General features: G+C 49.8%; 3 protein-coding genes across 11 annotated transcripts; 1 reads left to right on the forward strand and 2 right to left on the reverse strand.

Annotated features, from left to right (window-relative positions):
• Positions 1-12,614: 12,614 nt before the first annotated feature.
• On the reverse strand, positions 12,615-15,298 carry PTRHD1 (peptidyl-tRNA hydrolase domain containing 1). Its single transcript, XM_084793449.1, has 2 exons — positions 14,816-15,298; positions 12,615-12,952 (listed from the first exon to the last, which is right to left on the reverse strand). The coding sequence occupies exons 1-2, from the start codon at positions 15,167-15,169 to the stop codon at positions 12,782-12,784; spliced, it is 525 nt and encodes a 174-aa protein (XP_084649575.1). The 5' UTR covers positions 15,170-15,298; the 3' UTR covers positions 12,615-12,781.
• On the forward strand, positions 15,158-28,500 carry CENPO (centromere protein O). 4 transcript variants are annotated; one of them, XR_014781357.1, is made up of 8 exons: positions 15,158-15,298; positions 15,425-15,542; positions 17,882-18,051; positions 23,678-23,795; positions 24,481-24,752; positions 26,290-26,458; positions 27,076-27,305; positions 28,362-28,500. XR_014781357.1 is itself a non-coding variant. In XM_084793444.1 (7 exons), exons 2-7 carry the CDS (start codon positions 15,497-15,499, stop codon positions 28,397-28,399), a joined length of 813 nt encoding a protein of 270 aa, XP_084649570.1. In that variant the 5' UTR covers positions 15,158-15,298; positions 15,425-15,496; the 3' UTR covers positions 28,400-28,473. The 4 variants fall into 4 exon arrangements, 3 of the variants coding, with proteins under 3 accessions (XP_084649570.1, XP_084649568.1, XP_084649569.1); XM_084793444.1 differs by lacking the exon at positions 27,076-27,305 and having other exon boundaries at positions 28,362-28,473; XM_084793442.1 differs by lacking the exon at positions 28,362-28,500 and having other exon boundaries at positions 27,076-27,603.
• ADCY3 (adenylate cyclase 3) lies at positions 28,153-106,379 on the reverse strand. 6 transcript variants are annotated; one of them, XM_084793415.1, is made up of 22 exons: positions 106,245-106,379; positions 104,516-105,368; positions 66,250-66,399; positions 47,520-47,650; positions 46,925-47,036; positions 46,668-46,795; positions 44,771-44,929; positions 43,367-43,541; positions 41,880-42,008; positions 40,396-40,538; positions 40,078-40,239; positions 37,895-37,982; positions 37,140-37,256; positions 34,849-35,108; positions 34,518-34,583; positions 33,144-33,228; positions 32,435-32,593; positions 31,442-31,588; positions 30,907-31,026; positions 30,145-30,268; positions 29,582-29,706; positions 28,153-29,049 (listed from the first exon to the last, which is right to left on the reverse strand). In XM_084793415.1, the coding sequence occupies exons 2-22, from the start codon at positions 105,188-105,190 to the stop codon at positions 28,867-28,869; spliced, it is 3,438 nt and encodes a 1,145-aa protein (XP_084649541.1). In that variant the 5' UTR covers positions 105,191-105,368; positions 106,245-106,379; the 3' UTR covers positions 28,153-28,866. The 6 variants fall into 6 exon arrangements, with proteins under 6 accessions (XP_084649541.1, XP_084649543.1, XP_084649544.1 ...); XM_084793417.1 differs by having other exon boundaries at positions 104,516-105,362; positions 106,245-106,372; XM_084793418.1 differs by lacking the exon at positions 106,245-106,379 and adding an exon at positions 105,748-105,774 and having other exon boundaries at positions 33,144-33,225.
• Positions 106,380-110,719: the final 4,340 nt, after the last annotated feature.

Raw genomic sequence — 110,719 nt, forward strand, 5'->3', positions numbered from 1 at the left:
TAAGTCAGTGGCTCTCAACCCGTGGGTATCAGATATCCTGCATATCAGATATTTACAGCTATGATTCATAGTGTATCAAAATTACAGTTATGAAGTAGCAGTGAAATAATTTTATGGTTGCTCACCACAACATGAGGAATTGTATTCAAGGGTCACAGAGTTTAGATGGTTGTGAACCACTGCAACCTGAGAAAAAGTAAACAGCCTTCTTTTTCAAAGAAGTTGGAATTCTAAAAGGGTTTGTCTTATAAGAATTGCAATACTGGGGGCTGGAGAGATGGTTCAACAGTTAGGAGCACTGGCTGTTCTTCCAAAGGTCCCGGGATCAGTTTCTAGCACCCACATGGCTGGCTGTAACTCCAGTCCCAATGACACCCTTACATAGACATACATGCAGGCAAAACACCAATGCACATTAAAAAAATAATAATAAATTCTTTTTTTTTAAAGAACTGCAATATCTATTTCAGATAATGAATTTTTAAAAATTTACTAGTTGGCCTGCAAAGTGGCTCAGCAGGTAAAAACATGTGTCACACAAGCCTGATGACCCAAATTTAATCCCCAACACCTGTGTCATAGTAGGTGGTGGAAACTGACTCCACAAAGCTATCTCTGCTGTATAAGAGGCACGCACATCCATACACGCACTATGTACACATTTCACAATAAATATTTGTGTAACAGTGACAGGAGGTAGTAACTGAAAACCGACTGTTTGCCTGTACAGCTCTGGGCAGTGGGGTACAATAAAATCCATTTCCTCAGGGACCCTGACAGAGAAATTAGCAAAATCCATGTATCAGATGGCAAGTGTGGAGGGAAAGTTTAAGTAAGGGATGGAAGGTAGGAGGGGCGCTGGAAGGGACTGGCCACCATTTAAAATGAGAAATCAAAATAATAAGAAATAAAATAAAATAAGAAATCAGGACAGGCCTTCAGGAGAGGTTACATTGAGTGACACGCTAGAGATGAGACAGTGAGGACAGAACTATGGAGAAGAGCCAGAGGGCCAAAGTTCTGGTATGCTGGAGAAGGAAGAGGACAGAAGGCAATGAGCCAAAGAGGTTCCTCCGCTGTAGAGCTTATAATAGGGAACAATGGGCCCTAACCTGGGTATTGAGCTGGTTGCAAACCCAGACATATCTAGGAAGAAGGAATTGAGTAATTCGCCTGTAGGCAAGCCTGTGGGGTGTTGCATTGACTGATGAGTGGGCAGGTGGAATTCGGTGGTATAAGAAGGCAAGCTGTGCAAGCTATGGGGAGCAAGCCCGTTAAACAGCACCCCTCCATGGCCTCTGCATCAGCTCCGGCCCCCCGGGTTCCTGCCCTGACTTCCCTCCACGATGTGGAACTATAAGATGAAATAAACCTTTATCCCCAAGTTGCTTTGGTCATGCTATTTTATCACAGCAATAGAAACCCTAACTAAGGGACTTTTGTTGTTGTTGTTGAACACAGGTGCAAAGAAAGCCAACGCAGAAGCAAGACCTGTGGGGGAGGGGCTGCAGCGGCAAGAGATGATAAACTGAGCCCAAAGTGATCAGATTCCTGATATGGTCCTCAGGCACAGGCGAAGTTATCTGCTGGCATATCAGATGCAGGGTATGAGAAAAAATAAATAAATAAATAAATAAAAGAATAAAAGTGACTCCCAGGTGTTGGGCCTGCACAACTGGAAGGATGGAGTGGCCTTAACAGAGGCGGGGGAAGAAACACGTATTTGCTTCACATTCTGTCGTATGTTTGAGATTCCCATCAGGCATCCGAGTGAACTCGGGCGAACGGGTCGGTGGCTTCGTCCACGCTCGTGCAGCTCCCTTTGTAGATGACCTCAGCCTGATGCGCCACGTCACCCTTCCTCGTGGCCTTGGAAGGATAACGTACTCGGCGATGATGGCTTTGGTTCCCTGGTTTGGCTTTCTTAGTTGCAGAGAACCAGTCTATCAAGGCTTGGTAGTTTGGAGGAAGGGGATTTGCTCTGTGTATCGCACGACCAGCAGAAATCCACATAATGATAGGACTGGCTCGGTATATTCCTGTTTTCTTAGCATGTATTTTGTCTCACCTCCTAGGTCCAGAATTTGAGTGTGATTTATTTTTATTTATTTATTTATTTATTTATTTATTTATTTTGGATACTGCAAACACCCCATGGCTAAATTCCACCTGAAGCTAATTTCAAAACCCACCTGTGTAGTTCTTAGAAAAGAGGCTGGACCTGTGCATAGCTTGACCTCCGAAGGCAGCTAACACCTGTGAAGCAGGCAAAGCTGTTTTGTCCCACTACGACATTCCCATCAGGAACAACAGCTCCAGCTCCCTTTGCCTGCACTAAGGCCCAGGAAGCAGCAAGAAGTAGGTGTCCCAGGACAGCAAGTCTATGAGGACTCAGTGCCAAGATTAGACATAAAAGTTATTTCTCACATTCCCCACTAGGGGTGTGCTCCTCACTCCCGTGCCACAAGGAGCAGTTATTTCTCACATTCCCCACTAGGGGCGTGCTCCTCACTCCCGGTGCCACAAGGAGCAGTAACCCAAGCTTTGATCCTCACTTTACAAGTTCAGAAACTCAATTCTATCTAGTCATCTGGTGATAACTGAGCTCTGGGTACCGGTTCACACAAGCCTGAGGCATAGTCCAGGATGTGAATTACCACTGACCAGATTCCATAGTCCCCTCCCTCCCAAGAGTAAACAATAAAGATGGCTGAGATCACTCTTAGGCGAGCTAAAGTGTTCCTGTGCTTGGCCAACTCATGGCCCCTTTCTAAAGCACCTCTAAGTGATATCTAGACAGAAAACCAAGTCAGTAAAGGGCAATGAGAAAGTACAAATCAACTGAGAAAAGGTGGGTTTTCAAGTCCAGCTCCTGCCACAGGCTTTGGTCTTATACAAGTTAAATCCTCCTGTAAATGCTGGGGCAAGACTACCTGCATCGCAGACCTGCCAGGAGAGGCAACACGGAAGCACTTCGCCAACTAAAGGTAAGATGCTAACCAGGGATACACTGTGTAGGACAACATGTCCTTTTTGTAGGTGTGTGTGTGTGTGTGTGTGTGTGTGTGTGTGTGTGTGTGTCAGACATAGAGTGAACTTGGAGCCAGGTCTCTGACCTCTGTATTTGCTCCTTGCAGAGAGTATTTCTAAGGATGCAGAATAGGTCTGGTTGCTGTTTGTTGGGTTTTTGTTGTTGCTTTGTTTTGTTCTGTTGAGACTGTATGTAGCCCAGGCTGGCCTTGAACCCACTATGTAGCGAAAATGACCTCGAGCTTCTGATCCTGCCTCTCTCCTGGGTGCTGATCTGTAACGGTGCTATTATACCACCATGCCGGATTTAATGGTGCTAGGAATCAAAGCCAAACCTTAGTGCATTCTAGCAAGCACTCTGCAAAATGACCTATGAACTCAGTTCCAGGAAAAGGTGCTGTGTAGCAGTTTCACCCTGAGATTGAAACACTCCATTCTGGGGAAGCTCTAGTTAGAAAGAAAATAAACAACGCAAAACAACTTTGTGGGAGTCCCTGAAACTGACCAGATTCCATAGTCCCCTCCCTCCCAAGAGTAAACAATAAAGATGGCTGAGATCACTCTTAGGCGAGCCACACGTGCAAGAAACCGAGACCAGGCGCGCTGCTTGGCGGGGGCTTCAGCCATCTGAACTACCTGGGAAGAACAGGACTCTCTGCCAGCTGCACAGTGTGCTCCAAGTTTCCAGCTTTTTAAAGCTGTCACTTGTTGGCACTACCTTTTATCTACCTTTTTTGGGTTCTTATGCCTCTACCTCCCTTCCCCCAACCCCCCCAACACTAGTTAGGAGAGAAATAAAGTTGGTGGGGAGAGGAGGTACAGGTCTCTTTACTACTTCTGGCTTGTTAGGGTCATTGGGTTCTTTGGAGCAACACCAATCTTAGTAGTCAAGACGTCCAGCAGTCCAGCTAACCAGCCAACAAACAGCAAGAGCAGCAGCCTTCTTTCTCCAGCTACCTCCTCAAAGCCTCTTCTTGAGTGTTTTTCTGCCTCTGGGCTCTGGTATTTATACCCTCAGAGTTCAACTATCTTAGCAGGCAAAGACCATATCCCTTTCCAAGCCACATGAGGCATTTATCAGCTGTGGAAAAATTAAGGCAGCCCCACATCCCATTCTTGGGATTAAAACAAAGACATATTTATATAACATAACTGGGTTTTTTAAGAAACCAACATCTCCACTCCAGTCACCCATGCTGGGGTAGGCTTTGGTGATCTGTTTTTGAGTTATCTCTGACCCTGTAAGTAACCCCCTGCCCATACGGCTGTCAGTAACTCCCATACAACTAATTGGTTCATAAAGTTGGTTTCCAGTGGCAATTATACTTTGGTCTGTTGTGTGCTCCCTATCTGAGGTGAATAGATTATGTACATTGTATCTCCCTAGGAAAAGTCTGTCACATAACAACAGGCTGATTCCAGACCGCACGCCTTCGTTATTCAGCTTTTCAGGGAAGGGCCTCCAGAGAATCAGCTGCTTCCAGCTAGCACCAGGTTCTCACCAGTGCATGTTAAGAACTGGCATTTCTGACAACGCCTGGTGATGCTGACCTAAAGGCCCAGGCCACAGTTCAAGAACCACTGGTCCAAACTGGTCCAAACAGATCTTGCTAAGCACCTAAGTAAGCACCTTGTATTCAGTGCTTACTTGTCCTTTACCCGACGTGAGGAGACCTTTACACTCTCCCAGTACTGTAGACACTTACCTGAGTGATCATCTCCCATCTATACAGACGTTCATCCCTCTTCCACATTTTACTAAAAATATACGGAATTCAAGTCCTTTAAGATGAAGTATCACAGGAACCAGCTTTCTATTTGGACAGCATTTGGGAGTATCTAATGGGTACTCCCATCGTACCTGATGCTCATAACTTCTAAGCAGGAGGATGGGCTCTTTTGGAGCAATTCTTGGGAGTTATGTCTCATGGTGTCCTGTGCCTATGCCCCAGCATCAAGGGCCCAGGCACTCTATAGACGCTGTACACACCAAACCTGATGTTTAATCCACATCAGTCTTGCCAATAAGGGAACTGGATTAAGGAAGATCTTGATTTAGGGAGTTTGATACAAGTCAGATTGTGTTACACTGTAAAACAATATTCCATCTCATTTTCTCTGGACACTGTTTATTTGTTTGCTTTTGTTTTTTAAGACAGGGTTTCTCTGGCTGCCCTGGAACTATCTCTATAGACCAGGCTGGCCTTGAACTCACAGAGTTCCACCTGCCTCTGCCTCCCAAGTTCTGGGATTAAAAGCACAAGTCACCACCACCTGTAGTGGAAGTTTTGGTGTCTTTAAAAACTCATTTATATTATGTAAACACATTTTTATTTTAATCCCACATGTGGGACATGGGGCTGATTCAGATTGTTCACAGCAGCCTCGAGTGGGCTCAGAGGGGGCTCTTTAACAGCTGCAGGTAGTTTAAGTCTGAGGACTCAGGAGAGGGAATAAAGGTGAGAGCATGGGGTGGGGATGGGGTCCTGGGGGCCGGTGGGGGGCAGGGAAGGGGACTCTGAGAAGGAAGGAAACTGCTGCTCCCCACTGCTGCTCCCGGTTGCTGTGGTTGCAGTTGAGAAGAAGTTGGAGATATCCTGAAATGGAGATTAGACTTGCCCCCAAAGAACCTGACAACCCTAGCCAACAGGAAGTAGCTGTGGACAACTATGCTTCTCATCCCACTGACCTTTATCTTCCACCAGTGTTGTGGTGTTGGAAGGGATTGGAGCAGAGAAGGGAGAAAGAGATTAAAAAAAAAAAACTCAAATAAAATAAAACAGATCTGTGGAAAAGGCACAAGTGGCGCCCCATGTGGGGTGTCACTTGTTCCTTTTCTTTCTTTCTTTCTTTTTCTTTTTTCTTTTTGTATTTCAAGACAGGGTTTCTCTGTGTAGGCTTGGCTGTCCTGGACTCATTTTGTAGCTCAGGCTGGCCTCAGACTCACAGAGATCCACCTGCCTCTGCCTCCCTGCATGCTGGGATTAAAGGCGTGCGCCACCATGTCTGGCTTTGTTGTAGCTTTTAAAATTCTATTTTATTCTTATTTCTTATGCCTCTTCCTCTCTTCTCCACCCCTTATCCCTCCTAATAACAGCATAGGTAGGAGAGAAAAAAGGTTAGTGGGGAGAGGGGGCATAGACCTCTTTAGACTACTGGTTAGGGTCACTGGGTTCCTTGGGGCAATACCAATCTCAGTCGTCAAGATATCTGGCAGTCCTGCTAACCAGCAAACCAGAAAATGACAAATGCCAACAGCACAATGAACCATGAGCAGCCTTCTTCCTCCTCAGAGGATCTCCTCGATGCTTTCTCTCAAAATGTTTTCTCGCATTCTTCTCCACTCTCCGGGCTCTGATATTTATACCCTCCCAGAGACCTCACAGTTCAACCATCTCTGCTGGCAAGGGACACGCCCCTCTCTGAGCCGTCATGAGACACTTATCAGATGTAGATGAATTAAAAGCAGCCCCATATCCCATACTTAGGGTTAAAACAAAAACATAACATAACTGAGTTTTTAAAGAAACCAAAACTTCTGCCACAACCACCCAACTGTCTGGACACTTTAAATCAGTTCATTTAGTAACTTTAATCACTCTTTGCCTTACCTTCCTCCATACTCATTGTCTTCCCTAATTTCCCCCAATTGGGACTAGAGAGAGAACTCAGCAGTTAAGAGTACTGACTGCTCTTCCAGAGGACCTGGGTTTGATCCTAATACCCACATAATAGCCCACAATCACCTGTAATTCCAGGGCATCAAAATCCCCCTTCTGGCCTCTGTGGGCACAAGGCACACACATGGTGCACAGACATATATGCTGACAATACCTGTTGTTGTTAATTTACCAGTATTGTCTAATAATTGCTATCATTAGGTCTATAATTATTATGGCAGTATTTTCTAACCCACTAGGAATAAATCAAGACACAGACACCTGCTATATTTTTTTTATTTTAATTTTATTACTTTATTCAGATTACAATTCAATTGTTATCCCATCACTTGTATCCTCTCATTCCTCCCTCCCTCCCGCTTTCACCCTATTCCCCTCCCCTAGGTCTAAGACTGAGGGGGATCTCCTTCCCCCACTATATGGTCATAGGCTATCAAGTCTCATCTTGGTAGCCTGCTTATTCTTTCTCTGAGTGCTATTAGGCCTCCCCACCAAGGGGAGGTGGTCAAATACGGAGCACCAGAGTTCATGTCAGAGTTAGTCCCCGCTCTCCACATAACTGTGGAGAACGTCCTGTCCATTGGCTAGATCAGAGTAGGGGTTCGATGTTTACTACTTGTATTGTCCTTGGTTAGTGCAATAGTTTGAGCAGGCCCCCCGCCCTGGGCCCTGATCCACCCATAAAGATGCTCTTCTTGTAGGTTTCTAGGACCCTCTAGGTCCTTCTATTTCCCATTCTCCTATATTTCTCTTACCTAGCTCCCAGTAGGATGTCCTCACATCTATCCCACTCTTCTGGTAAGTGAAGACTTTCATGGGACATGCCTTTTGGGCTAGTGCCCAATTATAAGTGAGTGTATACCATGTGAGTCTTTCTGCTTCTGAGTTAACTCAGTCATTATGATCATTTCTAGTCCTATTTATTTGTCCACAAATTTTGGGATTTCCTTTTTTAATAGCTGAGTAGTATTCCATAGTGTAAATGTACCACAGTTTCTTTATCCATTCTTCAACTGAGGGACATTTAGGCTGTTTCCAGGTTCTGGCTATTATGAATAAGGCTGCTATGAACATGGTTGAGCATGTGTCCTTGTTAGGTGGAGCATTTTCTGGGTATATTCCAAGGAGTGGAATAGCTGGGTCTTGAGGAAGCCCTATTCCCAGTTTTCTGAGAAAGTACCAGATAGATTTCCAAAGTAGTTGTACAAGTTTGCATTCCCACCAGCAATGAAGGAGTGTTCCTCTTTTTCCACATCCTCGCCAGCATGTGGACACCTGTTATATTTTAAAATAGCCTGGGGCAGAGCAGATATCAATCCCCTAAACTACTTCCCATAGTGGGGCACGTATGGGATGCCTGCCCCAATCCCATGCCATCTGCTTCTAATAATTTCTATGAAGCTACCTCCCATCCATAATCCCATATACTTGCTAATGTTCTTCATCTGGGCTAAGCCTCCATCCACGCCGGCCACGAGCTTCTCCTCCACCTAACCCATGATGGCGAGAGCCTTCTTCTCCTCTCTTCTCCTCTGGTCTCCCTTCTTCCCCATCTCTGTCTTTCTGAGCCCGGGAACCTTAGCCACGCCTATCTCATCTGCCCTGCCCAGGGGTGATGGCTTTTTATTAATTAGCATCAAAATACACCAGACCAACCTCCAACATATATCTATACACATAAAATATAAGTGTATTAATTAAATTAAAGGCTTTTAAATTCATCTAATGTACGTAAGTGTTTGCTTGCAAATATATCTGTGCACCATGTGTGTGCTTTGCCCACGGAGGCCAGAAGCTGGTGTTAGAGCCTGTGGGACTGGTTGTGAGTCAGTGTGTGTCCTTACCCATTATCTTGCTCAAACATTTAAAACAGTTTCCCATAGGGGACCTAGAATTTACCTTTCCATCCTCCCTTCAATCATTACCTTCTCTTCCTCCGTCTGGATTTCCTGAAATAGTGTCCAGCGCTCTCCTCTCATTCTTGTCTCAGTAAACTATAATCTGATTTTCACCCTTACGATTTTAAGCTGCTTTCCCTGAGTCCACAGTGCACTCCCAACTGCTAAAGCCTTCTCAGTCATTTACCGAAATCCTGTGCTGCTCTTGGTGCTCTCTTACCCTGAGCTGCTTCTGGCTTCCTGGGCCTGGTGCTGCCCTCAGCACTCTACCTGTCCTTCCTGGAGCTCTCTCCCCACGCACGTAAACAGGTCCAGAGATCCACATGTTAAGAATGTGCTTGCTAAAGTGGCCCTGATTCTTTTCTCTTTGTAGATTAAGTTTCATATGTTTCATGATAGGGATCGGGAGCTGACCAATTCACTCATCTTAATATTTACAGCTTTTTCTTTTCTTTTCTTTTCTTTTCTTTCTTCCCCCTTTTGAGACAGGGTCTTGCTCAATAGCACAAACTGGCTTTGAACTCAAGACAATCCCCCTGCCTCAGCCTCCTAAGTGCAGGAATTACAGGCATGAGCCAGCACTCCTGGCTTTCATCTTTCATGGAAGAGGTATTTACTGAACAAATTACTCCATATAAACTTTTTACAAATGTCCAATCAGTTTCTGTTGTTGTGTGCAAATGTTTACAGAAATATTTTGAACAGTATACTGCCGTGTACACATATTTAGAGAAGAGACTAATTCTTGACTGGTAAGACTCTATGAAGGTGAGAGTGTTTAAGTGAAGTTAAGTGGCGGAAAGAGGAAGACTGTAAACATCCTATTAGAGCACTAGAACCTGGAAGACAGTTACTGTTTTTAAAAGTATTTGTGAGTAACAATTAAGGCCTCAAGATGAGGAGTAGATTTAATAATCTACTTTTTGTCTTATCACCCCTACATATCTCTGTACTCCCCTTTCTTTCTTTACAACCCCTATCTCTACACCTTTTAATGACAATATATATCTATAGCCTGAGAAAGCAACCAAAAACCCACCCAACCCCCCTTAAGGGAAATGGGACGTCTTTCTTTTAAAGTTTCTTTAAGCTGACTTGGGGCAGAGAATACCTGTAAGGGGCCCAAATTTTTAAAAATGGTTAAGCAAGCTGGGAACAGTATTTATGGTCTAGTCTTTAAATGTTGAGAAATTCTAGGCTTAATATTAGTCCTGTGTAGGACAGTCTGAAATGTTGGACCAATTTGGATCAAGAGTCTTTTTTGAAGCTGTCCTTTTTTGATGAGGATCAGCAACCAAAGCACTTGGGGCTGGAACATGAAGGATGCAGGATGTCAGCGTCTCAGCACGCTGGAGGAATGAATCCTGTCAGGTCTGATTTAGTGTTAATGTCCTGTTTTATTATTTTGAAAACATATAAGTTTTTACAAGCATTATAGAGTTTTAAAACTATCTATATATTAGGTGTGCAGGATGCACATGTCTCAGCCAGTCTCAGAGCTATTTCCATGCAGTGGAATTAGCAATATAAGTTAACTGCTTGTTCTGCAGTTTGAATTTATGTAAACATAGACTTTCTTAAGTTACCAGTCTCTCTTTTATTTAGGTCTGTTTCATTTTGACCTCTTTTAAAGACAAAATATAACATTACCATTAACAATGAACAGACAATTATCATCATATTAAAATTAAAACAAGATTGTTAGTTTTAAATGTCTTTTTTTTAGGCTCTGTGGCACTTGATGTATAAGTTAGGCCGCAACTTGTTTTCCGAGAAAATGTTTCTCATTTTAGAAACAAGCCAGTTGCCTTGAGCAGAAAAAAAAAGACATTAAGTTTTAAATAAACAACAGATAGATTTTCATTTTATCTTAAGGTTTATGTATATAGTAGGTATCTTGTACCTACGTAGGCAGCTTGTATGTTTGTTTTTCTTTTTAATCTTGGTCCTTATCTTGACGAACAAAATATAATTTTTTAGGCCATAGGTATCTTGTACCTGGCTTTTTACGTTTGTTTTGGGTGGTTTTGTCTCACCCTTTCTCTACAAGGAAGTCCTGAAGCTTCATGTCTGTCTCCCCATTCAACCTATGTCTTTACTTTGACCAACAAAACATATTTAAAGCATTTTTATTACCTTTTAAAAAGAAACATAAACCTCAAATTGATATGTATCTATCCTTTAGATCAGTAAGTGTATACAATCTATTGTTAAGAAAAAGGAACATATCAAAAAATGTCACTTTAAATCCTAATCAGTCTCTTGTAAACAACTTATCAGTAGGAGGTCAAGCCTGTGGAGGCCAGGGTCAAACTCAGGAGTTCGGCCTGGCTTCCATCTCTATTGTGTTTGGATTAAGGGCTGGAGTCACCACTGCCCTATTTAACTATTTTATCTCAATTTAGTCAAAATTCTTAGAAATCTCAGTAAAAAAAAATCAAACAAGGAAACCAGAAAGGTCTAAGCCTTGGGTCACTTGTGTCAATTTAGGCTTTAGTTAGTGAAATCCTGTCCACCATTCCTTGGAATTGAGTTATTGTTATCTCTCTTTGGTGGGCCTTTTCCAGAAAGCCCTGACAAACACGCTGTAGCTAAGGAGCTCAGAATTCCAGCTGCTGCCAACTTTATGGAGAGTTCAGTCCCTTCTCCCTTTCTAGTTGCTAGTAACTTAGTCTCACGTTTCTCCGCTCTGTGCCTTTCTCCCTGCACTTTTTTAGAGAGGGTAAGGAGAAGTGCGACTATGTGTGACTATGACTAAGCTCATTGCAAACAAATTTATAAACAACAAAACAAAGCCAACAAAGATCCACGAGCCTCCTGCCATGGCACCTTGGAAAGCGACCATAGAAGTTTTTATTTTATTATTATTTTTTAGGCATTTAACTCCATTTTTCGAGCTACTTTATAAGACTGCCAGCCTCCTAGTTACGCCTCTCCAACTGGCCATGTGTATGTAGCCATCTTTGCTCTGGCTCATGGATGTCTTCTGGGAGCTATTTTCCCCTTTCAGACTATGACAAAATATGATTTTTTTTTTAAAGATTTATTTACTTATTATGTATACAGTACTCTACCTGCATGTTAGCTTGCACGCCAGAAGAGGGCATCAGATCACATTATACATGGTTATGAGCCGCCATGTGGTTGCTGGGAATTGAACTCAGGACCTTTGGAAGAGCAGACAGGGCTCTTAACCACTGAGCCATCTCTCCAGCCCGACAAATTATGATTTTTAAGAGTGTGGATACCTGCCTACCACGTTGGGCGCCACTTATTGTTTTTAAAATGATCTGTATTACCTGTATTATCAGTAGACTTGGCTAGCGATTAATTAAGACATAGACACGTATTATATTTTAAAATAGTTTTGGTTAACCTGGGGCAGGACAGATATTAATCCTCTAAACTACCTCTCATAGTGTGGCAGGCATGGGATCTCTGTCTTAATCCCATGCCATCTCTTTTTAGTAACTTTTATCAAGTTACTTCCCATCCATAATCTCAAATACTTGTTAATGTTCTTTATCTGGGCTGGATTCTCCATCCACACCAGCCACGTGCTTCTCCTCCAGCTAACCCATGGCTGCCTTCCTCTCTTCACTTCAGGTCTCTCTCCTCCTCCTGGGGGTCTTTCCTTTTCTCAGAATTCCTCTCTCTCTAAGCCCCACTTACCTCCTGTCCTGTCTAGGTGGGATGGCTTTTTATTAAGCAAAAGGTTGGGTCAGAGACAGCAAACAGTAATTAGCATCAAAATACATCAGACCATCCCCCAACAGACAGTGACAGGACAGCAAGGAAAGGAAAGGGAAACAGGAAGTAGGAAGTGGACAGACTAGGTAAGGAGCTCAAAGGCAACATTTTAAACCCGAAAGATTAGAAGATGACCACTGTTTCTAACAAAAAGTATCTTCTCTTCAAGCAATGCCCCACAGATAATACTGCTGCTTACCAACTGTCCTCACTTGGACTTGGTGGCAATAATAATAATAATGATGACAACAGGAAGTACGTATTAGTGGTGGTTTTAATTTGAATTTGTGCTGGCTCCTAAGAAACCATCATAACTAGAGGAAGAGTACAGTACGTCAGCGTCGAAAGGAGTCCGGGATGCTTCTGGACGGAGGCCTTTTGGCCCCTGGACCCAGCTGACACTCAAGTCTACCAGAACAGCAGTCACTTGAACAATCGGAACTTCTTCAAATACTGGCTCACTTCCTCCTTGGGGTACGGCCTGAGGGCAAGGCAGGTGGCAATATTCTCTGGCTGCTCGAGCCACAGCACGTGGTCAATGTTCTTCTGCTGCAGGGTCTCAGCCAGGTCCTTCAAGGTGGTCTCATCAGCAGCCTACAAGTTGCAGAACACACAACGAGGACTGAATGGCCCATCAGGGACGAGTCAGAGGGTCACAAAACGGCGGAGGGGGGCTCTGAGACTGGAGATATGGCTCCACCAAAGAACTATATAGCCACAGTTTTCTCCCCTGGTTCGCTACTTCCTCTCTTTAGGACCTTACAGAAGTACCTCAGATGGGGCAGAGAAGGAGGCTTACTAGTCTGTTAATGAGATGCAACTTTTTTTTTCCTCTTGAATTTTGCTGTATAGTTTCTAGTTTATGACTGGACCTGCAGCTTACCCTCACCCTTCAGCCATCTCTGACTCTGCTGACCCCGGGGAAGTATTTCTAAAATTACATGTGCTTCCTTCTCTCTCTCATCCCCTCGGGCCCAGGCCTAGTGGTGATGCAGGACACATGCCTCAACTGTTTGATATAGGAGGGGCTCAGCCCACTGTAGGTAGTACCATCCCTAGGTAAGTAGGCCTTAACTGTATAGTAAGGTGGCTGAGAAAGTCAGAGAAAGCCAGTAAACAGTCTTCCTCTGTGGCTTCTGCTTCAGGCTCCTGCCTTGAGTTCCTGGCTGCAACCTGTAAAATGTAATGAACCCTTTCCTTCCCAGGTTGCTTTCCGCCATGGTGTTTATCACAGCCACAGAAAGCACACTAGAATATTGTCTTATGCATGCACACTGAGGATAACCTGCAAGACTTGGATCTTTCCTCCCATCAAGTGCGTCCTGGGATGGAACTCAGGTTGACGGGCTTGGTGGCATGTGCCTTCACCCAATGAGCCATCTCACGACCCTTTAATTATTTGAGAGGGGGGGTGGTTCAGACAGGGTTTCTTTATGTAGCTTTGGCTGTCCTGGACTCACTTTGCTGGCCTCAAACTCACAGTGATCTGCCTGCCCCTCCACCATGCCCAGCCCTTTGATTCTTTTTAATTTACTCTGTATTATGCTTTTTGGTCAGCAGAACAAGACCTAACCCTTGACCTGGATGCAAACACAACTTTTTAAAATTCTAGACAGGAGGCTTTAAAGAATATATATGCTGTCCTAATCCTTAACAGTTAGACCAGAGGCTAAAGAGATGGCTCCGTCTCCAGGGAATACTGCTCTTGCCGAGGACCAGAGTTTGGTTCCCAGTACCTACACTGGGTTGCTCACACTGCCTGTAACTACAGCTCTGGGAGAGCCCATGCCCTCTTCTGCCCTCCCAGGGTACCTGCACTCATGTGCATGTACCCACACACAGACACACGTTAGTTTAAGAAGATTTTTTTTTTAAAGTTAATCCAATAGGCATGTGAATCACCCGGATGGGAAAGCGCCTCAGGTGGCACGATGGTCCCTTTGGCCATTATTTGTCCATTCTCAGCCCTTGACAGTGTTTTTGTTGCACATTGGTCGCTCTATAGAAGCAGGTGCTATGTAAATGGCAGGGTCGTGGGACTGGAGGCTGAGAGCTCCTGAAACATGCCTTTCCCCGGCTCACTGAGTTTCTTTATCCATCTTAATAAACGACCTCTATTTCTTACTAACCATGTTTATTAAGATAGTGGTAATTTTAAGCACAGCTTTAAAAGGCAGATCGGTGCACAGGTAGAAAGGAAGGGCCACGCCCTCCCAGGACAACCAGTTTCTGGTCAACCCACAGTGCTGAGACGCCTGATAGGGAGGTCTATGCCCGCTCTTTATAATCATGCCCTGCCCAGGAGAAGGTTCACTGCGGACCATTCCCCAAACTCTTTAAAGGTCCCTCCAACAACCGTGCCGCACGCACTCCCGGAAGTGAAGAATTGGGCCCAAGAGCAGACCTACTTCCGGCCTCATCCCTTAGGATCCCTCCCAATGTGCTCCTACGTCTCACCTCCAGAACCACTTTGCGCATGCGTCCCAGCTCCCGGAGGTAAGCTGCTGTGTGCGGATGGTCTCGATGAAGGTGCAAGGCTGCGGTGGCGGCGTGACAAGCCTGCGCTACCAGTGCACCCGTGGGCCAGGAAAACGGAGCCTGCGACAGATCTTTCCGCAACACTAAGTACTGTACAAGGATTTGCGGCTCCGCCCCAGAGCCTGCCATCTTCCTGACCATCAGAATGGCCGGACCTACTCTGCGGTGCATGCTGGGACTAGGGTGGAGCTGTGGGCGCCGACATGTTTTTGTACGGCAGAAGCGCAAAGCATGCTGGGATCGTTCGTTTGCGTGCGTTTTTGAAGAACGCATTCGGCGGGCATTCTTAAACTGGATCCTTAATAAGGAAGCGCTGATGAGAAACGCAGGACCCAGCTGCACCGTACAGCTTCTTCGGTGTTTGGGGAAGCCCGACTGGACCTTCGTGGCCACGGCGATGAGGTAAGCGTGGACAAGGCTGTGACCAGTGCAAGGCAAAGGAAGCTAGCGGGGACACCTTGCTTATCCCGTGACTGTCAGGCAGTATTGGCAACAGACTGATGGTTGCACGTCTTTTCCTGTTCACAGTTAAGCACGTTCGGGTCTATGTTAACCCTGCTCTGTCCGGCCAGAACAAACCCTTGAGAACCCGAGGAGAAGATGGAGTCTGCAAATACTTTGTGTCAAGGTGGAGAGTGCAAAGGAGGTAGATATTCAAAGGCTTGGCCTGTATAGTAAGATCTGTCTTTCCAGACTTTCTTACAGAGGAAGGGCCACTGTGGGACAGTAACTTTGTTGCTTAGATAAGGGTTTGATTCAGGGTTCTGCCTTTACTGTGGCTTGGACACATTACAGTTCTGCCTAGCTTTCTTCCTCCTTCCCTCCTTTAAAAAAAAAAACTTTATGTGATGTCATAAGCAGCATATGGGTTGAAAGTTACTAAAAAGCGAAAAGTAAGTTTGATGACTTTATTGTTAAAAAACATGCTTCAGTCGGGTGTGATCCCTACTCTAGAACTAAATTGCTATTATTATGTGTATCCCACATTGTCCTGCAACTCACAATGATCCTCCATCTCACTTACGGTGAGCCGCCACACCTGGCTAAGGCAAGCGACAAGTGAAAGGTTTTGAGTAATCAGCTGACCTAGACACCAGTTAGCTGCTGCGGTGTCGGTTTTCTCTCAGCCTGGTCATTGCGGCGGCTGCAGTGTCAGCGTGGTGAAGAAGTGAGTAAGTCAGAGAGAGGTGACACCTGCTGTGGTAAGGCACCAAGGAGGAACTGTAAGAGAAGCAAATGAGTCAGGCGTGGTGGCTCATGCCTTTAATCCCAGCACTCAGGAGGCAGAGGCAGGAGGATCGCTATGAGTTCAAGGCCAGCCTGGTCTACAAAGTGAGTCCAGGACAGCCAAGGCTACACAGAGAAACCCTGTCTTGAAAAACAAAACAAAAAAACAAAGACAAAAAAAGAGAGAGAGAGAGAAGCAAATGAGATGTGGTGCTGCAACAAATTGCGGGTCCCTCTTGATCTTATGCAAGTTTTTATAAAAAATGAGCTATACAGGAGTAATTGATGCCTAGCCTTGACTGGGTAGGTGGATGCGCCTGGGTTGTCCCGAAGCAAGTGAAGAACAGATTTTTGTGTATGTATGTACTTTTGTTTTCCTGTTTTGGTTTTTTCGAGACAGGGTTTCTATGGTAGCCTTGGCTGTCCTAGACTCACTTTGTAGACCAGGCTGACCTCGAACTCACAGTGATCCGCCTGCCTCTGCCTCCCGAGTGCTGGGATTAAAGGCGTGTGCCACCACGCCCGGCTGTGTATTTATGTTCTTAGAACCCTGCAACGTAAATATTGCATTTGTTTAAGGAACCTAGTTATATGAGGTCTTCTTGTTAGAAGCATAGGATTTCTGTAGGGAGATTTCATCATCTGGGTTGTGGTGAAGCATTAGGAAGCGTGCTTTTCCATGCTAGAGACATGCTTCTGTGAGGAGCAGGCCAGATGAAGTGCTGCTGCCCACAAACCAAGCAGTGGACAAACCGGGAGTCTCTGCTTCTGTGATAAGCAGTGAGCGTGCTGGTCAGGGGGTCTTGCACACCAGTGAGCGTGCTGGTCAGGGGGTCTTGCACACCAGCGATTGTGCTGGTCATGGAGTCTTGCACACCAGTGAGTGTGCTGGTCAAGGGGTCTTCCACGACAGTGAGCATGCTGGTCAAGGGGTCTTCCACACCAGTGAGGGTGCTGGTCAGGGGGTCTTCCACACCAGTGAGGGTGCTGGTCAGGGGGTCTTCCACACCAGTGAGGGTGCTGGTCAGGGGGTCTTCCACACCAGTGAGGGTGCTGGTCAGGGGGTCTTCCACACCAGTGTTCAGTGCAGATGTTGATGGCCTCTACTTTTATAAAATTATGGCAGAGCCAGGCATGGTGGCGCATGCCTTTAATCCCAGCACTCTGGGTAGAGGCAGGTGCCTCTCTGTGAGTTCAAGGCCAGCCTGGTCTATATAGTGAGTAGGGAAGACTCTGTCTCAGTGAATTAAGATATTTGCCCTAAACTTATTTACTTAATGATTTAGCTGGCACCCAAATCCTAGACATCTATTGTGACAACTATTTTTGGTTGGTTGTCAACTTGATACACCTGTGAAGAGGGAACTTGAATTGTTGAGGAATGGCCTCATCAGATTGGTCTGTGGGTATTTCTTTGGGGCTTTTTTTTTTCCTTGATTGCTAATTGATGGAGGAAGGCCTAACCTGTTGTGGGTGGGCAGACCCCAGGCAGGTGGTCCTGGGTTGTATAAGAAAGTAAACTGCCCCAGCCAGCAAGCAGCTTTCCTGCATTTACTTCGGTTCCCACGGTAAGCGCCTGCCCTGACTCCCTCACCACAGACTGTAACCTCTGCGATGAAACAGGCCCTTTCCTCCCTGAGTTGCTGCTTCTGGTCAGCGGTTAGCACAGCAAGCTGGCCTTCGTGGAGTGTGCCTTCGCCACAGTTAAAGCCTTGTCTGATTGTGAAGTTCTGCTTTTTTTTTTTTTTAACTTGTTAGGTGTTTTAGCTCACCTGGAAAGACTAGAGGCTCAAGTGAGCAGATCGCATGAGAAGTCTGAAGAGCCAGCAACAGCTCAGGAAAAGGAAAGTTCTCTTAGGACCAAGATTCACCAACTGCGGCAACAACGGGATAAGCTGAGGGCTGAAGTGAAGCAGCGGCGAGCCAGGGTGAGTGGAGGACAGATGGCGCCTCTCCTGGGGCGTGGAGATCAGCCAGGATCTGGGCCTCTGGGAATCGGTAAAGCTGGGTGACTTGTACTTGGGATCATCCTGAATTGCTTTTCGAGTCTTCAGTCCTTAACATGTGAGACCCGTGGAGACACAGCTAAGGTTCCCAGCTACTAATGTCAGGCAGTGTTGAGCAAGCAGGCAAATGCTCTGTGACAGTGTCTTCTGCCTCGGCCTCAGCAGATCCGATCACTGGTTGGTGCCAGTGTTTGAGTGTTCTGCCACCCAGTCTCAACATTTCCCAGCCAACAGTGTTGGCCATCTCTTCTTTCTCGTTTCCGCTGTTGCTGAAGTCTAGTCAGCAGATCTGTCCGATGTTCCTTTCTGTTGTGTTTGTGTCGTCCTTGGCCCTGCAGTAAGTATTATCAGCATACATGGGAAACACTTAGCGGTGGTTTGGATACTAGGATAGGGGTACAGTAGTTGGGGGTGGGGGAGGTGTGTCTCTTAATATGTCCATTTCCCCACTAAATCCTTCAGGGCCAAGAACATGTCACATTCTTTCCCTGCCCAGTCAGTAACCGCTCATGTGATGCCTGCCGTCTCCTAGAGCCAGCCTCCCTGCCGTTCCTTTCCTCCCTCCCCACTCTGCCTCCCTCTTTAGTTTGCTTTTCATTGAAGTAAAGCATATGTAATGTGAAGAAGCCAATGAACATCTTAAGGGATTACAACCAGGTTCCTACCAGAAATGAAAACCATGGGATAGTGCCAGGACCGCAGAGTTGTCCCTTGCCTCCTGGTCATGGTGCCTGAAGTGTAGCCCCTGATCCAGTTTCTGTTGCCAAGAATGCTTGGTTTTTACCTGGTTTTGAGCACTGTTTTCAATCCTGTTCCTTAGTCAGGCTTGAATTCACTCTGACCCAGGCTGGCCTCGTCCATGGAGTCGGTCTGCTGCCTGCTGTCTCAGCCTCAGAGCACGTGTCCCCACCCCGGGCTTGAACCTCCTTGGTGCACAGCTGTAGGGTGTAAACCCTTCTTTCTGGCTTCTCTTGCTGAGAGGTACAGTCTGCGACTGCTCAGCCACCATCGCTCCTCAGCAGTTCTGCTTTATGACTTGTAATTTACCTGTTCCCTTGTTGACGCCCTGTGGGTCATTTTCCCTTTGGGTTTATTATGAAGAGGGCAGCTGTGAGTTCTTGTTGCTCTCGGTTCATGTGAAAACAGGACACTTTGCTGTTAGGCACAAGCCTTAGTTCTAGGACGTGGAGCCTGCATATTAACTCTAGCGAAGTGCATGTGCCCATTTTATGTTCCCAACAGTGACTGTTGAACACTTTGTGTTGTTTTGCAACTTTACCAATACTTGGCGTTGTCGGTTTTAAAAGTTTGTCATTATGACTTCATTTGTATTTGACTTTTGTCATTCTCTAAACAGCAAAGTGCAAGCTCTTTAGAGTTTTTTCCTAGCTGGGCGTGGTGGTGCACACCTTTAATCCCAGCACTCAGGAGACAGAGGCAGGCAGATCTCTGTGAGGACAGCAAAGTTACACAGAGAAACTCTGTGTAGTCCATGCTGGCCTCAAACTCACAAGAGACCCACCTGCCTCTGCCTCTGGAGTCACACTGGGATTAAAGGCGTGCGCCACCACAGCCCGGCTCACTGTAAGGGTCTCATCTGTTATCTCAAAGCCCGTTTTTCATGTTTGGCAGTTTTGTGGATAATGTATGTAGTATGGTGTTCCTTATTTGTCTGGATGATGCTTAAATTAGTATTTGAAGTTTTTCTTTTATTGAAAAATGTTACCATTATCATGTCCAGTATTGTATAGGTGGCATTCTTTATTATGTTTCTGGGAGTCCCGGGAACACCTGTTTTTTTTTAGTTTGTATGTTTGTCTTTTCCTGTATCATATCTATACTGATTTTCTAATCTTATTTTTGCATTCATGCTTGTTTCAATGAATATTTTTTAAATACCCATTTCATTAGTCACTTTTTCTTTTTTCCTTTTCTTATTCTTCCCTCATAGATTACATCTCCACCCCAGTTCCCCCCCTCCTCTCCTCCCAGTCCTTCCCCCCACTCCCATCTCCCCCAGGAGATGGATCCACTTCTCCACCATTTCCCTTCAGAAAAGGGCAGGGCCTTCCTGGGATAGCAGCCAAACACGGCACGTCGTTATGGTAAGACTAGGCACCTCCCCACATATCAAGGCTCGACGGGGCAACCCAGTAGGAGGGAAAGGGTCCCAAAAGCAGGCAAAAGAGTCAGAGGCAGCCCCGGCTCCCACTGTTAGGAGTCCCACAAGAACACCAGGCTATATGCAGAGGGCCTGGGTCAGGACCCCATAAAAGCTCCATGGTAGCTGCATCAGTCTCTGTGAGCCCTGGTTAGTTGGTTCTGTGGGCTGTGTTCTTTTTCTTTCTTTCTTTCTTTCTTTGTTTTCCAAAATAGGGTTTCTCTGTGTAGCCTTGTGTGCCCCGGAACTCACTCTGTAGACCAGGCTGGCCTCGAACTCACAGAGATCCACCTGCCTCTTCCTTCCTGAGTGCTGGGATTAAAGTATGCACCACTGCCACCCGGCTATGTTCTTGTGGTGTCCATGACTACCCTTCTGGTGCCTACAATCCTTCCTCCCTAACTAATGCAGAATTCTCAGAGGTCCACCTAATGTTTCTGCTCCCATCAGTTTCTGGATGAAGGCTCTCTGAAGACTATCATGCTAGACCATCTACAAGTATAGCAGAATATCATTAGGAATCATTTCACTGACTTTTTTTTCCAGTTGTGTTTGTTTCTACACTAGGACTCCGGTCTATCCAGACTCTGCTTTCTGGCCCTCCAGGCAGTGTCAGGGGTAGACTCCCTTCTCATGGTGGGGGTCTCAAGTTGGGCTAGTCATTGGCCACTCCCACAAGTTCTGTACCACCTTTTACCCCAACACATCCTGCAGGTAGGACAAATTGTAGGTCAGACGTTTTGTGGCTGGGTTGGTGTCCCAATCCCTCCACTGGAAGCCTTGCCTGGTTATAGAAGGTGTTCAGTTCAGGCTCTGTATCCCCCATGACTAGGAATCTTTGCTTGGGTTGCCCTTATAGGTTCCTGGGAGTCTCCGTTGTGTTACATTTTCTGCCTTGCCCTCAAAGTGCTCCCCAATTCCGGTTGTCTCCCCCAGTGTTCTTTCTGTCTGTCCCTCCACACACATGCACAACCTGATCCCTCCTGTTCCTTTCCCCGCCCTTCCCCAGTTCACCCAAGAAATCTATTGTTTTCCCTTCCCAGGGGATCCATGCATCCTGCCTTGAGTCCTCCTATTTAGCTTTGTGGATTGTAGCATCGTTATCCTTTACAGTTAATGTGCACTTATAAGTGAGTACATACCCCCGGGCGGTGGTGGCGCACGCCTTTAATCCCAGCCCTCGGGAGGCAGAGACAGGCAGATCTCTGTGAGTTCAAGGCCAGCCTGGTCTACAAAGTGAGTCCAGGACAGCCAAGACTACACAGAGAAACTCTGTCTCCAAAAAATAAAAAAATTAAAAAATGAGTACATACCATGTTTGTCTTTCTGTGTCTGGATTACCTAACTTGGGGTGATTTTTTTTTTCCTGTTCTCATCCATTTGCTTACATATCTCATGTTATTTTTTTCTAATAGCTGAGTAATACTCCATTGTGTAAATATACCGCATTTTCTTTATCCATTCTTCAGTTGAGGAACATCTAGGTTGTTTCTAGTTTCTGGCTATTACAAATAAAACTGCTATGATCATAGTTGAGCAAGTGTCCTTGTGGTAGAATAGAGTGTCCTTTGGATAATATGCCCAGGAGTAGTATACCTCAGTCTTGAGGTAGATCAAATTCCAATTTTCTGAGATACCGCCATATTGATTTTAAAGTGGTTGCACAGGTTTGCACTTCCACCAGCAGGGGGGGTGCTGTTTGCCTTACTCCACGCCCTTGCCACCATGAGCTGTCTGTCTCTCGTAGTTCTGATCTTAGCCGTTCTGGCAGGTGTGAGGTAGAGTTTCAAAGTAGTTTTGATTTTAACTTCCCTGATGGCTAAGGATGTTGAACATTTCTCTAAGTGTTTCTTGGGTGTTTAGGATTCCTTGGGAGTTGAGAATTCTCTGTTTAAATCTGTGCCACGTTTTTTTAAATTGGATTGCTTGGTTTGTTGATATCTATTTTTCTTGAGTTCTTTATATATTTTGAATACTACCCCTTTGTCAGAGGTAGGGCTGGTGAAGATCTTTTCCCAATCTGCAGGCTGCCATTTTGTTCTGTTGACTGTTTCCTTTGCCTTACAGAAGCTTTTGGTTTCATCAGGTCCCATTATTAATTGTTGACTTTAGAGCCTGTGCTGCTGGTGTTCTGTTCAGGAAGCTATCCCCTGTGCCAGTGCATTCCAGGCTTCTCGCACTTTCTCCCCTGTGAGGTTGAGTGTGTCTGGGGTTATGTTGAGGTCTCTGATGCACTTGGACTGAGTTTTGTGCAGGTGGTAGATTTTGCGTTCTTCTACATGTTGACAGCCAGTTAGACTACCATCTGCTGAAGATGCTGAGCTGAGGAAGGTGTATTCTTTTGTGTTTGGGTGAACTGTTCTGTAGATATCTGTCAGCTCCATTATTTCTGTTTAGTTTTTGTCTGGGTGACCTGTCCACTGGTGGGAACGGGGAAATGAAGTATCCCAGCATAAATGTGTGAGGGTCAACGTGTGATTAAGCTTTAGTAGTGGGTGCTCTTGCATTTGGGGCATAGATGTTAAGAATTGAGACAGCGCCTTGGTGGGTTTTGAATAAGAAGTGTTCTTCCCGTCTCTTCTGATTAGTTTTGGTTGGAAATCTATTTTGTTGGATATTAGAATAGCTATACCAGCTTGCTACTTGGGCCCTGTTTGCTTGGAAAATCTTTTTCCAACCCTTTACTCCGAGGTAACGTCTATCTTTGATGTTGAGGTGTGTTTCTTGTATTTAGCAGAAGGCGGATCCTATGTTCATCCATTTTGTTAGCCTGGGTTTTTTTGTTGGGGAACTGAGTCCATTGATATTAAGAGAACTTCAGGAAAGCTGGCTTCTTCAAAAGTTTTCTTTTTTATTTTTTTCTTCTCAGTCCTGTTTGGGTTTTCTCTAACACCTTCAGATCTTTTTCTGTTTGCTTTCATATTTTATTTGGGTACTTCATCCAGTTTGCACTTAACTCTCTGAGTGCATCTGCTAGGCTGTAGCTGCAGGTGCGAATCTTGGAGTCCTGGCTCTTGAAACCCTACAATCTGACCAGAACAGCAGCTTCCCCAGCTTCGCCTTCCCACAGCCGCCTGTCTTGTCCTCCCTGTGCGCCTCCTAGGCTTTGTTCTCTCCCTTTTCTTGCTCCTCTGCAGTCTTCTCTGTGGCCATCAGAATCCTGGCTCATTAGCTAGCGGTTCTTACTCCCAACCCCTCACATCATGACCTACATCCTCTCCCTGTGCTGTGCATCACAGCACCAACTATGTGGCTGTGGTCACGGAAGCACCAATTTCTGATGCCTTACTTAATAAAGAAACTGTCTTTACTGTTACACAGTCAGGTGAGGGTAGAGACTTTATGGTACCCTGTTCTAAACAGTCAGATTTGGGGCATGTCTTGTAGGTTAAAGCATCTTCTGCCAATGAAGACCCAAACAAAACTGTGGAGATCAGTGAGCAGGAAGTTCTGGAGAGACAGTGGGAAACCATGAAAGCCACTCTGCAGGCATACCGTTTTACAGGTAAGACTGCTCTGATCTGATTGGTTCTGAGTTAGTCGGCCAGCTGTATGATTGATGCCAGCCTCAGTTCCTGAGAACTTGCACACACCGCATGCTGGTTTGTAGGCCTATCTGCCTGTAAGATCTGCCTCTTTAGACGAAAGATTGGTGGCTGGTGGTTGGCGGCTGGCAGCTGGCGGCTGGCGGCTGGTGGCTGGCGGCTGGTGGCTGGCGGCTGGTGGCTGGCGGCTGGAACCATTTCTTTTAATTTGCTGGACCCTCCGCTAGAACTTTGCTTACTGCTTGCCTGAGTTATGGTCATGGTCATAGTTTGAACTTCAGTCTCTGTTGTCACCATAAATAGGAATTTGTTCTTCATTTTTGCCACAGAGGAGTGTGGGGGAGAACTGGGGGCTCTTGTTAACTCGAACTCAGGGAATGAAAATACATAAAAATAAAAATTTCCAAATTTTCCCCTCAATAATTTGATATTTAGGATATCTTCTCACTTCCTCCTCTGCCCATAATTTTAACAGCTCAGGCTCACGTGAGCCAGTTGGGAGGAACGTCTGATACTATTCACTTGAGCAGCATTGTGCACACTGTATGTCTCTATACCAGGCCTAATGGGGACTGCTGGGATGTGCAGACAGCACCCCGTGTCCTTTGTCTGCCCTCTGAGAGGTGGTGTCTCCTGTTTGCCTAGGCTTGAGCGGGAAGCTGACCAGCCGCGGGGTCTGTGTGTGTATCAGCACTGCCTTCGAGGGGAACCTACTGGATTCCTACTTCGTGGACCTTGTCATAGAGAAACCACTCCGGATTCATCACCATTCCATCCCAGCCTTCATCCCTCTAGAAAAGATAGCCACCGCATACCTACAGACTGATATCCAGCGCTTCCTGTTTAGTCTCTGCGAGTACCTAAATGCCTACTCGAGGAGGAAGTACCAGGCAGACCAGCTTGAGGTACAAATCTGGGTAGGAATTTTTGTGTCTGATCTTATTGCCCATGACAGACTTTAAAGGAAGACAAAGGAACATGCTTCCTTAAAGAAGAAAGCTCATTTATTTTTGAGACAGAATTTTTTAATCCCAGCTGGATATGTAGCCCAGGCTGGTCTTTAACTTGGGCCAGTATACCTGTCTGCCCCCTAAATGCTGGGATTACAAGTGTGTGCCAACATAGCTGGTTTTATTTTCATTATTTTTACTTTTTTGCATTGAATCTCAGGCCCTGTGCATATTGGCAAAGTACTCTGCCACTAAGCTACAGCCACAGCCCTTATGTTTTCTAATGCTGAGCCAGAAGCTTGCCCTGTTGAAAGGTTACTAACATTTAATATTGATTGATAATTTTAGTAAATCAAGTTACTCCTTAATCAGATACGCACTCAAATAACCCCACAGAGAGACTAGGATCTATTTAACTAGCCTAGAGCCCAGTGCTGCCCAATAATCACTCCATCCTAAACCTCCACACTGGCATAGTTTCCTTCTATTGAGATTTCCCACATTGTACTTGCTTCTTACTCATATGCTAGGTCCAGCTCATTCCGCCTGGTGCTTCCTGGTCTCCACGTGGCTCCATCCTCTCCTTCCTGTTCTTTCTCCTCCCGCCCCCCAGACCATCCCCCTATTATCTGTTCTTGTTCAGCATTGGCTAGTTGGTTTTATTGACAGTACAGAGAACAGATGGTGACATGTTTACACAAACTTGAGACAGGAAACACTAGCATAAACACCACAAAGAGTAGGGTAGAGCAGTCAGCATGTGGATGAGCAAGGGCACACAGTCCACAAGCATGTCATGCCAACACTGCCCATTGCCTTTCTTTACTCTGGGTGTTTGCTCTGAAATAGGGGTTCACTCTAGCCCAGGCCAGTCTCGGAGTCAGGCAATCTCCCTGCCTTTCCATCAGTGCTGAGTGCGGCATGGGCATCACACCACTGTCCACTCAATCCCTACTATGTGTTTCTTCCCTACAAGTGACTTCCCTCTCTCCGTTTCACACCCCTTTGCACTCTCAGTGATGCTAAAAGGCAGGTCCTAATTACAGGTTCCCAGTGACCCTCAGCCTTGAGATTCAGCAAGGGCTTTGAGCTCTGATGTTACGAGCTCAGGGCTGTGCTGAGACTAAGTGCAGGTGTGCAGGGCCACGGAGGACTGGGCAGATGTCCAGGGCCACGGCGAACTGTGCAGGTGTCCAGGGCCACGGAAGACTGTTCAGGTCTCCTAAAATCAGGCCTCCCTACTTAGGGCAGAAGTTCTAGGCAGGAAATACATACAAAGGAAATAAGTGACCCCATCTCTGTCCAGCATCACCTAAACAAAGCGTCTTTGCACATAGATGACTTCAATGAAACTCCTGGCAGAGTGCTATCTCCCTCTATCTGCTCCCTGGTCATTCACGGGGAAGTGCGGCCTTTTGTCTGTATGTTGTCAGGCTGTGGTGGTTGCCCCCTCACACGGTGCCTCTGGACAGTAATCATACCTTCTTGATCCTGACCCTGGTAGAGCGACTTCCTCCCCTTCCTCACGGGACCGGTGCAGAGAAACGCCCTGTGCAACCTGCTGTCATTTACCTATACGGTGGAACACGGATGCCAGACCTCCTTTAGTGCCAGGTTGCTGTATGAGGACCTCACAGCAACTCTTCCCACGGATGTCACTGTGACATGGCCAGGTATGAGGAGGGAGGCCTGGCTGGAGAGACGGCATGCTTTAGTTTAAGCAAATGGAGTGAAGTGTGCGGAATAGCGTCAGGTAGACCACTTCCAGCTTTTCCGTCCACGTGCTAGAAATTACCAAGACACAAAATGTTAAATGACATTATCTTCGTTTTCCCCTTCCTCGCCTTTCCCAGAATTCTTTCAGCTTACAATTTGTTTTTCTGGGTGTGTGCACCCCCATTCCCAAGATGGCCAATTGAGGCAGAGTCCCAGGGTTGACTGTATTGAACTTAGTGCACGCTTAGCTCTCTGGGGTGTACTCTGTAAGTGGCAGTTCCCAGGGCTGGCCAGGAGACTTGTTTTCACTTGCCTAGAGGTACCATAATAATCTGACATAGGCAGTAATTTTTAAAAAGAGCCAGTGCTCTAACAGTGCCACAAGTTTCACACCCACAGGTTTTAGATTGTTCTAGTCTATATTTTTCTAAGTTTCTCTTCTCAGAATTACGATGTTCTAATGGGGCATCCTCTCTAGAGCTACAGACAATGAACAAACAAACAAACAGAGAAGCAGTGATCTGGGTTCTGATTCCCCTGGCTGGATTGAGCTTGACAGAGTCTCTTCCTCTAGGGGTGGAAGCACCATCCCCTCGCTGGGAAGAGCGCAGAGCATCCCACGAAGTGCTCTTCCGTACCAAGCCCCTGCACCAGGTGTTTGCTTCCTTTTCCAAAGAAGTTGAAAAGCTGGATTTGAGTCGGGTCTTCTGAAAGACTGTTTCTATTTGGGACACACCTGAAGTCCAGGCCCTGCCAACAAAAGCTGTGGAGAGAGCCCTTGCCTGGACACCTTGAGAACCTGAGGTGATTTGGACAGTTCTCCATGATTGCCTGGTCACTCAGTACAGTGCTACAGACCAGCTCTTCCTCTGAGTAGCAGTGTTGATTTGATCACATGTGTATGTTTGTATTCTTACCGCAAGTCAGCTAAAATGGGAGGAATGGAGGACACTTTGTGAGCATCTCTAGGTTTTATGGGAGTTAGAAGTCTACGATAGGGCTTGTAGTTAAGGGAAAGTGTTTGGTCTTTGGTTTGGAGCAACATGTTCTAAGCCACTGTTTGGTGGGAGAAAGTAATTTTTATAAAGAGGGGTTTATAAAACCTGTGTCCTTAATACTTTGTTTCTTAAGATATTTTGGTCACGAATGCATGGCGTCACTTTGAGGAAGCATTGTTGGAAACCTGCAGGTAGATCAGTGGAGCCTTCCCATCATGTCTCCCTGCTGCAGCTCCGGGCACGCCTTTCCCGGACATCTTTTTTTTGTTTTATTTTTTTTGTTTTTGAGATGGGGCAGTCGTGGCTGTCCTGGACTTGCTTTATAGACCACTCTGGCCTTGAACTCAGAGATCTGCCTGCCTGGCCTCCCTGAGTGCTGGGATTACAGGCGTGCGCCACCACACCCAGCTTCCTAGACACTTTTACCTTTCCCTCCTTGGGGTAGGGCTTCTTGACATCTGTTTAGAATCATCCCATTAAAATTCCTGTCCTTCCTCTGCTAGTCCCAAACAGGATCTTTACTCCACAGGCCCAGCATTTGGGCTGCACTGTAAAAACCTCTCCGTGTGTGGGGATGGTAAGCTACCATGGGGTCCCCCACAGAGCCTTGGGGTAAAGATTCATGGGGTAACAGAGTCACCACAACAGTCCCGTCAAGTTGAGTAAAGCTTTTAATAAAACAGTCCTGTTCTTTATCAACACCTGCAGATTCTCTTTTAAAGCAGTAGCAAAGGCGACTGTAGCAAGAGCTCAGAAGACAAGGCAATATTGGAAAGTTGTTTTTAAACAGGTTAAAAATATAAATGTAGAAGATCTGTTTATATATTTTTCTTTCAGAAATAACCCCCCCTTCCCCTACCAGGTGAAAGGAAATATTGCACTTTCTGCTCTCCTGACTAAGGTGACACGGGGGTTCCAGAAGAACCTTTCAAGATTATCAGGAACATCGGGGTAAGGACCACTGACCTAACTGGACAGGCGGAGGCAGCCAGACTGCGGCGGAGCCTCCTCGGCCCTGAGCCCAGCCCCGCACCTGTGCTCCCGGCCCCGCAACACAGGCAGCTCCGTTACCCTTCTGCTGCCGTCCTGCTCACAGTGGCCATGGCCTCTCTAGGGATGAAGGGCTGAGTTGGAACTCTGGAAAGGCTGTTCCAGTACTATGCCTATGACCCCTGCTCTGGGGACGCTACAGGCACACTGAGGAATAGGAATAGCCACCCTCAGAGCTCACATCCACACAGGAAGGCTGGAGGAAATCTGAAACCTAAAGTCTATGGGAATGTGCACTTCAACAATTTGGGAACTCCAGGACTTGGTCCCAAGGCCTTTCTTCACTTCCATAAACATTTCCTTCCGTTACTGGCCGTTCAGGAGTTGTCCACCACTTGGTGGGGCAGTGTAACAGAGGAGCCATTGGGAAAGGCAGCTGGCCTGTCCCGCCCCTTCAAGAAAAAGGTCAGAAGCTCCCCTTTGCCTTTCACAAAGATGGGGCCTCGCCTCACAAAGCGGAAGCCGTACTCGCGAAGGATCACCTGCGTTTCTTCTACCACCTGCACGTGGAGAATGGAGACAGCGTTAGAGAAGAGGGGGACAAGACAGTGGACAGAGGGGATTTAGATGCTTTAGGGCTGATGGGTCCAGATGGTGCTGCTGCTTCAGGAGCATGTAGGCTCTTCCACTCCAGTGCCACATGGGTGAGAACCATGGACACCGCAGTGCTCCACCCCCGTGCCACGTGGGGGAGAACCATGGACCACCGCAGTGCTCCACCCCCGTGCCACGTGGGGGAGAACCATGGACCACCGCAGTGCTCCACCCCCGTGCCACGTGGGGGAGAACCATGAGCTGCACATGGATATAGGTCAGAGCCACTTCAGTTCTTAACCAAGCAGCAGGGTTCTTTCACCTGCACCTTAGTGAATGGACTAAACCCTTTTCTCCCTCTGTTAAGGGAGAAAATGTACACGTTCGATGCATGTGCACATGGCCTGTTGCACTGCCAATGCTGGTCTGTGGCCCACAGGCTTCTACTGTGTTGTATTCCCTGCCCTCAAACACGCTCAGTTCTAGTTCAGACCATACCTGGATGTTGCCCATGACCCCTGTGGATTCCATCCTGCTGGCCACGTTGACTGTGTTGCCCCAGATGTCATAGTGTGGTTTCCGGGCTCCAATGACTCCAGCCAGGACCCCTCCTTTGTTCATGCCTAGGGTAGACAGAGCAGAGCGTGGCCACAAGCCAAGCTTGCATTAGCTCCTCAGATGCTACCAATTCCTCTTTCATAGATAATCACCTGACCCCCACCACAAAGCTCCTATGGGAACTTCCCAACTGTCTATGTTAACAGGCTACTTAAGACTGTAGTGGCCAGCTTCCCTCTAGCCTTCCTAATACCTCAAACTCCCGTAAGAGCAGCTGGCACAAACCTTGGGAGAGTGAGAAGAGAGGCCGGGCTGCCATTGCAAACAGCAGGAATAGGTCTACCTTTACCTTTCGTTGTTCTGCATTTCTACATGTGGTCACCTCAAAGAGGACACCTAAAAGGTCGTCCAGCTCCCCTCTAGTCTGTTAGTGTGTGATCTTCCCTACCAATCTGCCTCGGCCTTTTAGTCTGGTCTGCGGAGCTCCCCAGCGGTGCCTTTACCTATGCGCAGCATGAAGTTGTTGAATGACTGGTTGTTGATGTTGGTGAGCGTGTCCTTCATGGCTAACGCAAAGTCGGCCAGGTCAGCCAGGTGCTGCCAGCGCTCCTTGTCCGACTTCTCCTCCTGTATGGAGCAGTGGTGACACCATCAGAACCATCCAGGCTATGACCGTAACAATAAGGCTTAGCTGCTGAGCCCCTCTTTTCTTCCCCAAAAGGAATGAGCAACCTCTTTAGGACCAGCACATCACCGCTGCAGAATTCATACAACTCTGTAGGGCAAAGACTGGGCCAAGAAGATGGGCAAGATGCCGTCTCAGTTGGTTCCTCTGTGCCATGTGATGGATCACAGGGCAGACCTCTTGTTGCTGTCTTTGAGTCTGGTCCCTGCTTGGTCCCTCAAGATCATCAGCACTTGATGAGCCACCCCAGCTTGCTTTACTTAGCCTCATTCAGAAAGCAGACATGTAAAGGAAAGCTAAATGATGGTTTAAGGACAGTACTTGCCCCACCTGGAAATCACACAGCAGCCGGGAGTTTCCAGGACTCCCCATTCATTTCCACTGCTCCAGAAGTGATACAGTTCTTAAGCAGTTTGAGGGCCATGGCCCATACGTGCTGCTGGTGGGTGGGATTGTGGGAATGAGCCCGTCAGCGCAAGAATAAATGTTCATAAACGCTTCCTCTCGTTCTCGTTTCCCGTGGGCCGAGGCCGCCTGTCTCCTCCTCTAGGCAGTACTGCATGTCTCGCTATTGCATTACCTTGCTGGAGCTCGTGAAGCCGTTGGTGTTGACATCCGGGGTGACTCCTGAAGCTGCCATGTAGGTGCTGCCAATGGTTTTGATCTTGGTGATGACCCGGAATTTGGGATTGTCCAAGAGCTGAGGACAGAATTAATAGAATCAAGGAAAATGAGTCAGTTCGCCATGACACTTGCCTTTTTTACAAGTCAACAACGCATCTAAAAAAGGCTTTATTCATCCCATGCTATCTTGCCATACAAGCCTCAGCCTAAGTTAATAATAGCTGGTCCCCTTAGGTGGTGGAGCTCCTTAGTCAACATGTTCTGTCAGTGTTTAATAGGGGCTTGCGGTAGAAAGAGAACACAGTCCTTAATCCCATGGCTTGACAGGGCCATCCCAAATCCTGCCTCAGCCCTCAGACTCATCAGTTCTGGGTGGCGGCAAAAGTCCAGTTACTACAAAACATCGACGTGGGAAATGAAGCCAGCGCGGCGAGCTTGCTTCTTGAACTTATGTAGAATGTCATGGGATCTAGCTCTGACAGGACACTCACAGAGTCAAAATCAGAGATGATCTCATTGAGGAAGCGTAGGCACTCGATGCCACCGTTATTGATGCTCTCCTCAGTGTAGAAGTCAGCGAAGTTGGGCAGGGAGGCAAACATGACTCCAATCTCGTCATAAGACTGGCTGTACAGCTCCTAAAAAAAGAGGCAGGGCCAGGCTGGGGTCAAGCGCTTGCTGCACAGTCATGAGGAGAGTTCAGTGATCAAGGAGGGAGAGGCCAGCAGGCTAGTCAGACCAACAGTGAGCCTTAGGTTCAGCAAAACACCCTCCCTCCGTATAAAGGGGGCAAGCAGTAGAGGGAAAACACCCAACGTCAACCTGAAACCTCCATGGAACACACACACATATAGGTACACACACACATCATATCCAAGTAAAGGCAAAGCCCAAGCACTCGAGGGCTGGCTGCCTGTGGGATGGTGCACCAAGGTGAGGTACAACCTGTCAGCTGTCCTCACACGTGACATTTGCACTCAACTTTTGGACCCAACTTTAAATGATTAGAAAACAGCTCATTCCCACACTAAGAAAGCAAGCTGAGCAGGATGTGGAGAGCACTCCTCCATGGCCTCTGCCTCTGTGCCTGCCCTGCCTTCCGTTGGCAATGGACTGTTTGCCTGGAAACCTAAGGTGAAATAAGCCCTTTGCACCCATGTTGCTTATGGTCATGGGGTGTCATCCCAGTAGCAGAGACCGGCCTAGGATACTCAGCTGTGAGGACCCTCCCCCAGGAAGGCTAGTGGAATGGTCGACCACCTTGGGTTGACACGCTCTTATTGGCAGAAGGGGCACTCTGGCTCTCAGTGGGGTCCCAGACAGGCAGCGCATGAGCAGTGCCCTGCAGAAGACATCATGAGAAGTCTCCCATTAATGTTTCTGGTTAGGTCCAGCCAGATTTGGGCTTCCAGCCCCAGTTACAAAGGACCTTGACCAATGGGGACCTCGACAGAAAGGACTGGCTCCCAATGATACCCCCGTACTTCATCTCTCTTCTTGGACCCCAGGAAGTGGCGTGCAACATGCTCAGGCAACATGTTGGTGACCAAGGCCTCGTTCCAGCGCCGCATCTCGTAGACACGTTCTTTCTGGTCATGGACCTCAATCTTCCACAGGAACAGTGTTCGGGCCAGTTTTTCCACCTGCAGACACAGGGTGGGTGAGCTGTGTGCCCTAAAGCCAGCAGCCGATGCATAGATGCAGACACAGGGGTTTTGAATATTGTATGTGGTGACACTGGAAGGAGAGAGCTAAATGACAAAAGAGGTGAGGGGAGCCCCCTAATGAAAACTGGCACCCAACAGTCTCAGTGAGGACCCAGGATCCAGGGGGCGGGGGCAAAGAGGGCTCTGTCAGACCCAAGTGGCATTCCCATCTCTAGCTGTCCCATTTATGAACTGGCTTGGGGAAGCTGTATTTTCCTGGCAAACCACTGGGGGGCATCCAAGCTAACCGTCCTTGTATGGATGCTTCGTCTTTATTGAACAAAAACTTTGTTAGCTCTTTTCCCTTTCTCTTCTGACTCTTAAGGCTAATGTATCAATGACCTCATGCTAGGTGCAGAGCAGAGGCCATGAGCCCTGCCTAGGGAACATCACCTATGCTAGAGGAAGGAGGAGCCTGGGCTTCTGAGTTCTAGGTTAGCTTGCTGGAAGGCCCTGAACACAGGGGAAGAGGGTGGGTGGCACTCACGTGGCGCGAGAAATAGTAAAAGCTCAGCATCATGACGAACATCATCACAGTCATTGAGTACTTGGAAGGCACCAGGGGCAACCTGCTGGACAGACAAGAACACGTGGAGAGTGCCTCTGCCACCCTCCAGCTGCGCTGCTTGCTGTCCCTGTGGGCTCCAGAAGCTCCCCCCCCCCCAATCCCCCAGCATGTCATTAGGCTACTGGACTTGGAATCAGCAGTAGCTTGGCTTCCCTGGACCCAGTCTAATCACACGAGGCTGCTCTCCAGATGCTTACTGACGCTGCTGCATCTGACACACCCAAGAGGAGCTACTGCTGCACAGGACATTGAAGAAAGGAAAGAGACTCCCTTGCAATGGGACCAGGGGTATAATCTTGCTGTGGCGTTTTTCTAACTTTGACCATAGTTCTGTGTGGACTTATAGTTACCTTCCACCACTGTATACAGGATCTCATGTGTCCCAGGCTGGCCTTGAACTCCTGACCTCCTGCCTCCACTTAAAGATTACAGGAAGACACCAGCACTTCCGATTTATGCAGCGCTGAGACTCCAAGGCTTTATCTGTGCTGTGGCAAGCATTCTACCATCTGAGCTGTGTCTCCAACCCCATAGGTCTATTCTCAACCAAATCCAAGTAGTTTTCTAAGTGGTTATAGCAATGTGTACCAGCACCAAGTTATGGCTTTAATTTGTGTTTGGGTTGTTTGTTTTGTTTTCTTTCCCTTATCTAAATGCCATGTGTTGCTGTCTATGTAAGACTTTTTTCCCCTGTCCTTAAACTCTTTAGACCAGGCTGGGATTAAAGGTGTGTACCAGCACTGCCTAGCCAATTTGACTTACTTTAGGAAGGGCACCTTCAAGTCCCCTAATCATCCTCCATTAGTACTGTCTTTGGAAAAAAACAAAACAACAAACAAACCTTACCTCAGGATCTGCTCAACTCACTGAACCATAAAAGTCTAAAACTTTAGGATACATCTTAGAGAACGTCAGTGTTCTCAGAAGGAAGACAGCTCGGTGAAAGCTGACCTGCACCAGACTCCAAAGGGGAGTGCCCACCACCACAGATGGGAGCCAAGTCTTAATTTCAACTTAGTCTTCCTTCCCCATTGTCCTGCCAGCCCGTCAAGTGCAGCTGCCATCCGACAGTCTTCCTCAGCTCCAGCCTCTGCACCCTGCCTTCCCCACACACAGCTGTCTCCACTCTTCTGTCCCCGATGCAATAGAGACCCAGATGGCCAGGGCCACACTGTCCAGCAATACCAGAGAAATGCGTCCCTCCTCTATCTGGGGTACCTGCGACTGTGCTCCACTTGCTGCCGCCTATGGGAAGGGCTATGGATGCAGACAAGGTGGAGATGCATGGCTTACCTGTCAGTGCCATTGAGCGCAGGGGCAGAGAGTATCTGCATCTTCTCTAAGGCCACCACAGGATAGCTGTTGAGCAGATAGTAGCACATTCAGGCCACATCACATCTGGGTGTGACAGGCCAAACACTGAGGTCCCAAACCTACTCATTGAGAGGGAAAGGACCACTCTCAACAACCAGTGCATATCTGTGAGAAGCCCTGAACCCTATGGCCCATTTCCGTTTCTCTTATGAAAGCAAGGTAGAAAGCCAGCCCAGCCCAGGCACATGACCTTGAGACAGGGACGGGGAGAGGAAGACCCGTGCACACCCTCAACCAGGCTTCATCTTACTCCTGTTCCTGAAAGCGCTTGTGGTCGTATTCATCAAAGACGGGACACCAGGCATACAGGTTGATGGCAGTCACTGCGCCTGTGACGAGCAGCATGAGCGTCAGCTTTACCATGTGGCTGACCTGCACCAGCATGATGGTGGCGATGAGGGACAGCACAGCAACGTAGTTGTAGTACTTGGGGTTCTCCATACAGCCACCATCCAGCTCCATCACGGTTGTCACATTGTAAGGTCCCATGTAGTACTGGAGACAGCTAAGCTGAAGGTCGGGACAGTAGGGAGGGAGGGAGGGACGGGTGAGAGGGAACATCAGTGGCAGGGCAGAGGGCTTTGTTACGGCATTGGTCATTCAGCTGGCTCCCTCCACAGCGCCCTCAGATGAGAACTCTAGTAGAGAGTGAGCATTCACATTACGACTGTCCCGAAGAGCCTTATGATCTCGTGTGATATCCGGAAAAACTCACTGTGTATTGTTAGCACTGCACCTGCTCTACAGAAATCCCGAAGACAGCAAGTGGTAAAAGGAGCCCCAGGCTCCTGGTCACACTGTAAAAGAGGCTGGATGGCCAGTCAGAATCTCTTGGGTGACAGCTATTCTGCCACCAGGACATCCCGACCTTCTGTCCATCGGTTCCATACACTACTGTCCACCACAGTCAACAGGAAACACATCCCTAAGCTAACTAAGCCTGAGTAACCTGCCGCTCACCTGGCTGTGGGTAAGGACATGGCATGTGCTGCCACGATGTGCAGGACCTCTGTCCACCCCTCCACAGGTCCTCCGACCCGAATGGCAACTTCACATGTCTCCTGATAAAAGGGATCAGGGGCTTTGTCCTGCATGCAACCCACAGACCTGCTGCACGCTGGAGCTCTGACTCCTCAACCAGGGAGGTGTCTGGTTGCAGCCCTCCAGCTTTGTACTGAAAGCATTTCCGGGAGTAAGTTGGTAGAGTACAGCATGTACTACATTCTCAGGAGAAGGACTTGTGAGCGTGCGCACACTATTCCCAGATTAGAGCAATCCAGAACGATCGGTGACGGCTCCTGCCCCCTTTTCCTCACAAAGTATCAGGCTGCCCTCTCGTGGGACCCTAGCTCTCCATGAACTGAGGCAAACAAGATGATCCTGTCTCCCCAGAGCCGCCTGGGCTCCTGAAGCTGTGTTCTTGCTCGGTCACCTCAGTGTAAGAGGGCTTCCTGATGAAATAGGCCCATCTCCTTGGCCCAGTGGGTCCCCAACACTGCCTCTACTTCAGAGGAACACAACTCATGAATGCTCATATCGTACACCTTATGCCTTGTGATGGAGGAGGACATCTCAGGTGTGTGTGTGTGTGTGTGTGTGTGTGTGTGTGTGTGTGTGTGTGTGTGTGTAGATGCATGTGCTCTTACTTTTTTGTTTTGTTTTGGGTTTTTTGTTTGTTTTGTTTTGTTTTTTGTTTTTCGAGACAGGGTCTCTCTGTGTAGCCTTGGCTGTCCTAGACTCGCTTTGTAGACCAGGCTGGCCTCGAACTCACAGCGATCTGTCTGCCTCCCGAGTGCTGGGATTAAAGGCGTGTGCCACCACACCCGCCCTACTTTTTTTAAAGACTGGGTCTCCTACTGGCTCAGTTCAACTCAATAAGTTGGCTAGCCAGTGAGCCCCGGAGACGCCAGTGTCTTTGCCTCCATCACTGAGACTATAAGCATACACCACCATGCCTGGCTTCCTTCACATGCATTCTGGGCACGAAACTCAGGTTCCAAGCAATTCACCAGTTGAGCTATCTCCCAGCCTCCAAAACTGCTTCAATTTTTAACTGTTACTATGTGGCCTAAAACAAATAAAAAAGCCCTTTCTGAACTTTAATTCCTTCAAGTGAAACTGCAGATACCAGTGCACCTAGGCAAGGGCTAGGCGCACTGCATGGTGGGAGCGATGAGGCTACAAAGAACTAAGCCAACCCGGGTGTGGTGGTGCACACTTTTAGTCTCAGTACTCAGGAGGCAGAGGCAGGTGGGTCTTTGTGAATTCGAGGCCAGCCAGGTCTACAAAGTGAGTCCAGGAGAAACCCTGTCTGGAAAAAAACAAAAACAAAAACAAACAAACAAACAAACAAACAAAAAACTAAGTCAATCTTGAAAGTTTTCTGAGCACCTACAGGAAGACCATTTCCACCTGCCTGGGATGTTCAGCGTCAGAGTCGTCCACCTGAAATGCTGATGGAGGAACGGCCTGGCAAGCTGACAGCATACAGCCCCTCTCCCCTGGGTGTAGGCCCCCTTCAACCAGGAAGAAGCAGCTCACCATGTCCACAACATTGGCCATAACCAGAATGAAGATCGCCAGCATGGCCCAGGTGTTCCTGGCCCAGCGGGTCCGGTCAATCCACGATGAGAAGGCCACAAGCTTTTTAGGAAACGCCTAGAAGAAACAGGAGTTTCAGGGCTCGAGCCTCCGCCCATCCGTCCTGAACATGTGACTGCTCATGACCTACTGACCTCCTGTTCTAGTCCCAGAACTGTGGGGGTCCCCAAAGCTGCCAGGGTGAGAGTACAAGTACAAATCCTTGAGGTATGTGTGCAGCCCTAGGCCTGCAGGTCATAGCTCCTGGGTAGACGGACACATCCAGCATGTGTGGGCAGCACCAGAGGTGAGGCCAGGGCACGGGGCAGCATTCAGGACTGGCCATCTCCCTTTTCTGGGTGGGTACACCTAACTCCCAGGTCACCTGTCAAGCGGCCTGTTAGACTGGCTTTCCTAAAACACTGCTTTTTCTGGTTTATTCTGGTCAAAAACTACCTGGCCTAACTCTCAGTCTGGCCTTTAAGGTCCTTCCCACAGTTGGCACCGCGCCCCCTGCTAAACTTCGGTCCCTTCGCTGCCTTATTTGTGCTTGCTCATGGCCCACAAGATCCCATGCCACAGAATGGATGAAAACGGGGAGAGAGGTGGGCGGATGGCTAAATGACCCCCACAGACAAGTCTGTCAGGCTTTGACCAGAAGCCCAACTCCATCATTTCCAGTGTCCCTCTGAGCTCAAGCGAAGAGTGCCTCTTACCCTGGGAAAGATGGCGGCCAGCGAGCAGATGGTCAGGATCAAGAGCAGAACCTCCCCAACCACAAAGGTCACGTAGTTGGTCATCAGCCTGTGGCAGAGAGAAGGTGATTGGGGGACAGGGGACAGGGGCCAGCTGAGCACAAGATTGCCTGGTGCCTTCTCTGTGACACCAGGGAACTACTGTCGCTGGCTTTAGCAGAACAAGACGAGAGGCCCTGGCGGAGAAGACTGCAACAGAGGGCAGGGCCTGGGAATGCCACCCTTGCACTGCTAACTGCCCACTGGGACTTCTCCAGGGGCGAGGAGGGTCACAGATGCGCTGGAAATAGCCCAGTAATAGCCTGGGAAGGGATTCTTGGGAATGAGCGTGATGAAAACAGTAAAGAACAGAACACGGAAGTCGTGCCAAGGGCTGCCATGGTGACCTCTGCCTGTACAGGGCCCTCTGAATCCATTTCTTCCCCCTCCACCCCGGGAAATCTGCCTGTTCCAGATCCATTTCACTCCTCCACGGGGAACACTCTTGCCAAGGGTCCCAGAAACTCATGTTGCCAATCGAGAATCCAACTCAAGGCCACCTCTTAACATTTTCTCACTTGGCTAGGGGGAGCTTTTTGGTCCCTGTGGCTTTGTTGACACACGCAGGCCTTAACCGGCTTCTCTTCCCACTCACTCCCCCTTCGTGATCCCAGCGAGCCTCACATTCCCAAGTGGCTCTGTGGGGGCAGCTGCCAGGTCTGCACGGCCTGCCAGCCTCTCCCCTGAGCTGCCTCATGGCTAGTGCCATGTGGGCAACTCCAACTCCAGATTGCTGCTGCTCTTGTGCTGCTCCTATATTCTCTACCTTGGTTAATGTGACTCCAACCTGCCTGTTGCTCAAATGTAAAAAAAAGCCCTGGAGATGTCCTTGACTCTGCCCTTTCATACGCCACAGGGTGCCAGTGACTCCGGCCATCTCTGTCTTGGGAATCCAGCCAGCCATCAACAAAGCTCAGCATCCAGCCCCGGGTCCTCGCCTCCTCTAACTTTGTCTGGCCCAAGTCACCATTGGCTTATCTCAGGCACTGTTTTCTCTCAGCCTGGTCTTGGGTTCTGTTCTTGCACACGAGCCTGTTCTGACACAGTGAAGGGGTCCCCTTCTCAAATCTGTGCCCAATGTGTATCTTTCGGCCAGACTCTGCGGCCAGGAGTATGAACTGTCCTCACTGTCCTCCTTTTCTCCCCACCCCCTCACGTTCCTCGAGAGGCTTGGCTCACTGCTGCCTCCATGTCTGTCTGAAACAAGATCCCTCAGGCAGCACAAGGCTCACTCCCCAGCCCTTTAGGGCTGCTAAATACCATCTTGTGAGTGAGGTCCGCTGTGACCTACAAAAGCCTACAAACCAAAAACTCTGCCAGATACCATCTCCCCTCCTCCCTTTGCCCAACACGTCACTCCTGCACACATACCGTCATGTTTAAATGTCCATGCATGTTCCCACCACCACCACCACCACCCATCTCCCCCAGTGAGATATAAGCATCACAAGAGCCTGTTCTCTGCTTCATCCCTAGGCACAAAGCACCCCTTGTAAACCAACGGCCCTGAGAGCCATGCAGGGTGGGTATCCTCACTTGGCAGATGAGCAGAGCTGGTACTCAGGGTGCCTTCAGGGACCTGTCCTGCCTACAGAGCCTCAGATGGCAGCCAAGTCCCAGGGGGTTTTGGCAGCTCCTCCAACTAACCCAAGCAGGGCTCCACACTGCACCCGCATCGCTTGTCCCCTAATTAACCTTCAGGTAGGTCCTCCACAGCTGAGCCGATTCTGGAATATCCTACCTCACCCCGGAGGACCTGCCACTGACGTCAGTTTGTGTCTAGAGCCGGAAGTCTAGCTTTACTGAGATGAGCCAAGAAAGGAAAGTTCAGTGAGACTCTGAGACTACAGTTGAGGTAATAATCCTACTCTTGTCGCTAGAAGCCTTCTAGCTTGGATGGGTCTGTCACCAGCTTTCCTGGCCCCGCTGAGATCCCATTTGGGGGCTGACTTTACTATGGAATCCAGGTGAGGGTCAGGGAGAGACAAAGAACGGAAACAGGCCAGAAGTACCCCCACCTCTAATGCTGCTGCCAACCCGTACCCTGCTCCCACCCCACCCCTACCCCACTCCTGGCCTGTCAGCCCCACCCTGGACCTCCTCACCAGGGGTCAATAAGTATCTCCACCATGGCTGTGCAGAAAAGAACCACGCAGGAGCAGCTGAAGGCGGCCCCACTCTGCTTCTCCTTCTCCACCGAGTAGCGCGTTTCCATCTCTGGATCCATGAAGCGCATGGTCAGGAGGAACGTGTTTCTCTTCTTTACCCTACCGTGGAAACAAGCCCCGGTGACCCACAAGTCACCCTGCCGTGATTGCTGGGGCCCTGCTTCAAATGACTGTTCCCTGCACCGAGTAAGGGCCAGTGAGGGGTGGCAGCGGGGGGGTGGGGGTGGGGGCGGGGCCTGAGCAGCAGCCACGTACACCTGCGCAGACTCGCGCTCCAGCAGGGCCTCGTTGAGCAGCTGGTTGAGTTCGTGCTCATCCTCAGAGGCATCCACCACTCGGTCTGCGAGGTCCTGGAGGCGCAGCCTGCGGCGGGGGTTGGGGAACGAGGGGTTGTCGGCCTGTAAACCGGGGAGGCAGAGTGAGTGGGACAGATGGGGGAAGGTGAGGGGAAGACTAGTGAAGAGAGGGGCACAGAGGTCACACTTCCTGAGGCCCAGACCCTTTACCCAGGTTCCACCCTGCCATCGTCTCCTTAGCCCCTAACAGAAGCTCTACAGTAACTGTTCTCTAATGGCCATGCCTCGAGGAACAGCAGCCTGGCTTCAGTGGGGCCTATCTAGACTCCAAAACGGAAGCCAGGATGGGGTCACACAGCCATCAGCCGAAAGAGTGACCGCCCAGACCTCTCAGAGCTGTGTGAGTCTGGAATGCATTTGAAGCCAGCGCTGAGACTCCTGGGTTGAAGATCAGTATTCCTGCTGGTTGCTTGATCCCAGACCATTTTATCCCCATCCCCCTGTAAAATGCTGGGGGATGCCTGCTCTGGCCCCAAAAGTCTCTTTCCATGGAGCATAAGCTAGACATGGGTGATACCCACTAGCGGTTAGGGCATGAAGAGTCATGGGTTTCCTAAGCCATGTCAAGGCCAAGCTACATAAAATATGAGTCCACTTCCTGTCAAGAAAATTCTTTTTCTAAAAAAAAGGCTTTTATTGTAAACATATAGTTTACTTTTATTTTATGTTCATTGGTGTATTGCCGACATGTGTGTCTGTGTGAGGGTGACAGAAGCACTGGAACAGGAGTCACAGACCATGTGGGTGCCACGTGGGTGCTGAGAATTGAACCTGGATCCTCTACAAGAGCAGCCAGTGCTCTTAACCGCTGAGCCATCTCTCCAGCCCCAAGGAAATGATCCTAAAGAGAAGCAGCTCTGGATGCTCAAGGAAAAGCCAGCTTCTGGGAATCTCTATCTACCTTCTACAGCATCTGAAACCGTGGGGACAACCCCTGTCTCCTTTCACAGGGGTAGTGGCAGTGGGGCCACCAGCTTCCAGCTGCCAGACCTTTAAGGCAGAGATCACCTTTATCAGAGAGCGGATCTGACAGGTTTCTTAGTAACGGGGGATTCTGGCTTGTCTCTCATCTTTTGGGGCAACATGCTAGCCCTTGCTTGCAGGCTTTTGGCGCACAGAACTCACGGAGTGTGACCTACTGAGAAGGGAGTGTCTAGATAAAACTCCCACCCTGCAGAATTCTCACAGACCCTGAATCTACAAGACCAGGCTACTCCAGCCGGATGATGCCTCAGTCGCTTTTGGGACCTTATTCTCCGTATAACTATATTTACACTGCTGAAGAGGAACAGGACCCGAGCCAGCGGCCCATCCCTGCCTCCCAGCACGGGCTCCCACTACAGCAACCCACTGTTCCCCTCCCTGCCCTGGCCCCACACCCACCTGGGCCTCCTGCTCTTCAGCTTCCTCTGAGGTGGAGCCGTTGGCACGGGCACTCCCATTGGGTTCCTTGGTCTCAATAAGGGCAGGGGAGCTGGGCTTGGAGGATGCTGGCGCTCCGTTTGGCAGGGCCTGCCACAGAAAAGAGCCATGAAGCACAGCCTACTACCTATCCCAGCCTGCGGCTGTTCCATTATTGTTCCAGAAACTTCCTCCTACATTTACAGAAGTCGATGCTGACCTAGAAACTTCACCACCACTCAGTTGGTCCTCTACAATGCTCGTTTTTTTTTTTTAAACCCTGTCATTTTCTACTATCCTTTGCTCCTATGAACAGTTTTCTAACCAGAGAAAAGACTCAATTGCTCCAACTCCTATTTCTCAGGCACTGACTGGATGACAGTGGCCTGGGGTCTCTTTCGGGTGGGACCCATGTCAAGCCTGAATTATCTCCACAAACCAGGGATTCGTGTTTGTTCTTGATGAAGTGAGCCAAACACTGTAAAAGGGGGAGTTAATAAAAGGAATGTTTGCTCGTGCAGTTAATAAAGGGGGGACAGTTTGCTTGTTCAATTCATATCTGTTGAGTCCTGACTTCTCGAGAACCCACATTCTCATGAGGAGGAGCAGGGCAATAACCAAATAGATAAGAGGAAAAAGCAACATAAGAAGATGGGACAGAGTGGGGCCGAGTACGGACAGAGGCTGCTGGGACCAGTCCTAGAGAGGGCCATGGGGGAGGGTGCCACTATGAAGATGCCAGCTCAGAACAGATGTAAAGGAACTACAGGAAAACTGAATGGTTGGCAATACGCTGTGCCCTAAGGAGGGGAGTGACAGCTAAGAGGCCAGCACAGCCAGAGCAGGGCAAGCAGAAGAGAGACGGTGGCAGACACAACGCAGGGACGAGGCCCAAGGCAGGCCCTCAGGACAGCTCTACTGGAAAACTGTATTTGACCCTGGCTCTCCTCTTCCTATGGCCAGCCCCCACTCACTGCATCTCCCTCTCTTGGTATCCATGTCGCTACTGTAGTTTTAGCCACTTCTACGCTTTTCCTTCCGGATACGGTCTTGGGTCATACGACAGTCATCTTAACTCCAATTTGCCACATGTGACACTGCTGTCACCCAGAGCTAGTTTCTGGAAGAAGCTACTGACGGACTTACTGACACGGGACCCATTCGCTTTTCATGCCGCTCTACCTCTTGTTGTGGTCAACCACCAGCCAACCGCTCTATAACCACTCTGTTTAGATGCACTTTTATTTTTGTGAGAACAGGATCTTGCTATACAGCCCAGGATGGCCTTGAACTTGCTTTTATAGCCCAATGAGGTCCTGAACTTGTGTAGCCCACGCTGCCTTCAAATCCCTACCTCAGCTTCCTGTGTGCTGGGACTGCAGGTACATACCACCACACCTGGCTAAGTGCTCTTTTCTAAATCCCTTTCTTTCCTCCTCTGCACCCTTAGAAGTGGAGAAAGGACTCACCGAGCCATTGAGGCCATTTTGAGCTGTTTTCTTCACCTCTGGCTTGGAGGCAATGATGAGGTAGGTTTCGATGCCCTTCTCATCCAGGTAGTCACAGCGACTGCCCCCATCACCAGGCTCCACATCAAACTCCCCTTTCAGGCAGTCCAGGGTGCTCTGGGAGATGTGCACACGCCTGCAGCACAGTGAGAGATGCTGAGAATGCCCCCAGAGACAGACAGTAGACCATACAGCATTGACTGATGCTGGGACCAGTGACACTAGGGTGGCAGGGACCAAGGGAAGCAGATTGGTTGTTAACTGTGTGGGCAGCGTGGCGCCCACTGCTCTGAGCTTCATCCCCAGAGGCTGCTGAATTCCTAAAACAGGAATATCATTTTCCAACCTGGTTGTTAAGAGTATCAGAGAGGAGGCCAGAGAGAGGGCTCAGCAGGTAAGAGCACTTTCTGCTCATCCAGTGAACCCTATTTTAGTTCCCAGCCCCTACATCAGGCAGTTCACAGCTGTCTGTAATTCCAGCACCAGAGGACCCAACACTCCTGGCCTCTGCAGGCACCTGCACATCGTGTGTGCACACAATACAGACACATACACCTATACATAAGTGAAAATATTAAAAGTAAATCTTTTAAGTATCACATGAGGTACCAAGTTTCAATACAGCTCTGAGCTCTAAATTCAAGAATTCAGTTCTCTCCACCTTGCCTCCCGTGCTGCCAAGAGGACTGAAAGCCACACAGTCACTGAGGAGAGAACAGGCACAGCCTTTAATGAGGCCCCAAAGGCTGGAAGATGGGTTAGGCCCTCCTGCAGCCTGCCCAGAGTCAGGCACCTGAGGGTAATCTCCTAGTCACAACGGCATGTGCTGGTTAGATTTTTTTTTTTTTTTTCAACTTCACACAACCTAAAGTTGCCCAGGGACTGGGAATTTCCACTGAGGAATTACCCAGATGAAACTGACCTGTGACCATGTCTGAAAGAAATTATCTTGACTGATGACTGATGAGGAAGGGTCCAGCCCACTGTGGGCAGCACCATTCCTAGGCAGGTGGCTCTGAACTGTACAAAAAAAAAAACTAGCTGAGGGGGAGGAGGAAGAGATTGAGCTAGTAAACGCCCACGGTTTCTGCTTTAGCTACTACTCTGACTCCCCTTAACGATAAACTGGAAGTATAATTATAGCAAGCAAATCCTTTCTTCCGCAGGTTGTTTTTGGGCAGAGTGTTTTAACGCAGGAACAAGAATAAAGCTACCACACAGGAACAGAAGGTGGGAACATTGCTTCTGGCAGTGATGGGATTTGGGAACCCCTTGTTCCTCGTTAAGGTCATAGCCCTGAGAGTAGAGGGGATGGCTCCCCCTCCCTTGGTCCTTATAACCTCCCCACTTGGAAGGAGCACTTACCCTGGGATGCCACCAGCCTCCATCTTGTTGGCCACAGTGACATCGGTGGACCATACATCGTACTGCCAGCGCTTCTGGCCGAGCACCCCGCCGAGCACAGTGCCTGTGTGCACCCCAACACGCATGTCCACTCCGGTCTTGGTCTTTTCCCTCACATACCTGCCAGGCACAGAGAGGTCATGCTGGGTGAGACATGGCATCATGGGGTGCCCAGCAGCCTTTACCCTCGAGGGTGGAATCCTCCAAGGGACAGCCAGGACCTAGCATGTCCCCTCTGGCTTTCTGCCTGAGCTGAGTGGCCTGCACCGGGGTTAGCGGAGCCCGGAGCCCAGATTCGGTGATGACAGGCACGGGGGGGGGGGGGGCGCAGTGACTTCCTCCAGGGGAGCCCCTTGTTTCTCTCTCCTGTCCCTTATTCATTCGTGCAGTTAACGTTTCACTGTGCGTGTGTCTGGTGCATTTCCACATGCTGCAGACCCAGAGGTGAATGAAAACTGCAGCCAGCTCCTTGCCCGAGAAACTCCAGGAGCGACACACACAAAATTCAGAGATCTGCTGTCAGGTCCAAAAGAAAACTCGGGACAAATGGGTGCGGTTCCTACCAGCGTACCAACGCGCATGCTGGCCTCCAGGAGCTGTCAGCACTGTGAGTATCTGCTCTGTGGCCCATGGCGCGTCTCACCCCACCCCCACCCTAAACTTCTCCACCTCGTGGGGAGGGGGGAGGGGGCTCGCCCTGGCGTTCTCTTCCTGTATAACCTTGCTGTTTTGACCACGCACTCTCCTGCCTCCACTTTCTTGCTCCATCCTTCCCACCCCCTTCCCTTCCTCTCTTCTTTTCCTTTCTTGCCTCCCACCCAACCCCCCATAGCTAAATCCAGCCTGCTGTGCCATGTACCTTGGATTACTTTCTCTCCCTGCCCTGGACCCTGCTCAGAAGCTTCTGGCTGTGCTCTCCCTCATATCTACAATGAAATCCTCCCCCTCAAACATACCTTGGAGCAGTTGTATCCTCAGTTTATATTTGCCTGCTGGGTTAGAAGGGAGGCTGAACCTGTTTTGTTTGGTTGGTTATTTGGTTGTTGTTTTTGTTTTGAGACAGGGTTCCCCTGTGTAGCCTTGACTGTCCTGGACTCACTTTGTAGACCAGGCTGACCCCGAACTCACAAAGATCTACCTGCCTCTGCCTCCACCTCCTGAGTGCTGGGATTACAGGCGTGCACCACCGAACCACAGTTCAGCTGAGGCTGAACTTTTTAATCCTAATCTACTGACTGTGGAGGAAGACAGCAGGAACACGAGAGGGGCTTCAAGCAGGAAGTCTGGAAAGAATTCACAGCTGCCCAAAACCGGGATGCATGGGTGGCCCAGGCTCTGACCATGGCGGGCAAAGCCTCCTGGAAGCTTCCTTTCCTAGTTTCTCCTCCATGGTTTGGTTCCCCAAGCTACCACACAGGGAACCTACCGAGGCCTGCCTTTCCAGGGCTCTCCAGGCCCATGTGGAGCAGTGATAAGATGCAGAGGTGAGAGGAAGGGAGTTTGCCACCCTTAAGCCTGCAGAGCCAGGGTTAGGTTACCACCCCTCCCCCACAGCATGGGACAAACTCTGCACTGATCTGTTTAGGGAGGGAGAGCGGAAGGCTAAAACAGGAAAGAGAAAATATGGGAGAAGTCCACTGAGACTGTTTTCTTCCACCACGATGAATTTCCCAACTCCTGCTTCCAGCGAAAGGGAAAAAAAAAAAAAAGCCAGAACCAAAGGCTGGGATGCATGTCCCAGTGGCTGAGGAGTCTTGCTGTTTATCAGGACCAACACTGGGTCTTACTCCATGTCTGAAATGGCTCCTCCATGGTGCTGGCCATCTGGCACCCGCCCTCCCAGGAGGCACCCACTTACGAGATGGCTTCCACCATGGCAAGCCCCATGAGGATGGAGCATACAGCGTGGTCCTCCCGGTAGTCAGGCAGGCCACAGATGCAGTAGTAACAGTCTCCCAAGATCTTGATCCTCAGCTGGTGGTATTTCTGAAAGGGCAGAGTATGGCCTATGCTCCTGGCAAGTGGAGGAAGGCCAAGTAGGGCAGCCCTCAGCCAGAGACGGGGCTAAGGGTTGAAGACCGTGGTCGCGGAAGAGTGGCCACGTGTGGTACTTACAGCCGCCAGCTTGTCAAAGCGGGCAAAGAGCTCGTTGAGGAGCTTGACGAGCTCCTGGGCGCTGCAGGCGGAGGACAGCTGGGTGAAGCCCACGATGTCGGCAAACAGGATGCTGCGAAAGGAGGCGGCCAGAGGCGGTAAGACTCCAGCCAGCAAGGCGAGGCCTTACTCGGCCCTAGTGCAGCGAGACCCTGGCACAGCGTGGACTCTGAAGCTTATCCTCTGCAAAGACCCCTAGGTGCTGCCTAGTGGCTACCACCTCACCGCCTTCTACCCATGCCTGTAGATCTTTCTAGAATCAGGGGGTTCTGTTTCTAGAGCTGGTCCTGAATGGCTAGCTGGCCACCCAGGAGCCCCTTTTCTGGGTGATGTTTATTCAATGACAAGTAAGACCAGTCAAGCCAAGGCACATTTTGACTCTGCAGTCTATGGTTGTGGCTCCTCCCACAGGGCTGAGTTCAGGGGAAGCAAGGTGCGGGATGGCCTTGCCTCTCGTCCTTGGGAAAACCAGGCCCCATAGTACTCAGTAGATCCCATGAAGCAACGTGCCTCCCCGCCCGACCTGCGGGGCCTCAGGTCCCCCACGCCACCACACCTGACATTCTCGTGCCGGTACATGTACATGGTGTTGAACTGCTGCTGGTCCTTCTGACTCTCATCTTTCTTCATGTCCTTCAACATCTCGTCAGCCACGTGCTTCGGCAGGATGGACAACATAAGGTTCTCCTGCAAGGAGGAGAAGTTCAGGGCTGGAGGAGAAACGGCCTGGACTCCACCTACAGGGCCAAGTTCAGACACCCTGGTGAGAGCTGTCAGCCAGGAACTACATAGCCTTGGGTGGAGGCCCCAGTGCCCATATGGCAGTAGCCAAAGGCCAGGCTGGGCAGTTTCTTACCCCCACAAGGCATGACAGACATAGGAAATGCCGCAGAGGAACTTTACTGAGCATCCCCTCCTTCGGTAACAAGTATAACCATTACTGTCTCCACCACAGGACACACTGCTCCAGGCCCTCACTGCCGAGACCTTCTCACGTCACCCACTGTACCTTCATAGAGCAATCGCCAATTCAGAACCAACGTGGCTGAAGACCTATGACACATCAGACACTGATGATCCCAAAGGCAGCAAGATTTCTACCTGAGCCTAGGGTTTCCTGAGGACACAGGTCAGAAGTGCAGTGCAGTGCAGTGTGACACTTGTGGCCCACCATGTTGAAAATGGAGGCAGCTTGCTGAGAATGGGGACAGTGGAGCTGACCAAAGTCAGGAGATGAGTACCACATGAGGGAGGAGGTACCTTCCTCATGGGAGGGGTCTTCCCAGAAGCGAGACAGAGAGAGAAGTCTTGAAGTCAGGTAAACGGAATTCCTTTCTGAGAGAGAGAGGCACGTAGCCAAAGCAGACACACAAGGAAGTCCACCAGGGCTCAGCACCTGAGAGTATCTTAGTGGCAGTGAAAACAGAAATGCTGCCCAAGTCCTAGGTGGAGATCAAGAGTCAGCCTACTGGCCTGTGGGCCAATGTGTTTGCTGTCTGCTTTCATAAAGTTTTATTGGCACGCAGCCAGGCTCGCTTGTTTACACATTGCTTCTGACTGTTTTCACACTCCAGCAAGAGTTGAGTACTTATGACAAAGACCATATGGCTGGCAACGCCAGAAATATTTGCACTCTAAGTCTTTCCAGAAAAGAAAGAAAAAGAAAAGAAAATCCGTGGTTTGGACATTGCAGGGAGGGCGCCAGGGCTCAAAAATACAGAACCATAGAGGAAAACCAGATGTGAGGGAAAGTCAGGAGTGTGGCCATACACGTGCCTAGGCTGAGGAGCCCCATAAGGCACCCATGAGGAAACACCCTGTAGGCGGTGCTTAGGAGAGGCCTAGAGGCCACACCAGAAGCTCTGGAAATCATGGCAAGACATGGGTCAGGCTGGGTGGAAGGGAAAGAGAAGACAGTAGACCTTATCATAATGAGGAATGAAGGGGGGGGTCACAACACAGAGGAGGGGGTTGCAGAGGGTGGGGGAGGGTTAGAGGAATGCAAAGTGCTGTCCCCTTCATCCCTGAGGGAAGAAGGGGATGGCAGTGGCTGGTGAAGGTTTTACAGGATGGAAACTGTGAAGGTCAAAGGGAGAGAGAAGCATAGAGAATGGCGAGGGGTGACTAGGTGGTAAAGTAGGCCAGGCCAGCCTGAGAGAAGTGGGGGGCGGGGGGCTGCTGATGTGATAAAGCTACAGGTGGAGCAATAGCCAGAGGGCTGCAGCCGTACCCCAGTGACAGAGAAGATCCTGATGGCCAGGCCGGGGGGCACATCATGAGCTCAGCCCATGCAAGGTGGGAGGAGCTCAGAAGCTTAGTCTCCAGCCCAAGTCATGTGAGCCACCTAGTTCCAAGACGGCCGAGGCCTAGCTCTAGCCCGAGTGCTTACAGCAGCTTCACTGTTTTTCCTTCCTCGCAGCAGCCCTATCCAGTGGTAAGAACCTCACGATGGCATCATTACAGTGCAGGAATGAGAAGCCAAAATAACCCCAGTGCGCCCTGCCCCGGCTCCACCCATGATGCAGCAGCGTCCCCCAGGGCCCTGCAGCCCAGGAGAGCAAGTAAAACTCAGGTGACCCTGGCAGCTGGCATCCCCAAGCCCCTGCCAGTGGGGTGGAGTCAGAGGAAGTCTGATGCAAAATATGATGGAGGAAGGTAGTGTCTGGTGGGACCCTGGGAGCCTGTCCCAGAAGCTAACTTAGTCCTGTTCCACACCTAGAAAGCAAGAGAGTCGGCGCTGCAGAGAAAGCATAGGGGAGGGACAGATCTCTGAGCAGTTTTCAAGAAAGCCAAAGCCAGGACCCTTTCAGCCACTAGGGCAGCCTGGAATCCTGAGTGGCAAAAGCTGGGGATTCTGAAGGAGGCACATGGGAGGCAGCAGTGAGAACTGGAGCTGGAGTTTTGGGACGGTCACCTCAAGGTCCCAGCCTCCCTGGAGTGGGATATCTGTACAGTGCCCTTGTAAACCACAATCCACGGGGGCAGGAGCAGGCAGGGTGGAGACCATGCCTCCATATTCCCAGTGTGATATCAGACAAGTCACCCAAAGTCCCCTGGGGCTTGTTTCCTAGGTGGTGAGTGAGGACTAGCAGGGAGCACTCAGAACAATGCCTACCCCCACCTCCCCCAGGAAGTGCTTGTGTTTCCTAGCCGTCCTTTGTCACTGGGAACCTCACCGAGGTGGGACCTGGTCTTTTTCTAGGCTGCCAGGTGGTCCCGGAGTTCCCTTGGGTAGCAATGTCAGCAGAGCAGCTTCCTGTCCCTCGGCCAGGCTCCATGGGCTTTCTCGAGCAAGTGGGATGGTGAAAGGACACAAATAAGGGCCCTTCCACTCGAGTCTCAAGCTCCCTGAACTCTCCTGACCCCTCCACCACCTTGCCCAGAGTGGGGGCAGCCTAGCCGTGTGAAAGCGTGGACGCAGAAGCCAGGATTAGAAGGCCACCGCACTGAGCTAAGCTTGCTAGCCGTGAGCTACGGCCCCAGCTGCCTGACTGCTCCACTCACCCAGACCTCCTGCCCCTCTCCAACTACCTCAGGGCTCTAGAGACAAAGCAAAACCCCTTGGGCCCCCTTAGGATCCCAAGGGAGAGTCATATATCCCTGATCACATCCTGACTCCCCTTTAAATATATGCCTCCTCCTAGCTGGGTCTGGACCCTCAGACGTCAGCACGATGACCATAGCAGCCGCAGCACAAGATGAGGGTAGCTTTGGAGACTACAACACAACTGGAAATCCCTTATCTGCAGAGGCTGTTGGCTTCTTCTGGGATAGGATGGTCAGGGATGTTTGATTGTCCTTTCTTTTCTTTCTTTTACTTTTGTATTATGTATTTCTATAACAATGTTGAAGAATCATATACAGATGGCCTGACCTGACCGCAGAAGGCCATAAATAAATAACAATCTTACAGATAACAAGAAAAGAGCCATGGCTGTAAGTGAAGGCCAATTTACATGTGTGGTATGTGGAAATCTCGGCCTCACAAGGCTTGCTTCCCCTGGCTTGCTCAGCTACCTTCCTTATACAACCTGAGCCCATCTGCCCGGGGTGGCAACACCCAGAGGAGGCTGGAACCTCCTAGATCAATCAGCATTCAAGAAAAAAGCCCCACAACTGGGCATGGTGCTTCATGCGAGCCCAGAATTTGGGGGATGGGGGGGGGGAGGAGGGCAGGGCAGGGCAGAGGCATGCAGATCTCTGTGAGTTTGAAACCAGCCTAATCTGCATAGTTAGTTCTAGGACAGCCAGGGCCTGTAAATAAACAAACAAACAAATAAATAAGCAAATAAAATTTTAAAAAGAAAAGAAACCATGCACACAGACCAGTGTTGGAAGCCATTCCTCCACTGAGAGTCCCTCTTCCTGGGTGTGTCTAGGTTTGTATCAAGCTGATAAAGGAAAACTAGCTACGGCACCGAGTCTCTCTGTGATTGCGTACTCTGTCAGGAGCTCACCAAGAGGAAGGTACGGCCCGCAGCAGTTTGCTGTTAGTTACACCCTCTTTCCCAAGCATCTTTTCATTTTCACAACGGTCTTATAATACGGTCTTCAAAACAAGATCAAAATGATCACATCGCTTCACTAAGCTTGGTATTTTGAATTCTGGCACGATGCGTCACAATCATTGCACATCGCCGTTTACAGGTTTTATACACTGACTCGTGCATTGGGTATACGCAGTGGATGCGTATCAGTTGAATAATGGAATACATAACTGATAAAGACACTCATCAGTACATACATTTCCTCCCCCGCCTTCCCCCCCCCCCCAAGCCCCGAAACAGCTTCAGACTTTGGGTCCCCTCTGCCACCTCCCTTCTAGAAGTTCCCATGGCCGCTGAGCAGCCGGCCGCATTTCCTAGGATGGCCTCCTCACGCTTCAGGGGCCTGGGGTGCCGCGTGCTATTTTCACTCTTACACTATTGCCTTCAGTTGGCCAGTGGGGAATCTTTCCAGGAGAGTGGACTGAGGGAATGTTTCTTCCTTAACCAGAAGCTCCCTTTTATCTGATGGTGAGAAGCAGCAGGTGTGTCTGCTGGAGGCTGAGGAGGGGACACCGAGAGAGTAACGACAGGCCACCTTTGCTGAAGAGATAAAGCATTTTAAATATCAAATCTTTGGGGTGGGAGCTGGTGATACGCATCAGTCAATAAAGTACTGAGTTCAATCCCCATAGCTACATAAGGAAGCTAGGTGCGGTGCCTCACGCTTGCAATCCTAGCACGGCAGAGGTGGGCACAGTAGGGTCTCTGGAGCTCACTGGCCATCACAGCCAAATTGGTAAGCTGCAGCTAACAAGAGACCCTGTAGCGAAAAAGGTGGACAGCATTCCATTCCTAAGGATGACGCCCAAGGTCCTCGGGCCTCCATACAAGAGAATATACGCACGTGTGCATATACATGAACACGCACACACACACACACACACCACATGCACGTGCACACACACATATACACCCCTTATCATAAAAGTCTATAATCCCAGCACTAGGAAGGTAGGGGCGGGAGGATCAGGAGCACGAGGCCTGTCTTAGCTACATAGCAAGTTTGAGGTCAGTCTGGGTTACATAAGGCATGACCTCAGGAAGAAAAGCAGGCAGGTGGGTGGCTGGCAGGCAGGGGCGGTGTGGTGGTTCACGATGATTCAAGAGGTCAAGGTTCCCTGATCAGGGACTAGGCTGCCAAGGCCTCTCAACCTTGGGCAAGCACGTCTGGGTTTAACCTTTCACCCATACAATGCGAGCCCTTTCAGGCTCCTCCCATTGCCTGAAATCTAAAACCTTTTGGAGGGAAGACTTTTCGAAAGTCACGGAAGAGTTAGTTATGTCAGCAGGAATTTAATTAATACAGAGTTTACTCCACAGTGACCTGGTGAATGGACAGGGTGCCATCAGACAGCAGAAATGTTATAACCCCCATTTGAATCCCCAAGCCGACTGTGGAGGAACATTCTAGAAGAGGCACAGTGAATCCTTCTGGAAGGGGAACCATCGACATTTGCCATGCTGGTAGGTTTTGAATGACTTCACAGCATAGAGTGGCCACTGAAACATGTGCCTTATGCCTGGACCGGCTCCTCCAGCCGGCCCTTAGCCCATAAACAACCTACTGCAAGAGCAAAGAATAGTCACACTTAGGCTTCCAGCAGGAAGTGAGCAGGAAGTGAGGGAGCTTGAGCTGGGCACCTGTAGGGAGAAGAGGTGGGAGGCTGAGGCTCAGCTGGGAAAAGAGAGGCAGAGAGGCCTTTGCAGGGGTCACAGAGCACAAGTCTGGGCAAAGGTGCTGTGTAGGGAAGGCAAAAAGTGTTGCTCTGGGGGCCTCAATTTCAGGCTAATAAAGAAACAAGTGCTTGCTTGCTTGCTTTCTTTCTTTCTTTCTTTCTTTCTTTCTTTCTTTTCACTGTGCAAAGAATGTGCTGGTCTGGGCGGGACGAGCTCTTGGTTCTGAAACCTGGTGAGAAAGATGAAGGATACAGGAGTGTCCAGCTGGAGGTTGGGAGGCTGGCCCAGAGGGGAACTAACCAAACCCTGCAAGCAAGGCCTGGGGTGCTGAGACTTCACTCAACACTGAGAAGATAGCAGGTCATTTGCTTTCAAGTTTCTTTTCCACTCTGCCCTAATGGCTATGGGTGAGGACAAAAGTTGGGGACCTGACCCTGTCTGGGGAAAAAAGATGAAAGTGTGCAGAGAGGAAGACCCCAACTCCGGGAGGCCTTCACGGTAGAACAACAAAAAGCCCTCAGAATTGGGGGAGAAGCACTTCCGGTTTGCCCCAGGCAGCGTGCAAACACACAGGGCTGGCAGGAGTGGAGGAGGCAGAGGCTTGTGCCTCAGAGAAAAGGCCACAGTCGCTTAGGCAGGCAGGCAGGCTCCTTGCCTCCTGACGCAGGCCAGGGTTACTTCTGTAAACAGGAGCGCCAGGCTATGTAGAGGTGATGTCTGTCAGTGTGGCCTCCACCAAGCTCGGAAGGAACCAGTCAGGTTCTTGTCAGCAGTGACTCAGAGTGCTGGCTCAGGACTGAGATGGAGGAAGGAGGCCAGCCTTGTCCCAGGGGACCAGAGTTGTTAGAGTTGACGCGCTGATGAGGCATTCAGGAGTTAATTACAGCAAGGAAGCCAGCGGGGACTTGGATGAATGAACTCTGCTGGCGAGAGGAGAGGTATTTACAACAGCCTTGCAAGAGAGGAGGAGAAGCTTAAGTGAGAAAAGCTAGCACAAGTGTGTGTGTGTGTGTGTGTGTGTGTGTGTGCGCGTGTGTGTGTGTGAGTGTGTGCGTGTGAGTGTGTGTGAGTGTGTGTGTGTGTGAGCGTGTGTGTGTGTGTGTGCGCGTGTGTGTGAGTGTGTGTGCGTGTGCGTGCGTGTGCGTGTGCGTGTGTGTGTGTGTGTGTAGACCAGGTGGCATGCATGTGCAGTGTCTGTGAGGTGCGTGACATCGACTTCTCTGTAGGATGAGAATGACCACGCTTACGGCCATGCATCCTACCCGTGTGCTGTGTACCTGCATACCTACCCACCCACACATGTCACTGTAAGCAAGCCTGCAACTACTTAGCAAATACATCCCTGCCCTGGCTCCAGTTTACCCAAATACCCACATTCTTGGAGCTTCTACGCCCTTTGGGAGCTAAAAGGACATTGGATCCCTCCAAGTGCCTACTCTTGCCTGACCCTCTGCACAGAGGAGACCGGAAGTGAGGGTAGAGTCAAAATCTCTCAGCTCCTCCCAAGGACAGGACCAGTGTGGAAAATCTGGAGACTGAGGTATTGTCCTCTCTGAATGACGTGGTCCCAAACTCAGACATTCAGTGAGTAGTCACCCGTCAGCCTTGCACATGCAGGAAGGTCAACACCAGGGTTGGGGCAGGCCAGTATCTCAGGGCAGAAATGTTTTACTTTTTTTCATCACGGACCATGCGGGACTTCTGGTCACTGCCTTGGGCTCCCAAGTGGTCTCTCTAGAGGCAAGGAAACTACGCAGCCAAGATGACTGAAATCTCAGGAGACAGCCCACTGGGTCCAAAGATGGCCAAGTGCGTGGTACCTGGCAGCCTCGCCAAGCCAATCTGGCACAGATTGTAGGTGTTCCTCAGAGGTTAGGTGAGTTAATGAGCCATCAAGGAGGAGACATGGCCCAAGGGGCACGCTGTCACTCTGTAGAACAGCTCGAACAAAAACCTCCTGAGTCACGGAGATGTTCTGAATCTGTGCTGGCCAATATGGTAGTCACTAGCCATGTGCAACGATTAAGCACATGGACCAATAAAACTGAGCAGTCAGGGCTGGAGACAGGGCTCAGTTAATAGAGTGCTTGTCCAGCGTGCATAGAGCTCTGGGTTCGATCCTTAGCACCACATCAGCCATGTGTGGCAACTTTACAGTCAACCAAGGGTACCTGAGACCCTGATCTTTTAAAAATCCAACTTGAGGAATTGACTTTTAGTTGAAATTAATTACAGTTTAAATAGCTCCCCACGGCTAGTGGCTTCTGTCCTAGGCAGACAGCTTTAAAACTGTGGAAACTAAGTATAGACTGAGCTGTGTGCTAACAGGAATGTGCTTGTCGCATCCATGCTCGCTGAGGGAGAGTGCTTGCAGAGTCCGGCCTGGCAGCTCACACCCTCTGCTCTGTCACTGACCCATAAAGGACAGCTAAACACCATACTGGGGATGGTGGCCCCAATGAGTGATGTAGACACAGTTCCACCTGGACAAGGTCCCCACAGTCATACTCCCTCCCTGTGGCACCTCCTCAGGAAAGAGTCACTGTCACCAGCATGGCTTCCAAATGTGCTCCTGCTTTCCTTTACTGTGTGGAACAGCCACGCCCTTCAGCTCTGTCCCCAAGACAGTTTCTGCTGGTCTGACAGACACCAGCCTCTTCCATACTGAGAACAAAGGATACTCCTCCAATGAAGACTGCCCATCATAGCACCCTTCCCTATCACACACACACACACACACACACACACACACACACACACACACACCCCACGCATATACTCACACACTCACGTGCACATGAACAAACACAGAGACAAACACACATCCATATACACATTTATGCAGACGTGTGCACACATATGCATAGGCACATAAATACACACAGACAAACATGCATACATATACACTTACGCACACTCACACGTACACACGTTGGGATAACTTTCCTTTGCATTGAGAGGGTGCGTCTCTGTGGTTTCAGCTGTTGGCTACTGTGCTGGCAAAGCCGCTCGGGTTGCTTTACACTTCGTGGCTATAATAAAGATCTGCCCACCAAAATCTACGGCAGGAAGTAAGAGGGCGTAACTTCTGGACAGAGAGAGGGATGCAGGATCATGCAAGCAGATGTGGGGAACCAAAGAGGACACGGGAGAGAACGGATGGGCAAAGAGTTAGCCACGTGGCTGGGACACAGACCAGGGAGCCGGGTTAAGTTAGAAGCTGGCTGAGGGACTGCCCCAGCAAAAGGCTGAAAGCTTTAAACTATATAGACATCTCAGTGCCTTATTTGAACCACTGGTGGGTCTGTGAAAGCCCCACAAAACCACATAACCACATGTACAGGCACACACACACACACACACACACACACACACACACACACACACACACACACACACAGACACAGATTCAAACATATATACATATACACACTGATATAGACTCACGTGTACACACACAAACACATACATGGGTATACAATACAGAGACAAACGTGCACACACATACACATTTGTGCACACACAAGCATATAAAAATAAGCACATGTTTACCCACACATACTGCACACACACAGGGCAAACACATGCCCACACATGCACACAGAGCACTGCTCTATGACTCAGCTCGACTGCTTTCTTCCAGTACCTGTTCACCATCTCCCTCTTCTTGAAAACAGCTCCTAAAGAATCGTGTTCTTTATAAATGTTTACTATGTAAGTGTTGCCTGCATGTATGAATGTGTACACCATGCATGCAATGCTCACGATGGCCAGAAGAGGGCATCAGATCGGAACTGTAGTTACAGAAGATAGGCACTGGGAACAATGGGTAGTTCTAACTACTGAGCCATCTCTCTGGCCCCAAGAATCATGTGTAGTAAGATTCCAAATACTTCTGAGTGTTTCCCTAGTCATCTGCTGGGTCCCGCCCCATGCCCCTTTCCTGGGCCCTTTGTTTACCTCGCGTGTCAAGCACTTCGTTTGCTTTCCGACTTCTTTCTTAGTGCGCATCTAACCAAGCCGCAGGACCATGTTTATTCCAGGCACAACCCCATCCAGATCTGAGACCTTTATACTTCAGGCTCCCTTTGCTAATTTGGATACATCATACCATGTTCCAAAACCAGGCAGGCCAGAACACAACGGGACTCCTGCCTAGGATGGCGAGGAAATGACCGTACCCTTTTGGCTAACTTCTGCTTAAGCCCCAGTGACTCTGGGTCACAGAGAAGGCTGGAGGCGGGCCTCTGAGGGGAAACCTGTCTGTCATAAGATCCCGGAAGAAGCAATCAACGGCTTGCCAGGAGCCGCGTGGCCAACAGCTCTCTCTGAGCTCACCAGCACACTAGGAGGCCTTGTCTTACCCTTTTAGCCCAGCAGAGCCCATGCGCACGTGGGTCTCGGCCCTCATACCTACCAGACCTGTGGCTAATTCACAGAATGAGCTCAACCCACTGAAGATGCCCGAGTGGGCTCCCCAACCCTTCCATGATGACATCAGAAGCACCTCAAAGTCAACCACAGCCTACCATCCCCCACACTCCTACTCTGTCCTTCACTCCCCAATGCTTTGTCCCACCTACCGTAAAGCCGGCTGGCTCTGCCTTCTGGGTGACCCCCTTGCAGTCAGCACGTCCACCGTCGCCATCCTGATCTGGGCCACCACGCATGCGCGCCTCACTGCCCTCCCTGCTTCCTTGGCTACCTCTTCCCCATCAGCAGCTGTACTTCCCTGTTTGGATTCTGAGCCCCTGGGATGGCTTGTCCTAGTTCTCTTCAGCACAAAGCCAGGCTGTGGCTCCCAGGCGCACTCTGCCTCTCCTCGCTCTCCTGTTCCGCTGTGCTCCTCTCGTCCTGTGGACACACCCCCGGGTCCTTCCCATGCTGCCTTCTTCCCGTGCATGGTGTGCTGCTCATCGCCTTCAGGTCTTCACTCCAGTCTACCTGGAGAAAGCTTTCCCTGGCCCAAGATATCAAATCCCACTCCCCCGCCCCGCAACCCGCGGTTCCTGGCAAATTCCTTTCCCTGCTCTATAGCACATACCATGTATTTTCTTTCAGCACCCTAACTAGGAGCTAGTTTGCTCAGGACCACATACTCAGGGAAGGCGGCCCTGGGCACTTGTGGTCTGAAGGTACTCTTACTGACTTTAAAAATAAATTTGAGGGGGCTGGAGAGATGGCTAAGTGAATAAGAGCACCGCCTGCTCTTCCAGAGGTCCTGAGTTCAATCCCCAGCAACTACATGGTGGCTCACAGCTGTCTCTACTGGAATCTGATGCTCTCTTCTGGCATACAGGTATATACGCAGATGGAGCACTCATCCATAACATGAATAAATAAAATCTTAAGTAGATAGATAGATAGATAGATAGATAGATAGATAGATAGATAGACTGACAAAATTGAGAGCCGAGTGTGGTGGTGCATGCCTTTATCCCAACACTCAGGAGGCAGAGGCAGGTGAATCCCTGTGAATTTGAGGCCAGCCTGGTTTACATAGTGAGTCCAGGACAGCCAGGGATACACACAGAGAAACCCTATCTCGAAAAACAAAAATAAAGTTGATTTTTACTTTTAAGTGTGTGTGTGTATGTCTGTGTGTCTGTGTGTGTGTGTGGGGGGGTATATGTATGTGCATGCAGGAACCTGCAGAGACCAAAAGAGGGCATTGGATCACCTGGAGCTGGAGTTATAGGCAGTTGTGGGCCCCCTGACATAGGTATTGGGAACATGAACTCAGGCCATCTGCAATGGCGGTACGTGCTCCTAACCGCTGAGCCATCTCTCTAGTCCCTTTCACAGACGTCTTAACCATCCTGTTCTGTGTTCCCAGTTCACAGATGAGCTGGGCCTCAGAGTGCAAAAGTAACTACTCAGGGCCAAAGGCCAAGTGGCTCAGCTAGAATGGGGATGTGAGTCTCACTCTGAAGCTGGTATGGCGGCTCATTCACACCTGTAATGCCAGGACTTGGAAGGCTGGAGCAGGGGTGTCGTGAGTTCAAGGCCAGCCTGGGCCACAGGGTAAGACTGTCTCAAAAAAAAGTTTGCTTGTTTGTTTGTTTGTTACAGAGACTTTGCAAGGCAATCTTAAGATAAATTTGTATCGGTTCGGCCTAAGAAGGCTAAATAACGACAAGGAGTCTGAAGCATACTTTTAAACTGTCAGCCCTACATGCTGGGAAGAAACTAACTAAACCAAATCTACCTGTAAAATAAACAACTACTCAAAACCTCTAAACCTACATATACCCCAAGCACTTGCCACTATGGTGGTGCTAGGCAATTTCTCCTTGTCCTCCATGCTCCTCTGCTTTTCGCTAAGCAACCCACTTTTTCTTCTCCTCTCCCTGGAAGTCCTACTTTCCACTTCCTGTCCTTCTGCTCAGCTGATTGGCTAAACAGTGCTTTATTGACAGTTGTTACATCCACTCACCATTCCTCTACCCTTTTTAGTCTAATAAAAAAAAAACTTTTTACCTATACATTTATATCATTACCAATATACACACACAAGAACCACAAAACAATCATTATATTCTTGTTATACTCATAATGTATCGCTGTCTTCAACCCCATCAGAGACTTGAGAAGGAACAAAATTAATTAGCTGAATAAATAGGAAGTGCAGGTTATCAGCTTCCAAAAGCAAACAAACAAACAAACAAAAAACAGAGACACTTTGCTACCTGAACAGTCACTCAAAGCTTTCTAACACGTTGGAGCATCATCTTCAGCCTTCTGGCCCAATATATCTGACAGACATGTTGGTGAAGCAGGGACTATTGAGGACTCGCCTACCCTGTCTTAGAGTTTGGCTGTCAACTCCACCTGCATCCAAGCTTGCCCACTTCAGGCAGAATCTGTCTGTGGCAGAAAACACAGCACAGGAGAGCCCCTCCCACTGCCACCAGGAGCCCCCTCCCCCAAACTGCGTGAAACAGGGATGTGCCTTGCTAAGTTCTGAAACTGGCATGAAGAATGTTCTGTAAAGTCTAAACAGTGGAACTGGAGGCAACAGGGAGACTGGGTATTTACCTCAGAACGCAGGGGGAGGCACCTTCTGTCTTTTCTCACATCCAGTCATTTCAAAGCTAAAACAAAAGCTACTAAGAGTATCTGCTGTATTCAAGACTTTCTGTTTAGAAGCCAAATGGGCTGGGCGTTGGTGGCGCACGCCTTTAATCCCAGCACTTGGGAGGCAGAGGCAGGCAGATCTTTGTAAGTTCGAGGCCAGCCTGGTCTACAAAGTGAGTCCAGGACAGCCAAAGATATACAGAGAAACTCTGTATTAAAAAACCAAAAAAACCAAGCCGGGCGTGGTGGCGCACGCCTTTAATCCCAGCACTCAGGAGGCAGAGGCAGGCGGATCGCTGTGAGTTTGAGGCCAGCCTGGTCTACAAAGCGAGTCCAGGACAGCCAAGGCTACATAGAGAAACCCTGTCTTGAAAAACCAAAAAAATAAAAATAAAAAAATAAAAATAAAAAACCAAAAACCCAAACCAAACCAAACAAAAAGAAGCCAAATGGAAGTGTATTTTCAGATTAATGCTGGAGGAGGGGCATCTGTGGTCCTGTCAGGTGGCCCCACCCACTTTCTGCACTGGGAACACTGAGAACTAGTGCTAGAGGAAAAGGCTGCACCCTGGAGGGAGGGGAGGTGTGCTACTCTCTGCTCACACCAACCCCTTCTTTCTCCACTGAGCAGATCCCCAAGGAAGCGGGTCCATCACCCCACCTCACTGTTGCCAGGACAACTTTGGGGCTGGCACTAGAAATCTGATTCTCCCCATCCCCCAGGGCTCTCCAAGAGAACAAGGCTCAAGGTTAAAGTGACTGTGCCATGTCCTAAAGCCAGAGGACTTAGGGCAAGCAGTAACGCAGGCCTGAGCAAAGGTCAGAGTGCAGGAGGCTGAGCTTATGAGACAGTGAGTGCATCCTGAGCTCGCAGCTCCAGGAGAGAAACCCACTCCTACGGCAAACGGGGAGCTTTCCCCACAGTCCTGGCTGGGAAGAGCAGCACAGCTCACATGGAGGGGTCATGACCTATGCAGAGGCGGGGAGAGAAGCATGTCACAGCAGTTGTTCACCTGTATGGGGACCACATGGGTAGTGTCCCTGGAGCCATGGTTCCCAGGACACGCAGCTAGAGAGAGTGGACGGCTCTCTTAGAACCCTGTAGACCCCGCCTCTCCCACTGGGGCCTGGCTGTGGCCTCCTAAGTGCTGGAGGGTCGGGGCTAAGAAGGATAGGGCTTGGGCTGAGAAAAGCGCAGGCCTGAGCTGGTCACCTCTCCCTCCTGCACCTCACTGCCTGGGCAGTGCTTTGGGGGTGGGGGGGCGGGGTGATCCAGGCACCTCATGATTCTGAAGTTTGTACCTGGCAAAGATGTGATGTTCTGGGTACCTGCTGTTGCCTGGTGCCAGTTGGGGTGCTTAGCAACTCTCGAGGCCCCAAACGAATCCCCAAAGTGAGGTCAGATGGGAATCACAAGAAATAATGAATGTTCTTCCCTCTGGGCTGCTGGCTCCACATTAACATGCCCATGGAGCCGAGGGGAGGCTGGAGGAAGGCCCCAAGTCCACTGAGGTAGCTGCCAGGATCATGCTCAGAAAGACGCAGCAGTAAGGCTTTGGAGTTGGCCACACACAGCTCTGCTCTGCAGGGAGGCAGGTGCCAGCGGGGCTTGTCAGGGCCAAACCACTTTCTCCCTGACCCTTCTTGCCCGCTTTCTCTCTCTCCCCATCTGTCACCTGAGACTGGCCTGCCCTGTGAAAATGTGGGAGGGGATGCCTGCACGTTAAAGGACTGGGCCACCTCTCCCTTTCCCATCTGACCCTCAGCCCAGGTCCACCCCCAAGAAAACAGCAGGAGAAACCCAGCCAGGCCCCTGTGTCATCAAAGGACGAAGATGAGGTAAAGAGGAGACTGGCTGAGCGGATCACAGGACCTCAGGGCCAGGGTGCATCCTCTGCCACGAAAGCAGTTCAAAAAACACTTACTACCCATTGACGCCATCAAGGGAGGCCTGAGCGCTGCCTTCTGGAAGGGCCTTGTCTGGCCTCAGAACTGGTACTGAGAAGGGTTTGACACTTACACAGGGACTGCACAGACCATGTAGTGAGGCAGTGACCTCAGGTGGCTCCGTAGAAGGGGGTCTGCATCCAGAGCACCTTCTGTCTGCTCCTATAGCCCTTTGTCCCGGTGTCCCCATCTGTCATCTCTTTTCCATCCTTACCGGTGGCTGCGACAGCAGAAAGCAAATGGAGACCTAAGCTCAGATCCCAAGTCACCCTTTGCTGAGGCTGCTGTGTATAGTCAGCCCTGATGCCTGGGAGGAAGTGACCTCTGTCCTGACTGGAACCAGCTGCCACCTCCCTCAACCTTTCTTCAGCCAGTGTGTCCCCAGGGGTGGAAGCCATGTCCTGGTAGTTAAAAGCCAAAGGATTTCATAGCGTTTGAGCTCACCTTTGCCTTCTCACTTCATGTGCTTTCCAAACAATCCATGGCAATGCTATGTAGTTTCTTTCTTTTTTTTAAAAAAAAAAAAAAAATTTTATTAAATGCTATATATTTTTCTAATCCCAGGTTTTCAGATGGCTAAACCGAAGACAGGGAGGCAGGGCCCCAATGTCACCCAGGGGAAAGCCAGGCCCTGATGTCCTGAGAAAGCTGGCAGAAGCTTAATTCAGATCTGAGGTCACTGTCATAGAGGTAGGGGTGGGGCTGGTCCCCTGTGGTATAGACTCTGATGTTAGTCACAAGAGGAAGTGACACAAGCGGGATGAGACACAAAGACCTAGGTCTGCTGACTTCGGGAACAAGAACAGTCCCTAGGGCATCAGGGGTTCCACGAGCAGAAACGTAATTTCTAGATAAACAAGGGAAAGATAAGTGTCTAAGTACAGTCTACTCGCATTCATCACTAAGAGGAGTATAAATTGTTTGAATCTGTCTATGAGACATTTTGGCAATGTTTATCAACATTAAAAACTCACAAGGCTGGTGCCTCGAAAAGTTCACACAGTGGCATCACACGAACCAGCAATGAATTCCTCTTCTGGGTGCGCACCCGAAAGGAGTGGGGTAAAGACTGGAATAGACCCCAGGGCTCACTGTGGCATTCTTCACAACAGACAAAAGGATAAACAAGGCGGTGCCCGATGGATACGCCACTCAAAGGTCCCAGGAGGTAAACTGTGGTCTACCACAGTGCAATGCTGCCTGGGAAAGAGGGAAGTTCTGCACATGCTACACAGACTGTCCTTCACTTATGCTAATGAGTGAAACAAGCGGGACACAAGAGGACAGTGACTGTCTGATTCTACTTACAGGATACCTACAACAGGCAGCTTCCCAGCCCTACCAGAGGCTGGGGGGACAGTGTTGACGGGAGCAGAGTTCCTTTCTGTTTGGAATGCTGTAATGCATGGCAGTGTAGGTGGACTTGGTGCCACTGAACTGCACTGTACTGAAAACGGCTAGAACCAGGGCCAAGAAGTTAGCGCACCTTGCAAAGTGTGAGGGTCTAGATTCCACCTTCAAGGCCCACACGAAAAAGCCACACGTGATGGTACATGCTTGTAAGGCCCACACTGAGGACGCAGAGACAGGCAAATCTCTGAGGCTTCCTGACTAACCATCCTAGCCCAGGCTAGCCAAATTTCAAGCTCTGGGCCAGTAAGAGAACTTTCTCCCTCCCTCCCGCCCCCTCTCTCTCTCATAGATGTTGCACACACACACACACACACACACACACACACACACACACACACACACAGAGTTTCACATAGACACTGCACACACATGAATGTCTAGCTCTCTAAAAGCAATAACAAATACCAAAGTTGCTAAGACATGAGGATCCAAGACCTCAGAGGAAAGAGAAAGACATTGAGGGCAGCCTAATACACTCTGCCATCTTTTCCTTGAGGCCTCGGGTTGGCCCCACAGGCTGGAGAGATGAATCTTGAGGAGCAAAGACTCTAGACAGAGTGAAAGGGGCTGAGATGCTGGAGAACGGAGAGGAGCAGCGCCGGCCTGGCTTCCGGTACTCTGTTCCTCTTGAGCATGCGCAGAGGGCAAGTGTAGTGAGGATCGTGTGACTATCTGCTGTGCAGGACATCTTACATGCGATCCCTACGGAAGGGTCATTTGACCCCTAGAGGGGCTGTAGCCCACAGGTTGAAAGCCAAAAACACTCTCTCAGTGGGGGGTCTGCATAGAGAGAAACTGAGGCTTCTGAAGGCTACAGAGTGGAGCTGGGAGATGGCTCTACCGTTAAGGGCACCTGCTGCTTTTGCAGAGGACCCAAGTAACCAGCAGCACCCACACAGGGGCTCACAACCACCTGGAACTGCAGTTCCAGGGAATCTAACACACACACACATACACACACACATACACACATACACACACACACACACACACACACACACACACACACACGCAGGTAAAACACCCACAGGTGTAAATTCAAAACAAAAGGAGCCTATGGTCACATTCGGGATACAGCCAGGCTAAACTTACCCGGTTTAACGGACACTCAAGATCCATACTGTGTGCTCAGTGAATGCTGAAGACCCCGCCCCTCCTGTCTGCCTCACCTGTGGCTCACATGGATGGGACCAAGGTCCACCTTGCTAGGCGGGCAGGCAGCACAAGGGAGTATCAGTTCACTCATAGCAGGCTGCCAGCACTGTAGGCTGCTCCACAGTGGCCCTGGATTTCTGGGGTACCAGGAAGGCCCCTGCTGCCAGTTCCCCGGCTCTCTGTGCTGACCCTGCCCAGAGGTAGCCTGTGGCCCTGGGGATAAGAACCTACAGGTGTTGTGGCTGTTGCCAGGGTCACAGGTCACAAAGTACTTCCACCATACTTCTCAACTGACCCTCCAGAAACCCTGCCAGGTGAACACTGCACCTGTGCTCCACAGATGAGGGAAGGGAGGCCCTGAGGGGAGCAGAACTCCCAGGTTAGCTCAGTGGTGACTGCGATGCCACCATGGCATAAGAGATCGGGCACACGGCATCTGTATAAAGCCATAAAGGGGAATTCTATAAATACATCCAGGCCGCAGCAGGTCCCCACGAACACCACAAGCCACAAATCATGGACCGTTGCCACCACAGACGCAAGGGCAACTCCCCATATAAACCCTGCTTTCTGATAAAGATGCCACCAAGGCCTAACACGGAAGCTTCCAGATCTCATTGGTAAACAGAGGACACTTAACCCCATGAGAGAGATGACAGGACCCATCAGCTAAGTGACTATTTGTGCCTTTAAATGCCACTGTCTAGATCAGCGGTTCTCAACCTTCCTAACGCTGCAACCCTTTAACACAGCTCCTCATGTTGTGGTGACCACCAGCCATAAAATTTATTCCATTGCTACCTCATAACTGTAATTTTGCTACCGATATGAATCGTAATGTAAACATCTGATTGGTGACCTCAAAGGGGTCATGACCCCCAGGTTGAGAACCGCTGGTCTAGAGACTGAGAACAGGCGTTCATGTCATAATCCCCAAAACCAAAGGCAAAGCATAGAACCTTTCGGAAAGCAGTCGCACCCATCCCCCAACCCTACTCGCACCCCCCCCCCCCCCCCGACTAGCACAGAAGTGACATGCTGCCCGGGGAGGAGAGTGAGCCTCACTTTCAAGGAAGAGAGATAGACCTACAGGAAATTGGTGGGTGTCATTTCTAGAGACCTTTAAAACACGTTGAAGACTAATCCAGACCTAAACCCATTTAAAAGGCTGAGTCACAATGAAGCCGGGAGGACCATGCTGTGTGGATGAGGCTGGAGCACAGCCAGTAAACAGAGAGCAGGGACAAGCAGGCTCTTCTCCAGATGGAGAAAAGTAAACAGGAGGGACCCCAGGGACGGGGCTGCTGCTGCTGCTGCTGCTGTGTCCTAAGTGGTGAGGTGGCGGGAGGAGCTCGGGCTCTGGCCTTGCACCAGCAGGCTCCTCCCTTCCCTTACACACTCCATCCCTTAGCACAAACTTCAGGCTCAAGACCTCCTCTCCCAGCCCCCTCCCCAAGCCCGGAGTCTCACCTGCTGCTGGCTCTGCTCCTCCAGGTTCATCTTTACCTCCAGCGACTGGCGGGCCTCCAGGAAGGCCTTGCGGTGCTTGCGGTCTGCCATGTAGTAGGACATGATGCCCACAATGATGGCGCACAGGTAGAGGAAGACGTTGGCCAGGATCTAGGTGCCAAGGAGGAGGAAGAGAATAGGACTGATGAATATATATCTTCAGGGAAACAGGGACAGGGAGGCGGGGCTGGCAGGATCAACTCAGGAGTTACCCAGCTCAGAGGAACCCAGCTCATCTCTGACTAGGATCACATTAGAGGCCCCCCGAGTGGACCTGACCCTGTAAGTCACAATCAGAAAGACGTGTACAGATCACAAGACTTAGATGCAAGCTTCCAAAGCCTGGTGAGAGATGACCATTTCTCTCAAGCATCATACCACAACCAATCCCCCCCACCCACTCCCCTCTGAGGGGCTGAGCAACCGTTGGCTACCCAGTAGCTTAACTAGCACATAGAGAACCCTGGCTCACTAAGCATAGCCTACTGCCTGCAAGCCCAGACCCAGTGCAAGGTTTGGCTGTCAGGAGGCAGCTCTGTCTGCACTCTGCGGGGTCTCCTATGTGACCTGATTCCAGTCATGCCTAAAAGGCTGCTGGATTTGCAGGCCCCAATCGTTTCCTGCTGAAGGGAGCCTTGGATAATGATCCGACTACCCCCACCACACATGGTTCCTGGTGTTAGCAGCCACTCGCTGGCTCTGAGCTTTGGCCACACCTGAAATGGCTGGGACGGGTACTTTTTCCCCTGTCAGTCTGCAAGTTCACTGGTCTGAGTAGCTTTCTCAGGCCACACCTCTCTCTCTCTCTCTCTCTCTCTCTCTCTCTCTCTCTCTCTCTCTCTCTCTCTCTTGGCTTATTAATTTTTTCAGTTTATGTGTATGAGTGTTTTGCCTGAATATATGTCTGTGTACCATGTGCATGCTTGGTACCCAAGGAGACCAGAAGAGGGCATCAGATCCCCTGGAACTGGAGTTATAGATGGTTGTGAGCCACCATGTGGGTGCTGGGGATTGAACTTGAGTCTTCTTCAAGTGTAGTCAGTGCTCTTACTCAATGAGCCCTCTCTCCAGCCCCGCTCCACTCCTTCTTGAAACTGTCCTTCCCTCCCTGCCCTGGTTCCTGGGGTCTGGCAGGGAAGGTGTGGCTACACGCCCCTTGCCACTCCAAGTTTGGAGTTGAAAAACAGGATGGAAAGGAAATTAGGAATGTAATTCCTGGCCCCACAGGAGGAGAAGCCTGGCCCACTGGCGTACAGGGCGGAATCTGGGGTCAGGGAATACATGGCGAGGTCAGCACTGGGATTTTAAATCGTTGCTTCAGGAGACAGATAAAGGGGTGAGTCCTGGTTCATTTTCTGGGCTCTCCTGGTGATGCCACACCTTCTCAGAGCTGCCTTTTCATTTACTCAGAGCTCATCACCAGCACCCTGAGGACTCAGTACCACCCGCTACAGAATGTTCCTGGGGTGGGGGCCAGGGTGCCCAGGTACTTGGAAGCTTCACCATAAGGTTGTTGAGTGATGGTGATTTAGGAGGTGGAGGGTGTCTGGGCTAGTCAGACACCACTGTGCATAGATTTCTAAGCTCCTGGGTGGCTGGCTCGCCATCTAAGGTCTGTGTTACTCTTGGGTCTCGGCAGCCCCAGCTGTCACTATCTGGGGCCAGTGTCTTCAGCAACATCCCTGTACTGTCTCGACAGGCCCCGCTTTCTGAGGGGCCAGACTCAGTGGGACACCAGTCTATCTAAAAAGCTTTGGAGTGTGTCAAGTGAACTGAAGTCAATCATATGGACCCTGTTGGGTCTGAGTCAGTCTAGCATGAAGCCCAAGGATCTCCACTGCCCAAAGGCTATCCTCATCCTCCTACAGGGCCAAATAGCCTTGGAATCTGCCCAGCCCCAAGCTCACAGAGCCACAAATTAGCCAAACTGGATGACAAGATCAGATGGCATCTTATACCTCCTCTGCGTACCATACAGCAGGCCCTGGGGCTGAGGTCCTGTAGGGCTTATAAGAAAGACACACCGCACATGGAGGTAGCACTCACCTGGGATCCATATACAGCTAGGTCCCCACTGTGAACCTCAGTGTCCCCAAACAGAGGGCTCTAGGCAGGGAAGGTTGCCCTACAGCCACAGGTTCTGACTCTGGAGAAGGCATTTGTACAGCCATCCCTGGCTACAACTAGCCTGATCTAGAGCTAGTGCTCTAAAACCATCCTGCCCCCAACCTCCCACTCAGGAAGGCCCTGCCTTCCTGCCTGGCCATCTCAGTAAGGACAGACAGGAAAGACACATTTACTCCACAGGGTGGTGTCCCAAGAAAACCAAACTACCACCTCCAACACTTTAACTCGAGGGATGTAGATGCAGGCTCATGCCTTGTGACACTCTTTGCGGGGCTGCGTATCTTTCAGTGATCTCCATATATTCTAAAATAAGATATACACAGTAGGAACATGAACTCATGAGGACCCTGGGCTAATGTTCCACGCTCACTAGTCAGGTGGGGGGGGGGGGAGCGGAAGAAGGTTTGGTCCACGAAGCCCAGGAAGGAGCAAAGAGCAGGTGAGGTGGGTAGTTTTCAGGCTGCACACTGTCTCCGACCTTGAGCACCCAGACACGGCTGCCTCATCCTTTTCCCAACCAGTATTTGATGCTCACTGGCTCCAAAAAAGCTCTCTGTAGGTAAGTAGGGTTGCAGGGCCTGAGGATGCCAGGAAGCTCCCCCTCCCCACCCCACACTTGTGAATTCACCTATTTCTAACAATTCTAGCAGGAGGCCAGCCTTTGAGTTTCTTTACCCTCCAGCCCTCTTCACTTGCCTAGGCCCAGCTGTGCTATTCCCATCTCTATCCCCTCCACTGATGGCATAATAGCTGCAGGGCCTGAAAGGAGCCTGGCAGCCTCTGATCTAAGTGATGAGTGTTGGGAAGCTCAGCCAAGGTCTCACAGAGGCCATCTTAGCCCCCCACATCCAGGGCCTGTATCCAGCAACTCAGCGCTGCCAAGCCAAGGCAACCTCAAATAATCCAGAGAAGCAGAAGCCGGCCTTGGGGAAGTGTGCACGGGCAGAGCCCTGAGGGAGATAAAGAGGGCTCCCAGTGGACCACTACATGGTCCCTCAGAGGGCCCAGGAAGTGCACTAGTGAGTAAGCCAGGGGAGCAGGACCTCAGTTTCCTTGTCATGTCAACCGTACATCAACCCCTTGACACAGGGACACACTTTCCCAGCTTCCTCTCTTTTGTAGTCACTGCTGAGGTGACAGGACACTGTTCTGACTTTATAGGAGTTAAGTGCCAAGTCCGAAGGAAACTCCAATACCCCACACTTCAAAAGGCTGTCCAAATATCCAGAAATGAGCTCAGCTACAACTGGATTACAGGCATTTTGGTGGTTTAGATTAAAGCCAATATTCTTCAGGAACTTGGGAAACTGGTTCCCATCTGCCAAAAGGAGTCATTTCCCTCAGCTGGGCAGAAGGGACCTATGGCTCCCCATTGACGTACACTTGTAGCGCCTAGCAGCATATCAAAGCCCACGCTGGCCTGCAGGCTCCCTCAGTATCACAAGTACCTGTTGTGCATCCCACACCAGGCAGCATCCTAGCCCTTCTCACCACCTGCCCTACCCTAAACTCTCTCTAGTTCGCAGGCTCCCCTCCCCCCCCAGCTACCCAACCTTATAACCCAGCTGTTCTCATTATATCCTTCCCCTCTTGCTATCTATCGGCTGACTCTGTCTTCCTATGGTCCTCCCCCGCCCTGCCCCATGTGTGTGTTCTATTCTCTTACGTTTTTGGTTGTGAGCCTAGCCTTTAACGGCTGCACCATCTCTCCAGCTCATGTGTTCTATTCTCTGTCCCCTGCTTCCTCCACTATACTTTCCTGCCCCTCTGCTGCTTCCCTGGCCCTGGCCATGTTCAGTCTGCTTCTTTCTCTCTACAGTGAAAACTTTAACCATATCCTGGAGCAGTCATGCCAGCAGTTTCTTTACTTGCGCCCCCTTGCTCACAAAAAAGCAGCACAACAGAACCATGCCCCCATGTCAAAACACACTGTCCCCTCCCACACCTAAGGCTGACTCTGAGTTCCAAACTCCGCCCTGAAGCACTCAGCTTACTCGCATGTACAACTCCACCTTTCTCCAGAAAGGACAGTAGACACTTTTCTAACTAAAACTGTCACCAAGATATCAGCCCCAAAGCACTGTGGGCTGTGTCAGGTCCAAAGGAAACTCCAGTTCCCCCAAATACCAAAGGGCAGTAGTGCACATATCCAGAAATGAGGCTCTCAGCTCAAGCTGGGCCTACAGCCAGCATTTCTCAGAAACACGTGAAATGGGTTTCTCCTCCGCCACTGTGCTAGCTCCCAGGCTGGTGTAGTTCACGGGTTTCTGTGCCCCCAGTCCCCCACATACCCTTTTGTTCTTTACACAGCAGCCAGACTCTCCCCTGACCCCTACTATTCTCTTTGTTAGTCTCTGCTTCTCTCCCTTCTCGCAAAGATCCCCCCTGGCCACGCCCACTCTGCTTCTTTTTCTCTCTGCTCTGAACTCTTCTAGATGCCTCTGGATGGTCTCTCTCTTATCTACAATAACCTCCCCCAAAATCGTGGAAGAGCCAACCTGGTGGTTTCTTTACTGCACCCTCACGTACAGGCTGCATACATTTTAAAAGCCCAAACAAAGACATATGTCTACGGATCTTCCAGTCTCCAAACACAGAAGAAGTCATTGTCTCCTAAGATGTGAAACACGGCCCTTTCACCTTTACAGTGTAGGAGTGTCTTGTTAGGAAAGATGGATATGTCCCTTAAAACATGCTTAGGGAAAAGTAGCTTTCACTCTGCCAGTTGATCAGGAGGACAGGTGACTATTATATGTCCCTGTCCCCCAGGGACCACTGTCACCAGGCAGGCGTGGGCCGTGAGCAAGGAGGTGACAATGAGTAAGCAGGCCCTGTCAGCACTGCCTCACATTATACTTTGCAAGACATGTTGGGGGAAGGGGAGGGTTCGGCCTTAAGGGAAAACTTGAACCCCAGTGAAGGATCCAAAGCGGACTGAATCGCTGTGACAAATGGGCTTCTCAAAATGAGGCCTTGGGAATCCGGGTGTTTCCTTCTCAGAATTCGCTCTCCTCCCTCTAGAGCAGCCTGCCTGCATCCATCCCTTTATGGGCCTCCACCTCACCCTAGCCACACCCTGTCCACCTAACCAGCTCCTTGTCTACCCGGAAACCTGGCTCAGGCCTCCCATTCACTTTCACTGCCACAGAATCTTCCATAGAGTGGAAGGCATCTTGTTACTTTATTCTCTCCTCCAATGGGATTGGTGGGAAGTTGATGCCACTGCCCCAAGTCCTCCATGTATCCCCAGGGCCCTCTCTGGCTCCATCCAATACTGGGTGAGTCAAGAAGCTGGGAGTTCTTGAATAGGGCCAAGCCTCACCATGCTGAGATGTACCACCCACCCAGCAAACAGCACAGAAATTATCATTAACCTGCCCCGCAAGACACAGCCTCTGCTGTTTGAGCCTCACTGACATTCCAGGCTTCCTCAACCCACCCATCCTGAGAACAGAGAGGAAGACAGCAGAAGGTTGGTGAGGCGCCCAGAACACCAGGCACAGAGAACATACACAGAGGTACTGACCAATGCATGGCTGTGTGTGCACACAACTCCTATCAGGGAGGTGACAATGAGATTGTCATGGAGGTGTGGGCGTTAGAGAAAGATGGGAGCCGGGCACTATGACACAGTCCTGTAATCCCAGCACTTGGGAGGTTGAGGCAGGAGGATATAGTTTGAAGAGAGCCTGAGATACAAAACAATTCCCTGGAGAGAGAGAGAGAGAGAGAGAGAGAGAGAGAGAGAGAGAGAGAGAGAGAGCGCACTGGTGTTCCCACACAATAAAGCCTCAAGCCTTCCCCCATGTAAGTGAGGTCAGAGAGGTGAGCCAGTGCCCCATCGAGGCAGCTGCAGCAGCAGCCAGCAAGAGCCAGGAGTGCTGGGCTGAGCCTCTAGCTGCCTGATGCACATGGAGGTCATTACATGCCACCTGGCCAAACTGCCATCCAAGCAAGTTCTTGTAAAAGCATCAGGCTGAGACACACCAACTGCCACTGAGATTTCTCACCATAGGGTCTCCTGGGGACTGCTCTGTGTGGCAAGAGTTTGCTGTGACGTAGCTACCACGTCTTTGGGTCTCTTTATGCGATAAAGTTTTCCTAGGCTGGGATGTTGCCTAGATTGATTCAGGCCCTGGTTTCCACCCCCAGCCAGCATAAGAATGCAAAGCCCCCTCCCCCTCCCTGCCCCCACCCTCCCAAAAGCTTTCTTACTTTTGAAGCTAGTCTATGGGAATATCTCTTTTTATAATTTATTTTGTGTACATTGGTGTTCTGCCTGCGTGTATGTCTGTGTGAATGTCTGTGTGAGGGTGTTGGATCCCTTGGAACTGGAGTTACAGTTTTGAGCTTCCATGTGAGTGCATGTGGGAATTGAACCCAGTCCTCTGGAAGAGCAGCCAGTGCTCTTAACTGTTGAACCAGCTCTCCAGCTCAAACTTCTTTTTAAAATCAATCAATCAATCAATCATTTGAGAAGCGTTCTTCTTAGTCAGGAGCAGTGGAACAACACAGCCTACAATGCTAGTATTTCGGAGGTAGAGGTGGAAGATCTGGAGTCTAACATCATCTTTAGCTACATAAGAACTCAAGGCCAGCCTGGACTACATGAGACTGTCTCAAAAAAAAAAAAAAAAAAAAAAAAAAAAAAAAAAAGAAAAGGAAAGGAAAAGAAAGTAAGCAAGCTCAGAGGCCAGTAAGATAGCTCAGTAGGTAAAAAACAAACAAACTTGTTCAACACATACATAACACACACACACGTGCACACATGCACACGTACACACATACATATACACAAATAAATATTTTTTTAAAAATTAACCCAAAATAAAAAAACATGAGCAAGTTTTCCCAAGAGGGAAAGACCCAGAGCAGAGCTTCATCCAGCCCACACAGCCTGAGGAAGTGTTTACAGCAGGCAGGCATGAGACAGGGCCCTTGGGGAGCCTCTCCTTTTAAACATCCACGCATCAAGCTGTCCTGAGCTTTTCTAACAGCCCATGGGGAAATGGTCACTCGAAGAGGGCTTTAAAATAGAAGCTTCCCCCTGAAGGTAGGCTGCTGGCTCTCTTGCCTAAGCCAGTCTGCCTTATAAGCTCACTGTAGCCTGAAGATTCCAGAACACTCTGGTACCAGTGTTGGTGTGGGTCGCCATAGAGACCAATGATGCTCTGTGGCTGGGGTTAGGCAGCTCTGGAGTCTCTCTTCATTAGAACACACTTGGGTGTTTTGGAAAAAAAAGTCTCTTAAGTAGCTATAGGACATGAGGGAGCAAAGGTAACTCACAAGGCAGCTAGTCTGCTCTACCCCAGGACAGCATGCCCAGAGTCAAACAACCTCTCCTCCTAGAGGCCTTGCCCACCACAGCAAGTGGCTCTGCAGGACATTTTCCTATCCCCAGGCACCACTTGCCCTCCCTTCCTCTCTCCCTCCCTGTTTTATGTCTTTATTTATTTTTGTATGCTTGTTTGTTTTTTCAAGACACTGTCTCACTAGGTAGCTCTGGCTATCTTGGAACTCACTGTGTAGACCAGCCTGGTCTCCAACTCACGGAGATCCCCCTGCCTCTGCTTCCCAATGGCTGGGATTAAAGGCTGTACCACTACTCCCCCTTCTTTCATCCTTTCTCCTTTTCACATTTGTCTCTTTCCTAGGCTAGCTCCTTGAGGGTAGAGGCGCTTTGGTTGTTAATCTGATTTTTCCCTAGTGCCCAGAGTGACTGGGAAGTGTTCAAGGGCAACTGACAACGGGTGCTAGGAAGAGACTGAGCTTCACCCTGAGCCAGCAGGCTATGGAACATGGAGTCATAAACCTGCCTCATCCTCACTGTGATGCTGAAGACCAGGCTAAAAAGTTTCAAGCTAGACATGGTGGCTCGAACCTTTAGTCTCATCGCTTGGGAGGCAGAGGCAGGAGAATCATGAGTTCAAGGTCAGCCTGGTCTACAAAGAGAGTTCCAGGACAGCCAGAACTACACAAACAATCCCTGCCTCAACAAACAAACAATAAAAATAAAAGACTTCAGAGAGATAAACTCAACACCACCTCACACCAGGCTCAGCACAAAATAAGTCATTATGACATCTTTCTTTGCTTCTAGAGGAGAAATGGTGGTTACAAAGATCTAATAAGAAAGGAATGCTTGAGAGCTTCCCCATGCCTCATCTTCTTTTTCATACAAGCCCCAACACCACGGGGAAAGAGCAAAGAATTGTCCATGCTTGTTTGGTGGAAGAACTGACCTAAAACCAGATGAGGGGGTCCCCCAGACTAGGTGAGGGCTAGAGTTCCCCCAGGAGCTCAGGACTGGCATCCTGAGGAGGTGAGTAGGAAGAGGCATAAAGTCTGGGGACAGTGATGTGACTATGTGTGGCCTCAAGCAAACCCCCAGGATTGCAGCATCTTGGTGTATCCTTGAAGCACAGCGGTCCTGAACACAGCGCAGGCCTCAAGCATGCTCGCCTTCCTCATCTGGGTACTTCTCCAGTTTCTGCCAAAGAGACTTCCAGAAACTTCCTGCATTTTGCTCTTGTGCATGCCTCTAGAGAAAGTTATTCAATGTCTTTTCAAAGACTAAAAGGACTTCTAGATGAGGCAGCCATCCAACTTGACATTTGCACAAGGTCCCTTGTGGTCTCCTGCACTGCACTACCCAACTCCCGGGGCACTACAGTGAGGCTCTGACATGACGGCTCCCGCAGATACTCAAAATATGGAGGCCATGGCCTTCAGGCTTTGACTTGGCTGGTCCCATAGGTTCTCTTACCCCAGCCACAATCGGCTCTGCCCAGTCTCATATAAAATCAACAACTATAGGACTCTGTGGCACTAACTGGAACCCCACTTGCTCCAGCCCTCCTGCCTGTATGGGCCTACATGAGGTAATTCTGTGAGTTTAGCTCTGCTAAGAACTAGCACACTTCCGCTTTGCCCTGCAGGAAATGGGTATTATGTCAAGATCAAGACCAGTTCTAACATACCTTCTTGTTCCTGTAAACAGAATTCATTTGTTCATTTATGCTCATGAACTAAGAGAAGAATACTAGTGATACTTGCTGAGTATCAAGATCAGTATATTGATGACTATTCTCACAAAGAAGGCCCCGATCCTGGGAGTGTAGGTGAGCAAACCAAAAAAGGCCATCTGGTCTACCTCCTTGCTTTCCTGTAGATATGAAGCACTGATGATGTTGAGCATTTTACATTAACCCAGGAGTTGGTCATTCAAATATAGACTTAAGTTTTAGGGTAACCAGTGAGTCCCTAAAACTGGGGAGAAAGTTTGCCATTTTGTGGTTTTGTTGAGCACAAGTCCATTGCTTTTATCAGATTCTCAAAAAGATCTATTACCCTAGATGACTAAGAAGCAAAAGCCAATCAAAAGCTGCCCTCTGCCCTAGTTGCTTGAGCAAAGAACCAGAAAACAGCTGGCCACAGTACTTTCTGTCTTTTCTTATTGATAGAACCTCATTATTTAGTCACCTTGGTCTCTTTCTCCAAACCAAATAATTCCAATCCCACTTGCAGAGTCTATTTTAAACACTTTAATCATGTTTGGCTTCAGGCCTTTCTTTAAAAAGTGGTCAATTTAAACCTATTGAGCTTTTCCAGTGGGTGGCAGGCCCCATGCAGGGTCCTAGAGATGAAAGACCTCAGGGGGCTCAAATCTCCTGAGGGTAAGGATGCTGCAGTAAACAGGAGAGAGAGAGATTGAGTCTAAGGGGAGAAGACTAAGTCAGTAAAGGACCAGCAAGGAGAAGCTGTGGCTAGGCATACAAAATCGTGTTTTCACACACAGTGAAAATGTGGCACCTGCACAACAAATCTTCATGTGTGGATTGTGAGTGGTAAAAAATCCCATCTGATTCCTAACTGATGGCCAATACTAAATAAAGAAATGAAAAAAGATAAACTTATATGAGAGTAGTCGGAATAGGAGGGTTTTACACTTCAGAGTCTAGCTTTCTTCCAAGCTCATGGGTCTTAACCTGTGGGTTGCAACTCCTTGGGGTCACATATCAGATCTCCTGCACATTAGAGATTTACATTACAATTTATAACAGTAGCAAAATTATAGTTATGATGTAGCAATGACACACTTTTAGGGTTGGGGGTCATCACACCATGAGGGACTGTATTAAAGAGTCGCAGCATTGGGAAGGTTCAGACCACTGCTCTTAGCAGTGCCAACTATATTTATAAAATAGATCTCTTTAGAACTGACTGGGGAGGAGCTTGGAAACTGGGCCTCCAGGGGTGGGAGCGATAATCAGCTGAGAAAGTGCTTGGCAAGAAAACCAGAGGATCAGGCTGGGAGGTGGTGGCGCAGGCCTTTAATCCCAGCACTCACAGAGGCAGGGGGATCTCTGTGAGTTCAAGCCCAGCCTGTTCTACAAAGCAAGTTTAAGATAGCCAGGGCTACAAAGGGAAACCCTGTTTCAAAAGAAGAAAGAAAAGAAAGAAAGAGGAAAAATTGAGGATCTGGGTTCAACGCCTAGAACCCAAGTGAAATTGCCAGGCATGGCGATGCCATCAATGATCCTAGTGCTGGGGAGAAAACGGGTGGCTCACCAGGAGAAAGAGGAGCGAAGCCTAGGGACGAAAAATAAATATGTCTAAACTCCAGAAATACCATCATGAGATGGTCTTAGCATGTCAACATCCCTGACTCCACAGGCCCAAAAGCTTCCTCCTCTCGTATCTGAATCCTTGAAACAGGGAAAAATAAGAACATCATCATCAACAACAACAACAACACCTCTGGGAATCTAGAGTGTCCACCTTGAAGGTCAGAGGGACTGGGTCCTGGCAGTGACACATTCTAACCACTCAGCTGCAAAGAGCGGCAGCATCTGCTGTCCTGAGCGCGCTTTCTTCCTTGAGACTTGACTCACTGCCACTTCCTCCACTGGGCCTCGGCAGCCCCTTCCCCCACAGCCTCTCACGGTATTCCTGAGGACATCTGGGCTTATGTTTTCCAGTTTCTGATTCTGACTCAATCCTGAGTTCCCGGTTTTTCTTTTCCTTTTCTTTCCTTTGGCCTTTTGACCCAGACTCTCATGCAACCAAGGCAGCCTGGCTTCCCACTCACTGTTCAGCCAACACTCTCCTTCCTAATCCTCCAGAGTGCAGGGCCACCACAGGGCTTTTGTGTGGTCCTGGAGAGCACAGCCCAGAGCCCCCTGCAGAAGAGGCAAGCCCCAGTGAGAACTGTTGTTTTTCTAGGTCATTTCCTGGAGCGAACACATCACCACATTGAGGGGACCTGGTTAAGAACAGGAATTTCCAGAGCCATGCGTGGTGGCACACACTTGTCGCCCCAGCACTAGATAGAGCAGCAAGATTTCAAGGCCAGGCTACTTGGGAAGAGCCCATCTCAAAAATTCAAGGAAACAAAAAGTGGGGTTCCCCTCAGGCCTGCTGAGTCCCAGGAATCTGCATTATTACCTCTCCCTAGTGACCTCCCTCCCTGCAACCCCTACACAAGGTGGAGTAATGTATATTACAACAAAGCAAAGGCCACCCAGCCTTCCTGGGGCTTTAAACAAAAGCCTTGGAATGGACCTTTAGGCTGTCTCATGGCCACGTATTAGCTGTCACTTTCTTTCTCTTCTTTCTTTCCTTCCTTCCTTCTTCCTTCCTTCCTTCCCCCTGAGACAGAGTTTCGCTGCATAGCCCTGGCTGTCCTGAAGCTCTCTGTAGACCAGGCTAGCCTCAAACTCACAGAGATCTGCCTGCCTCTGCCTCCCAAGTATATATGTACCACCATCACCTGGCTCATAGCTGTCATATTTTAGTGGGGTTTTTTTTTGGGGGGGTGCCTCAAGACAGGGTTTCTCTGTAGCCCTGGGTGTCCTGGAGACCAGGCTGGCCTTGAACTTACAGAGATCTGCCTGCCTTTGGCTCTGGAGTACAAGGGTTAAAAACTTAGCTGTCATTTTCTAACAGTGACATGGTTAGTCCCTACATGGAGTTAAGGCACCTCCCGCCACTGGTTCCTCTCTGCCCTGCTTCTTTACACAGTCAGAGCTGCCCACAGAGATATTCTGCCGCTTCATGCTGCCTCCTGTATGGAATTCCCAGGTTTAAATCCAGATGCTGTCATCTTTTCCTTGCTCGGTCACAGACCACTCTCCTCAATGTGTCATCTCAGTCACATGGCAAAGACACACATCATCTGTTCCACCTCCCATCCTTCAGCCAGCACTGTCTTGAGTTAGGGCCACCTGCATGTGGCCACCTTGCTGTTCCTCAGCAGGTCCCAGCTTAGCTACGTCTTGGCCCCATGTGAGGTACTATGGCCAAGCAACACCCCAAAATGGTGAAATCAAAAGTCCAGACCTTGTATTGTTTAACCCCGAAACTCAAAGGTGCATCCAGAGTAGAAAACACTATGGAATACTGAAGTGAGTGGCCAAGTGTCTGAGGTGCCAATCTAAGGTTTCTGCCACCTGAGAAAGGAAAACACAACCCTTCTAACTGACCGCCCCACCTGACTAGACACAGCATCCAACTCTACCAAGCTTCAGTGAACATGGCTGACCACCGGAAACAGTACAACTTGTCCCCTGGCTCACTGGGGCTGCTCACTGGGGCCATTTGTACCACCTGGTATCCCAGGCCAGTGTCTCTTGGTCCCTTTGTGACTCCTGTTAACATCTACTCCAAACCTTTTCCTCCCATAAGGCTTAGAAACATTGGTCTCTCTGGATCCTCTCTGGTCTTGCTCATCCACCCCTGATTTCATAAATATTAACCCTACAAAGTTGCCTCTTTCACTACGGTAGGGGAAATCTGCACAGTCCCCATTGACTTCCCCATGCTGGACAAACACCTGACACAGCCACTCAGTACACAACGAGTCGCTGTGCACAGGAGGAAAAGAAAGAAGGCCATGCTGGCCCCAGTTATAAAACACCAGGTAAATATTAGCTCTCAAGAAATTCCTTTTCCCAAAGTCTGGCATTTAGACAAAAGCCAGCATTCCCTCAGGGACTTAAGAAGATAGTTCCTGGGCTAGAGAGACGGCTCAGAGGTTAAGAGCACTGGCTTCTCTTCCAAAGGTCCTGAGTTCAACTCCCAGCAACCCCATGGTGGATCACAACCATCTATAATGAGGTCTGGTGTCCTCTTCTGGTGTGCAAGCATATATGTAGGCAGAACACTGCATACATAATAAATAAATAAATTTTAAAGAAGAAGAAAAAGAAGAAGAAGGAAGGAGAAGGAAGAAGAAGAAGGAAGAAGAAGAAGAAGGAGGAGGAGGAGGAGGAGGAGGAGGAGGAGGAGGAGGAGAAGAAGAAGAAGAAGAAGAAGAAGAAAGCTTCTACTTATTTCTGGTAAAAGGGACATTTGTGTCCTCCTTAAACCTATGCCTGTAGTCCTTGTTAGCATTATCAAGGTCCTAGGCTCCCTCAGAACCTACTTACAAGTACCTCTTCAGGGTCATCCTGGATGATGTACCCTCGCTCTCCCCTTCCCCTAACCCTCTCCAGCACTTCTCTCTCCTCTCCCCTCCCCTCCCCTCCTCTCCTCTCCTCTTCTCCTCTCCTCTCCCTCCAGTTTCTCCTTTCTCCTACATAACCTCAGCCATTTTGCATATGTGCTCTCTTCACTCCTGGTCCCTTTATTGGCCTCTTGGTCTGTGGCTCCTCTCTTGGGCCATCACTTTCCTTTCTCTTCCTTCTCTCTCACTCCCACTTCCTCTCATGGCCCAGTTCAGTCTGGACCTTTCCTGAAGCCTCCTGTCTGTTTTCTCCCTCAAGTCTACAATAAAACTTTCTCTTCAACCATACCTAGTAGGCATGTCCTCATTTTTCATTCAGCAAACACATGCGCGCGCACACACACACACACACACACACACACACACACACACACACACACACACTTCTCACCTCAGTGTGAGACATGCTTCACTGGAACGCAGCCCCAAACTGGCCAGAGCTCTCCCCTTCCTTCATGATGTAGCTAAATGCTGCCTCCTGGCCGGCCATACACCCAGCTCTCAGCAAACACTCCCTCCCTCGATTTCACATTTTATTATACAATGATACATACATATTGAAAGTGGCTATGAGAAAGAAAGGTCTGAACCCAGAACCATGCTCAGCACACTCTCATGGGAATGAAATGGGCCAAGGGAAATGAAACCCCACAGGGGCCATCTTGTGCAGAAGAGCGGGGATTTCAGGGCCAGCTTCTTTTCTTTCCTCTTCCCTTCTCTCCCTTCTCCTGCTCTCCTCCCCGCCCCCTCAACTCCTTGTAATCTTTCTGGAATGAATCTGTAAGTCCCCTTGTGAAGAGACAAGAAAGAAAAGTGAGTGCAATATGAAATTTCCCACAGTTCCATTCCCTTGAACCGCTGACCACCAGCAGACTGAGGAGCTGCCAGAATAGAGTCGCCACCATGGAAATCTCTTCCTGTTGGGGAGATCCTCCACTCCACCCCCCACCAGGCAGAACCTCCAGGGCCCAGAGCTGACCACCTTAAACTTCTCCAAGCAAATTTCTTGCTCCACAGCCTCCACGTGCAGTATACTGGGTAGACCAAACACTATGTCACCATTTTCACTGCATACACCTCACCTCCAGCCACATGCTGCAAGAGACTAGCAACAGAGGACTTGCTAGGGTGCTCGGACACGGCCTGGGCACAGAGTCCACCTGCTGCTCTCTGTTCTGCTTTATGAAACTGGGAAACTCAAGGTGACCTCACCCACATTGCCAGGCCAATCATCTATTGCTCACTGTCCGCGACTCATACATTTCAGCATAGGACATATTCTTTTTTAGAAAGCAGAGCTGAACCAGGTGTGGTGGCGCACACCTTTAATCCCTGCATTCAGGGAGGCAGAGGCACGTGGATTACTGTGAGTTCGAAGCCAGCCTGGTCTACAAAGTGAGTCTGGAACAGCCAGGGCTACACAGAGAAAGCTCACCTAGAAAAAAGAAAGAAAGAAAGAAAGAAAGAAAGAAAGAAAGAAAGAAAGAAAGGAAGAAAGAAAAGCAAGCGGAGCTGATAGAAGATTAAAAAGAAGTGGAGTTGTTTAAAGTCAAAATTAGGAAAGCATAATGTTTTATATTTAAGTATCATGTATGACAAATGACACATAGCTATTAACACTGGAATTCTGGGAGCTGTTTTATCTTTGCTTGGTACTATAGTTCCAAGCTGGGAAGGAAACGTGTATGAGGTAAGTTACTCCTCATGGGTTGCAACAGGCTGACATTCCCTTTATTATGCAAATTAATACAACTCAAATGATGGTTGATGATAGACAGACAGACAGGACAGTCAGTGGTGACATATATACTGAGATATCTGGGCTACTTAAATCATGCAGATCTACACTCAAATAAAATCACACTCAAAATTTGCTTTGTAGGTAGAAACCCTAGAATTGGAGAAAACTAAGGAAATTCTAAGTGTTACTTGTGTGAAAATAAATCATGTATAATTTTAGATATTTGGGTGGCTTATTTATTTATTTATTGTTTTTTTGAAAAACCAAAAACACAGGGTCTCTGTATAGCCCTGGCTGTCCTGGACTTGCTTTGTAGACCAGGCTGGCCTGGAACTCACGGAGATCCACCTGCCTCTGCCTCACTGAGTGCTGGGATTAAAGGGCACCATGCCCAGCTTTGGGTGGCTTTTAATATGGATCATTATGGTAGAATTATTGTCATTAAATTATCAGTATAGCCTATTAAAGTTTATTATCAGGCCTATACTTATTATTACATCGGTATAACCCACTAGCAATCGATCAAGACACAGACACCTGTTATATTTTAAAATAGCCTTAATTAACCTGGAGCAGAGCAGACATTAATCCCCTAAACTACTTCCCATGGTGAGGCAGGTATGAGATCCCTGCCCCAATCCCATGCCATCTGCTTCTAATAATTTCTATCAAGCTACCTCCCATCCATAATCCCAAATACTTGCTAATGTTCTTCATCTGGGTCAAATCTCCATCTACGACAACCATGTGCTCCTCCTCCAACTAACTCATGATGGTGAGATCTTCTTCTTCTCTCTCTCCTCCTGCCTCTCTTCTTTCCAAAAATTCCCTCTGTCTTTCCAAACCCAGGAACCTTAGCCACACCTATCTCATTTGCCCTGCCCAGGTGGGATGGCTTTTTTTTTTCCGAGACAGGGTCTCTCTGTGTAGCCTTGGCTATCCTGTACTCCCTTTGTAGACGAGGCTGGCCTCGGACTCACAGCGATCCGCCGGCCTCTGCCTCCCAAGTGCTGGAATTAAAGGCGTGCACCACCACGCCCAGCATGGTGGCTTTTTATTAATTAGCATCAAAATATATCAGACCAACCCCAACATAGAATAATATGAAATAAATTATTAATAATTTTAAAAGGATGCTGGTGAGATGGCTCAGTGGGTAAAAGTGCTTGCTACCAAGCCTGACACCCGAGTTGGAGCCCTAGAACCCACATGGTAGGGGGAAAGAACTGACTCTTGCCAGTCCTCTGACTGCTAAACGTATGCTGTGCCCCACAGACCCACACATATGTTTTTTTTTTTTAAATTAAGATACGGCTCAATGATTAAAATCCTGTGCTGTTCTTGCATAGGACTCGTTAGTTTCCCAGCATTCCTGCTGAGCAGCTCACAACCACGTACAACTGCAACTCCAGGGAGATCTTTGCCTCTGGCTCCCACGGGCACCTGCATTCACGTGCATACAGCACATACCTGCGCACTCCGACACATACATGCACACGTAATTATTATAATAATTTCTTTCCTATTCCCCTCTCTACCTTCTCCCCTCCTCCCTTCATCTCCACCTTGTAATCTTTCTGGAACAACTCTGCTACACTTCCCAGCCTAGACCCGTTGCCTGCCTCGGCTCCTGTCCTATCTCCACGTCCACCTTACACTAGGAAGGCCCTCAGGACAGAGCCATCAACTACTGAAGCCACATGCCCACGCCGAGAGCCCTCAGTGGCTGCCTGACGTCGGCAGACACGTAACCATCAAACCCTTCCTCAGCAAGTCTTTCTCTTGCCTGCAAAACGAAGGAGGCAGCCAGATGCTGAGGGATGAGCAGTGGCTCCTGGTCCACACACTCCTCCTCTTCCCAATCCCTGAAGTCCCTTACAGCTTCCTTCAACCTCCTCCCATGGAAAATGGGGAGTGAGGAAGCCAGGGTCACAGCAGAGTGCCCCTGCTCTCTTCTTACAGGTTTTCATGACAGGGTTTCTCTGTGTAGCCTTGACTGTCCTGGACTCACTTTGTAGACCAGGCTGGCCTCGAACTCACAGAGATCCGCCTGCCTCTGCCTCCTGAGCGCTGGCATCAAAGGCCTGTGCCGCTACAGCTGGCCATTTTCTACTTTTTACTACAGAAAGCCAAATAAAGCTTTTAAATATTTCACGGCCTGGGATGTTTGAGGCCAGCTTGAACTACAGAATAAGTTCCAGGACAGCCAGGTCTACACAGAGAAGTCCTGTCTCGAAAAATGAAACAAAGACAAAAACACCACATAAACACACAAAAATTAAAATAAATTAAATTAAAGCTTTGTCTTCTCAGCCAGGCGTAGTGACGCATGCCTATAATCTCAGCACTCGGGAGGCAGAGGCAGGCTGATCGATGTGAATTTGAGGCCAGCCTGGTGTACAAAGTAAGTCTAGGACAGCCAAGGCTACACAGAGAAACCTTGCCCCAGAAAACAAAAAACAAAACAAACAAAAACACCTTTTTTTCTCTTCCATGATTCTTCAACATGCCAGGGTGGGTTAACTACTTACTACTGTGCTGAGAAAGAATGCAATTGTTAGTTGTTAGCAGAGACTTAACGTCTATCTTTATGTTGCACGATGCCAGTTTACAATGCACACTTATGAGCATTGAATTCATGTTTAGGACCACAGAAATGATAAAATAAGCTGCATGGATCCCATGAACACACATGCCTCATTGTCAGCAAGACAGCGGAGATGCTCCGCGGTGCAGCTGTCTGTGCTTCTCTCTCTCTCTCTCTCTCTTTCTCTGTCTCTCTCTCTCTCCCTCTGTCCCTCCCTCTCCCCCTCTTTCTCTCTCCCCCCCCACACACTACTAACACCCTGCATCTTCTGCTCACTAATGAGTGGGGAAGGGAAGAAAGCAAAGATGTAGCATTTGTCCTGTCTTCCCTTTCTTTGGGCGCCATCAGATTCAGCACCAAGTGGCCGGCTAGTTCAGGGAGGCTCCCTGAGTGGGAAGGAAGAGGGATTTCTTTGCCTGTGCATGTTTTTCTCTCGCTTTCTTTCTGCATTTAAACAAGTCCTACCGTGATCAGAAGCATGGGCTCTTGGGACCGTGTGCGCCCGCACCTACTGCAGATGAGGGTATTTATTTGGCGTTTGTTCCATGTCTTGCACTACTCCAGACATCCTGGGCTCACCAGAATTCACAGTCGCAGGAGTACCTTGAATATTATATGCAAATGGGCAACAAGAAGGACAGACGTACTTGTGTGTTTCCTCCCCATGTATACATGCTGCAGTGTCTCTTACCCATTTTGTCATAAAACATGATTTATACAATTGTATTTCTTCATGTTATGGGCCCTTCAGAAGATTTATTTTTATATTGTGTACGGGTGTTTTGCCTGTATGTATATGTCTGTGTACCACATGTGTACAATACTCTTGGAAGACAGAAGAGCGTATTGAATCCCCTGGAACTGGAGTTACAGGCAGTCGTGAGCCTCCATGTGGGTGCTGGGAATGGAACCTGGGGCCTCTGGAAGAGCAGCCAGTGCTCTTCACCACTGAGCCATCTCTCCAGCCCTCACTCTATTTTCTTAATGTATGAAGTAGATACGGCACATGCTGTGCTATGCTGTGCTGTGTGTGCTGTGCTGTGTGTGCTGCATTGTGCTGTGTGTGCTGTGCTGTGTGTGCTGTGCTGTGTGTGCTGTGTGTGCTGTGCTGTGTGTGCTGTGTGTGCTGTGTGTGCTGTGCTGTGCTGTGCTGCGCTGTGCTGTGTGTGCTGTGTGTGCTGTGCTGTATGTGCTGTGCTGTGCTGTGTGTGCTGCGCTGTGCTGTGTGTGCTGTGCTGTGCTGTGTGTGCTGTGCTGTGTGTGCTGCGCTGTGCTGTGTGTGCTGCGCTGTGCTGTGCTGTGCTGTGTGCTGTGCTGTGCTGTGCTGTGTGTGCTGTGTGTGCTGCGCTGTGTGTGCTGTGCTGTGTGTGCTGGGCTGGGCTGTGTGCGCTGTGCTGTGTGTGCTGCGCTGTGCTGTGTGTGCTGCGCTGTGCTGTGTGTGCTGCGCTGTGCTGTGTGCGCTGCGCTGTGCTGTGCTGTGTGTGCTATGCTGTGTGTGCTGTGCTGTGTGCGCTGTGCTGTGTGCGCTGTGCTGTGTGTGCTGGGCTGTGTGCGCTGTGCTGTGTGTGCTGCGCTGTGCTGTGTGCGCTGCGCTGTGCTGTGTGTGCTGCGCTGTGCTGTGTGCGCTGCGCTGTGCTGCGCGTGCTGCGCTGTGCTGTGTGTGCTGCGCTGTGCTGTGCTGTGTGTGCTATGCTGTGTGTGCTGTGCTGTGCTGTGTGTGCTGTGTGCGCTGCGCTGTGCTGTGTGTGCTGTGCTGTGCTGTGTGCGCTGCGCTGTGCTGTGTGTGCTGTGCTGTGCTGAGTGTGCTGTGTGTGCTGCGCTGTGTGTGCTGTGCTGTGTGTGCTGTGCTGTGTGTGCTGTGCTGTGCTGCGCTGTGCTGTGTGTGCTGCGCTGTGCTGTGCTGTGTGCGCTGCGCTGTGTGCGCTGCGCTGTGCTGTGTGCGCTGCGCTGTGCTGTGTGCACTGCGCTGTGCTGTGCTGTGTGTGCTGTGCTGTGCTGTGCTGTGCTATGCTGTGTGCGCTGCGCTGTGTTGTGTGTGCTGCGCTGTGCTGTGTGTGCTGTGCTGTGCTGTGCTGTGTGCACTGTGCTGTGCTGTGCTGTGCTATGCTGTGTGCGCTGCGCTGTGCTGTGTGTGCTGCGCTGTGCTGTGTGTGCTGTGCTGTGCTGTGTGTGCTGCGCTGTGCTGTGTGTGCTGTGCTGTGCTGTGTGCGCTGTGCTGTGCTGTGCTGTGTGCGCTGCACTGTGTTGTGTGTGCTGCACTGTGCTGTGTGTGCTGTGCTGTGCTGTGTGCGCTGTGCTGTGTGCGCTGTGCTGTGTGTGCTGTGCTGTGTGTGCTGTGCTGTGCTGCGCTGTGCTGTGTGTGCTGCGCTGTGCTGTGTGTGCTGCGCTGTGCTGTGTGTGCTGCGCTGTGCTGTGTTGTGTGTGCTGTGTGTGCTGCACTGTGCTGTGTGTGCTGTGCTGTGCTGTGTGTGCTGCGCTGTGCTGTGTGTGCTGTGTGTGCTGTGTGTGCTGTCCTGTGCTACAGTGCTTTAGGAGCTACAGCCCAAGAGCAAGCCAGAACCTTTGAAAAGCCTGCATGCTGCAGCTGTTAGCTACAGCGTCTAGAAATGTGCCCTCAGTGCAGCTGACTCCTCAGTTTGCTCACGTGTTCCATATGCGTAACAAACAGATACTAATTTCAGTTTGTTCTGTCAGTAACTGGAGTGCGGAAATCTCCAGATACAATTACGGACTCGCCCATTCTTCTGGTTTCATCAGTTTTGGCTAAACTAGATCAGGCTGTGTCTTTTTTTTTTTTTTTCTGTACATGCATGTGTGTGTATGCTGTGTGTACGGTGTGTGTGTGGTGTGTGTGTGTGTGTGTGTGTGTATGCTGTGTGTGTGTATGCTATGTGTGTGTGTATGTATGCTGCGTGTGTGTGTGTGTGTGTGTGTGTGTGTGTGTATGTGTGTGACTGGCATATACTCAGTTGAGTATGTGAGTGTGCACAGCCATGTGTGTGCACACAGGGGACAGAAGCTATCATTGAACCAGAAGCCTGCCATTACAGGTAGACTGGCTGGCCACTGAGCTCAGAGACTGCCCCACCCCCACCCTACAGTGCCGAGGAAGCAGTCACATAGTGTCATAGGCAGCTCTGCATATGAGTGTTGGGGATTTAAGCCCCTTACCCCCTGAGCTATCACCCCAAGCCCAACCTTTAAAAAAATTTTAGAAGGGGTTTATTGATTATTTCTTGTTGTTGTTTTAACTAAAACCTTGACAAGTACCAAAATAGGGAAGGAAAAGTTAATTCTAGCCCACAGTATAAGGGTATTATCCAGACAAGGCATGGTAGCAGAACTGGCTTCAGAAGTTTTATTGTTTGTTTTTTGTTTGTTTGTTTGTTTGCTTGCTTGCTTGCTTGTTTTCCAAGACAGGTTTCTCTGTGTAACAGCCCTGGCTATCCTGGAACTCACTCTTTAGACCAGGTTGGCCTCATACTTGGAGATCTGCCTGTCTCATCTCCTGAATGCTGGGTATAAAGGTGTGTACTACCACTCCTAGCCAGATTTTTTTTTTTAATGTTTCTTTGGTGTTTTGTCAGGGAACAGGAGCTGAGTTCACACTCTGCCCTTCTGTGGGTGCCAGAGTCCTGGGTAGCCCACTTGACCTTGCTGAGCTTGTGTCCCCATCTTCACAAGGAAGAGTAGAAGAACACAGGGCATCCTCATTAGCTTGAGCAACCCCATCTGACTCCAAAGCTAGAGCTGCCATTACCAAGGCTGTGATCTTGCTCACAGTGACAATGTCCCTAAGTTTGATGTGACAGCGATGACAGCGTCACGTCTCAGAGGGATGTGGTAAAGACTGCAATGCCAGGAAACAGAGGCTTCTGGTAAACCAGGCGGCCTCACTCGAATGCCAGCATCAGCAGCATTACTATTGTATGTTTATTTATAACTTGTAACTCCACAAATATATTTCCATGGGAGTGAACTGAATTGTATTTTGTCTGAGTGGATTTGGAGATGAGAGGGGCTGGGCTTCTCCAGCTGCCAAAGGGGATCTTGTGTCTCTCGCTGCTACCGCCTGGAGAACCGTCCTGAGGAGTGTGAGGACAAGGTCTGTGCAACACTGTTGAGCTTTCTAGAGAACAGAAGCAGAGAAGTGACTTTCCTGACATCAGAGGGATGGTGTCAGAAGCCCCGATTCCCAGTCTAATCTCTTCCACCAGCTGAGGAGCTAATGACTGCGGCAGGGTGCCAGCCAGTCAGGGGGCTGGAGCAAGTTCAAGACTCAAGCAGGAGATGGGAAACCCAGACATATGCCGTGCGTGTTGTCAGGCCCTATTCGTGAGAGCCCTGTGGCTTTTATGGGGGAGCCAAAGTGGAGACAAGAATAGAGGGGCTATGGAAGACAGGAGAGCTAGGGCTAGGCAGACCTCGGAGGCGAGAGGCACTGGGATGAAGATGGCAAGTGTGACTGCAGGGACAGGGGATGGTTCGAAGGAATCTGTCCAGGCAAGAGGCTGAGAGAGCGTGGTTAAATGTGATGGCAGATGGTCTGTGTACCTCCACCGGGAGAGGTTACTCTGCAGTCCTCTGCTGCTGCCAAAGTATCCAGTGTAAAACAGGATTGCTCTAGCCTGAGTCCCAGGTGGGAGCTGCTCTTGCTTGCAGAGTAAACTTTGCTCTTATTCACTTAGCACAATATCCTGTCACTTCCCTGGGCATGCTCAGGTCGCAGCAGGCCATCGTCCCTTCTCCAGAGAGAGAAGGAGGAATTTCACCTGTGCCCAGGCTGAATTAGTTTCTTACTACAAGTATGTGCATAATATAGAAGATAATAGTATTCCTATTATAAGCGGGTCCAGTGCTAACAGTAGCTAACCTTGAAGAATAACATTATGGGTATATAAAATATGATTTCCATGTTTTCTCTATACCAGACTGAACCACATAAAACAAATGTAAGTTTTTACCAAATTGAAAGTGATTGGTTATAGATAGGTTCATGTAGGTCCACCTAATAATTTGATATTTAACCAATTATTTAGGGAGTGATTTCATTGTACTAAGCCTGTGTCCAGACAATAATAAACCTGCCTTTTAGAAGCAGGGCCTCAATATAGTCCAGCCTGCACTCTAACTCACTATATAGCTGAGGATAACAAATTTCTGCCTCCACCCTGTGTACGGGGATTGCGAGCAAGCATTACCACACCCAGTTTATGTGGTGCCTGGGATTGAACTCACGGCCTCGTGCATGCTAGGCAAGTGCTCTTCTAACTGAGCTGCATCCCCAGCCACAAGAACCTTTAAGGAAGTCATGATAGGAGGAAGGGCTTCCCTTGAAGGCAGGGACTCGGCTCTCTGTTTCCGGCAGCGAGAAGCTTGTGCAAGCCTGGACCCAGCAGCACGCGAGTTTGACGGAAGAAAAAGATCCTTAAGCAAATAGAAAAATCAATGTCCATCACAAGACATACAAATGCAATTACACATTCTAAATTTAACACCGGCCACAGCAGCTCTCTAACAGAAGTGGAGATCTGGAGGCGGGGGAGGGGACGCGTCAGGCCCAGGAAGATGGGGACAGAGAAGCAACGGGAATGGATGGAGGTGGCTCAAGAGGTACCATGGCCCTGGCTTGTCAGCAGGCTGCCCTGAGGCAGCGGGGGTGGGGGTGATGGGGGTGGGGGGCTGTCTCTCTCCCTGGGAGGTCTCTCCCAGTTTCTCTACCTCATGCAACACAACATGCTGGGTGGCAGACAGCCACCCTCCTCAGGGCCAAGAGAACGTCTCCACAGATCCTCATTCCTCCATTAAAGCCTGCCGTGCAGGAGTTGGAAGCACCCCCACTCCCCCCCCCCTTAAATCTACCACTCTGGAACTGACGCTTCTAAGTAACTACATCCTACCTGGCACAGGAAGGACAGACTTAGAGCAAGTGGGAACCAGAAGTCAAACGGCGGGTGCTCCCAGGTCTGGAGACGGTAGCCCCCCACCCCACCCCCTGGAAGGTGTAAAGCTCCAGACATGTGACGCCTAAAGACGAAAGGTGAGCTGGGTTAACAAGGAAACCAGGGCCCAGCAAGATGGCTGAATTCAACACTGGGGTATAAAACAAGAGGCAGGCAAAGTGACATCTCCTGTGGCTCACCCAGGACAGGAACGGGGGCAATGAGGGAAGAGAGTAAAGTTGAATAAAAAGGGGCAGGAAGCCAGGCCACTGCCGAGGTCTGGAGGACCAACACACCAGACGGGTCAAGCCAGATCACCTCTGCACAACTTCCTGACCTCGCACAGGAGTCCAGAGGTGCCTCGCTTAGAAGGCAGGCGTTTGTTTCTGCTCCTTCCAGTGAGTCCTAAGAAGCAAGCATGTTTAGTAGCAAATTTGTATATGTAACTTGTTCAGGGCATTATGTTTCTATAATAAAATAGAACCTAAACAGGCAAAATACACAAGGTAGTTGTTGTTTCTTAAAAAAGGAATTTTAGAAATGTTCAAAAATAGGAGTTGCTGAGAGAAAATGCTAATGAACTAGACGTCAACATCAATGAAAACAGCTTTTAAAACGATCAAGAATAATAAAGGACCACCACAAGTATCTAGGAGGCTTCTGAAGCCTGATTATTTCCAAATGGCTTAATTTTTTTTTAAATGTTTTTAGGTTTATCATTTTATGAGTGTTTTGCCTGCATGTGTGTCATATGCGTGCCTGGTACCCTGAGAGGCCAGAAGAGGGCGCTAGATCTCCTGAGGCTGCAGATACAAGCTGATGAGCACTTCCCTATGTGTGTTGGGAATTGACCTGAGGTCCTTTGCAAGAACAAATGTTCTTAAACAACTGAACCAATTCTCCAGCCCTAAGCGGCTTCATTTTATAGAAATTAGAAATTACATGCAACACATGCTAGATGCAAAAGATGACACACAGGAAACCAGTTACAAGAACAAGACTCAGTTTCCCTGATCCAAAATCTGAAATCCAAAACTGCCCCAAAACCTGAAATGTTTTGAGTCACCAATGATACCCACAAATAGAAAATTCCACACCATGCCAACACTTTTCCACACAAAAATTAACTAAATAGGGCACAGAACTAAGATACCTTCATGTTACAGCTCACTCAGTGAGTTAAGTGTTACGATGAGGACCTAAAACCTGATTCCTAGCACACATGGCCAGAACATAGAGATGCATGGGTGGGTGGGGGGTGGGGCACACAGTAGGGCGCGTGTGGTGGTTCTCTGTGTGTCTTTGATGGGAATTAGTCACAGAGCATCCCACAGCTGTCAACACCCATCCAAGCACACATGTACAGATGTACAGCGTACTCAGGGCTGGACAGAAAGAGCGGGAGACGCTAACTATGGTGGCACATGCCTGTAACCGCACTGCAGAGACAGGGTTTGTTGGAGACAAGTAGCCAGATCACTTTTTACTTTGCATCAAGGAACCAAGAGCATCCAGGGGCTCACTGCCGAGCCGCTGTAGCCAAATGGGTGGATTCTGGGTTCAGCAAGAGACCCTACCCAACCCTAAACAGAAAGTGATTGAAGAAGACATCTTGATGGTAACTCTGACCTCCACATGCATGCTTGTGTGTGTGTGTGTGTGGTGTGTGTGTGTGTAGTGTGTGGTGTGTGTGTGTGTGTGTGTGTGTATAGTGTGGGGGGTGTGGTGTGTGTGTGTGTGTGTAGTGGGGGTGGTGGTGTGGGGTGTGTGTGTGGTGTGTGTGTGTAGTGTGTGGTGTGTGGTGTGTGTGTGTGTGTGTGTGGTGTGTGTGGTGTGTGTGTGTGTAGTGTGTGGTGTGTGTGTGGTGTGTGTGTGTGTGTGTAGTGGGGGGGTGTGGGGGTGTGTATGTGTGTGTGTGTGTGTGTGTGTGTGTGTGTGTCTTGGATTTCCTTGCCTTTTCATCACATTCACTGAGCCTGGGACTGCAGCCATTTTAAGTGTATACGCTGATGGGTGTTGGCAGCTGTGGGATGCTATCTATATTCCCAATAAAAAACATATACAGAATTCTGCCATGACCACGAGAGTCCCACCATGCCCTACACAGTCAACTCCCCCAGCCCAAGTTCTACAAAGGTACCGCAGCCCTCATCACACCACAATGACACTATCCATGTCACCCATGTCACCCATGTCACCTTGTTATTGGCTTTTTTAAAAATATGGTGCTACACGCTCTGACACACAGCTATGTAGTCACTGGTACAATAATTCAAATTTTAGCACTAATCAGGCTGTGCATCCTCAAGGAAGAATCTTTTGGGTTGCGTTTGAATCTAGAAAACTTGGCCTCGAGACCAGACATACCATGCCTTCCTGTGAGCCTGGGCACAGTGTTGCCCATCGCCACCCACCTCCACTTTCTTGGCTATGAAACACCATGGATGAGGAAAAGCTCTTCACAGAGGGGACTGGAGAACTAAAGGACACGCTGTAGGGAGACCATATTTTAAAGGCGTACGTAAGTGTGATTCGTAGCTGGGCATGGTGGCGTAGCTGAGAGGCAGAGGCTGGTGGATTTCTGAGTTCGGGGCTAGCCTGGTCTACAGAGAAAGTGTGATTCCGGAGTAGGTTAGCATCTTCTGAGATGCAGGTTGTGAGGAAGGCCAGTGAGTCGGGAGAAACACAGAGGCAAAGCCCACAGATATGTCAGAGGCAGCAAAGCAGGGTTCTGGGGCTGCTTCTAAGATGAACAGTGAGCCCTGGGGTCCTCTCCTCACCAGCGCCCAAGGCTGAGCCGCGGGAGCTGCACACCACAGGGAGGAGGAAGCACAGTCAAGCACAGGGAAACAAAGCAAGGCCCCGAGAACCCATGGTGATGTCCCGAGCCTGCATGCCCAATGATGCTCCCCATTCGCAGCCAGACCACTTTCATTTCATATCAAAGACCCAAGAGGGTTCACCTAACAGAAGGGCTTCTGTAGCCTTCTTTCACAAGGCCTCCTCCTAAACCCCTGCTCTAAAATAAGGTGAAAAGAAAAAAGTGGGAGACCACTGCCACCATAAAGTGGGGAGGCAGGGGACCTGTATCAGAAATACGCTGCCCTTTGTCATCCTGGAGCCTCCTTTCTCTAGCATTTAAAAAAAAGGGGGTAGGGGGAGGCGGGTGTGGAGACGCACGCCTTTAATCCCAGCACTCGGGAGGCAGAGGCAGGCGGATCTCGGTGAGTTCAAGGCCTACCTGGTCTACAAAGTGATTCTAGGACAGCTAGGGCTACACAGAGAAACCGTGTCTCGAAAAGCCAAACCAAACAAACAAACAAACAAACAAAAATGGTGGCTGTCTCCAAAGTGTCTGTCCTTTGTCTCCTGTGCCCCACACTGCACTGATTGCTCAGGGTTCCCTTGACTGCTCGAGGCAAATCATCAGAAGCCTGCCTAGCAAACAAAGCCACAATCATGTCGATACCTGATTCCAAATATTTCCGTGCGGCCAGGAGGAAAAGAAGGAAAGGGGCTGTGAAAGGGATGTGAAGTAAATAAAGGAAGGAAGGGAGGGATGGAGGGAGGGAGGGAGGGAGGGAGGGAGGAAGAGAGAGAGAGAGAGAGAGAGAGAGAGAGAGAGAGAGAGAGAGGTGCAGCTGAGCTGAGCAAGCCATGGGGCCCCAGCCTGTAAGTTGCCTTCCCCTATGGACTTTTCTTGCCTCCAGGTTCCTGCCCAAATCTCTCAATGATGATCTGTAACAGCAAGGAGAAACAAACCCTTTCCTCCCCGGATTGTTTTTGGTCATGGCATTTACCATAGCAGTAGAAACCTAACGAGAATACTATGGCCTTTAAAGGGTATCCAGGTCCTTAAGAAATGAATGTTTTTCTTGTGGGATTGGGGTATCATAATCTCAAGAGTAGGTTATGATAAGCGGGTTATTTTTCCTCTCCAGTGCCTGGTTTCCTGGCAGGAGTGAAAGCCGCACAAACCTCACCAGAAGTTGACCAGACACCATGTTCTTAAACTTCCCAGTCTCTAGACTCATGAGCTATTAATACCTCTGTTCTTTATAAATTACCAGATCTTGGATGGTTTGTCATAAGAACGGAAAACAGACTAGAACAGTTACTGAGCCAACCTGCCAGTCACTTAAGGATTTGGTATGGCCCTCTTGGGTTTAAAAAAAAAAAAAAAGTCAGGCCTCAAGAACAAGCCAGGGGCCCACCTAGAGCCAGCCGCAAGGCTGCCAGTGGTGGCCACCATAGCCACTGCACTGTCTGGCTCAGCTGGCGCTGAATTGTGTATCTCCAAAACCAATCTCGAGTGGCCTGTCAACAAACCACAAACACAGAAATCTTGACATTCAAGTCCGATCCACTTCTCCCAGGGTTTTGAGCAGAAGTAAAAGGGGGGGGGGTGCGAGGATAGAGTGAAAGTGGGGTTGCAGTGGATGGTAAAGGTGGAAGTGGGGTTGGGGGGTTGGGTCATTCTCAAAGGTGCCCTTTACCTCTCTGTTTCCAGGGAAGTGTTGAGAAGGTAAAGGAGAGGCCGTTTCTAGGTAAAGTGCCTTCCTTAGGAACATGAGGATAAAAGAAGAAGCTGAAAACACGATTCAAGGGAGAAAAAGGCATCAGGACAGAGAACAGCCAGGAGGGGAAGGGAGCGAAGCAACAGGCCTGCAGCTGGAATATATAAATAATGATGACAATCAGAAAGAAAAATACAAGAATGATTAATACAGTTAGTAAACACAGGTCCTGCGGGCCGGCATTCTCTGCCACATTATGCAAAAGTTTATAGCTCAAGACACTTTTAATAATTCTTCCAGCGGAGGGGGGGGGAATGATTAGAAAAAGGATGAATCAATTTGGCCCGATTCATTTATAGATCAAAGGTGAGAGGTGGCTGCCAGCACTAAAGGGAATAGAGAAATAATTTAGCCAGCCATGGTGACACACGCCTGTAATCTCAGCCCTCAAGTATTTGAGGCAGAAGGTTGGTGAGTTGGAGGCCATCTTGAGCTAAGATCAAAGGAAGAAGGGAGGGAGGGAGGGAGGGAGGGAGGGAGGGAGGAAGGGAGGGAGGGAGGGAGGGAGGGAGGGAGGGAGGGGAGAAGGAAGGAGGAGCAGGCACCACTTAATGCTCTGTAGTTTATAAGGTGTGCATCACCTTATACACCTGTGTACATCAGCCCCTGCCTCCACCAGGCAACAAAGTATCACCCCTGTCCTTGTTTGTCAGGGCACAAGACCCTTTCAGACAGAAATGGTTGTTACAGGCCGCCTGTGTCATGTAGGTCTCCAGCAGGCATAGAAACCGGTTATGTTTCTATGTGACAATCGTGTCACTCTTACACAATGGCTGCTTCCCAGCACTGGGTCTTAAGTTCTCTCCTGACCCTACCCTCCTCTCTCCCTGAGCGGACCTTCACCTTTCCCACTCTTGTAGGTCCCCTTAAAGGTTTGGTGATCGCAACTCTCCATGTCTGAAGGTTTCTTCCAAGCTCCAGATCTTGAGAACAGGGTGTGGTGTCAGGAGGCATACACACAGCACTGGGATGAATGGATGTCCCACAGGCACGTCACACAAAGTTCATCTTTGCCTTCCCTCCCTGCTCCCGTCTTGGTGGTGTTGCTACGGCAGGCCCCTGTGCTACCGTGAATTTCCCTGAGCCCACCAGCACGATCCATACCCACGCAAACCCGAACCTGTCCGTCCCCTGCTTGAATTCCCTCAGTACAATTCCATCCCCGTAAGAACAAGGCCCTTGCTTAGCTGGGGATGTGGCTTGGCTGGTAAAGGGTTTGCCTCCTGTGGATGAAGGCCTAGCACCATGTAAATCAAGAACCGTGGCACATGCCAGGAACCCCAGCACTTGGGACGTAGAGGCTAAAGGAGGAGAGTTCAAAGTTATTCTCAGCTAACCTGGCGGTGGGTGTGCACACCTTTAATCCCAGCACTTGGAGGCAAAAGCAAGCGAATCTCCGAGTTGGGGGCCAGCCTGGTCTACAGAGTGGGTTCCAGGACAGCCAGGGCTACATAGTGAGACCCTGTCTCAGAGAAAAAGCAAACAAATAAAAACAGGCAGAGGCTGCAGCTCAGTGGTATAAGACCTCCCAGCATGGCAACACCCTAGATTCATATCCCAGAACTAGAGAGACAGATAGACAGACAGACAGACAGAGACTAAAGTCCTTCCACTACCTGGCTCTATACCTGTCCCTCCGGTTCCCACCACCCTGTCATGTTCTTGGAACATGATAATCTTCACCAGCCCCAAGCAATTGTGAGCCTCCCGTGGCTCTGTTCGCATCACTCCACCTAGAAAACTCCCATTGATCCTTCAAGACCTGACTGAGCAGCAGCCCCGGAGCTTCTTCCTGGGTCTCCCTAGACTGGTACTCCTCTGCAGACAGGATCTGTCACACAGCTTATGGGCTCTCAGAGCACAGGCCTTGAGATCACTCGCTGTACGCACTCCACCCTGAGCAACATCTGCTGCGCTGGCAAAATATCTGGTAAACGGTCAAAGCAATGGAAATTTCTCCCTGGACCAGAGGGACAAGAGAAGTGAGATGGCCGCTGCTCCAACTCCCCTCAGTGGATCTTCTGAGAGACTTCATGCAAATCATTTGTGCCCGAGGACCAGATTAAACTAGGCCAGCGGAATGTCAGTGACTCATTTTCTGGGCTCCTAAAATCCCTCCTTGGTTGCTGCTTTTCACTTGGGCCAGGAAAAGATATTTATCAGCAGAGGAGCATATGTCAGCAGTCTTTGAGAGTTGAAGAAGCCTTGAGGGCTGGAGAGCTGGCTCAGTGGTTAAGGGCTCTTGCTACTCTTGCAGAGGACCAGCGTTTGATTTTCAGCACCCACGCGGTGCCTCACAACAACCCATATAACGCCTGTTCCAGGGCATATTCTAGCCTTCAGGGGAACCAGGCTCACACATGATGTACATACATGCATCCGTGCAACAAAACACTCAGATGTGGGATCTTAAAACAGTTTCTTAACTTTACAAAAAACCGAGCAACTACACAGAGGATCTCATGGAGAATCAGGGTGTGGTGGGGTTGCTGAGACAAAGCCTCACTATGATGCTCACACTGACCTCGAACTTAAAGCCCTCTTGCCCAGTCTTCAAGGTGCCAGGATCACAGGTGTGCACCGTCATTCCCAGATGAGCATCAAGAGCCTACTGAAGCACATGGCCCCGGTCTGGACCACATGGCCAACTTCTCAAGCACCCCACGGCCGCTGACTATCCTGTACGTCACACCGACTCACAGCTTCAACACTGAGTCTCGGGTGGGCAAGACGACTCAGCAAGCAAAAGTGAATGTTACTCAAGCCACGTGAACCGAGTTCAATGCCCAGAGTACACAGCAGAGAGACCTGACTTTCACACATGCACCACAACATGCACATGTGTGCCCACACTAGCACATACAAACACAATGTGCACATGCATACAGTGATAATAATTAGCAAAATAAAATTTAAATTTAAAATAAACAAAATAAAATCGAGTCCCTTCTTCCTAGCGGGTTTCATATCCCAAGCCTCGCATCTTGGGACAACCTCAGATAATGGTTGTCATGACTACATCTCTGTCACCTGTACTATGTCACACTCACCTCAAGGAGTAAAATCAGAGTCTTCCTGCACCTGTGGCAGTCTCACATTGCTTTACCAATGTTACTTAAACTACAGTCTTTTTTAAAACTGGGAGTTTCCACCTTTTCCCGGAGATCACGTGCTGTGAAGGAGCCCAGGAGCCACATGGAGAGACACTACAGAGTTAGCGAGGCTCCAAACACAGAGCAAAGTGTTCTGAGAACCTGCCAGGACAGCTGTCAGTCAAACATAGACTACTGAATGAAATGGGCCCAGCAGCCAAAGAAAGTGACTCCAGACAGTGCCGGATAAACCAAAAGAAAACCAAAACAACAACAACAACAAAAAAAAACAAACAAAAAAACTGCCATCAGGACAGAGCCAGCCCAGAGGACCTCGGGAAAGAACTATTATTCACTGAAGCCCCAAAACTTTTGGAGGTGCCGGACAACAATGAGACACACTATACGAGTGGCCCTATCTTCAAGCAGACCGCAAGGAAGTGGGACACCCCACATGAGTGAAGTTCTTAGAAAGCCCAATGTGAATTATTTGCCCAAACGTGTTTGTTTCTGAGGACTGAAATGTTTCCAGTGTCTTCATATTACAATGAAGGGAAGGAGGCCGCCTGATCGGCAGGGCTGCTGTTGTTATGGACACCGGTGGTCCAGGCCTGAAGGTTGCTGGTATCCTGATGGCTTTGCACTGAGACCAGCATAGGACGTCCACTCACTGCACCAAGGAAGCGTTTGGTCACTGCGGCCACTGGTCATCTTACACACACAGCGGCAGGGTTTCACCCCGAGTGCTGTTAAGGTACGCACACCTGGACTTAGCTAGGAAAGCATGGTCTGGTGAAGGGACAGGTGTGAAATTACTGAACGATTATTCTAGGCCGGATCGCTTGAGTGAGCTCTGTCGCTCTACGCAAACTGGAGCATCTGTACCACCTTGAACACTCAATCTCATTTAACCTTGGAAGCTAAGCAGGGTCAGGCCTGGTTTAGTACTTGGATGGGAGACTAAAGAGCAAGAGGCTTAGAATCCTATCAATTCTCACAGAGAATTTACCGAGCCCTGGAGAGAGAGCATGGATGCGTGTGTGCTGGTGTGTGCACACGTGTTCATACAAAGCAGCTTTGGTCCCCACAACTGGCCCAGGCCTGAGCTTCAGTTCCCTTTGGCTATATACAAAATACTAGCCTGAAAAAGAAAAAGAAAAAATCACGTACACGGGAACACCAATGCTAACACAAAACGTCAGTGAAATAATGTGGGTGAAAGGTGGTCACCAAACTGCCTGTAAACCATCGTGGCATACTGGGAAAGCTCTGTTTACACAGAGATAAGGGTGGAAGAGACCACAGAGAAATGTGACCAGCCAGGAGGGAGGGACTGAGGGAGGGCTTTCTACAAACCATTTGTGTGTTCAGTAATTCATCGTCAGTGCAGTTGGATTCTGTGGCCCGACAGCTCCTTTCTTTCACCTTCTCAGGAAGCCCCTCAAAGAGGGTAGCTGCCACTCTCTCACTCCGGGACAGGGGCAGAGCCCAGGGCCCAGGGGCAGAGCCCAGGGTGAGTAGCCCTCCTCCTGGGTCTTTCTCCAGCACCTCTTCCCACGCAGTGCTTCCTCTTTGCTGAAGTGCCCAGGCCTGAGCCCAGACCCACTGCCCTCTCCTCCTGACCCTCCCGGCCCTCGCTCTCCTCATCCTTCCTTCTCCGCTCTCACACACACCTGGCCATGGCTGCCCTCACAAGGAACTTCTTCCATCACAGGCTCCTACCCTCTCTGCACCCACTCCCCAGGAACAGGGGGGACGCTTCTTAACACACACCCCAGGGCCTCCCATCTCTCGGGCACTGTTCTTTGACAATGCTCAACAAAGGCATTTGGATGATCAAAGCAGCAGGCGGGAGGCCCAGATGCCTGCTTCCAAAACCCCTCCATAAGGCCTGCAGGGGACTCTCCAGCAATCTAGCCTCCCTGACCTTATAAGCCTCAGTGTGCTCGCCTGTGAAATGGAGCTAGTCAACTCCGGAATGCAAGGAGACGGTGTGTACAATACATATCTGGCTCCAGCTGTGGACAGGACTGTCTTTGGAGGCCTTGTCCTCTCTCACACCCTCTTTCCGGAAACTCTCCAGGACCTGTGCCCCCAGACAAACCCTCCCTCCCTAAGTGACCTGCGTGGAGCAGTTACGGGACAGAGAAGTCTTCTCCACCGTCTCGGCTATGTCTTCCGCCCTCCACCCCACCTCGCTCCCTTCATCCCCAACCATCAGCTGCTGCAGCAGCTCCTGCCTGCTTGGCTTCCTCACCTCATCCCAGGGGTATTTAAGGCAGTCGGGGGCAGGCTGTGCTATAAGAGGCATCAATGTAAGAACCCCCGGATGACGGAGCTTGTAGCTCCTCCTGATTCTGCTCTCCTCCCCAGTCAGCCCTAGGTCTAGGCTCTCTAGACCACAGCGTGACAGTCCCATGGCTGACCCTCTTTGTCCCAAAGGCTGTAAAGAACCTACTCTTCCCTCTATAAAATTCTCTTATTACCTAATCTACGAAGCCCAACACCACCCTAGTCGCAGTCACCTACACGGTCTCCTCACTGGATCCGCGATCACTGGCCACAAACCCCAGGTGTACCGTTCCTTCCCCCACAGAGCCAAGTACAGACATGGCTGTGTGGCTGACTGCAGGAGACTCTGGCCCAGGAAATGCTTCACTTGGTGCTACTCACAGCCTTAACCAAACCCCCGAGACCCGCCCAGAGTCGCAGGTGTCGTCCATGACCTAGGAGAGAGACTGGCCAGAGCCAGCAAGCAAGGGGAAGAGAGAGAAGGAGGAATTGACACCGACAGGAATTGAAGAAGAAAGTGGGGTCTGAGGAAATTCTTGGGAGTTTGCCTGATGGAGGACCTGCACGCCTGGCCCTCACAACCCTGCCCGCCTCGCTTTCTCCAAGGAGTTCCCACCCCACAGGCTAGAGGAGGAAGCACTAGGGTGAAAGAATGACGTGTTTCTCCACACTCAAGGGAGATGGGGCCTAGGTACCTGTCCCCACAGCAACACTGCATGGACCTTGGTTTCATCAGTACTCAGGGACTGCAGGAAAGCTGCAAGTGAAGGAGAACTTTGCTCGGTGGGTCTGGGAAACTAGGCACCTTTTGAAAAGGCACATTTCGGGGCTGGAGAGATGGCTCAGTGGTTAAGCTCTCCCAGAGGACCGGGGTTCAGTTCCCAGAACCTACATGTCAGCTCACAACTGTCTGAAACTCTAGCTCCAGGAGATCCAAGACCCTCACACAGGCATACACGCGGGCAAAGCAACCAATGCACATGAAATAAAAATAAACAAATCACTAAAAAAAAAAAAAAAAAAAATTTAAAAAAAGAAAGAAAAGAAAAGTCACTTTGGTCCCAAACAAGTGACTCAGGAACTTCTGGGACACATACTGTAAAAGCTGGGTCCCCAGCTTCCTATCCCAGGCTCCCGATTTAACCTTGGGAGGGCCCCATTTTTTTTCCCTCCTATCCCCAAAGCCAAGTTCCGGGCATGATTTCCTGTCAAGATCATGCTCTCCTGGGATGCAAAATTCTTATTATCATACATTTTTTTCATTTTATAAATATGTGTGTATATATTATTTTTATTGGCAGCTGGGGATCCAATTCAGAGAGCCGTAGGCATGCTAGGCTAGCCCTCTACCACTGAATTATGCTTCCAGTCTCTAATATTTTTATTCTTGTGTTACTATTTTTATCTTTTTTTCCCCCCATTTTCCAACTGGGGCTCTTATTTCTTTGCAGTTTTGGTCTCTTTTAAGACCAATTACCCTGAGATCAAAACTGATCTGCAGGGACCCACCCTGGCTTTACCTTTTCCTCAAGGAGCCTCCCGGTTAAATTTCCCGCTGACTGGAAAAGATAAGGCTCAAGGTGACATAGACCTGAAGTGCCAACACAAACCTCATAGCAAAGGGCCTCAGACTAGCTAAGGCAAGGCCCAAAAAAGGAGATGATGGTATTTCCAAATACTTGATGAACAGAGACCTGGGGACTCTCTACAAGCTGTGACTTCTACTGAAATGTGGATGATGACCACTAACAAGCAGAGAGAAGACTACCTGTCGCCAGTGGACAAGGAAGAGAAGCCAGGATCCTGCTCTAAGGATAAGGAGACAGACCCCACTGCCATGTGGGGTCCTGGCAGTGATTCAGCACAGCTGGGCTCTCTTCTCAGTTCTGTTCCAGTCACCTGTGAGCCCTTCCCTACTGATGCTCTCCCAGGCCCTCACCTGTGCTAACACCCTCCGACCATTCCTAAAACAAATCGGAAGACATAAGCAGAGAACCTGGCAGAAGAATAGCATATCCCAGACACGGCTCAGTGCTGGCCAGTTTCCATGGACTGGCAGCAGCTTCCATCTGAACGAACTTGGGGTACACCCTGTCTCTCCTGGCCCCCGCTGGTCACCTCTTTAGACTGACACCACACCAGCCCCACCCTCCACCATGCAGAGTTTATGCAGCAATCTGGTCCTTTCACCAACCAAAGACCCTACAGGAAAACTTTCCTGGACCACACCCAGGAATTAGCTCCCCCTGTAATCCTAATCTGGCCCCTGGTTTGCTGACCCCCTGGGGACAGCCACTCATGTCTGCTCCCCACTAACACTAGAATCTCTGTAGTGGCAAGCCCCCCTCCCCTGCTGTGTCCCATCTCAGCATTCTGGGCAGACCCAGACTTAGGGTAAGATTGCTTGATTTCACCAGAAGATGCTTTCTGTGCCCCAAATGTCTCTTGCCATCAAGTGGGTCCAGGTGTGGTCAGATGCAGGGGGTTGGGGCTGGGGGGAGGGGGAGGGTGGGGGTGGGGGGTTGTCTCTGTCCTCTCTGCTCTGATTTGTTTCTGATTAGTTCCTCAATAGACAACACTCTGGGGAGATGTGCATAAGGCCAGGGACCCTGGCAAGAGGAAAAAAAGGAAGAAGTACTTGCTTATTGGAAGCTAACGGTTCAGAATAGGTCCCCGAGCCCCACATGCTGCCAGACCTACCCATCCTGACCAATCCCCAGCAGCAATGACCTTGGATTTCCTCCCCCAACAGACCTGCCCACAAGCAGAGACACAAGCTGAACCCAGGAAGCCATGACAGCAATGACAAGTGTTCACAAAAGAACACCCAGCACCAGGAAAACTAAAAACAAGAAAACAAAAGCTGGATGGCAGCGGTGGTAGCACACGCCTATAATCCCAGCACTCAGAGAGGCAGAGGCAGGCGGATCTCCGTGAGTTTGAAGCCAGCCTGGTCTACAAAGTGAGTTCTAGGACAGCCAGGGCTACACAGTAAAATCCTGCCTTGAAAAACAAAACAAAAACAACAACAACAACAACAACAACAACAACAACAACAACAAAGGCTAACAAAACCATGGTGATATGCCCACAAAATCCCACAGGCTCTAGCCTAGTGCTGAGCCATGCAGAAAACTTTTGTGAATTTAACTAAGCACGGCAGCCTGCATCTGTAATCCTCACACATGGCAGGTAGAGGCCAGAAAAATCGGGTGTTCAAAATCATTCTCAGCTACAAGGCCATTTTGTGCTACCTGAGACCCTGCCTCAAAATAAATACTTTTCAAAAAATCTGAAATAGGTTCCTACCTGACCCAGAATGGGAAAACAGAAAAGAACATTGACCAAGACCTAGAAAAAAAAAAGTTGAAAACAGAGCAGAAGCCATGTTTTCCCCTAAACAGCTGGGGGACGATGGAAATGCCCCCACAAAGTTCTCCCATCAGCCACCAGGAGGACCACCGGGGTCGGGGTAGGCTATGCCTCCAACCCCCCAGGAGACAATGACAAAGGTTTTGGTAAGACAGAGCAGTGAGGTGTGGGGGAAGAACTCTGGAAGCAGACGGAAGATACCTGATGGCTGCAACTGGTACCTTCCCAGCTCTCAGGCATGCCACGAGGTAGAGAATTCACTGGCTCACACATCTGGGGAGCCCTTCATAGGATGACCAGATAAACTCAGGCCAGACTCTGGGTGCCTGGCTGTCTCTCTTAGCACTAGGCGGGAACACTCTTAGTAAAGCTGAATCTGAACTTTCCATCCCTTCCGGCAGAGACAGCCCACTAGGACCCGGGACCACGCTCCACACCACAGTGGCTAACACCACTGTCCCAGTGGCATCCCCACACCCTGCCCTGTATGGGGGGCACCCTTCCTTACATCTTCTACCTGCTTTCACCCCTGCGCCCTTGGATCTTGAATGCAGGGTAGACAGTATCCCCATTTGACAGAGAGCACTGAGCTCACACAAGTCAAAACCCATCTGGAGTTTAAGCAAAGACAAGCTAGTGATCAGAATTTGCCACAAGAAGTCTCTCGACCTGGGTCACAAATAGAATGGCAGGGCACTACCTCCACAAGGAGACTCCAGGGCGCTGTCACCTACTCCACCGCTACAGGTAGCTGAGCGGCCCTGGGGTCCAACGTCCCGCATACTTTCTCTAGGGTAAGCACCAGATGACATGGGGGTGTACACCCCGGGGGAGGAGGGGCTGAGAGAGGGGTAGTCCTTCCTGCACTGGCAACTGGGGCCCCAAGCCCGCTCAGGATATATTTGACTTCAGGCATTGAAAGCAATCCCACCTGGGTGAGATCTGACTGGAAGGGAAAGCGCAAGATGGATGGGAGGAGGGTGGGACTCACCTCCCTCAGCAGCTGCATCCCTTGCAGCTTCTCCTGCTGTTGCTGGGCCACAGTGACCCCCAAGACGAGCGTGTGCACAACACAGGAGACCACAGAGATGATCACGATGGGGCTGAGGCTGAGGGGCAGCGTTATGAAGAAGGAGAAGACAAAGAAGGCCTGCCAACCCACCGTGTCGCTGGCTGCATGGGCACGTGAAAAGTTCAGACCCAGGTAGGAGAAGATCTGGGCTGTGATGAGCAGCCACAGCAGGTAGGGTACCACTTTGCGGCTCACTCGGTCCGGGAGCAGGCCCTTTTTGCAGAGAACGAAGAGGATGATGTCTAACACCAGACCGACGCCAGCCACCATGAGGGGCGCCAGCTTGTCGCTGGAGAAGACCACCGCGCACATGACTACCACGTAACAGTCAAAGAGGGCCGCAAAGACCACCAACACCAGAAGGGTCTCATGGCGCTGCCTTTTGAAGTAGGTCTGGTAGAGGTTCTCCAAGGACTCAGGCACGAAGGTCAGCCGCATAAAGCGAGGCAGGCACAGGCAGGACCCCGAGTTCCGCACGGAGATTTCATGGGTCCGGCCAACCCCGCGGTCGGGGTCAGAGGGCAGGCTGACTGAGTACTCCGCTGAGTACTCTGCCGAGTACTCGGGATCCGAGAAGCCCTGGTTCCTCGGCATCTTGGCTGGTGGCTGCTTCGAACGAGGAAGGGAGGAGTCCGGGTCAAGCCACTCACCAGGGCTTCCTAAGATCTGGGGAAGGCAAGGAGGCTCTTCTTGGTTGTGGATGAAGGGCGTCCACCTGGGGCAGAAATGCTGAATGGGTTCCCAGGACACAGGTGGCACCGATCATCTGCAACTTAAAAGGACATGGCTAAGTAGAAGCGCATCTTTCCTTGCCACCCACCCTACCCCTTACACAGATCCTTGCTATACAAGCCTCCAACCCCACAGTCTCCCAAGCACGCCCACACACACTCAGTCCGGTCCACACTAGACACCCGGTTTCCTGCCTCTGGTTTCTGGAAGGGCCTAGCCACCTCTCCATCCTGCATATATCCCCGGCTCTATGCCTGACTTCCTCACCTAAATTCCCTGCAGGCCCAAATCCTCCAAGCTGAAAATAAAACGTGCCTGGAAACAGCTGGGGAGGTCCTAGTCCTGGGGATTCCCTCATCTTTCTTCTGTTTACTTCCTTTTCCCCACCCATCCCTGGGAGAATCCAGCCCCTTCCCAACCTCGGGCTCTGTAGCCTCTGTAGCCTCTGTAGCCTCGTGGAAGCCCAGCCTTGGATCCTGTGCGGGGACTCGGGAGCCACGCGCTCCGAACCGGGGCTGCAGGACCGGGCCAAGCGGGCTTCAGCGAGCCGCAGGCTGCTTCCCGCAGCGCCGCCGCGCCAGCTCGTCTGCCCGGAGCCGGAGCTTGGATCCCCTCGCCGCCGTCAGGCCCGGAACCCGGCCAGGAGAGGCGCGGGGCTGCGGTTCAGCATCCGCGGGCGCAGAGGACGGCGGCGGCGCACGCTGCGGATGGCGGGCCCAGGCTGGGGCAGCCTGCCAGCATCCTCTCCCCGCATGCAGGGAGAGCCAGCCGAGTCCGCGCACCGCGCTCTGCACACTGATCCACGCGCGCCGCAGGCCCCGGGAGGCGGGCGGCCCCTCCCCGCTTTGTCGCCGCCTCCTAGGCGCAGGGGTGGAGGGGCCCCTCGCTGTCCCCAGTGTCCCCCACTTCCCAGTACCCGGCGACGGCTGCGTGGAAACGCCGGGTGGGTGGAGGACAGAAGGAATGAGACGAATCTTCGCCTTGCTCCGGGCAGGCACTGTTAGGAAGGATCAAAGCCTGGGGTGTACCCTCCTTGCAGGTGAGGAATGCTCCGGGCACCCCGGCCGCCCTTCTTCTGCCCTGGCTTCCTTCCGGGGACAGGAGAGGCCCGGGCTGAGGTTTAGGGGCAGCTTCCCGAGTGGGCGCGCCCCATCTCAGTGTCTCCGCCCACCCTGGCAGCCCAGATGTCAGTCGTGGGGCATGATCTCTCCTCGAAGGGAAGGGACACGAATCCTAACCTGGCGACAAAAGAGGACTGGAGTAGCTTGGTTGGTGCCTGGCACGTGGAACTGGAAGAGGCCTTGCTTCAGGAAGATATCCAGTGCATAGCCTACCAACTGCTATGTGTTTGAATTCTTCCTTAAAGATGCAAATGCTCCTTTTGAATCGATCAGTCTCCTAAGCCATAGTAGCAATTATTGAACACCTCGTTAGGAGTGAAAGTCGTTGCTCTGGCATTAAGGGATCAGTTTTGGGGGCAGCCATGGGAGAGAGGGGGAACAGGCTAGGGGTGCCCTGTCATGCATGGGTGCATGCCTGTTTATAACTAAAGGTCATACATTGGCATCACCCAGGGAATAGGTCCATCAGAAAAGTGATCTGCCCTCTCTCTCTCTCTCTCTCTCTCTCTCTCTCTCTCTCTCTCTCTCTCTCTCTCCTCCCTCCCTCCCTCCCTCCCTCTCTCTCTCTCTCTCTCTCTCTCTCTCTCTCTCTGTGTGTATGGGTGTCCGTCATATTGTCTGAAAAGCTCGTGGTCCCTGCCCTGCTTCTGGCACTCCCCCTCCTTCACCTCAGCCCATGCTCCCCAGGGCTTTGGTTAGAAAGGCAGGGCACAATAACTTCAAATGCAGAAGGGTGATCTGAATAAAGCATCCGCGTCAGTGTTTTAAGTTGTCCAGGGTCCAGAAATTTATTTCAATTTGTTACATGATGGCAAAGGACCTGGTTTTTACAGTTAACAAAAGTTATGCATTGATTTAAAATTTTTAATGTATTATTGTTGTTGTTGTTGTTGTTTTGAGACAGAGTTTCTCTGTGTAGCCTTGGCCATCCTGGACTCACTTTGTAGACCAGGCTGGCCTCGAACGCACAGCGATCCACCTGCCTCTGCCTTCCAAGTGCTGGGATTAAAGAGGAGAAAATGAGGAAGGAAGAAAGAAAAGCTGCTGGGCCATGAATCCATTGACAGGGTTCCTGACTAGCATGTGTGAGGCCTGGGACTCGGTCCACAGGATTGAATGCCCAGCACCACAGACCAGAAGTATTAAATGCCTGTGATCCCACTGCGATCAAAAGTTCAAGGTCACCCATAGCTGCATCTCAAGTGTGAAGACCTTCCTTGTGTGAGCCCTGCCTTGTCTCATGAAAGAAAACAAAGACGAGATCTGCCAGAACCTCTGGGGCTGCAGCTCAGTGGTAAGGACCCACCTGGTATGTCCTAGGTTCCGTCCCCAGTAACTACAGTGGGTAAGAGCATTTGCTGTTGTCACAGCAGGTCCAGGGTTGGTTTCCAGCACCCACATTGAGTGGGTGACAATCTGTAAGTTTAGTTCTATGGCATCTGGCACCCCTCTCCTGGCCGCTGCTGGCACCAGACACTCCAGAAGTGCACATACGTACAGGCAGACAAAACACCCATACACATAAAATAAAAATAAACCTAAAAAAAAAAAAAAGACTAGGGGCTGGAGAAGTGTCTTAGTGGTTGGGTGAACTTACTGTTCTTGCAGAGGACTGGGTCCATCCCCAGAAGCCACATGGTGCCCTGCAGCCTTCAGAAACTACAGTTCCATGGAGTCTAGTGCCCTCTTCTGGCGTGCACACACACACACACACACACACACACACACACACACACACACACACACACACATACACGCACACCACCCAGTGCATATACATACATGCAGGCAAAAACCACTCATACACAAATTTTTTTATTTTTAATCAATTTTTTTTTGAGACAGGATTTTTCTGTGTAGCCTTTGGCTGTCCTGGACTCCCTTTATAGACCAGGCTGGCCTTGAATTCAGAGAGATCCACCTGCCTCAGCCACCTGAGTGCTAGAATTAAATGCCTGTGCCACCACACCCGACTTCATAAAAATTTTTAAATAAAAAAATTTAAAGGTCCATAAATACATGTTAGGGTTTGCTTGGTTGCTTGGTTTGGTTTAGTTTTTCGAGATAATTTCTCTGTGTAGCCCTGGCTGTCCTGGAACTTGCTTCATAGACCAAGCTAGCCTCAAACTCAGAGATCTTCCTGCCTCTGCTTCATAAGTATTAGGATTACAGGGTTTATTTTGACACAAGGACACTCACAGTACATCTCTGAGTGCCCCCAACCCTTGGGGTCCTAAATGGTCCTTCCTGTGGCGTGGCCATACCACATGCCTGGGCCTGCCCTGAGGTTCCTCAATAGGCCTTCCAGTATTACCTTTGCCCCAGCTCCCACACTCCAGCTTTTTTTTTAAAGATGGATTTATTTATTTATTTATTTATTTATTATGCAATTTTCTGCCTTCATGTGTGCCTGCACACCAGAAGAGGGCACCAGATCTCATTATAGATGGTTGTGAGCCACCATGTGGTTGCTGGGAATTGAACTCAGGTCCTTTGGAAGGATAGACAGTGCTCTTAACCTCTGAGCCATCTCTCCAGCCCTTCCACCCTGTTTTTTTGTTTTTGTTTTTGTTTTAAGATTTATATTTTCTATGTATGAGTGCTCTGCCCCTGTGTATGTGTGTTCACTGTGTGCATGTCCAGTGCTCAAAGAAAGTAGAAGAAGGCATTGGATTCCCGGGGACTGGCGTTAGGGACAGAGATAAGCCACCATGTGGGTGCTGGGAACCAAACTTGGGTCCTCTGCAAGAGCAGCCGGTGCTCTTAACCCCTAGCTGTCTCTCCAGCCCCTTCACCCAGTTTTGTGACAGGCGAGGGCTCCATACAGAGACACTTCTGAGCTCAGCCTTGCTGCCCACTCACGGTCCTTCCATAATCCTCCCTGCTACAGGAACCTGTTGACCTGTCATGGTCTAAGAGGCAGGTGGAAATGAAGAAAACCGTAAGAGCTGGCTTCACTGCCTGGCTACCGCAGCTCTGCCAGGCACCACAGCTACCAACAAGGCACACCCTAAGGTACACAGCTCCCAGTTGCTGGTGACTTGACAACTGGACAAGGGCGTGTCCAAGTGGGAAGGGAGGATCTGATTGGGCCTGAAAGTCACACATTTTAGGCATCTGGAGCCACCTGGCTGATGCCTGCAGCACAGCCCCAAGCCTGCTCTGCATTCCCAGTGAGGAGCGTGCTCTTTCCTGTGGGTCCTGGAAGAAGACAGTAGGTCAGCTGAGGCCTCCCTGGCAGTTAGATGCATGGAGTGAACATTTCAACTGCGAGGAGCTGCTCTCCGCCCTAGGCCCCTCTCGTGAAGGAGATCAGGGACTCACCTGTATAATTCACAGTGCCTCCCAGGGTCCCTGGCACTAATAGATGCTCTAGCAGAATGGATGGATGACTCCCCAAAAGAGATGGTGTTTTGTTTTGTTTTTGTTTTTTCGAGTCAAGGTTTCTCTGTGTAGCACTGGCTGTCATGGACTCGCTTCGTAGGCTGGCCTCGAACTCACAAAGATCCGCCTGCCTCTGCCTCCACCTCCCAGATGAGGTGCTGGGATTAAAGGCATGAGCTACCACTCTGGGTTCTAGATGGTATTTTTTAAGGGTGCTGGCTGCCCCTGAGGCAATCTTCTTGTCACCTTCCCTGGTGCTACAAGCATTCAGGTCAAAGGACATTTAAGACTAACCACTCTTGGGCCTGGGCACGTAATCCATTAGGAAGTGTGCTTGCTCAGCATGCATGAAGCTCTAGGTTCGATTCCCAGCATTGCATAAACCAGATAGGGTGGCACACGCCTGTAATGGCAGCATTCCTGAGGCAGAGGATCAGAAGCCCAAAGTTGCCCTCAGCTACAAATCAAATTTGAGGCCAGTGGAGACAACACGAGATGCTGACTCAATAAAATAATAACTGCACTTGAGGCTGGGGGTAGCCCTGTGGCAGAGCACTTGCCTGACACGTAGCATGTGAGGCCCTGGGTTCTACCCCGACTACCAACAGGCTGAGTGACAAGGGTGGGCTTGCAGAGTGGTGTTTTTCAGCAGTCAATTGTGCCTGGTCAGGGCCTGGACAACATGCGTAAATTCAAAAGCTGTAAATCTGACTTTAAAATGCCTAGGTGACTTGTCCCTCACACATATCCTTGAGGAAAACCAGAAATATGGCTGTGGGCGGAAGCCAGGAGGGAGTCCCAACCCCGACGCCATCCCAGCCCCAGCCCTTGGAGTGGTCTTTGCAGAAGCTGTAAATCTCGCTGAAGGCTTATGCAGTGCACCCTG

Source organism: Acomys minous (genome assembly GCF_964271855.1).
Source record: "Acomys minous genome assembly, chromosome: 8".
In the NCBI taxonomy this organism is placed as follows: Eukaryota; Metazoa; Chordata; class Mammalia; order Rodentia; family Muridae; genus Acomys; species Acomys minous.

What these genes read in the sequence shown, in the direction of transcription:
- PTRHD1 (XM_084793449.1), bottom strand. Translation starts at nt 15,169, where the DNA reads ATGCGTTCTTCAAAAACGCACGCAAACGAACGATCCCAGCATGCTTTG. An exon ending in TGCGCAAAGTGGTTCTGGAG is followed by an intron (nt 12,953 to 14,815) that starts GTGAGACGTAGG and finishes TGCAACTTGTAG; the next exon opens with GCTGCTGATGAGACCACCTT.
- CENPO (XM_084793442.1), top strand. Translation starts at nt 15,497, where the DNA reads ATGGAGTCTGCAAATACTTTGTGTCAAGGTGGAGAGTGCAAAGGAG. An exon ending in TGAAGCAGCGGCGAGCCAGG is followed by an intron (nt 18,052 to 23,677) that starts GTGAGTGGAGGA and finishes CATGTCTTGTAG; the next exon opens with GTTAAAGCATCTTCTGCCAA. An exon ending in GCAGGCATACCGTTTTACAG is followed by an intron (nt 23,796 to 24,480) that starts GTAAGACTGCTC and finishes CTGTTTGCCTAG; the next exon opens with GCTTGAGCGGGAAGCTGACC.
- ADCY3 (XM_084793415.1), bottom strand. Translation starts at nt 105,190, where the DNA reads ATGCCGAGGAACCAGGGCTTCTCGGATCCCGAGTACTCGGCAGAGTAC. An exon ending in GAGCGCGAGTCTGCGCAGGT is followed by an intron (nt 40,240 to 40,395) that starts GTACGTGGCTGC and finishes TTTCCACGGTAG; the next exon opens with GGTAAAGAAGAGAAACACGT. An exon ending in GGTCCAAGAAGAGAGATGAA is followed by an intron (nt 31,589 to 32,434) that starts GTACGGGGGTAT and finishes CTCTTTTTTTAG; the next exon opens with GAGCTGTACAGCCAGTCTTA.